Below are 130,378 nucleotides of genomic sequence, written 5' to 3' on the forward strand. Positions count from 1 at the left end.
GAGGGAGCTCTAGTTTCCATTATCTTATAACTACTGCCTTTAAAAAACAATTTTAATACAATAGCTTAATCTAAAACCAAGAAAATAATATTATATTTTATATAATACTTAAAACGAAATTAAAAAAAAAAAACAATTATAATGCTTAAGAGCGTTCTTTGGTCCGAGGGTGTGATTGGACCTTACTTCTTCGAAAACGACGATGGAACAACTTTCACTGTCAATTCGGAGCGTTATGGTCATATAACCGACTTTTTTTCCTGAACCCTGAGGCTCCACAAGAGTAAAATTCAATCCAACTTCTCTTCCGCAATGCATTGTTTTTTTTTACTGGGCATATTATGTCTTGCCATGAGCAACCTCAAATGTCACATTTGACATTAGAAACGGTTAATCTGTTGTTTACTTTTTTGTTGATTTGCCTTTACTGTCGGTAGTTATTGTTTTTTTACAAAATTAAATTTCAAACAATTTCAAAGTAAACAAAAATTAGCCCTTTAAACAAATTTAATGCTGGTTAAGAAGCTGGAGGAACTACAACAGTCTTGCTATTCAAGAGGATAAAAGAAAACGCAGGTTTTGGGTTAATCCATTTCTCGAAGTAAGGGAACTTCATAATTTGGAGGCGCACCTAATCAAGGACTTACTATGGGAGGACGGTGCAGACTATAAGAATTTTCGTAGGATGTGGGTCGACAGCTTTGAAGCTGTTCTCTGCCTAATAAAGATAACTTTGAAATAATGAATTTAGGCACTCGACGACAATTTAAACGAAATGAAATTTTAATTTCAAAAAGATTGTAGAAAATGGACGCTCACCACTACATACAACACAAATGTCAAATTTGATGACAGGATTTTGATCCGCTCGAAAAATCCAAACTGCGATGACCGAATTATGGACTGGATGTTGGATTATTGGTCTCTATTAGATTATCTGATGACAGAGGCTGATAGTCCTGTCATCGGAAATGTCAAGTAATTTCTCGTCGTGGCGATATCAACTGACCACCAAGATCATGCGATTTGAAACTGCTGGGCTACGCTGAGCACTTAAAAACCAAAGTTCGTCAAGTAATTGCTGAGATACCGCTCAATATACGCCAAAAAGTAGTCGAAAATTACCTCAAAAGAATCGATGAGTGCAACAATTCGAGGGTGGTCATTTAAATGGGGTTGTATTTCACACATAATGTCAACGTTCAAGCTTTATTTACGTTTACTTTTGAAGCCGCAAAATGGATAACGCTGTCCTTAAATTTATCAACCTATTGTCTTTGAAAGCCATATTTTGTATTTATCCGAAATTATTTTGAGATTTGTTTATCTACACTTCGGTAAACTTTCGTAAGGATTTGTGGCAATAATACGCTGTCGACAATATTTTACTGAGCACTATATGAGCGAAGTTTTTGTTGATTCTTGCAATGTTTATCCCCAACTCATTTGTTTGGAATTGTTGGAAAATGCACTTCAAAACCGTTGTTTTCTGAAAGCAATTTTGTCAGATTTTAATAAAGAAAACTATTTGTGTTAGTAAGAGTTAACAAAGTTTTTGGTGGATTTACAATGCTCTAAACATTCAAATAAGCACGAAAAGACAACGACAAATATTGAAATGATTTGTGTTGTATAGAGATAGTAAACTTTACAGATTATAAGCCTCACATTCCATAAAGTAAATATAAAGAAGAACATCTCACTTTTGTGTTATCACTCCTTCACACATTAAATTTTTGTCATACTTCTATCTTTCTTTTTCTGTTTGTAATCATGCAAATGCATATTAAGTAAATCCACTATTTTTTCTTTTGCAAAAAGTGCTCAATGTAAACTAAGTTTTACATTTGATCTTAAATCAAAAGTGTGCTCTCCCCATAAGAACATACAAATTTTCGAGACTCGTGCCCATACAAAACTTCATCAATCGGCTAACAGCTCTCTATATCACATCAATATATATTCTTCTCTTTCCCACCCATGACAGAAAGTTGATGAGTAACCATATCTCGCACTCGTTAAATGGACAACTCTCAATTTAAATTCTGTCAAGTGTATGTTCTGCAAAATCCTGTGCCCAACCCAGAAAAGTTTTTTTCAAGTTTTTAATTTCTTGTCTAATTCCCCAATTTGTAAGTATTTTAAACAAATAAATAAGTTAAATAATTATTTGAATTTGAACATTCGCCTTATTGTGATTTCGAAACAAAAGAACCCAGAAAGAAAACAAAATAGTTTGATCAAGAAAAAAGGAAAAGAAAATATGGCTTCTAGTATTTTTATTTTTTCTTCTATGTCGTCGCACAGCGACATAGAACAAAATGCCATCCAACAACAATGCTTATATTATTTAGTAGGAGCATAGAGAAGAGACGACAGACGAAGAATCAAAGACGACGACTTGGAATTTATCATTTGGTGTTCGGTGCTCGGTGCTCCGCTGCCGCTACTGCCGCCGCCGTCAGTAACACCGGAAAATATTTATTCCGTGTTTTCTTCTCGTCGCTTATTTACAAAACGGAAAAACAACATCCGCAAACAGAAAGGCATGTAAATGCAATTGGAATAATAAAAATATTAATAAATAAAAAAGAAGAAACAACGAACCACTACGACATAATTTATGTATGGCAGTGGCTGTGGCTGTTAGTGCAATGTCCAATAATAATTCGATGAGCATAATTTTTTGATCGTTCTTCTCGCTCCCCATCCCCAACCCTGGTTGCCTAATTGCTTGGTTACTTGGCTGCCCGGTTCATGAACTTCACCATCGCCATAGCCATAGCCATGGAACATAGAAATTCTCATCGCATTCTTATCAATCTTCGCTCAATTCAATTGAATTTTGCCACTTTTGTTCGGTTTTCTTCTTTTTTTTCATATTGCTAATCGGTGGGTCGGCCTTTTTAGATATTTTCTTTGACTGCAATGGTTTCTTTTTTTTTGTGTCGCATTAAGTGTTGGTGTATTGTAAGTTTTTGCTTGCGGGTGTCGTTGGTGGCATCGGTCGGGGGTAGGGAAATTCATTGCATTTCTGATGCTATACGACACGAGCCATTGGGGTTGTATTTAGCTAGCTTGAACCGATTGTGCTCTCTATTTAAGCGTTTGGAAAAATGATCTCTTATAAACTATGAACTTTGCAAACTAAAGTCGTCGGTCTATGTCGCGGTCGTCGCCTGTCGTTGTTGTCTACTTTGGTATGAATTCGTTGTTCGTTGATTATAAATTGTTTTGTTCGCATACGTGCCCAACCCAAAGTGTTAAAAGTTTTTCCAGCATTTTATCTTTAATCTACCTATTGTTATAATATTCGGACGTCATGGAGATGATGAATAGGCCATGCGAAGCCTTTAATTATTATTATGCAAATTTTTGTCGATTTTTGTTTTAAAGATCATTATGCGAGTAGCTATTAGGGTTTTTAATTTAGTAGGTATTGTTTTAAGCTGTAAATTTACAACTTATTTTTTTTGTATGTCTATAAATGTTTCCTAAATTCGAATTCAGTAAATCGATGACAAACCATTTTAATTATAAATTTTGTACCGACGTGTGTCGAGGGGTTTATAAAGATATTTTTCATATCTTTTCGTTTTCGCTTTTGGTTATACTATGGTGCCTACCTTTTTACCTGTTTAGCTATCTTAACTTATTCTATAATAATTTTGATATTTTGTTCTTGTTTGGCTTAGTAATCTATCTAATAAAATATTGTATACGTACCTGCCAAATGGTGTGTTATAGAAAAAGATATAAATTAATTTTATGAAGTTCTAGGTAAATACATCTATACATATGGATTTATATATATTTTCGAAAAAAAGATAATGTCATTGTTATTGAATAGAATAAAAAATACTCGACCATTTATACCTACCTCATTTTGCGTGTTATTTAGCCATAATCACTTTGTCGCTGTCGCATAAAATGCATGAACTAGATAAATCGATTTTTTATTTAGTAAATTTTCGGTTAAAAATAATCATAGGATTTACTGGAATTCTTTTAGTAGGTTTTGGAGTTTTGGTTTTCTGAGTCAAATATAAGGCATTTCTAAACAAAGAACAAATATTTATCCAGAATGTATTATAGAACAATTTTTTTAGCTATGATAGATTATCGTTATTTTATTGGGGGTTTATTCTTTGATGTACGATTTTAAGGTTCTTAACTTTGTTTGGTAGAATAAAAACGCTTAAAATCCTTTATAAACAATAGCATTAGTATATTCCACTCCACTAAAAAGCTTTGAATTAATTTTAGATATGTCACTTAGTTTCATAGTTATTTGTTTATAAAGGTTGAGTAACTTACTTACTTAAAAGGTGGCGCTACAGTCCGGGGCGGACCTGAGCCTCAACCAACATGCGTCTTCAACTAGCTCAGTCGCTAGTTGGTTGAGGTCCTCTCCCACCTGCGTGCGCCACCTGAGTCGCGGTCTTCCTCTACTGCGCCGTCCCTCGGGATTGGATTCGAAGACCTTCCGGGCTGGAGCGTTGATGTCCATCCGGTCTACATGACCTAGCCATCTAAGCCGTTGGACTTTAATTCTGCTAACTAGGTCAGTGTCGCTGTACAGCCCGTACAGTTCGTCGTTATATATTCTCCTCCATTCTCCATCTATGCGTACGGTACCAAAAATCACCCGAAGAATTTTTCTCTCGAAGCATCCTAAGACGCTCTCATCTTTCTTTGACAGGGTCCAGGCCTCAGCGCCATAAATGAGAACCGGGATGATGAGTGTCTTATAGATGGTGGGTTTACATGCTCGAGAGAGGACTTTAATTCTCAATTGTCTTCTAAGTCCAAAGAAGCAGCGATTTGCAAGAGTTATTCTTCGTTTGATTTCAGCGCTGGTATCGTTGTCTGCATTAATAGCGGTGCCTAAGTAGACAAAGTCCTTAACTACCTCAAAGTTATAGCTGTCCATGGTGACGTTTTGTCCAAGACGTCGTCGTTCAGTGTCCAGGGCCTAAACTACGAATCGATAAAAAGGTTGGTCCTGAATCTTTGATTGGTGAGTCAATTGGATCTTTTTAGAAAATAATCCGAAGTTTTTGAGCAGAATTTTTTTGGGCGAGTTAGTTAAATGTTGTAAAGCTGTTGAGGTTTATTTTGGTAAAGTCTTCTATAAGTTTTCAATATTAACCAACGTTCTTCGGTAATGATACTGATTTTTTTGTCTAGATTATGAGTTTTAAACCTTTGTCAGCTTCAAAATAAACTATGATAATAGTTTAAAGGTGTTGTTTTTGACGTGTTGATTTCAAGAAGAAATAAAAGGCATTTAATTTAATGTTATGGCCAGGAATCTATATTTATAACAAAGATAAGGGTGTCATTGTGTTTTAAAATTGTATTTGTGCCGACCAGTTTTGCAACAATTTGAGCCGTACGACAGCAAAAGCACGGCGAATATTCTCTTTCAAGGGGTCAATCACCTCTGGTTTTTGAGCGTGGACATGCCATTTCACATTACCCCATAAAAATAGTCCAGAGATGTTAAATCACACGATATCATGACGCGAGATAATGCGTGGTACTAAATTTGCACAAAATTAAGTCTATTAATTATGATTCGCAAATCAAACTGGTCAAAAATTAAATGACAGCTGTCAAGAAGACCAACTGTTAAAAAAGGTATTACCTAATTTAATCAAAAAACGGCAAAAAAAAACTCGTTGTAATGGATTTAGTTTAATGGCGAATAAAATGTTCCTTTGAAAATTGTTAAATAAAACCCGAGGCGAGACATAGCCAGGATTGTTGCGGTTTGTACCGGTCATTGGCCTATAGGAGTTCATGCGGAGAAGTTGGGTATCTTCTACAACACCTTTTGCGCTAGTTGTAGTGACCAAAGAGAAAGTGAAACGATAATCCATTTCCTCTGCAAATGTCCTGCTTTGGCAAACACTAGAATGAAATACTTTGGAAAAGCATTCTTTCACGAACTTGATGAGCTATCTGGGACAAAGATTAGAGACCTAATCTTTCTCTCAATGCGACAAAATGGCTCTAACATAATCGCTATGAAGCTTCTCTATAAATCTTTCGTTTTCTATCACAGGTCAAACGAGTTTTTGGTATCAAAACAGCGCACTACAGCGCTAATTGGATCTCAGGCTAGGTTGCATTGGGATCGCCATTTCTACCTACCTATAAGATATCATGGAATAATATTCATGAATTTTACTCTAATGTTTCACTATGGACATATCCAGCGTCCATCAAGATTTGTGAACTACAAAAACTATATCATAAACATTTGGCTTAATTTGAACCGCTCATTAGGAAAAAATGTTGCTGATGTGCGCGGACATGAATCGCATTGATCATTCTAGAGACACTCAGTTGCCTTAGATCTGCTTAAATGAAGGAATGAATGAATGGAGGCATGTTTAGACGAATAATTACTTCGTTATATGTTCGGGGATGCATTGTCCACAACTTAGGGGTCGAGCACTTGTTCAAAACATCATAATTTTAAAATTATAGATCAAGCGCCTTGAGCTCTTTGAATCTAGGGCTGGACAGTTGTTTTTCGTGGCCAAACAGGTGGTGATGTTATTCCATCTGGTGTTTGTTTTCTTTATAGCATCTTATTTTACAAAAAGCTTGAGTGTAGCGATTGGCATTCCAGCATTAGCCAAACGTGGTAGAATTGGTAGTAATGTACCATTTTTGGAGAGTTCATCTGATTTAAAACATCCTGGAATGTGTCTATGGTCTGGCACCCATCAAAGATTTATGTTAAAGGGTATGTTGTGATATCTTAATTAGAGATGATCGACAGTTATGGACTTTTGTAGAGTTTGTAGGACAGAGTGCAAATATTCAAATGTGAGACAGTCCGAGTATCAGATGCTAACATCACGTTTTCTTTAAGCCAGGACAAGACTTCTTAAATTGACAAAAAAACGTTACTGTGATTGGCAAGGCGAAATGAAAGACTTAATTTTAGTTGTTCAGAGTATATACCGCCACCAAACCCCTCATTTGTTTTTAATTCATCTTTATAGGAGTGGATTGACTCTTCTTCACATATCTGGAAGGTATAGAAATCTGGAACCTTCTATGAAGCTGTAGTTGGGAGATGGTGTAGTCTGTGTGCTTTCGAATTAGTTCTAAATAATTAAGAATTACGGAATGGCAAATTCTGTTATTAGTCCACTGTGGTGAAACTCTGAAGCGAATAGTAGAGCAGGCAGATAATTGTTTGCTAAGTATATCTAGAGGTGTCAGATAGAGTAGGGTGTCCATTGTTGCGAATGGAGTCGTACAAAGCGATCCGGTTATACATAGACAAGCTGAAGGTTGAAATCTGTTTAGTTTGTGGCGGTTTAATTGTTTGCCTAAACCAGTCCACCATATTTTTTGATTTTTTTAAATTAACCACCCACTCAAGGGGATAATACTACCCTTATTATGTAGACACAACGTGAGCACTAGGAAAGGGAGAGAGGGGTTGAAAAGAGGTTTTGAATTCCTGAATATTGTAATGGCTGGGAAAGACAGAGTGTTGCAAGGCATTCCACATTCGCGTTGACGGCTAAAAAACGAATCTCTGTAATTGACAGTACGACGGAAGTTGGACTCGAGGGCATATTGATGAGCATTCCTAGAAGCGCGAGTATTACGATTGAATTGAAAGAGAGGAATGCAACTGGTTATTTCTCTAGAGCATAAACCGTTAAAATAATGGTAAAAGAGGGTGAGGCAAGCAACATTTCGACAATGTTCAAGCGACGTAAATTATATTATGATGCTTATATCATCAATCAATCTAAACGCTCTACGTTCAATACTATCCAAGGGGCTTAAGTAAGTTGCAGGAGCACCAGTCCATATATGGGAGTTATACTCAAGCTTTGGACGTATATAAGTCTTCTAGATAACAGCCAGATCAGAGGCGGGGACAAAACTTCTTGCATAGCCTTACAAAACCCAAACATCTTGCGGCACTTTTGGCGACATCACGTACATATGTGACCGTTCCACATAAGGTGGTTGGTCATACACATACCGAGAATAACGAAGTGTTCAGTCTCAGCGATGCCAGTGCCATCTTTGGATAATGGCAAGGTGGTATATCTCCCTTTAACGATACAAGGCAGCATTGGGCGGTTTTTATTCCCGGTCGGAATTTAATGAGCTTATCATATTTTGTTGTTGCAGTTCCACATCCGAAGAAGAGTACTATCGTCAGCAAAATAATGTATTGGATTAGAAGTTGAGGAAGAGTGTTGGAGATAGAACAGAGCCCTGGGGCACACCAGCATATATTTTGTGGTTTTCAGACTGAAATGCCTCCGGAAAAGGAAAACTACTTCCAATGTCAAGGATGACAGCCATGATGTACGCTATTATCATAGACTGAGTATTGGTCGGTGCTTATTTAAGTGTGTAACGACGTTTCCACTGATTTATCATTACAGAAGTATTTTGTTCTGAAATGGGATTAAGTCAATCTATCTCTCCAATGTCTTGGACAGGAATGATGATAGACTTATAGATCTTAGATCTTTAAGATTCACTTTTCTCCACACTGAAAGCTATTGAAAATTATATCATGAATAGGTGTTCTTACATTCAAAGCTTTTTAGAGCTCAACTAGTATCATGCCGTCCTGCAGATTTTGTTGAAGAAGTTGTGTAGGTTTTTTTTTAGTTGCTCTTGTGTTTACTCATTTGTATTCAAAACAGTTTCTGGTTGTTTGTTTTTTGGTCAATGTTGGTAATACTTTTTCTCAACAATGCAAAACAGATTATAACTTTTTCTAAAATACGGTTTCACACATACAATCTAAACACTAAGTAATATGTCCTTAAATGATAATTTTTTACTCAGTAAAACTTAAAAGAAGAAAACTGAACATTTTCTATTGTTTTCGTTTGTAATCCTCTGATGACTCATTTGGGTATCTGAATATTTAACTTCGCTCATTTGAAAAATATTTTTGAACTTCTGTCATGTCAAAACAAATTTAAAATAAGATAAGAATATTAATAAAGTCAGTCTTGACAAAAATTGGATACAGAGAACTACAAAATTGAATATATAATTTAATTTATTTATTCTAATCCACAAAACATTAGCTTCTTTTTCACTTTTAAAGAGGATTATTATTTGTTGTCTTTAATCATCCCGAAATCTTCTTTTTTTTGTAATAAAATATTCCTAATTATAAATTAAATTATGTCTAAATTTTATAGGAGTATCATGCAGACAATTAAATGTGTAGTTGTTGGTGATGGTGCAGTAGGAAAAACATGTCTTCTTATTTCCTACACCACCAACAAATTTCCATCAGAGTATGTACCCACAGTATTCGATAATTATGCAGTTACAGTGATGATTGGAGGAGAGCCATACACTCTTGGACTTTTTGATACTGCAGGTAATTAAAATACATAATTGTTGAAGTTTCATTTTTAAATATTATTAAAGTATATATGTACATAACAAATTGTTTTTATTATTTTTGTTTTGTTTAGGCCAGGAGGATTACGATCGTCTTCGACCATTATCTTATCCCCAAACAGATGTGTTTTTGGTTTGTTTTTCGGTCGTAAGTCCCAGTTCATTTGAAAACGTCAAGGAAAAAGTATGTTAATCGATTTATCGAGAATAAATTAAATATGAGATTATTATGATATTACTATTTACGTTTTGCAGTGGGTTCCAGAAATAACGCATCACTGCCAAAAAACTCCATTCTTGTTGGTAGGAACTCAAATCGATTTGCGCGACGAGAGTAGTACATTGGAGAAACTTGCTAAGAATAAGCAAAAACCAATATCAATGGAACAGGGAGAAAAATTAGCAAAGGAACTTAAGGCTGTAAAATATGTTGAGTGCTCTGCACTAACACAGGTAACATTTTTATGTTTTTATTTTTTTAAACCATATTATATAATAACTTAATTACCAGAAAACTGTTAGTCTTGACATTAATTTTGAAAGAAATTTATGTTTAGAAAGTTATTACTAAATTATTATTCAGTGTTTTATGTATGTCGATTCTTCAGTAAAATTTTTGTCATTAAGAAACTGCTTAGCTATAAAAGCTATAAATTTAAATTAATACCGAATTATTAATTTAATGACTAAATTTAAATGGCTAAATTGCTCCATTAAATTAAAAATCAACCACCAGTTAAAAAAAGATTTGAATTCTACAAATATGAATGCCACGAGTAACGACTTACTTAAGTTATTAACTCCTAAATGTAGCTCTACTACTGACGGAAATTCTTAAACGCTATTAGCGAACAATTAAACCAAGCCTTATTTGAGATTTGCCTAGTCCTAGTATTCTTTACGCTTTAGAGAAAACCAAAAATCTTAAAGAACACTCAATGGTACAGAAGGTGGCATGTAAAAGGTATTACAGGAGCAATTAGGACCACTCCCACCGGAGGAATGGAATAATTAAATAAATTAGGTGCCGCAACAGTCCATGAAGAACCAGGGCCTAGTGACTTACAACTCCAACCATTTCTGTATGCGAGTAATGTTGTCAGAGATGGAAGGGACCTACAGTTTATACGCCGAATCCGAAGGACTAATTTGAGAAAACACTTTTCATGACAAGAATTGCTCTTGGAGGATTTGTCAATTCCTCGCAAGAGGCAGTACCAGTGAAAAAAGTTAGGTGGCACAGACAGGGATTAAAACCAAGACCCCTTCCATGACAGTCCAACGCACTAACCATCACGCTACGGGTACTGGAGGAATGGAATCAATATCCAATATTTTACCTCTGAGCTTATACATAAAGTCAGGGCCAGTTACTCAAAAACCAGCCACATCGGATACGCACAGATTCTACAGAAATAGTAGGGAATAGCAAAGACTTACTACATGATAACCTGTCCATACTTTGACACAACCTTTAACACTAAAATGGGGGAAAACCCTTCCAAACATGAATGCGTCGTCATTATCCATATATACTGATGACTTAAAAACATTTGCAAGAGTAGGTTTATTTTATGAGACACTTAATTTTTCCAACACCTTCAGACTTCCCGATAAACCAACGCCTTTCAAACCAAAGTATTGGCATTGACATACACTGCAAAGCAGGTCTGGATTCTGTCGCTATTAACTGTTGTAACCATATTTAATGATAGATAAGCAGTTTGAAAATCTATTTCTGACAAAACAATTAAATGGAAGGTTGTAGCCCAGAGCATGAATCTAAATTCTGCTGGTTAGCACGTCACAGCGATGTACCCGGGAACAAGAGAGTTAATGAGCTGACAAGGATAAGTACAACACTAAACCAATCCAGTATAAACTCAACCCATTCATTCAACTGCACCCCATTCTGTGAAATAAAACATCATTGGTAACAAGATACTCTAAGAAAACAATTAAAGGTGGAAATGCTTTGAAACCTGTGGCATCCCATTTGCCTATGAGCCATGCTTCTGCAACAAATAAATGTAATAAATAAATTCACGATCCAAATTAACTCTAGAACTTAATTACTTCTTCTGATAAGAACATATAACAATCTCGCAAGAAAGAAGCGTCCATTAATAGAATAGAACTTTGTGAAAATGGAAGTCAAAAAGAACAGAAATAATCTTCCACAATTTTTTAAAGTCTAAGACAGTTAAGGGCCATGCACATAAGAGCGAACAACTAATGAACGAACTAAAGTGATTTTACACATTTCAAAAAGTCAAACTCCAATTGACATGACACTAATGTAAGGATAATAACAATTGCATTTTGTTATCGAAATGTGCGTGTCCATTTGTGAGTACTTCTGCTGGTTAACTCTCAAGAGCAACTCTCAGGAGACTGTTCATTTGAGAGCCAAATTTTAGAAATTTTCCTATCGCGAGCTCTTTGCTAGAATATTGAGAATCTTCTTGCTGAGGGTACTTTCATAATCGTGTCCACTTGATAGATTTCTTCTGCTAGCATATTATCAGTTGGCCATGTATTCTAACAAGCGAAAGGTTGCAACTGATTTAATTATCGGCACTGTTCTTAAAAAAGGAAAAAAAAAATATTGGGTCAAACCGTAGGTAGATCGTCGTAACGATCAAGAGCTTCAAATTGAAGATTCCGACAGTTTCGAAAGTTTTGCCGCTGTCAGTAAGTGAAGTTGAATTTTTGATACAAAACGTTGGACACATAATTTTTAAAAAAGATACCCAATTAAGGGAAGCCATACCAGTACTCGAGCGTATACTGGTAGCACTTAGATTTAAGCATATGAATCATTTTCGAAGAAAAAACTAAAAGTTAATTGTATGATCTGTGAAATTGCTTCATACGGCAGCATTCAGTACGAAATTTTGATTTATACGTAGTTCTCCACAATAATTCAACTGACTCATATTTTTCAATAAGTTGATTGGTTTCCTCCAATGTCACTGCTTTGCCATGTTTACTCTCGACAGCTATTCGCAAAATACGAACTGTGTTGGTTTTCCGCGAGCTTACCTCGGATAGTTGTAAGCACATTTGCCCACTTGCGAGTGACTTTCAAAAAGATCGAATGTCGACATTAATTAATCAACTCTCCGCGAGCTACTCTCCAGACTATGTCCGCTTGCGAGATCGCTCTTGAGAGCAACTCGGAGCACGTTTATTCTCAAATGAACACCCACCTTGAAACAAGAAAATTTTGTAAAAACAATTTGGTATTAACGTTGCAGTGAGCTTGGTACGATCTGTCGAAGTTTATTCGCGTTCCACATACCATTCACACTGCAACGAATAAATTGTTCTCGCACAACTTAAACTCAAAATTATACCACTCTTGTTTTGGTTTTTTGTGTGTAAGGTCAGGGCTGAGGAAAATATGGAGACAAAATTTACAATTCGTCGCTCATGTAAAAGAAAAGTCAAAATTTGCGAACATCCACAGTTCGCAGGTCGTAGTTGGTAGCTTATGTGCAAGATGGCGTAAAGAGGATATAAATATGGCTTGATAACTTTTAACAATTTTCAAACTTGTTATTATAAACTGGTAGATCAATTTATGGCATTTATTTTTAATGTATAATTTTTGCTATATGTCCGCCGTGGCTACAATTTACATACTTCATTTGATAAGTCCAATTTTTACAACCTTTGCAAATAATTCTTTAACTTGAATATTGAATTCGAATGCTTCAAGAGTTTTTGGTGTGTCGGCATTTACCAATGACTTAAAATAGCCCCAAAATAATTAATCTATCGCCCGATCTGAATAACCAAATTGATTTTGGAATTATTTTAATGTCCTTTATGACACGTTGGGCCATCTTCTTGAAACCAAGTGTGTTCGATGTTCCTTATTTCGAAAGGAACAAGAACCGGTTATGCCCCAAGTGTGTAAACTGTACCAAACAGTCAATTTAGAAAGATTGAATGGTAATTCGTTAATGGCTTGAAGATTGTCGCTCCATATACGGAATTGTACTAATTGACGATGCCATCAAACTAAAAATGATCTTCAGTCCTAAAAATCGTAAAATGGACAAAGTGCTCTACCAGCTTTGCATAGTTATTAAAAATATTACAACGCCGAAGGGAAAATTAAAAGATTGATTTTATTTATTACGTTTGTATTTATTATGCACCTATTGTTAATTTTTCTATATATTTATTATCTCCAATAATATACGTTTATCTTAATATAATATACGTTTTATGAAGATAAATGAAAACTAAACATAATTAAGTACAATATACTAATAAATAAAATATTAATAATTAACATACTACAAACCTATTTCATTTCTTCTTTACAGAAAGGACTTAAGAACGTATTCGATGAAGCAATACTTGCAGCGTTAGAACCACCAGAACCATCAAAGAAAAGGAAGTGCAAATTCCTATAATTTTAACATTTATTTATATGGTTTCACGAAACATTAAAAACAAAAAAGAAACAACACATACACTATTTTGAAGATATTTTAATTTAAAAGCAAAAGAAAAGAGAAACCACAAAGGCAACAACAAATTAATTAAAACAAGAAGGAAAACAAAAAAAAAAAATAATATAATAATAATAAAAATTGAGAAAATAAACAACAAAAATGTCGCTAAATTCATAAAATATATATTTTTTATTATATGACTACGTAAAAATTAGTTGGCAAAATCACACATGAGAACAGCAGTTGTAGTTGTTATGAACTAATAACATTTTTTTTAATATCATTTACTTTTATATTATATACTGTATTAGTTTTAGTAAATACAATTATTATTACTGGAAATGATTTTTAATATCAAATTGAAAGCAAAGATTTATTCTTTAATGTTTCTTAAGTGTTTTGTTTACACACATGAGGTATTTAAGAATGTGAAAAAAAAATATATTAATTTTTTTGCTACATAAAAAGTATTGCATTTACTTCGAAATGTGTTTTTTTCCTATGGGTTTTTCTTAGGTGAAAATGTTATCACTCACCACATACATACCATAATCTTAGCTCACCCAAAAATAATTCAAAAATTCGATAATTCATTTCCGTTGAGCTAGATTTGTTCAACAGTTTTTCGATTTGATTTCAAGTGAAAGTGAATTGAATAACCTAGCTGAAGGTTACATTCATAAGTCATAAGATAGTCGGAAATAATAACTTCAAACTTTATAAAATATGTCTTCTTTCGTTGTTTTTTTAAACTTTAGACGCAATCACTTATGACATTTGATTTTGCAGTAAACAAAAAAAAGTTTAAGGAGGTTTTTGTATGAAATTTTATACTCGCAGTTTAAGGTAGCTGCTTGCCGAATTTACAATTGAAAATTTAGAATGAAACAACAACAACTTGTGTGTGCTACCACCAAGTTCATAGGCTGGAGTTATAGCTATTTCACGGGGACCAACCCGATCATCAGACTCCTTTAGTGGTGCTTAATCGCTTTTTATGTTCAATTTAATTTTAGAAGAACTTTTGCCCGAGCTGGGCTTGAACAAGCGATCTAGCGTGTGAGGACCGCACCCACATGAAAGTTGTAAGCCAATTACAGGTTTTTCCGTTCTATCGAACTATACTGAACCGATTAGCATTTTTCTAAGCACACACAAGTAATTGTTGTTGTTTTATTCAGGTTCCTTCTATTATCTCCTCTCTTTTTCATAAGCCAACGATTTCGATTGGATTCGTATGAGGAAGGAGATGAGGCCAAAGAGTTGACACGGGTCAAGACAAGTTGTTGTTGTTTCATTCTAAATTTTCAATTGTAAAAAATTTTATTTATTTTGTGCAGTACTTAAATTATAAAGAAAGTGATAGAAAATGCAAAGAATATCATTTTTAATATTAATTGACGAGATAGAACAGAGAGCACGAAATGAGCAGAGAATTAAAGGCGGAGTATAAGGGATCATTCAAAACCTTTAGAGCTACCAGAACCACTGTAAGTTTAAACAATAGATTGACTCATACATTGTTGATACCGTTTCTATCTACAAATTCCATCGTTACTATAGAGCTAACAAACCATTGTTTAAACATTTGATGGATACGCTGTCTGATTTCTTGCCTCAGTCAAAGAAACCTATCGCTATTCCTCCTTACATTAAGATAAGTGCGTGTTTGCGTTTCTTTGCAGAAGATGGATATCAGACAGGAGTGGGAAAAGACCATGAGGTTAGATTGGCTCAATCTTCATTTTCAGAAGTCCGTTCAAGTTTATTAGATTTCTTTGAGAAAAAATTTTGCCCGTTATGGATTAAGATGCAAATGACTCAAGAAGAAAAAGGGAAAACAAGCTTGAAGTTTTCTGAAAAACATAAAATTCCTGGAGTAATAGGATGCATAGACTGCACTCATTTTTTTCCTCACATATTTTGGCATTATCAAGCCAAACCTTAAATTATTTTATTTTTAAATAAAAACACCATTAAATTAACTAACCACTTACTTTTTTCCACTTGGCAACTGATTTTACTGGAGGCCCAATGCAGTTGAGATCATTTTCAAGATTTTTCCAAAATTTATGGATATCTTCCTTCAGTCTATTTGTAGTGAATCCATTGGTGATATCTCGTTTTTTTCCATAAAATTAACTAAAACTACTATTTGCTTCGAATAAGAAGAATTTGACCTTAAAAAAAGTTTATTTTTTAGTTTTATTAATTTATTTTTAGAGAATAACTTACATCGTTGTTTATTGTTTTGAATTCCCACGTAAAATAACAGGGAAAAAACCAAAAAAATTCCCATACACAAATTTTTCACAATAGGTATTTTTTTCTCTGGGAATTTTTCCCTAATTTCGAAAGATGTTCACGATACCTATTTTTCGAATATGGGAAAAAGGTCATAGGAAACACAATTCCCGATAGCCCCAAATATGTCTACGTCTTTTCTTTTTTATTATAGGGAAAAGTGTTCTTGTAAGTTATTGTAATAATACTTTAAAAAAGCTTTATTATAACTACTGCTCCTAATTTCGAACTTAATCGTATTATGGTTTCGAAGATCTATTCTGTCTTTCCCAATGTAATGTTGTGACTCGCAGTAAATCATAACCTAATCTCCTAAATGTTTGCACGGTTTACATCACCTGTAAATCATCAATATTTGTTTACTTTGCTTGAATTTATTATGTTTCTTTAAGAATTTATTTAAAGCCAGTAAAGAAGATTTATGTTGATAATAAGCATTTTCCCAATTTCAACTCCACAAAAAGATTGTTTCCATGACGCCTAACACTTCGAAAATCACAAAGCCATAAGAGACTAACCCAACCGATCATACAAATTACTTAGCACGACATTGTAGAATATTCAAATTTTGCATAAGGAAAGGACGTGGGTGCACAAAAAATGTAATGTAAATTTCATTAAGGTGTTGGTGTGTCTATTTAAAAAATAAAAAAGGAATAACACAAATACTGCACTCATGTGGCATGGTATCCATATTCATCCCTCTTTTCAAGTATGTCTTGTACAAGGAACACTTCCGATTCTTGTATGATGAGAAAATTGAGTGGGTTTACTTGGCAAGTTTCCTGTTACTTTATTATCCACAGTTTAATGGGTTTCAAAAAACCATTCAAAATCATTTATACGGCATACTTTCAGGATTTTGGTATTCAGATTTATTGGGTTTTCCATTGGTAAATTCAGATTTCCTACAAAAGTTTTTTTTTTGTGGAGCATGGAACACAATTGGAACTAATTTTCGTGCTTTTGTATTATTTCAACTTCGCTGTGGAGCTGTCAAATTTCCAGCTAGAGAACTTTTTTTTCAGATCAGCAGATTTGATCCTAAATCAATTTATTTTTCTCCATGGAATGCAAAAAACAGGCGGAACTTCTGTTTTGACAAATCTAGATCAAGAATTTGGTTTATTTTACCCAAGGAAAACCCTATTAGTAAATTGATGAGTATGCTGGTGGCGCTGGTGATTTTTCTACATTTTTAACTCTACTAGAATAAGTTCTTTTAGACCACCCAGATGTTGCTTCAATCGTTCCTCTTCATGACAGTACTGAGTACTATATATTTTATATATACAATAACAGTTTAGATTCCATTGTTCAAAATAAACTCTAATCTTAAATACTTGATTTTAATCCGAGACATGTTTTTGTTTTAATTTTAGAAGATATAATGACATGTCCCTTTTTGAATTACTTTTAATTTGAATACCAGGCATGTCATTGTCATATTGAATTAAAATAATCTATTTTAAATTTCCACATAACTTGGATTTGCCGGAGGCTCAATGAGACTTTAAAGTTTAAAGAGTTACTAGGGGTAATTATGTGAAACTTCGGATAAACGAATTATCAGAATTTGAATGGTAGATTTTGTCTAAAGAAAAATACATTTTTCACTAAATCTATCTTAAAGCTAGACATAAAACTATTTGTATGTTTTTTTTTTTTAATTTTTTTGGTATACTCCATGTTTTTTTTCATTTTATATTTTTGTATTGGCCGTATAAGGGCCATGTAGCAATTACCTTCACTCTGGGGTCAAGCCGACTGCTTAAAAAAAGTCGTTTCGTCAGTGCATCATTTATGTGTCTGTCGAAATATAAATACTGATCTAACCAGATACCTAGGTACTTCACTACACTTTTGCTCCCTAATGGCTGCCCGTGAAGATCAACGATGACCATTTTGCGCCAATTCTTGCACGTATCTCTCGTGGGCCTAGCCAACAGAGTCCGGAACAGCTCCGACTTCTGGACATTTATTTTCAACTTCCAGTCGTCGCAATATCACAAAATCTATTTGAATGGAAACGTTAACCTTATAAACTCAGTCAATTCTTAATTATATTTGACATCAAATTTGAAAGCTAAATCTAAATTGATTGAAAATCCAGAGAAACTGTTTTCAGGTTTCTATCTTTCGATTAATTTCATAAATTCGAAATCTCTTCAAGTGAAATTAATAGCTAACATATATCATAGCTGTCAAAAAACAATTTTGTTGATTGCCATAATTTGTCTAATTTATTGTGTTTTTTTATCTTATTCTTGAAAACAAATAAAATAATGTAGTATAAAATTAAGGCAACTATCATTAATAATGTGTAATTCCCCTTATGTTTAGGTTTCAGAGTTTCGTAGCTAGATGTCGCACGCTGAGCGCGAAACTCTGAAACCTGAGACATAGAAGCGAGACAAAAGGTTGTTTGGCTCGCTCTCATAAAAATTTGTATTCTAACGTCTATTCTATTCAACGGACGCGCCCAAGCCAGTCGAATTAGATTTGTAGTCTTTAAATAAGAGTTATATTTTAATAAAGAAATTATATACCACAACGTCAGATGTGGGGTAATACACCAAAAGAAAACTAAATTATTGTGTATATTACCTCTTTTTGCGGATTTAAAGCCAGCTATGACAAAACTCAACAAAGCACAATTGGTTGAAGCACTTCAGAGCGCTGGAGTAGATGTGCCAGACACGGCTTCTCTAGCTCAACTTCGGGCATTGTATGAAAGTACAGTTACAGTGGCACCCCAACAACCTTCTGGTGAGTTAACTGAGAAAACTCCACCTTCTGCTGAGCTAACCGAGGAAACTCCACCTTCTGCATCTCCGAATGGAGAGAATACTTCCGAAACACTGGCCGCTTCTGATAACAGGCACAGTAATACAGCTTCTGATGTCCAAGACTTGGAAGAAGAACAAGAGCTGGCCAGACTTGAGCGTCGGAAAAAAATCCTTGAGCTAAGGAAAGAATTGGACCAGATGGAAGCGCCCACAACATCTTCGGTTGCACCATGGCGTGCAGTGGACTTCTCAGACATCGAAAATGCTGTTCCTGCATTCAACGGTGACGATCCATACAGCATCACTAAATGGATAGTTGACTACGAAGATGTGACCGACTCGCTGGGATGCGATGACCGATGCAAGTACTTGTCTGCACGCCGTCTCATGCAGGGAACTGCGAAAATGCTGTTACGCACGGTCTACGTTGACAACTGGGATTCTTTGAAGCAAATACTTATCAAAGAATTCGACCATAAGATGAGCAGACAGCAGGTCTATCGTCAACTGAGTGAGAGAGTACGTCGTCAGGGCGAGCCACTTCTTCGATATGTCATATGTATGCAAGAACTTGGGTCACATGCTGAAATCGATGAGGCAGAGTTGATCGAATTCATTATCGATGGTTTGAGGGATTCACCAGCAAATGTCTCTATTCTTTTTGCCGCCAAAACTATAGTAGAGCTCAAAAACCTCTTGCCACGATACGAAAAAAGAAGAGTTCCGAGGACTATGGTTGCTAGGGCAACAACTTCTGGAGGAAATATGGTTCCCTCAACTTCAGCATCAAACAACGAGCAGTCCAAGAGATGTTTTAATTGCTCAAAGTATGGGCACATCGCAGCAAAATGTCCAAAGGAGCAACGACCAGCTGGATCCTGTTTCAAATGTGCTGACGAGGGGCACACTTACAAAAACTGCCCTTATATTGTGAAGACCAGAGTTGGAGCCGTGAACCGGGATGCCCTACATGATGACACCAAGGAGCTGACTCAGAGTTTGGATGCTGTTCAGATGGTGAGTGTCGCCTTTATGACAAATAAGAATAAGTGCACAAAATTTATCGATTGTTGTTCTCTTTTGGATACCGGTAGTCCGATTAGTTTCATACGAAAGTCTGTTCTGCCTGAAGAAATTAACGTTCAAGAATCATTAACGTATTCAAGATTTAAAGGATTAGGAAACATTAAACTCTTTACGTACGGTACGATTAATTGTTATATTAATATAAAAGATAATTTAAATCTTGTTTCCCTTATGGTTATTCCAGATGAAGTAACTCCTATACCTTTACTTATTGGTCGTGATCTCCTTGAAATCTTTAATATAAAACTTAACATGAACTGTAATAAAGTTAATATAACTTCTGAGCAGTGTCAAAATGAAATTTGTTCGAATAAAGTTTTTCTTTCTAACCAATTGTATATGTGCACTTATTCTGATGAAAAAACCGAACCTTCAGAGTGTAGTCATTATAAGAACAACATAAATGATGTTTTTGGGAGCAGCGTATTAGCCGGTGAATTAAAGATACAACCTAAAGAACTTAGTGATTGCTTCAAAGACAAGTTGAATACATTTGATCATGATCGGATTAAGCTTAAAGACGATCTTGATGTGAAGAGAGAATACAATAATGTTGAGGTAGATAGTGATTTATTTGGCTGCCATGCTTTTGAGATTATATGGGATAGAAAAGATTATATAGATATTGATTCAAATCTTAGTTTAGACATTTCAAAAACTATTAAAAATATAGTATCTCAAAATTATTTGAATTTTGATAAAACTATGGTTTCACCAAAGGATTTTGAGATGCACATTAGACTTACATCTGATATTCCTGTTTGTTTTGCTCCGCGAAGGCTATCAGTCTCAGAAAAAGGTACTGTGAGTGAAATAATAAAAGACCTATTGGAAAAACGAATTATTCAGCCAAGTAGTTCTCCGTATGCTGCACCAATAGTTTTAGTTAAGAAAAAATCTGGTGAAACCAGAATGTGTATAGACTATCGAGCATTGAACAAACGTACAGTAAGAGATCCTCATCCAATACCATTGATAGACGATTGCATTGAATACCTGGAGGGGAAGAAGGTTATGACCTTATTAGACCTTAAGAGTGGGTTTTACCAGGTAAAGGTAGCAGCAGATTCAACACAATTAACATCTTTCGTAACCCCGAACGGTCAATGGGAATTTCTTAAAATGCCTTTCGGCCTTAAGAATGCGCCCAGTGTTTTTCAGAGATTCATAATTCAAATTTTTCGTGAATTTATAGACAGAGGAGATATAGTTGTCTACCTAGATGATATATTAATTGCTAGTAAAACTATTACTGAACATTTTGAGATACTTACTAAAATTTTATGTTGTGTAGCGAAGAATGGGTTGGAGCTCAACTTGTCAAAATGTCGCTTTGCATATTCGAAACTTGATTACTTAGGGTTTAAAGTAACGGAACATGGCATCCAACCTAGTGATTCCCATATTCGAGCGATTGCTCAATATCCTGTGCCTAAAGACAGAAAGAAATTGCATTCATTTTTAGGACTTTGTTCATACTTTCGCAGGTTTGTCGAATCCTTTTCAAGAATAGCAAGACCTCTTTATAATTTATTAAAAGCTGAAACTCCTTTTAGATTTACTTCCGAATGCGAAGATGTTTTTCAGACTTTAAAGGAACGGTTAACATCTCCACCTGTATTGGCAATCTATAGTCCAAGGAAAGAAACAGAACTGCATTGCGATGCAAGTTCATTAGGGTATGGTGCAGTTCTACTCCAACGACAAGAAGATGATAAATTACATCCGGTAGCATTCTTCTCTAAAAGCACCACTGATCAAGAGGCCAAATACCATAGTTTTGAATTGGAAACTTTAGCCATAATTTCAGCTTTACGTCGGTTCCGTGTTTATTTGCAAGGTATTCCTTTTACAATCGTAACTGATTGCAGTTCTTTAACAATGACACTGAACAAAAAGAATGTTAATCATAGAATTGCTCGATGGGCCTTAGAGCTGGAGGATTATGATTATAAGGTCAAACATCGTAGTGGTGCCAATATGAATCATGTTGATGCCTTAAGCAGATGTAATGTTATATCCGTTATTGACTCTGAGGATGTTGATTTCCAACTCAGAGCAGCCCAAAATCGAGATGTAAAGATTTTGGAAATGAAAAACAAACTATATTTAAAAGATAATAATTCGTTTTTAGTTCAGGATGGTATTGTCTTCAAAAAAAATAAAAATGGTAAACTTCGATTCTATGTCCCATCTGAAATGGAAACTAATGTTATAAGAATGATCCATGAGAAAATTGGGCATTTAGGTGTAACAAAAAGCTCTGATCAAATTGGCCGTCACTATTGGTTTCCGAATGTTCAGGAAAAAGTTGAAAAATACATTAAAAATTGTATCCGTTGCATAATGCACTCAGCACCAGTTCGATCTAATATACGCAATTTGTTCAATATTCCTAAGGAGCCCATTCCATTCCATACAATACACTTGGATCATCTTGGTCCTCTCCCTTCAATAAAGTCAAAGAGAAAACATATATTAGTGGTAATAGATGCATTTACAAAGTTCACTAAATTATACCCAGTTGTATCTACAAGCTCAAAAGAAGTATGTGCAGCACTAAGAAAATATTTTGAGTATTACAGTAGGCCATCAAGAGTAATTACTGATAGGGGAACCTGCTTTACATCACTAGAGTTTAGTTCATTTGTTATAGACCAGAATATAGATCATGTTAAGGTGGCAGTTCATTCGCCACAGGCCAATGGTCAAGTAGAGCGAGTCAATAGGGTATTAACTGGCATGCTTGCTAAGCTTTCGGAACCAATCGAGCACTCAGATTGGGTTGTTACTTTAACACAAATAGAATTCGGACTAAATAACACTATACATCGCGCTATTCAAAATACACCAAGTCAATTGTTATTTGGTATTAACCAAAGGGGAGTAGTAATCGACAAATTAACAGAATTTCTTGATGATAAACAATTAAGTCAACTGGAAAGAAATCTTGAATTGTCAAGAGAAAAGGCTTCAGAAGCAATCACTAAGATTCAGGAATATAATATTAAATATTTTAATGAGCATAATAACCCGGCACGTATATACGATGAGGGTGATTATGTAGTAATAAAAAATGTAGATACAACAACCGGTGTAAATAAGAAATTGGTTCCAAAGTTCAGAGGCCCATACGTTGTTTACAAAATTCTACCTAATGATAGATACGTAATACGCGATATCGAAGGTTGTCAAATCACACAGCTGCCATATGATGGCATTGTCGAGTCTCGAAATATTCGACTTTGGAAGAATCGAGACTCTGAAGGTTCGGTTGATTAAGGGCGACACCTACCATCTCATGATTATAACTTAAGACTTGTTTGTTTAATTTAATCGTGGGCGATCAAATTGTCAGATTGGCCGAGTTGTAGTATAAAATTAAGGCAACTATCATTAATAATGTGTAATTCCCCTTATGTTTAGGTTTCAGAGTTTCGTAGCTAGATGTCGCACGCTGAGCGCGAAACTCTGAAACCTGAGACATAGAAGCGAGACAAAAGGTTGTTTGGCTCGCTCTCATAAAAATTTGTATTCTAACGTCTATTCTATTCAACGGACGCGCCCAAGCCAGTCGAATTAGATTTGTAGTCTTTAAATAAGAGTTATATTTTAATAAAGAAATTATATACCACAATAAGTAAAAAATATATGTAAGTGTTTCATTTAAAATATATAAATGCACATGACAGCTGCACACTTTCGGTTCTTTGCAATAAGCAGTGTTTAAAAATGAATTAGCTGTTTTGTTAGATGCAAGCATATACATATACGAGAAATATTCACGTGAACCTTTGGATTCCTTTTTTGACATCCCAACAATCGTACACCTAAAATACTAAAATGGTTTTCATCATTTCATTGGTTACAACAAATCATTATAATTTTTTTGATAGGTCATTTATAGCAAACATTAAAAATATCTGCCATTGAAAAAATTTCCTGATTGAAATAAGCCCAAATATTTTTACTGACAGAAAGTTTAATTGGAATTGTGTAAAATTTGAAGACAAATCAGTAGAACGTGTGGTATATAATTTCTTTATTAAAATATAACTCTTATTTAAAGACTACAAATCTAATTCGACTGGCTTGGGCGCGTCCGTTGAATAGAATAGACGTTAGAATACAAATTTTTATGAGAGCGAGCCAAACAACCTTTTGTCTCGCTTCTATGTCTCAGGTTTCAGAGTTTCGCGCTCAGCGTGCGACATCTAGCTACGAAACTCTGAAACCTAAACATAAGGGGAATTACACATTATTAATGATAGTTGCCTTAATTTTATACTACAACTCGGCCAATCTGACAATTTGATCGCCCACGATTAAATTAAACAAACAAGTCTTAAGTTATAATCATGAGATGGTAGGTGTCGCCCTTAATCAACCGAACCTTCAGAGTCTCGATTCTTCCAAAGTCGAATATTTCGAGACTCGACAATGCCATCATATGGCAGCTGTGTGATTTGACAACCTTCGATATCGCGTATTACGTATCTATCATTAGGTAGAATTTTGTAAACAACGTATGGGCCTCTGAACTTTGGAACCAATTTCTTATTTACACCGGTTGTTGTATCTACATTTTTTATTACTACATAATCACCCTCATCGTATATACGTGCCGGGTTATTATGCTCATTAAAATATTTAATATTATATTCCTGAATCTTAGTGATTGCTTCTGAAGCCTTTTCTCTTGACAATTCAAGATTTCTTTCCAGTTGACTTAATTGTTTATCATCAAGAAATTCTGTTAATTTGTCGATTACTACTCCCCTTTGGTTAATACCAAATAACAATTGACTTGGTGTATTTTGAATAGCGCGATGTATAGTGTTATTTAGTCCGAATTCTATTTGTGTTAAAGTAACAACCCAATCTGAGTGCTCGATTGGTTCCGAAAGCTTAGCAAGCATGCCAGTTAATACCCTATTGACTCGCTCTACTTGACCATTGGCCTGTGGCGAATGAACTGCCACCTTAACATGATCTATATTCTGGTCTATAACAAATGAACTAAACTCTAGTGATGTAAAGCAGGTTCCCCTATCAGTAATTACTCTTGATGGCCTACTGTAATACTCAAAATATTTTCTTAGTGCTGCACATACTTCTTTTGAGCTTGTAGATACAACTGGGTATAATTTAGTGAACTTTGTAAATGCATCTATTACCACTAATATATGTTTTCTCTTTGACTTTATTGAAGGGAGAGGACCAAGATGATCCAAGTGTATTGTATGGAATGGAATGGGCTCCTTAGGAATATTGAACAAATTGCGTATATTAGATCGAACTGGTGCTGAGTGCATTATGCAACGGATACAATTTTTAATGTATTTTTCAACTTTTTCCTGAACATTCGGAAACCAATAGTGACGGCCAATTTGATCAGAGCTTTTTGTTACACCTAAATGCCCAATTTTCTCATGGATCATTCTTATAACATTAGTTTCCATTTCAGATGGGACATAGAATCGAAGTTTACCATTTTTATTTTTTTTGAAGACAATACCATCCTGAACTAAAAACGAATTATTATCTTTTAAATATAGTTTGTTTTTCATTTCCAAAATCTTTACATCTCGATTTTGGGCTGCTCTGAGTTGGAAATCAACATCCTCAGAGTCAATAACGGATATAACATTACATCTGCTTAAGGCATCAACATGATTCATATTGGCACCACTACGATGTTTGACCTTATAATCATAATCCTCCAGCTCTAAGGCCCATCGAGCAATTCTATGATTAACATTCTTTTTGTTCAGTGTCATTGTTAAAGAACTGCAATCAGTTACGATTGTAAAAGGAATACCTTGCAAATAAACACGGAACCGACGTAAAGCTGAAATTATGGCTAAAGTTTCCAATTCAAAACTATGGTATTTGGCCTCTTGATCAGTGGTGCTTTTAGAGAAGAATGCTACCGGATGTAATTTATCATCTTCTTGTCGTTGGAGTAGAACTGCACCATACCCTAATGAACTTGCATCGCAATGCAGTTCTGTTTCTTTCCTTGGACTATAGATTGCCAATACAGGTGGAGATGTTAACCGTTCCTTTAAAGTCTGAAAAACATCTTCGCATTCGGAAGTAAATCTAAAAGGAGTTTCAGCTTTTAATAAATTATAAAGAGGTCTTGCTATTCTTGAAAAGGATTCGACAAACCTGCGAAAGTATGAACAAAGTCCTAAAAATGAATGCAATTTCTTTCTGTCTTTAGGCACAGGATATTGAGCAATCGCTCGAATATGGGAATCACTAGGTTGGATGCCATGTTCCGTTACTTTAAACCCTAAGTAATCAAGTTTCGAATATGCAAAGCGACATTTTGACAAGTTGAGCTCCAACCCATTCTTCGCTACACAACATAAAATTTTAGTAAGTATCTCAAAATGTTCAGTAATAGTTTTACTAGCAATTAATATATCATCTAGGTAGACAACTATATCTCCTCTGTCTATAAATTCACGAAAAATTTGAATTATGAATCTCTGAAAAACACTGGGCGCATTCTTAAGGCCGAAAGGCATTTTAAGAAATTCCCATTGACCGTTCGGGGTTACGAAAGATGTTAATTGTGTTGAATCTGCTGCTACCTTTACCTGGTAAAACCCACTCTTAAGGTCTAATAAGGTCATAACCTTCTTCCCCTCCAGGTATTCAATGCAATCGTCTATCAATGGTATTGGATGAGGATCTCTTACTGTACGTTTGTTCAATGCTCGATAGTCTATACACATTCTGGTTTCACCAGATTTTTTCTTAACTAAAACTATTGGTGCAGCATACGGAGAACTACTTGGCTGAATAATTCGTTTTTCCAATAGGTCTTTTATTATTTCACTCACAGTACCTTTTTCTGAGACTGATAGCCTTCGCGGAGCAAAACAAACAGGAATATCAGATGTAAGTCTAATGTGCATCTCAAAATCCTTTGGTGAAACCATAGTTTTATCAAAATTCAAATAATTTTGAGATACTATATTTTTAATAGTTTTTGAAATGTCTAAACTAAGATTTGAATCAATATCTATATAATCTTTTCTATCCCATATAATCTCAAAAGCATGGCAGCCAAATAAATCACTATCTACCTCAACATTATTGTATTCTCTCTTCACATCAAGATCGTCTTTAAGCTTAATCCGATCATGATCAAATGTATTCAACTTGTCTTTGAAGCAATCACTAAGTTCTTTAGGTTGTATCTTTAATTCACCGGCTAATACGCTGCTCCCAAAAACATCATTTATGTTGTTCTTATAATGACTACACTCTGAAGGTTCGGTTTTTTCATCAGAATAAGTGCACATATACAATTGGTTAGAAAGAAAAACTTTATTCGAACAAATTTCATTTTGACACTGCTCAGAAGTTATATTAACTTTATTACAGTTCATGTTAAGTTTTATATTAAAGATTTCAAGGAGATCACGACCAATAAGTAAAGGTATAGGAGTTACTTCATCTGGAATAACCATAAGGGAAACAAGATTTAAATTATCTTTTATATTAATATAACAATTAATCGTACCGTACGTAAAGAGTTTAATGTTTCCTAATCCTTTAAATCTTGAATACGTTAATGATTCTTGAACGTTAATTTCTTCAGGCAGAACAGACTTTCGTATGAAACTAATCGGACTACCGGTATCCAAAAGAGAACAACAATCGATAAATTTTGTGCACTTATTCTTATTTGTCATAAAGGCGACACTCACCATCTGAACAGCATCCAAACTCTGAGTCAGCTCCTTGGTGTCATCATGTAGGGCATCCCGGTTCACGGCTCCAACTCTGGTCTTCACAATATAAGGGCAGTTTTTGTAAGTGTGCCCCTCGTCAGCACATTTGAAACAGGATCCAGCTGGTCGTTGCTCCTTTGGACATTTTGCTGCGATGTGCCCATACTTTGAGCAATTAAAACATCTCTTGGACTGCTCGTTGTTTGATGCTGAAGTTGAGGGAACCATATTTCCTCCAGAAGTTGTTGCCCTAGCAACCATAGTCCTCGGAACTCTTCTTTTTTCGTATCGTGGCAAGAGGTTTTTGAGCTCTACTATAGTTTTGGCGGCAAAAAGAATAGAGACATTTGCTGGTGAATCCCTCAAACCATCGATAATGAATTCGATCAACTCTGCCTCATCGATTTCAGCATGTGACCCAAGTTCTTGCATACATATGACATATCGAAGAAGTGGCTCGCCCTGACGACGTACTCTCTCACTCAGTTGACGATAGACCTGCTGTCTGCTCATCTTATGGTCGAATTCTTTGATAAGTATTTGCTTCAAAGAATCCCAGTTGTCAACGTAGACCGTGCGTAACAGCATTTTCGCAGTTCCCTGCATGAGACGGCGTGCAGACAAGTACTTGCATCGGTCATCGCATCCCAGCGAGTCGGTCACATCTTCGTAGTCAACTATCCATTTAGTGATGCTGTATGGATCGTCACCGTTGAATGCAGGAACAGCATTTTCGATGTCTGAGAAGTCCACTGCACGCCATGGTGCAACCGAAGATGTTGTGGGCGCTTCCATCTGGTCCAATTCTTTCCTTAGCTCAAGGATTTTTTTCCGACGCTCAAGTCTGGCCAGCTCTTGTTCTTCTTCCAAGTCTTGGACATCAGAAGCTGTATTACTGTGCCTGTTATCAGAAGCGGCCAGTGTTTCGGAAGTATTCTCTCCATTCGGAGATGCAGAAGGTGGAGTTTCCTCGGTTAGCTCAGCAGAAGGTGGAGTTTTCTCAGTTAACTCACCAGAAGGTTGTTGGGGTGCCACTGTAACTGTACTTTCATACAATGCCCGAAGTTGAGCTAGAGAAGCCGTGTCTGGCACATCTACTCCAGCGCTCTGAAGTGCTTCAACCAATTGTGCTTTGTTGAGTTTTGTCATAGCTGGCTTTAAATCCGCAAAAAGAGGTAATATACACAATAATTTAGTTTTCTTTTGGTGTATTACCCCACACCTGACGTTGTGGTATATAATTTCTTTATTAAAATATAACTCTTATTTAAAGACTACAAATCTAATTCGACTGGCTTGGGCGCGTCCGTTGAATAGAATAGACGTTAGAATACAAATTTTTATGAGAGCGAGCCAAACAACCTTTTGTCTCGCTTCTATGTCTCAGGTTTCAGAGTTTCGCGCTCAGCGTGCGACATCTAGCTACGAAACTCTGAAACCTAAACATAAGGGGAATTACACATTATTAATGATAGTTGCCTTAATTTTATACTACAAACGATTCGTTTCACTTTTGAACATAGAAGTATCAGCTGTTCAGGAAAATGAATTTAAAAGCACAATTAAACTTTTTTTCCTCAAAAAAAGAGTATATGATTTGCATTTCTAATCAAAGATAAACACAGCCAAATATCTATTCGAAAAATTTCAGGATTGATTTCAATGACGTTTCTATTGAAAGTGGTCAGGTTCAGACAAAACAAGGGACTTCATTTGCAGTAAACTGCATTTTAATTTTTCTAATACCATTAATTTTCAACTAAGAACGTTACTTAACTATCTTTTACCTGCTGAAAGTATTAACGACATTAATCTGCACAACAGGTTGCAAGTCCACCAAAATGTATGTTTTGTATGGTAAAAAAAATCCTCTATTACTTTTCCAATTTGACAAGGAATACTTGACACAAAGCTTTAAATAAACTTTCAGTTGAATGAAAAGATATTATCCGCTGACAATTGACATAAGTATTTTTATCAACATTCATTCAAACGTCTAACAAAAAATTGTAACTTTTTTATAGTATTTATTTCGTTGCATAAAACCTTTATATTGTATATAAATCTATAGAACCCTTATGGAACATGAAATTTTAGTACATTGATGAAAGTTCTCGTGGCAGTGGTGACTTTTCCTAATTCTCCACTTATTTCGATTGTGTTTCTTCATGTGAATCCTTTTATGTTTTCTACAAAAATTGTTTCCTAGTGTCAAGAGTACAGTAGATTTTACTTCTGCAACAAGAAAACGTATTCCAAAGTAAACTTACTTGTTGCCAATACTGTTTTTTTTAGATTGTGTTCAGGACTTAAAATTTCCGTGACGTCTTCTTTTGTTTACTCTTTCTGAGAGTCATCTGTTTCTGTTTCCCAAAAAAACTAAATTAATTTACCTTATCCAACCCAAGATTATTAATTAATTTGATTGAGTTGCAATGATGACTGGTTTAATGGACAAAAGGTTTGATCCTAAAATTTGTTGTGAATATATTCTTTAAAACAAAACTTAATCAATTAAAGAAAAAGAAGCCGTGAAGATGATTATTGTGAGTCCACACCTCTTTCAAAGCGTATCAACAATCTCCATATAAATAACAATAACTTGGATGAGGCATTCCATCATCACCATCACCATAATCATCAGCAACAGCAACAACATCAAGATTATTCCACATCAAATATGGGATTGCAAAATATGCAACAACAACAACAGCAACATATTAATCATAGCATGAATAATTATCAAAACGTCTTGCATCACAATCATAGTGCAAATGCAAACCAAGTGCCACAAGATGATTTCCATCATCAGTATTCATATGATCCCGAATTAAACGAGCATGACAATCCAATTTATTATAACAAAAATAAATTATTGCACGAGCTGCATTTTGAGAGAGTCAAAAGAAATCAGATTTGAAAATCTTTAATCTCATAAATTAGAAAAAAAACTTCACCTATTTAAAATGAAAACCATTCGATGGATCAAATTTATGTGTACCTATGCCTATCTAAGCTTTCAATGAAGATTGATTTAGAATTATAAATATAATACTAGTTATTAAGTTAAGTTAATATAAAAAGAAAGAAACTAAAAAAAATAGATTGTAATGAAATTTCATTTACTCACTCATCATTACGATATCGGAAATACATGTACGTACATTTATTTTGATAATGCCTATGTATATTGTTAAATTGCGTTTTTCTAAATGTGTAATCTATAAGACGCGTATTATTAAACTTATTATTGTAAATAAAATCATTTTAGGCTTCTTCTCATGAACGTTTTTATTTGCTTTCCTGTATTTAATTTTTATAAAATTCAAAAAGATTATATGAAGCCTTTTTTGCGACTTATTTATCCAATATATAAAGTTGTAGTATTATAGGTTATACTAGCCATACCAATATTCAACATCTTCTTTTTGTTAAAAATTATAAATTTAATCAAAATAGTTTCCTAAACGTTATTATGCACCAGTGGTTTGCTTTGAGAGAAGTTTGGGTTCAATCCAAACCTATAACACGTATCGCCCTTCATTGATACGGTCCCTAATGAGCCTTGATTATTTTGGTAATTAAAAGTGAGATTTTTAAGACCTTCAATCTTGCCATAATTAGAATAAGATAACAGTCATTCCCAACTATGAAATTTGTTTTTTTTTTTAATATTCTTCCTTAACTAAAAAGCCTACCGCAAGATAGATTGGAAATAATTGTATAAATCCAGGAATTACAATTCATTTTCCACTGACACTTTCTTTGAGTCTTCTTTTTCTAGTGCTCGCACTGTGTCTTTAAAATAAAGAGGGTATCAAAAGTCCATGAGCGGGCTAAGATACAAAAGAGAAGGAATAAAGTTAGGTCTGAATGCAAAAAGGTTTTGTATATTTTTAATTCTGAATCGAGTGCAGGTAAGAACCTATCATGCTCTAAATTTGAAGCTGTATGCATCTTTTAATGATATGCAAGCCACTAACAAATTGAATAAAAAGTCACTTTGGAAGCACTACCTATTATGTGTCCTAATTGTTGTAACACATTCTTGCCTACATATGTATGTATGTAAATATGTTTATCAATAATTAAGTCTCAACAAAGTAATAATTTTATTTTTTCATTATAATAAAAAAAAACAAATACAATATTTGAATCAGAACGAACTTTTAAAAATCTAATATGTTATTAAATAGAGATGGGACTCACTTTTACGTTAAAAAGATGAACATTTGCTTTTTATTATTTTGAAGTGAACATACAAAATTTGGGAGTAACTATTTTTATACGTACAGTCCCTGGCCATATTATTAAACGCACTGCAAAATTTTTATAAATATTAGACTATACGCTAAATTTATTAATGTTCAAGAATGGATGTATGGTTAGATTTTTATGCAAGATGGAGCTCAATGCCACAAAGCCCGGTCCATAAAAACTTATTTGAGGGAAGGAAACATCCCTCTGTTGGACTGGCCGGGAAACAGCCCTGATATAAACCCAATTGAAAACGTGTGGGAGCTAATGAAGAGACAAGTAGCTAAAGATGCGGTCACTTATTGAAAGAGTAATTCACGTGTGGAATCACCACCCACAATTGCAGGAAACAGTCAAATCATGCATTTACAGTATGCCTCGCAGAATTGAGGCTCTTATTAAAGCAAAAGGAGGTTCAACAAAATATTGAAACACATTACAAAAACAACAAAACTGAAAATGTTAATTTAAAAAAAATCTTTAAATCTGTTGCTTTGTTTCTAGGAAGTACTTTACATTCTGTATCTGTATACAAAACAATTTAAATGCATCACAATATTCGAAAACCTGATTAAAATAACCGAAAATTAAGATTTTGCATAAAATCTAAAGTGCGTCTTATAATATGGCCAGGGACTGTAACAGTCTTGTTGTTTTTTTTTTAAGGTCGAACACCCTCGAAGAGTTTTAAATACCTTAAATCCAGAGGCATAGTATGAGCATTAGGAAGGAATGAGGGGGGGGGGAGTAAGGAAGTCGTGTTGTACATTAGGTTTTAGCCTGATGAATATTGAAATGATAGAGAAAATTGGTCTAAGTAGTAACTGATGGGCATTTCTAGAAGTGCCAATATTACGGTCAAACTGTTTAAAGGAAGTATTGAAACTGACTATTTGACTAGAGCATAGTCCGTTAAAAAAACCGATAAAAAGGGGTGAGCCAAGAAACTTTACGACCGTGTTCCGATTGACGTTAGTAAGTTATCGTCGTAAATCGTTTTCAAAGCTCTAGGTTGAATGAGTTTTACTTAAATTAAAGCCGGATCAAAAAGACAATTTTCTTGCATCGCCTTATTTTTAGCGACATGTGATCGAGAATCTGTAGATGTTCACTTTCAATGATGCTTTAAAATTAGGTTTCAATGTATGTATTAATTTCCACGCGGTTTTTTATTCCTCATTGTACAATGTTGTGTACGCCGCAATTTAAAATAAAACCGAAGACATGCATTTTCAACAAGTGGGCCTGATGACAAACTCTATCAAATGGTTTTGAGATATTAATAATAATCTTACTTTCTTCAAAGCGATGTAAAACTTTGTTACACTGTTCGGTGTATTCACCAGTGGACTTATTGCTATGAGAGCCTTAATGCCGGTCTTCGAGATATTTTTTAACTGGTTGGAGTTTGTTTTTAACCGTTTACCTTTTAAAACCTTCTGCAGATTTCTATATAAGAACCTTCTAAAATCCTAGACACAATCTAAACATCGAATCACGAACTCGACCGAGCGCCCGTCACTGTTGATATGGAATGAATACTTATTCTTTTCAACCACCAACTTCACTCAGTCGAGCTGCGTACACAGGTACCTATCCCTGTCTATCCCTGTATACCTAACAGAGTGATCGGGATTTTGTCACTCTCTGCAATAGCGTCCCAGTATAAGCTTCAACAGCATTTTACCAATATTGTCTTCCTGTAGGTTCACATTCTTTAATCCAAGTGAACAAATACAAACATTAAGGTTTTAATCTCCCAAGAAGGCCTCCCTACCAAACGTGATGCACTTATGGAAATATTCTTGAAATTTCATGATGGCCTTGAAATGTCTCCTCAAAAAGTGAGAGAAGACCTAACCTCTTTTGCGTCGTTTATCTTTCCAAAACGATTATCTCATATCCAAAACTATCGCTCCAAACCTAAAGACAAGTAAACCTAAATGTCTTAGCCTTTTACTATCAAAATGTAAGAGGGTTAAGGTCTAAAATGTCTACCGTCTTTAATAACTCCCAAAACCTTCCTTATGAAATCTTTGCCCTTACCGAAACCAACCTCACACCTGATATATAAGCTGATTTCTCCAAACTTAACAATCTTCTTAGCTCAGCCGACTCTGAATTAAGATCCCTCAACTTAACAGATCAGTCCCTTACAAATTGGTTTTATTTGATTCTTTCGTAATGTATTGAAGAATCAGTACCGTTCTCTCGTAGAAAAGATTTCACCTTTGCTCCGCCTTGGTACAACAGAGAGCTCCGTAGCCTAAGAAATACCCCTAACAAGTTTTGGAAGATCTTTTTACAGTCCAATCTGATACTGATCACAACAACTATCTTCTCGCCTATAATTCTTTCTCTGAATTAAGGGAATTCCTTTATACCAAATGGAAAATAACCTTCTTTCTGATGCAAGGAAATTTTTCAAGTTTATAAATGTCAAACGAAAATCTGATGGGTTTCCATCTTCAATGAGTTTCTCCAACATAATCTTCTCTGATCCAACAACCATATCAAATCTATTAGCTAATTACTTTAGCAAATCGTATACTGAACATCTGCATGATCCTGATCCACACTACTTTAGTTATTTAGATGGTTGCACTCAAACCTCCCTTTCATCGTTTACAATAACTGAAGAAATGGTACTTGCCAAAATCGTAAGCCTCAAAGAGAACTTTAGCCCTGGTTCTGATGGCGTCCCATCAGTTGTTCTAAAAAAATGTATGCATTCTCTGTCAAAGCCTCTAAATGCACTCTTTGAACTCTCTCTTTCCCAAGGTTTGTTTCCTCATATATGGAAAGATTCATTTATATTTCCCATTCATACAAGGCAATAAAAATGAAATTAACAATTATAGACATATTGCTAAACTTTCAGGCATTCCAAAACTTTTTGAAAGCTTAGTTTATGATTCCGTTTATTTCCATTGCAAGCCTCTATTTTCCCCCACTCAACATGGTTTTCTTAAAGGTAGATCCACTACGACTAACTTAATATCCAAAGTTTTCTCAGCCCTTGAGAATGGAAAAGAAGTTGATGTTGTATACACTGATTACAGCAAAGCCTTCGATAAAATATCCCATAAGATAATTTATCTCAAACTAAGAGCCCTAGGCTTTTCATCTATATTTATAAACTGGATAAGCTCTTATCTTGCAAATAGAACTTATAGAGTCCTTTTCCGTAACTCAGTCTCCAGTCCTATACATGCAACTTCTGGAGTCCCACAAGGTAGTCACCTTGGCCCTCTTCTCTTCGTCTTATCTGTTAACGATGTCTGTCTTAAATTAAAAAAACTCAGATATCCTAATGTTTACGGATGATAAGAACATTTTTAAGATTATCTCTACTCCATCTGATTCCTTACTTTTACTAAATGATCTTAATATCTTTTTTGTTTGTTGCATGCATAATTTCCTAGAGTTAAATGTAGATAAATGTAAACAAATGACCTTTTCGCGCAAACAAATCCCATGTCAGAGGATACTACTTCCTTAATGACGCCGTAAACGTAGTCGATTCTATTAGAGATGCATTCCCATTTTGAACAAATTATTAATAAAGCTAATAAATCTCTCGGTTTTATTAAGAGATGGTCAAAAGAATTTTCCAACCCCTATGTAACTAAAGCGCTTTACATTTCCCTAGTCCGTCCTCATCTTGAATATGCATGCCAAGTATGGTCTTCCTTTTATGAAAGCCATTCACTCAGAATTGAAAATGTTCAAAGACGTTTCGTTCGATTTGCCTTACGTGGCCTCCCCTGGGATGATACATCCAACTTGCCTCCTTATGCCGATCGACTAAAACTGATAGGTTTGCAGCATATTAGACGCAAAAACGCTGATATATTATGTGCTCACCAATTGTTAATGGGCAATATAGATTCCCCGGCACTCCTGAGTGATATTCATCTTAACACCAACCCTCGAAATCTGCGATCTGTTTCCCTTTTCTATATCCCTCATCACCGCACTAATTACGGGCACTTTGAACCAATGTCCAGAATTATTCGTCACTGCAACGCTGCTATGGTAATCTTCGATTTCAACATTTCCAAATCCCATCTGAAAGATACCCTTTACTTTTTCCCTTTTTGAGTCCGAATTCCTCGTCCCTTGTAATTTTAAGTCAAATAAAATCAAATTTGTTAGTTCTTGTACATTAAAGAGCTTTTAAAAAATGTTAAGCTAGTGTTAAGTTAAGTTATGATAGCTTGTATTAAGCTCAATAAATAAATAAATCCAAGGTTCGATTATCTGAGTCAAATTATTAAGTAAATTGATTCTAGTTCAAGAATTGTGATGCAGGTTGAGCAATGGCATTTTGTTTAAAGGCAACTCCTTTCATATCATCTTCGGAACGCCTGCCTATCGGGTTAGGTTCAAGCGGTTGTCGGTGGTAGAATAAAGCAGATGGCCAATTGTAATAGCACATGAATCTAGACACTTTTTTTAAGCTCAAGGAAACCAATTGAAGTTCCCTACGAACCGTAAGACTATTGCAGAGTGTCCCTTGCAATAGTAGAAAATAAATAATTCACCTAGGTTAATCCTAAGAGCTAATCTACTTATTTCAATCAATGATGGCCAAATCTGTTGTTTTCTATGTTTTTATAATGTACGCATACAAACGGTACCATGTTATAAAATTCGTACAAATCGAAGACAATTCCTCTCCGACCAGTAACCAAGATAGGCTGCTGGTGAGTTTTTATAGACAAAGTATTGATTCCATCCGAAACCAGCTACAATGGTTAGGAAGACGTAAGACGAGGCCTAATTTCACCCCTTCTGATCACACTCACGATTGACATTGTTGGTTCCTAATCCATCATTATACAAGTGGATCGACATTTCTTATAGATTGAACCTTAGTCATATTCCCAAAGAGAACTAGAAAGTACCCACCTGTATTTATAGAGAATGTATTAAAAAAGAGCGCTAAACGGTCTTAGCAAGCTCATCCACATCATTTCTTTCGTAAAATAAGAACACATTTAAATATTTTTGGAAAACGTTTTGCTACAAAATAGATTTTTGTTTACATTTTTATTTATAAAGTTTTTTTTATAGGAAACTTAAAAAGAAAACATTCTTTGTTTAATTTAAGAGAATTTAATTAACAAGATTTATTTTTTTAAAGGCTTTCATATGTGGGCCAGTTTATATTTCTAAGATCTCAGAGATTTCCAATATTTAGCCTTCTAACAATATGTTGTCTGTGGATATTGGTGATTTCTCAAAAGAATAAACCAACCCTTAAAGAACTCAAAAGAAGAACAAACAAACTAAAAAAAATCGGGCTCCCGAATATTTTAATTCAAAGTATATATTGCAGTTGGGATACCACGAAGTCATACCATCATAAAAGGTAATCTACGTCTAATTGTTAAAGCGTATGTTTAAAGGTAGAATAATTTGGTAGCCAGCTCCTCACCACTCGAGCGTTTCACGCTCTGTCCAATTAGATAGGCCATCTTGTGGGCGTATTGACAGCAGGCAGGCACTCGCACCGTTCCCGGCCAATTGTAGTACATGAAACACAGCTTGTAGCTGAGCCTTTGCAGAATATCGGGTGCGAAGTCCGAATCGTCTCTCACTACAATGTAATGCGTCGGGCTGACCGTTCCCTGTCGGACCATTTGTGAAATGAGGAAGAAGTCGTACAGATAGCGTTGCGTGACAGTATGATCCAATACTGTTCCGGGCATCGGATTCGACAGTTCTCCGCGGTTGTTCGCAAACATTCTCGTGTTGATACGTTTCTGCACCACGACGAAGGTGATCTTAGCCGAGTAATTCTGGAAGCCCTTGGCACAGGCAGCCTCGAACTGCGGAATCTCGTAGTTATTTACCAAATCCAACTGTCCATAGCCAACGCCATCTCGGAAGATTATGATTTTATCGGGGAGCATATTGTTCTCCTTTTGGTAGGCCTTGAGGGCGGCTATCAAAGACACACACAACCCATTGACAATCTCCTCTCGCTTTGTCTGCACCACAGCTTTGCTGTACCACCGAGTGAACTTTCCGTTTATTGAGGCCACAAATGCCGCCACCGAATTACCCTTCTGGCTGGCATCGTGATACGAATCGATTCCGCAAATCATTACGTTCTTCAGTGGAATATTCACGCTCCACAGGGTGCCACCCAACTTGCAGTTCATCTGTAAGGCAATCTTCTGGACTATCGAGCGATTTTTGGCGTCATTGGCCAACGTCCGGCCATTTATTACCTGTGAAGGAATTGGCATTTCAGCGCAGCAAATTTTCTTAATGGCGGCGTAGCGATCGTCCCGACTGGTCGGACAAATGCAAACGACAATCTGAACCCCCTGGCGGATGTTCTCTCGCAAGCATCCCACGTACGACTCGATGCGGTCGTTCTGCAGGGCAATCACAGTCGGACGCTGAACATTGATACCCATGGGACGCGCATTCCTCTCCATGAGATCCATAAAGCTTTTAGCGACGCGATTGTCACTCTGACAGTGAATCACCAGCCAATTCCGTAGATGCACCACATCGATTAGTTCATTGTTGGTGGCATATTTTCCAAAGTCAGCCTGCGTCCCTGCGGAGAACTTATTCCTAGCAAAGAATATCTGCTCCTCTTCAAATTGCCGCGCCACGACTTCCTGCGGTGCATTAGCAAGCTGCAGACCCCAGTTCTCTAGAATTTGCCGAGCTGCCGGGGTCTCATTCACATTCCGACAGAACTTTTCCAGCGCCAGGGATCGCTGATTGGGAGTGACACGCGTTATGGTCGCAATGTCTCGCATTATCTTAAAATCCGACCTCATATCATCTCGTAGCCCTGTCATATAACAAAGCTCAGGAACCAGACAGAACATCAACTCCTCCGGCTGGGCCTGATTGACTACTCGCTGCTTCTTGATGCTTATCAGCATCGGCTGCGCTCTGTCCCTAATGTCGATGTTGTGATGCACTCGGTAATATTCGCAGTAGGTGATCTCGGACGTTTTCGTCTGGAACGTGGACATGGGACTCATCGTAAAGGAGATGTCGTCGATGCGGTAGGTCTTGTTGTTGTATCTGGTAAGGACCACCGACCCGAGGAGCGCCTTCTTGGCGTTCTCCTGATACTTACTGGCACCTGCCTGATAGGCCTGTTTGAGAGTGTCCAGGACAGTCTTTTGAGAGAGTAGACGATGGGATACGTCACAGCACAACATCAGGCCATCCTCGTATTCGTCGACGGCGGTAATGTAGCCCGGCCAGACCTCGAGCTTGTGCTGAGGGATTATCTTAGGAGCCGATGGATCGAACTGCTTACGGTCGAACCGGATGTAGTTTAAAGTGTGCATAATTCGGTCGAAAAGGATGTTATACATATTGATGCAGTCCTTCAAGGACTTCTTCCGCTTGTACATGATTCGTATTTCAACATCTGAGTTGTCTCCAGGATTCTTTGCAATGTAGGTAGTGAGTTTGTCAGGCAAGAGAATAGGCAAGAAAAGGACAACTCCATCAAAGGTCTTGGTGCCTCCAAAGTTTGCCGATTGCTCATTCAAAAGCTTAATTCTGATGGAGCGCGAGTCGATCTCTGGATAGAAACGCACCTCATACTCGTATACTCCTTTATTTGGGTCCATTTGCTTGAGTCTAATGTAGTTGCAAACGAGCGGAACAGGTCTGCCTTTGTTACCGTGCTTCAGGACTGCCAATTGCTCTGCTTCAGGCACTTGTGGGATTGGAGATATATTCTCCCTTGCTGAGGGAATGGATACCTGCAAATTACTTACATTTTGAGTGAGCTTTTCGATCTCTGGTGACGACGATGATGTGCCACTGCCAGACAAGCCTGATGTCTTTGTCTGTGGGTCGGATGTCTGTGATGAGCCAGCGAAGAGTTGTCCTCGTGAGCGACCTCTTGCTGCTCCGGGGAAGACGATGCTATCTGACGTTGAATTCGAAGAATTCAGGAGTGTTGCAATGACTGAAGCGCGCCCGCTTCCTCGTCCCGTTGGTTCATGTGTCGCAGTTGATGCTAGTGAAAGTTGTTGCAATAGTTTACCTCTGCCCAGTCGTTGATGATCCGAACTGGAAGTGGGACTCCTCGAATCGATGCCACTGTCTTTTACAGATTTGTCACCACCAGCGCCGCTTGAATTTGATGATTCCTGCGAGGAGAGGCGTGTTTCATCCGGTGTAGTCTCGAACAAACGCTTACCGCGGCCAAATCCTCCGCGAGACATCTTTTATTTTGTATTTTTGTTAAATCCTAAATAATGTTTGAATAACATAAAATTAGATACATAAGTGTTTTTCTTTTTAGTAAATTAAGCGTTTAACGGGACTGACCTGAGCTACGAACAACTAACAAGCGAACCTATAAAAATTAAGACACAACAAATTCTCGACGCCTAAACTCAGCAAAAAAAAAAAGGTTTAATAAAAACAACTGTTGTTTTGATATGTGCTTGCCTGCTCTGGCCTGCATTTGCAAGGAAATGAAATCGTTGTCGTTGCACTACTTCTCATACGCATATGTTGAATAAAGTGATGCCAAGTTTCATAACAGAAAATTATTTTTGTAGTTTCGTAGTGTACTTGGTACTTTCAAGCTACAAGAGATGTTTTTAATAAAATATATTTTATTATATATATTATTTTCATCATGTGTTTACTTTATGTGTGTACATTATGTCAAATTTAACAATATAATATTTGACAGCTGACGTAAACATAAGTAAGAAAATGAATTAATGTGGTCACTTTATACAAAGATAAAAACAAAATCTCATGAAAAGATTTTTGCTGTCAAAGCTCTGAAAACAAAATGTTTATGATTCAACTTTTTAAATATTTCCTATCGCAAGATTGCAAAGAAATAAATACATAAATATAAATTGCCCAACTTAAACTTTGAAAGCTTATAGAATTATGATCAATTACTTAGAAGTCAGATGATTTCTTTTAAAGTAAGGAAACTTTTCATTTAAAAGTTTATGATTTTTACCCAAAGAATTTCGTTTTATAAATTTTAACTGTAATGTTCATATTTTGACAAGATTATTATGTCTTCATAGAAACTAGTTATTTTTTTCAAAAATGGATACATTTTTTGGACTTTTGACATTCGAAATGCAAATTTGTATTAATTGAAAATGAATTGGATGTTCAGCAATGCAAAATAAATTGAAATTTGTCTTAGATAATATTTATTATTTTTTGATTGAATAAGTTTAAAACAGTGTATCCTAATTTCTTGAGTTCCATTGGGGAAACAAAATTATTTTATTTTCAATCTATAGTTTTTTGACAGATTAACTCCTGCTTGCACCAACACCAATTAAATTTTGATCTCTGACTTATTTGATTGTGAGTTAATTTAAATATACATTATTTTAATTTATCCTTAAAACAACATTTTCAAGTGCAAGTATCTTTGTCGCCACTTACGTAAGGCTTTGGTTTGGTAAAGCCCTTAAGCCGAGCTTAAGTTTATAAAGAATACGACATCTGGAATCACTACAACCCATAGTGATCCCAAATAATACAAATCTAAACATTCTAGAACATTCTTACTTCTCATGAAAAAACAGTTATCTGCATAACGGAAAAATTCTGTTCCGTTAGAAAATATGCTAGTTTTTTCTGGTTACAAAATTCTAAAAGTAAAAGTACCTGCTGGTATAAAAGTATAAAGTATTAAAGTACAGTCCACCAAACAAGCAGAGACAGAATAGTTCTCAAGGTCGCAGTACATCATTTTAGTACTACCTACATTCATTTTATATAAAGTCAATAACGAAATAGTACGTCAGATGACAGAAAGAAGAAAACAAGTCAAATTGAGCCCAGGTAAAATTATATAAATAGCTAGATTATTTTATTTCTGTTTTAATCTTTTAATTATAGGAACAGAGTTCAGACACCCTGCTACTTATGTATTTATCTATTGTATTTGAGCTTAATATATAGTCGGACGCCTGAGGTGGTGGTGGTGTTAATTAGGTGCCAAGATCATGTGATTTGAAACTTTTAGACTCCTTTCTTCGTGGTTATATTTGAAAGAAAAGGTGTACGTTGATAAACCAAATTATAAGAAAATTATGCATCAGCGTCAACGAAAATTTCGACCATCGAATGGAGGTGTGCCACCGGGTGTCGCGGCGGTCATTTGGCCGATATTCTGTTTCATTCATGATTGAACCATACCAATATTATCATAATAAAAAGAAATTACAATAATTTCCTACATGATTTGGGTTCTATTCAAAATTAACATCGGTATGCGCTTATACATATATAAACATTTACATATGTATGCAAACATATATGTAGATAAAGCTAATGAATTTTTACTTCAGTTGTGTGGAAGATTTAGTGTTACAGGTTTGTACCTCTTGTTTTTCTTTGCGTCACCTTGAAGTCATACAATTTTTTTTTTTAGTCATTGAATCACGAAAAACTTGGACATGGGTACCCTTCAAGGACTAGCACAGGAACACTTTAATGTTTGAATTCAACGGATCTCTTTTGTGGATTGCTGAGCTTACCTTATGTCGTTTTCGGCTTATTGAGACAGGGGGGTTTGAGTTTCATATTAACTACACCTATAATGGCTTGGCCCTATGCGAAATGCACGGGACAACTAACACATGCTTAGACTAATGAACAAATACCGCTCAGGACTCTAGATAATATACATACCGGTGATTATACAAAAGTTGATTAGCGTGATGTCATCAATCAATATATAAAAAGTCTTATTATATTTTTTGGAGATAACAATTTATTTTAAAACAATGGAAAGACCTTTATTTAGTCACTCAATTTCAGTTCTTCATTTTGAATACAAGTTATTAAAAAAATACAATTAGTTCTTAAAACGTCAGTTCTTTGGCATGTCACAACTCTGAAAACAAAAATTAAGTGACTTTCTATTAAAAATTATCATTGATTTGAGAAAACTGATACATTTAATACAAGCATACAATTTAGCAAAAATAAGACATTTTGTGTTCAGTTTCATTCGTCAGGCAGTTGTGAACGTTTTTTGGTTGTCAATAGCTCAAGAACCACAAGACATATCTACTTCAAATAAACTTTGTTATACAGATAACAAGGCAGAAGGATGCAGAAAGGGCTCTCAAGACAATTGGGTGGGCGTTTTTTTTACAATAAATAAAAATAAATTAGGTGGCGCAAGAGTCCGTAGAGAACCAGGTCCTAGTGACTTAAAGCTCTCAACCATTCCTGTGTGCAAGTAATTGCAGGGATGGAGGGGACCTACAGTTTATATGCCGAATCCGAACGGCTTATTTAAGTAAGCTCTTTTCATGCCAAGAATTACTCTTGGAGAATTTTACAATTCCTCGCAAGATGCCGTCAGGTTAGGTTAGGTTAAAGTGGTTGTTGGTTGGGAAGTCCAAAACACTTAGACCAAAGTTTGGTCCGTTGTGGTACCACATGGATCAGTTGATCAGCTTTACTCGTCGAATCAATTGGAACTCCGAATGAAGCGTAGGAGACAAATAATGTCAGAATTTTTTAGATCGCTGGTATCGTTGAAGTAGTAGTCTCCAAGTTGGATTCTACGTCTTTGTGATAAGGCTGGAAATGTGCACAGAAGATGAGAGATTGTCTCCTCCTTTTCCTCGTCCATGCAACTCCTTCAAAAATCATTTGCAGGGAATCCAAGTCGAATAGCATGCCTTCCTATCAAGCAGTGCCCAGTCAGGACACCAATAACGTAGCTAATGTGCAATCTACTTAAAGAGATTAATTGTTTTGAGCGCCTGGCGCTAACATTAGGCCAAATTAGTTTAGTCGCTAAACAGGTGGTGGTGTTATTCCACCTGAAGTTTGTTTTCTCTATGGTATCTTGCTTTAGCATGAGTTTACATGTTGCTAAGGGGATACCTATAAAAGAAAATTTAGCAAAAGTTGATTTTCTACTCAAATAGCTTTTTAAAACTTTAAGATTATGGCTTTCAGCTAATTTTAATTTACAAGAAATATTGTTTTCAACATTTGGACAAATTTTGGGAAAAATCGAATTGACAGTTTTTTTTACAGAAAATAAAAACCTAAACAAAAAAATTAATAAAAGTTGGTAAAAATTGATTTTCGACTCAAATATCTTTTAAAAACTTTGAGATATTGGCTTTAAACTACTTTTATCTTTAAAAAATATTGTTGTCAACACCCAGTAAAATTTTGAGGAAAATCTATTTTCTTACAAAAAATGAAAACCCAACAAAAAACCAGTACTAAAATTTGGTAAATTTTACTTATGACTTAAAAATCTTTTAAAAGTAAAAAATATTGTCTTTAAACTCTTTTTATTAAAATATTGTTTTCGATATTCAAACTGACTTCTTTGTTTTTTTCTTTAAAAGTCAATTTCAAAATATTTGAATGCTATGTTCCAATATTTTTTCTCATTTTTATGTTGGTAAAACTTGTTCCCAGGGAAAAGCATTCCGCGCGGAGTTTCTGATATGAGGATTGTATTCTCGAGAATAGTAAAATTCTGTGGGAGAAATATTTCCCAAGGAATTTCCGATAAAGCTGTATGAATTGAATAAAGGTACTTACAAGGCGCAATTGACTCAAGAACTAAGGCCTGGTAGAAAATAATAGTAACAGTGGATGATTAATTTTCTAAGAAAATCATCTTGAGTGATCAGGCACATTTTCACCTTAGTAGTCTTCGCTATAGTGAAATAATAACGAACTTTTTACGGCGTTTGAGTCAATGGCCCTTTGCACAATAAATGTTATCTTAGGTGGTGGCGAGATCAGTTAGCCATCAAGATCATGTGATTTGAAACCGTTGGACTTAGGTATTTCATTGTAGTTATTGAAATTATTGAAAGGAAAATTGTACGTCGATAAGCCAATAATACAAGAGCTAAAGGATGAGATAATTCGACACATTAACGTCATAGAACCTCAATTATTGGGGTTATTGGGAACTTCTTTACCCATGGATTTGTTCTCATATTCAAAAAATTGCTATCAGGAAATTTTCGAAAATGGAAAAAAATTCAAATTTTTTTTCATAGGAAATCTTGTGTTTTTTCTGTCTGAATATTTCCCCGTTATTTAGTTGTCGGAATTTAAAGCGGGTCAAACAATGTAATCAATTTTCAACAAAATAATAATAAAAATATTAATAAAAATGTATCTTTTTAAGGTCGAATTCAACAAATAGTCACCAAGTTCAAGTTTTAATCGGTTTTATGGAAAAAAACCGAGATATTGCTAATAGTTTCACAACAAATCGGTCTTAGAAAGATCTATCAACATTTTGGAAAGAAGTTGAAAAAGAACTTAACAGTTTGGGCCCACCAACAAAATCTATTTCTGAATGGAAAAAAGTAAGTGATAAGTTGAAAACCATGATTTTTTTCTTAATAACAAAAATAATTTAAGGTATATGGCTTGATAAAAAAATACGTGAGGAAGAAAATGTCTGAAAACAAGAGACAACAAAAAACAACCGGTGGCGGCCCAAACAAGGAGTATAAATTCAGTGCGTTGGAGGAAACAATAATTAGAATTTGTGCCTTAGACGAATCGGTGGAAGGTTGCCCAGATGCTTTTACTTTTGGTCTCCCTTCATGTAGCAAAAATTGAAAGACAGACGGTAATCCAAATCAAATCGTCGATAGTGAAAATTTCCAAATTTAGCATCAGTCAGCCATTCTGTTGAAGTGTTAAAGGACAAATCCTTCGACGAGAATGTTATGTTTGCTATGATAACTAATGCAACTGAACCGGAGGAGCAGAACATTGAAACAAATGGTTTCCATATGAACAGTGAACACAGAACTTTTACTGCCGCGCCCTACAAAAAAGCCACAAAAAGGCATAACTTGTGACGTCGCTTTGGAATGAGAAATCGAAATTCAAAAACAACTCTGCAATAAGGTTGAAGAGGCAGTTGAAGCTATGAAGCGACACCAAAAAGAAATGCATTACCATTCCAAGAAAATAGTCCATTGACAAAATTAGTGAGTTTCAGAAGAAGATGTTGGATGAAACCTCAAGGCACAACCTTGAAATGGAAGCAATAAGAACTCAGGAAATTAAAGCAAAGCTCGAGTTCCAAAAACGATTACTTGAAATCGAGGAAGAAAAACAAAAAAAGTTATAAGTTAAACATAATTTAATTTTTTTCACTAAGAACCGACTGTCAAATCTTTCCAAAACTATGTTCGAAAATTAATTTATTATTTTCATGTTGGCAAAATTTGTTCCCAAGGAAAAAGAATTCCGTGGGGAATTCCCGATAGTAGGAATTTTTCCTAGAGAAAAATATTTCCCAAGGAATTCCCGATAAGGCTGTATGCCTCAGAGCGGCAGCAAAAATTTAGGCCATGGGACATGGGATGCAGGTTTCCCACAGTGCTTGCGGCGGCCATTTGGCCGATATTTTGTTTAATTCAAAATTGAACCGTACCAATATTATCATAATAAAAAGGAATAGATACAAATTGGATCAAAAACAAAAATAAATCAATTTTTTAAATAAAAAAAGGAAAAAAAACGGCGTTTTTACATATTTAAAATAAGAAAATCATTTGAATACGAGTAAAAATGCAGATATATATTTATGTAGGTATGTATGTATTTGATATTAAAAACAAATTCTTAGCTTAAAGATTTAAGAAGAAATCTCTTTCAAAAACTCAAACCCTAATTCAAAACTATCGAAATACACACTATACCAATTTATTGAAAATGATTGCGATAAATTTTTCTATGAGGATATACGAAAATTGCCTTTGAAAGACATCTTTTGTCGGTTCATTGGAAATACAGGAAGGAGGGAGTAAGAGTTGGGTTTGGAGTATATATATGGATGCGTATATGTATATTATATGATGACCCGTATATATATCTAACGTCACACCAGACCCAACCAGCCCACAATAATAAGAGATTCTCAATGATTTTGCCTGCTGTCTTTACCATCTGCAAATTGCTAAATTCCCCACCCAAATTAAGGGGTTTATTGTTTTTGGTCAATTTTTCATAACTCTCCAAGCGGAATAATATTTCCACTCTGAGCTCTTTCTGGCCTCTGAGCCTCTGCTTCTGCCTCTGACGATGGTTTCACAGATTGTTTTTTTTTTTTATTGTTATTGTTCTTTTGTTTTGGGCAAGAGAGGGCTTATATTAAGAATGGGGATCCTGAATATATATATGTATGTTAGTGTGTTTGCAAAAGGATATCCTCTTTGGTTGCACTCCTTCCTTTAGCTGGTTGCTGGTAATTTTTTTTGTTGTTTCTTTGCTTTGTGGATTGCAATAAAATTTCCTAAAAGGATGCTTACATATAAAAAAGCAATATTGTGTGTATGATATTTTCTCAGGATATACATATACACAGAATCTAAACCTAAACCAAAAAGTGTATAGCATCGGTATAGGATCAGAACAAGAAGAACAACCTAAAGGAAAAAAATAATAATAATATAAATAAAAAAAATATCAGTGAAAGTACATTGGAGTTCGAGGATGATGACACGGGCGGCGGACGGCCGGCCGGACGTGCGGTGTGGTGGCGAGTGCAGGATTTTGCTCACACGTCCTTTTCATCGCCTTCTATACCGCAATACCATTTAGATAAATTGTATTGGGGTTGTGTTTTGAATACGTTATGTTCCTGATGTGAAGCAAAATATGTTACTCCTTCCCGTCCACAATATAGGTTCTCCTTCTGTCAATACCCTATAGTTTGGGTCCATTCAGTTGGTCAATCAATCACTTTAATGTTTTTCTTCACGATTTATAAGAAAACACATGCTTATTTGATTTAGAAAGCGGTATCTCAGTAAGATTTCGGAAATTCTCATAAGTTATGACTTATGAGTTGGCTTAAAAGTCTTCATTTGAATCTACCTAAAGTTTTAAAACATTTTAAAAGTTTTGCTTTAATTGGCTGCGTTCAATCTTGGGTTAGATAGGGTATCTTGGATAGGTGGATTTTTAGATACCTTGTTGAACGAGTTGGATAGCTGTATTGAGATAGCTGTCAAAAAATAAAAACAGCTTTCAGCTGTTCACAAAAAGTAGAGAAACATTTAAGCTTCAAAGTCAAAATTGTTGTAAGATAAAAACATTCAATGCGACATCTCCAACTTAAAACGATTTTCTAAAATTCGGAGGCAAATAGCTTCTTCATCGTCTATTATGTACAAAACATCCTCAAACACAACTTCAACTAACATTTTGTATCTTTTTGTTTACCAACAAATACAAACTCTAAATACAAATTTAAAGTTTCTCTAAATTCTACCATGTGTTGAATCAGATGTTCTGGCAGATACCTACATACCCCAGAAATTCTTAGATACCTTTGGATTCCTTTTTTGACATCTCAGCTTTTTTTGATTAGCTGTCATTTTACAAGTAAAACACTGACAAAAAGGTATCCGAATACCCTATCTGTCTGAGATTGCAGATTGAGACGCAGCCATTGTTTTGAAAAATAAGGTAGGTAGTATTTCTTTTTATAATATTGTAATATTCGTCTTGGTCCGATAATTAAAACATATTCAGACTTGTTAATAAAACACAAATTTACTTTATTTAAATCGCTCCAAACTTCTTTATTCAACACTTTTAAATATTACTTTTCAAACACAGTCTTTACTGTCAATTATTACTTTTTAAACACAGTCTTTTCTTTATCGCAGTTTACAACCAATAATAATCCGCTTCGCTTCCGAGCGCCTATTTATATACCTAAAGACGGTTCGAGAAACTACTAGCCTACTAAGTTGTTCTCTATGCTTAACAAAGCAAATTGTCCTCTCAATCACTAGATGTTGCTCCTTCAAGGTTCTTGTATGCGCTGAATGTTCTCGAAGTTAGTTCTCCTCCTCTTCAATTCCCAGTGTCACCTGTAGGTGACACATGTTTAAATTTTTTTTGTACAGTACCGTTATATTTTTTTGTTGTTCTACTTTCATTTATGCAAAGTCTATGGGTTCTAGTATGTCATAATATTTTTTGAAATTACTAACTTCAAGTCATTTGTCAAATTCATATCATTGTTTTGAGCGTAGTTGAAGTTTTCTTACTTTGTGTGATTTGGTGAAATATAAACTTAGATAAAAAATGTCCGAACAGTAAGTATTGTTTTTTTCTTATTTCATTTGGTAAATGAATATATAAAGTTAGATATAGTTGCATTTCAAGACAAAAATAAAATATAACATCATAAATATAACGGTGAAAATGTTAGGTGTCACCTGTAGGTGACACTGAGCATTGTGTTAACAATTAGAACAATTATTGAAGCGTTGATTATGATGGGATTTTAGACTTTAGATGAAGTTCTCGAGGATTTGCTCTCCGGAGAGGACCCTGGTGATGTAATTTTATTTCCACCGAACGATGGGGCGGTGACAGACGAAGACAGTAGAGATGAAAACGATGCTGACATTCTGCATCTTCCTAGTCGCATGCTTCGGTCACAAGTAGAGCGACAAAGCAGACGTTCTGTTTCTGGGGGAAACCAAGAGATAGAAGAGGACAATGTACCAGCTCCAGCACCGAAAAAAAAGAAAAAAGAAAACACAGTTAGCAAATGGTACACCAGCACTTCTTTTACTACTTGTGGAAAAGGGGACTGTGATGAAGAAGTCTTTACAAACTTTCAGCAAGACGTGACTGCCATTGAGTGCTTCGAACTGCTGTATAGTGACGAAATTGTTCAATTTATTGCAGATATGAGCAATTTGTACGCTTTGCAGAGAAATCACACCCTAAATGTTGCAACTCAAGAAATTAGAGTGTACATTGCAATATTGCTTCTGACAGGATACTTGACACCAAAGTATATGAGGATGTTCTGGGAAGTAAAAAGTGACACCCACAACGAGCTTGTAGCTTCCAGCATGAGACGAAATAGATTTTTCGAAATTCAGCAATTTGTTCATCTCTGTGATAGTACGACTTTATCGCCCAACGATAAATTTGCTAAAGTGCGCGAGTATTTTACGAAACTGAACACAAACTTCAAAGCTCATTTCGAAAAGGCTGGTTCTTCACATATATCTATTGATGAGACTATAGTGCCATACTTCGGCAGACACGGTACAAAACAAGCACATCCACGGAAAACCAATAAGGTTTGGTTACAAGCTTTGGTCAGCAGCAACTCGCCATGGATACTTAGTAAGTTGTGAGCTTTATCAAGGTGCGTCTGGGCCTACACTCAAGCTGCAGTCAGATATGGGCCTAGGAGCTGCAGTTATTTTGGAACTCCATTCTAGATTACCACCAGAATTGGGACCTTACAACTTGTACTTTGACAATTATTTTACTGGCTTTCCATTACTAAAGTATTTGCGGGATCAAAATGTTGGAGGAACTGGTACTGTTCGAGAAAACCGCCTAGAAAATTGCAAGCTGCCAAGTTGTAAGGAGATGAGAAAAAAGCCTAGAGGTGAGCTATGTCATCAAATGTCTTCGGAAATTATTGCAGCTAAGTGGCATGATAACAGTGTCGTCACCATCGCATCTAACTGTCATTGTTTGACTCCCATCACCAAAGTCGATCGGATTGGTTTCATAAATAAAAAGCGATCGAAAATACAAGTAGATTGTCCAGCTTCTATCAAGATGTACAATAAGTATAAGGGTGGAGTTGACGGTTTTGACGAAAATGTTGATTCCATGAGAGTAGGTCTTCGCGACAAGAAGTGGTGGTTCCCCCTGTTTGCTTTTGGTATAGATGCTGCTTGCCAAAATGCATGGCTTATCAAAAGGCAAACAGAAAACAACTGGACCTACTGTGATTTTCCCAGAAATATCGCTACTGTTTACTTGCAAAAATATGGTAAGCCTCCAACCCGTGATTCTGCTTGTGGAGTTCCAGTCCAGATAAGAGTGCCAATTGAGGTGAGATCAGCAGGTGCAGCCGAAGACCACTCAGAAATTGACTGTTCCCAGCGTCGCGACGTTGTGGATTCTGTCACCAACGTACGCGAAAAATGTGCGCTAAGTGCAATATCGGTTTGCACCAAAAGTGTTGGTATAAGTTCCACAACAAATAAGTGTTCAGTTTATTACTTTTGCAATAATTTTTTCTTTTACCTATGTACATACATAAATAAATATTTTTGTTCAAAATTGATATTTTACTTCTGCAAGCAAAATGAGAAAAACAGTGCCCAGTGTCACCTGTAGGTGACCCCCCTGTAAAAAAGGGGTGGGGGTATTTTTTTTATTTTTATAATTTTTTTTGCTTTATACTAAATCTATTTACACTATTCAGCACGAGAAACTTTTTTTTTTTCATAAACAAAGTTATGGGAATTGAAGAGCACTAGATGTTTCTCGATGCTTAACGAAACCAGTTCTCCTCTTAATCACTAGATGTTGCCCTTATTCTACTAAAACACGCAATTAGAGTAAAAAAGTGTATGCGCATTATAATATCTTCTTCGTCTGATGGATCGAATCCGTTAGCTTCAAATTTGATTGATTCAATTTTGTTTTATGTCAACCAACTGATTCGACTCAAACTATGGACACGAAATCCCTTTGTCCGACCAGGTCAGGCGCCTTTAAAAAAATAAATAATGTCTGTGTGTACATAAAACTGATCACACTGCTTATGAAAGCAAATAAAGACGAAAGGATATGATTAGGGAGCCCGCTCTGCTTCAAGCTATATGTATATAGGTAGGTGAGTCAACAAGGGCACGAAAAAATAAAAAAAAATAAGGATACTCTGTATACTCATTGAAATTGAGTGAAATAATATCAATCACTTGAAGGGGATGACCTTCATAAATTAAATTGATACTCTTTCGGTATCGTTATATTATATCGATGTGGATAAACGGGTGACCTATCTAAGTACATTTGAGAGGGGGTAAATTAGGAATTATGCGGTATTTTTTTTTGTGTTTGGGAAATTGAAACAATAAGGTAAACATAACTTAAATATTGTCTTCATTTATGAAGATTGGGTATTATAGACGTTTGGGTAAGCTTTGGACTTACTATATGGTGTACCCTATAAAGAGAAGATTGCTTTTTGCAGGTGAAAATTAAGCGTGAGGATTAAGCAATAGAAAATAGGAATTTTTAAGTAGGACTCTTCGGACACATTTTGTAGAACAATAAAGACTAAGTGTGAATTATGGGTATACATAAAAGCTTGAATAACCTACTTTTTAAGGCTACATTTTTGTCGTCTGAGCTGATAAGAAAGGTTCATATCATTAACCATAAAGACAATTGGACACATATTAGTTAATTTTTATTGTTATTTTTTAAGGAAATGAAAACCACCTTTAGGGTTACATCGTTTAGACTTAATTCCACTTTGATTTATTAGGAAAACCGTGTGGCACAAACTTGTAACTATGAAATGGTCGGAACTAATAGAAAATCGAAATGTCTTATAGTTTTTTACTTCAAAGCAGGGCCAGAGTTAGGGTCCAGAGGCCTGGAGGCCTGGAGGTCCATTTGCCCTAAATTATTTTCAAAATAAAGTAAACCTTTTTTTTTTTTAATTCTTCAATAAATAATTTATTGTGAAAACAAGTAGATTCCATTAGTATTAAACAAACAAACATTAGTAATAAATACAAACCGAAAAAAGAATTATCTAACATTAAATTTTAGGGTTAGCGAGCGCAACCTTTCGAGCGTCTTTCGTCAAAAATCGTAGAGGATTTCTATTTGATTTATGCTGATTTATAATTTTCATTTTTGTAAATGAGCGCTCTGCAGTGCAATTTGTTATTATCAAAACCAAATACATTCTCAATGCAATTTCGAGGTTTGGGAATGTAGCTCTGAAATTTTGATTTTCGAGAATTTGGTAGTAAAATAGTCCCAGCGAATGATCTGTTCCATGGTCTTTTTCCTTTTTGTATGAGTCAATCAAAGACCCAAATTGAACTAACTCATTACCTATAAGACTAGGCTCTAAATCATCCGGATACACCAATGCCTCTGTTGTAGCGTGTAAATTTTCAGCATCCATCTTCTCGATGTGATTCAGGAATCCAAACCTCGAACGTACAGCTTCATAGGCATGCAATCCTTCAGTAAGAGAAATGGATAGCTGGTCAATGAATGAGATATGTACTTTGTATTTTGCCTTGTGTGACAGATTTGCGTCTTGTGCTTTCCCGTAATCTATTGGATTCAACCTCACATTTCTCGTTCTGGTGCGGGTGCTGATTGAACGTTTTCATCAGTATGGGATATTTTTTTGACTGCTTTCTTGTATTGGTGTTCAAATGGTAGACATGTGCATTCAAGAGGACACAAGCGTCCACAGGTTTTTCTCAAAACCCACCTCTGTCTATCAACTCCTACTCTCACCTCCCCGCGGTGAACTTCGGGTGCCTAATACCTCAATGGGAAATTGGGTTCCAACCCCAGTGGAAAGTTGTTTTGGGCAGCAAACGAGAGAGGGGGGAGAGGTGTTTCCACTAAGGCACCTCTCCTTATCCAGGCGGCAGCGGACGAATTCTGGAGATGGAATCAACGGTGGCGTCTACAGTTCCAGTAAGGTTGAACTACTTAGTGAACACCTTATAGGGCCTCTTCGACATATTCGAAGCCCAGGCCCGTAAGGAGCGGTTTATCCGGCTCCCCTTGGAGTTTTACTAAGGATCTGGCCCTCCAGGTTGGGGGTTGTGCCGTCGGGGTGACTTCCTGGCCACGTAAAAAATACTTTTAGTTGCGAAGCACCAACAAGCTTCGGATACGGACGGATTCACTGTTGACAACCCACGCAAACGAAATAAGGACAACGAACTTCGGATACGTACGTGGAATGTTAGGTCCCTTACCAACACGCCGAACAATTAGCGGAAGCCCTAAACTGCTGCAAGGCAGATATTACCGATATCCAAGAAGTGCGATGGGATGGACCGGGCAAACGCGAACTAAAAGACTGCGATATATACTACGGCTTCTACCGAGAACAAAGACAGCGTCTATTTGTGTGTGGATTTGTTGTTGGAACTAGACTCACGACAATCCGCATCAAATCTAAATTTGCCAACATAAGCCTAATATACGCGCATGTCCCAACAGAGGAGAAAGATGAAGACACCAAAGACATATTCTTCTAGCTCTTGGACAAGACAGTGCCCTGGCTATGACATTAAAATTGTCTTAGGAGATTTTAATGCCAACCTAGGAAGAGAAGACATCTTTGGTGGGATAATCGGGAGATACAGCCTGCACGACACCACCTCCGACAACGGATTCAGGCTAGTCGATTTCTTAATATCCACAAGGGGACATGCAACTCTCCTGATCAATCAACCGTCAACCAGATTGACCACATTGCGATCGACGCACGACAATTCTCCAGTATACAGGATATCCGAACATTACGAGAGGCCAAAATTGACTCGGACCACTACCTCGTTGTAGCCAAGGTACGGCTACGGATATCCCGATCAAAGCCAAAACAAGGAAGTACTGTGAGAAAATTCGACGTTAGACGGCTACAACCGCAAGAGACTGCCATGTCCTTTTCCCATAGAGTCTTTAATAACCTCTTAAGGAGTCCTATGCTGCCTGCATTAATCATTGAATAAGAGATGCCACCTCTGAAGTGCTAGGTTTCACACGGCCACCACAGCGAAACCCCTGGTTTGATGACGATGACCCCTGGCACAGAAGGATCAGAGCTGCTTGCGAGCTCTACGAGTAGAAGAGGAGAGAGGAACCCCGGTTTCTTGGATGGAAAAAAAGAGTGCACGCGATCGAGGAGATAGAGGGATGTCACAACAGGAATCAGGTTTGTAAATTTTACCAAAAGGTAAAAAAACATCCCAAAGGTACCAACCACGAACCGAAGCCTGTAAAGACGATCAGGCGAACATCGCAGTAGTACCCCAGTCTATGTTGAGAATATGGAAAGACCACTTCTCCAAATTATATAACGGCGATGACGAACCGAATTCCGCTGTAAAGAAGATAAAACCATTCAACCTCGGCAACGCAGATCAACAATTCCGCCTACCCGGCTTGACGAAGTGAAGATAGTTTTATCTAAACTTAAGTCAAACAAAGCTGCTGGAGCTGACGGCATCGCTGCCGAACTATTCAAAGCAGCAGGCGATGACTTGGTAGGGAGCATGCACCAACTCATCTGCAAAATATAACGAGGTCATCGGCGTATAGTAAGACATACACGGTGCAACTAGCTACTCTTAATCCCCCAGGAAGTTCATCCGCAACATCATTTATAAACAACCTGTGCTGGTGCTAAACCATTCTGAAAAGCTCACTCCACCCCAAACAGCAGCCTTCCTACTCTTGTACATCTCTCTAATTACTTACAGGAACTCTGAAGATATACCAATTTGTGTAAGCTTATAAAGGAGAGCATTCCTATTGATTAGGTCAAAAGCAGCTTTAAAGTCAACGAAAAATGCGAAGACCTTTTTGGAACGTGCTTAAAACACGATAGATGATGGTGTAAAAATGTGATCGATCGTTGAAAAGTTTTTTCTGATAGATCAGATATGTATTCATAAAGATTTAAATGAAAATAACTTTTAAATGGTTGAGAAGGATAGGGGTTGCATTTTTGAAAAATTCGTAAGGAATCCCATCTTCTCCAGGTGCCTTGTTGTTTTTTGCTTTGTTTAACACAGCTTTAATTTCTTCGCTTTCAATGTATTCATCTAAAATTTGGTCAGTGATTAAAGGATCTGCAGTGAAGGTTGTGAAGCTGGAATCGTTGGAGAGAAGAACCTTAAAGTGAGTGGCAAGGGTTTCTGTAGAAATACCCGCACCTATTTTATATTTTGTTCCGTTAATTTTTTCGCAATTTTCCAGAAGTCCTTTGGGTTTTTTATTAGGCCTAGTTCAGTTGCTATTTTATTATCATAAGCATATTTTTTTTCCATATATAACACTTTATAACTTGCGTTCGCTTCCAGATGCCAGCTTCTTAATTGAAAATCATTTGATGACCGCAGTGCTTTCAGAAGTGCAAACGATTTTTTCCGAGCTTTGTAGCGTTCATAGTCAAACTATTTTTGCTTTAATTTTAAGTTGGGTGAGAGTGATTTGTTATGCGTTGAATTTCGCATGTATTAAGCCAATTTATTAGTGAGAACTTCCGGCAATTCTGATGAGGCGTTGATTTTTTAAAGAAACGAATCCAAGGAATGTTGATATAGGGTAGATCAGCCATACTCAATCTTTTTTTTAATGGGCCACATTGATAATTTTGTAACGTTACCCCGGGCCACAAGACATTTTTTTTATCGTAAATAGTAATACTCATTTTAATGTTATGTATTTATTTATTTATTGAAAATATTTTAATGTGATTTTTGAAATTGAGAACAAATTTTCAAAACTTTATTTAGATCTGCCTTGTTGCTGCATGCCAACCTAATGACATCATCTAGGTGGGACTCCGTAAGTTTGTTTTGGTAAATATTTTTTGCATATTTAATTCTGGAAAACAAAGATTCGCAAACAAATGTAGATCCAAATATTGTCAGCAGAAACTGTGAACTTCTTTTGACGATTGCATATTTTTCGGGGACGATGCTCCAAAATTCTAAGTATTCCCCTTTTTCACTTTTTTTCCTTAAACAGAGCTTCAAGATTTGAATTGTTTTTAAAATCGATGAACTCATCAAATAATTTTGCCAGATCTTGATTTAAAACAGAAGCCACTTATGAGATAGTCGTTGTTTCCAGATGCCATAGGTTTTCTACAAGCGTTAAGCATTTTTTTATTTTTCTGATTCCATGAAACCTTTTTTGAAATTCTTTTGACAGTGCTGTTAAGTAATTCAATATTGATGAGCTATTTTCTTCGGAGATGTCGATGAGGTCCTTTGTAGCTATTACCATTGTTTAACAATTTTGTAGCTGTTTACTTCTTATTTCTTCATGAAAAATATTAAGCTTTTCTTCAAAAGAAAATATTTTAATTGCCATCTGTGAAATTATGTTATTTTGTCCTTCTACATTTCGATTTAAGCTTTTTAGTTTTCCTGCTAAAAGACACCACCGTTGATCATCTTGCAATTCTGGGTAAACTTTTTTATTTTGTTGTAAGAAGAGGATTATTTCATGGCGCAAGGAAAAAAACCTTTTCAAAACCCTTCCCCTACTAAGCCATCGCACAGAGGTATGCAAGAGAACGGCACTATACTCACTTCCCAATTCTTCCAAAAGGCTTTAAAATTTTCTGATAATATCAAGATATCAAGATAATCTATTTCCCGGGTCTGCCCTTTCATCGGAAAGAATTTGAAAAATTCTTCGAAGATTAAATTCTGTTCTGTGCAATATCTAACAAACACTGAGCATTGAGATGTTGCTGAAATCGAAAGCAAAGCTAAAAAACATACAGTTCCTTAAATTTTCTATTACATTTTTACGAATATATTTGGAAATGTTTTCAATATGTCTCACACATGTTGAATCAGACAGCTGTAGTTTTTTTTTATTTTAGACAATATTTGTTTTTTGTTGCTAAATATATCAAACAGTATACGGGCGGCACTTACGAAACATTCTTTGACAATTTCTGTATCGGTGAACAGGTTCATGTGCTTACCAAGAGTATAGCAAAATTCGTAAGATGCCTTAGTCTTTAAATAAGGTCACGGACATCACATTTTGTTGCTGTTTTAATGACCTTTTTAAAAAAGTTAATTTCTCACTTCTTAATTGTGTTCCAGGAGGATAAGTTTCGTTGAAAGGCATATTAAACAAGTAGTCGCGTTGTTTTTGCTTGGCACAACAAAATATTCTGTTTCCAATTCGTCTTGAATTGATCTATTTTCATCAGATATATTTCGTTTTAGTTTCGAAAAAATTCTAGCCATTATTCTTTATCTACACAAATTCACTGCAACCGCACTAATTGAAATTCAAAATGTAAGTACCTAATCTTAAAAACGAGGTATGTCGGCAAAATAGTTTCCTTGACTTATTATGCTTGGACTGCTGTGTTTATGAATTTGCCATTCAAAATTTTAATAAAATGATTCCAATTCAATTTCGCAATGGCAAGAAAAGTAAGTAATAGGGTGTATTCATAAACGCAGAAAATCTGCGCTAGTACAATCGCATTTCTTTTTTGATGCATTTGTGAACGCACTCCCAATGCAGAATGTCTGCAGTAAACAAAAAGGTCTGACTTACCCCTTGAACAGAATGAGATGCAGCTGTAGCTAAAAAAATCGCTGTAGTATAAGCTGTCAATAAAAACGCTCACTAATGTAGCAAAGGTCGCCCACAATGGTGTAGCATGGTGGGCATGTTCAACGCATATTAAATTTTTATTTGAACTGAATTTGTATGGTACAATACTATAAAAAAGTTACAAAACCAGAAAAAATTCTCAAATGCATTGAACATTCCCAAAAAAAAGTGAAAAGTCAAAGAAAGAAATGGGTTTCCCCCATCTGTCATCTCAAATGTAGCTTGTAGCGCCGCCAAAAGTTAAAGTTAAGTCAACTTGCGCTGCAGCTACAGCTACAGCTTCTCATTGTGCGAAATATACCCCCCTGCCATTATCCATAAATGGCTTTTGCATCGAGGAAACTGAACATCTCGATATTCTCGGTATGTGTATCACCAACCACCTTTTGTGGTTACGCGATGTCGCCAAAAATGCCGCAAGATGTTTTGGTTTTCTAAGGCGATGCAAGAAGTTTTTCTCCCCCTCTGATCTGGCTGTTATTTACAAGACTTATATACGTCCAAAGCTTGAGTATAACTCCCATATCTGGGCTGGTGTCCTGCAACTTACTTAAGCCTCTTGGACAGTATTGAACGTAGAGCATTTAGACTGATTGGTGATATTACCATCATAAGATCATTTACGTCACTTGAACATCGTCGAAATGTTTCTTGTCTCACCCTCTTTTACCGTTATTTTAATGGTTTATGCTCTAGAGAAATAGCCAGCTGCATTCCTACCCTTAAACAGTTCAACCGTAATACTCGCGCTTCTAGGAATGCTTATCAATATAGCCTCGAGCCCAACTTCGGTCGTACTGTCAAGTACAGAGATTCGTTCTTTAGCCGTACTATGCGAATGTGGAATGCCTTGCCACACTCTGTCTTTCCCAGCTATTGCAATATTCAGGAATTCAAAACCAATGTGCACCGACATCTCCTTTCAAACCCTCTCTCCCTTTCCTAGTGCTCACACTGTGTCTTCATAATAAGGGTAATATATCCCTTTGAGTGTGCGATTATTATAAAAACAAAAAAAAAGTTCTTAGTTAGGCTGACGTTTATGTCTTATGAATACACCCATACTCAGCGACATCTGTTTTTTATTTAGTTGTGAAAACTTTTCATGGCGTTGAAAGGAGTGACATCTAGAATATTTTGTTAAAAACACACAATGTTCACTTCTTCCATTTTGAAAACTCAAAACGATATATATCTCACGTTTTTCTGCAGTCACTCGATATTTTAAGAATTTATTAAACCACGCTGCGGGCCAACATTTAAAAGCTCGATTGCCGCAAGCGGCCCGCGGGCGGGGGTAGATGATTATTTTTACAACAAAGTCGAGGCAATAGACTTAGATTGGTTTCTGTCGTTTGTGAAGAATTCGTGATTTCTTCTTTAATAGGCATATACATATGTATGTATAATCATATGTATATTATCTTATAAGCGTGCAAAAAACTTAGGAATGTCAAATGTACTAATTTAATTCCGAATTGTGCATGAGTATCGAGTTTTCATTAAATATGTACGTGAATTGATATAGCTGGAATGTTTTGTAAAATTTAAAATAAAAAGAAATCTTTTGCAATTGGTTTACAACCTCCAATGAATAAAAGAGATCAATTTGCAACCCTTTGATCCTGGCACCCCAGGTGAACGTCCTCTTCCTTCTCATAGCAACTTAATTCTTGTCTCTAATAAAAATTCAAATTCAAATCTTTAAAGTAGAAACCCTTGATGCTTCAGGGCAATTCGGATCTATGCTCTATGACCTCTTACAAGTTTCTTACTCCTTTCTTTAAAAAAATATAAACTCTGCTTCTTGCATTATTAAATGCGTTACAGAAAAAAACAATACACCTAAAGTCAAATCAAAATTTAATTTCATTTCAAGAAATCAAGAGATTTTTATTACTTGAAACAACCAAATTTTTTTATGTTATAATATTTCAGCTTTCGGGTACATAGTACCTTCGGGTAGTTGAAATGAAAACAATATTTTTACCCTTAAAACACCACCTCAATTGTGCGGTATAGAATCCATAGATACATCACGTTTTATAATTTCAGAATTCAATCATATCTTCGGTAATACGATAATCGATTAATCTAAATGTATAAATCTACCTGATGTGGTATTGTGCTACCGTTTAATATTTCCATTGAATTTTCAATATTTCCCACACAGACTCATATTAAACAAACAAAAGCGACCAACCTAGAAAAAAAAACGTCCATAATTTTCACAAAAGACCTTAATAATTGAAAAATGAAAATGACGATAATTACTTTAACCATCCGCATTCCATAGAATCCCCACAATTAATTATACATAAGCTCTGTGAGTTGTGACCTGTAAGCCATTCCATCGATGTTGACCGTGCGTCGCGTCGCGGTCGGTCGTTAAAGTCGCGTTCTTTGACATTCAGTCGGTTAGTCGGAATCAGTCCAAATATTACTCAGGACAGCCAGAATCAACCTGACACCATCCTATTTATCAATATAGGTATAGATATGCGTGTATTATGATTCTACGGACTTAATTTAAGTATGCAAATAACAATGACATTGTCATCGCAATTATGCACGACAGTCACAACAATAAAACAAAAAGTAAAAAAGAAAAACAATTAAAAAATAATGTGTTAAATTTTTTGTTGTTGTTTTAAGATTCTTTTCATTATTTGAATTTTTCGTTGTCAATTTTTATATGGCGAATCCTGGAGTGTGTCGGATTTTATCTAGGGTCTGGCCGCGGACCACAAAATCATAATCGATGCGAGATAGACTTTTAAAATATTTGAATATTTTAACTTTTGCCAGAATTTAAAGCTTAAATAATAATTAACCTTTTCTACTGAGCCTTTTTTGAAGTGATAAAAGTATTTGAGAAAACAGATTTCATTTAGAAAACAGATTTTTTGAAGTTGATATTGAACATTATTTATTCTATTCTTGGTCCAGTTCAAGCTTAACCAACTTTTTTATTTTGACTTAAATTAAATTTTGATTATATAAGATTAAAATTTTAACTAAAACATGCACCACTTCTTAAAATCATTGTCGAAAAAAGTTAGACGGAAAATATTTGTCCATTTACTTAACGGTGGCTTTATGGTTAGTGCGCATGACTGTCATGCTATAGAGGTTTTTGTCACGGGTGTAGCCTTTTCGTGGAATTTACAAATCCTTTAAGGGTAATTCTAGTCATGAAAAGTGCTTTCTTAAATAATCCTATCGATTCGGCATACAAATTGTAGGTTGAGAGTTGTAAGTTACTAGGCCATAGGTCTCTACGGACTGTTGCCCCACCTAATTTTTGGTGTTTTGTGTTCAGAAGATTTTTTTAACTAGTGACCTATCAAGTGATTTATTTTGAGTTTGGTTTTGAATTTCAACATGAATAGGCGGACGGTTTTGAAAATCATGGTTTTGAATTTAATTTAGTGATGAAGTTCACTTTTGGTTGAATGGATACGCTAATTAACAATACTGCTGTATTTGGAGTGATGACAATTCTTAAGTTTGTGTTGAAGAACCGATATATCTACAACAACTGACTGATATGCTTTTTAGCTTGGTGGAATAATTGGTCGTCAGTACTTCATTAAATATGATGCTGGCAAGAACTTTAAAGTCAATGGTGATTGCTTTAGACCTATTTGTATTGACTTTTTCGGTCATCAATTGTAGTTTTAACTAGAAGGTACAACATGTCAGACAGCTCGTACTACAATTGATTTATTGAAGGAAGCGTTCGATAAGCGGATGGTTTTACGTTACGGACCAGTGAATTGGCCTCGAAGATTGTACGATTTATCACCGGTTGACTTTTTTCTTTTTTTTATCACAATTTAAAATCATCTCTAAAAATCCAGCTATAAATTATATAAAGAAGCTCTGTTAGCGTTCTAGCGTTACCACTTCTCAAAAAAAGTGTAAGTAGATTTTATGAAAAAAGTGAAGTTGATTGAGAAAAATGGAAGTAGATTTCAAAAAATTAACTTTTTCATATTATTCCACATATTTCAATAAAAAATAAAAAAAAAACTACAATTATTTTAGCCTTCACATCATATAATTCAATATGTCAATGTAACATTTCTTTTATTAATTCTTGGATTGGGCTCGCTCGTGTTGGTCAAATGAAATGACTTTAGGATGTTTTGATTGCAAATGACGAGTTCTACAAGAAGTAGGTATTGTAATCGTAATACAATTTCAGTGCATCAACAAACCTTTTATCTTTGTTTTTGGACAACTTGAAAATACGAGTATTTCATCTAGATGGAATCAAGGTTGAACTACTTAGTGAACACCTTATAGGGCTTCTTCGACATATTCGGAGACCAGGCCTGTAAGGAGCGGTTTATCCGGCTCCCCTTCCTTGGAGTTATACTAAGGATCTGGCCCTCCAGGTTGGAGGTTGTGCCATCGGCGTGACTTCCTGGCCACGTAAAAATACCTTTAGTTTCGAAGCATCAACAAGCCTCAGATACGGACGGATTCACTGTTGACAACCCACGCAAACGAAATAAGGACAACGAACTTCAGATATGTATGTGGAATGTTAGGTCCCTTAACAGACGACGTGCAGCCGAACAATTAGCGGTAGCCCTAAATTGCTGCAAGGCAGATATTACAGCCATCCAAGAAGTGCGATTTGATGGACCGGGCAAACGCAAACTAAAAGACTGCGATATCTACTACGGCGACCGCTACCGAGAACAAAGACAGCGTCTATTTAGGTGTGGATTTGTTGTTGGAACTAGACTCAGGCAAAAAGTCTTGAGTTTCAACAGTGTGAGCGAGCGCATCACGACAATCCGCATCAAGGCTAAATTCACCAACATAAGCCTAATATGCGCGCATGCCCCAACAGAGGAGAAAGATGAAGACACAAAAGACATGTTCTTCGAGCTCTTGGACAAGGCAATGAGCAGTGCCCTGGCTATGACATTAAAATCTAAGTCTTAGGAGATTTTAATGCTAAGCTAGGAAGAGAAGACATCTTTTGTGGCATAATCGGGAGATACAGCCTGCACGACAATACCTCCGACAACGGATTCAGGCTGATCAATTTCGCTGCGGGGCGAGACGTTCTGGTAGCTAGTACGCAGTTCACGCATCTCAATATCCACAAGGGGGCATGGAAATCTCCTGATCAATCAACCGTCAACCAGATTGACCACATTGCGATCGACGCACGACACTTCTCCAGTATCCAGGATATCCGAACATTCCGAGAGGCTAACATTGACTCGGACCACTACCTCGTTGTAGCCAAGGTACGGCTACGGATATCCCGATCCAAGCCAAAACAAGGAAGTACTGTGAGAAGATTCGACGTTAGACGGCTACAATAGCAAGAGATTGCCATGTCCTTTTCCGATCGAGTCTCTAATAAACTCTTAAGGAGTCCTATGCTTCCTGCATTAAGCATTGAAAACCAGTGGCAACATTGCCTTGCAGCCATCAGAGATGCAGCCTCTGAAGTGCTAGGTTTCACACGGCCACCACAGCGAAACCCTTGGTTTGACGTCGAATGCCGGCAAGCGCACGCAGCGAAACAAGAGGTATACAAAACGGCGCTGCACAAAAGGACTAGAGCTGCTTGCAAGATCTACGAGCAGAAGAGGAGAGAGGAACACCGGCTTCTTAGATGGAAAAAAATAAAAGCATAGAAACCCGCGATCGACGAGATAGAGGGATGTCACAGCAGGAACGAGGTTCGTAAATTTTACCAAAAGGTAAAAAAAAACTCCCAAGGATACCAGCCACGAACCGAAGCCTGTAAAGACGATCAAGGGAACATCGTGGTAGAACCACAGTCGATGCTGAGAATATGGAAAGATCACTTCTCCAAATTATATAACGGCGATGACGAACCGAATTCCACTGTAAGGGAGATAGAACCACTCAACCTCAGCGACGCAGATCAACAATTCCGCCTACCCGACCTTGACGAAATGAAGATAACTATATCTAAACTTAAGTCAAACAAAGCTGCTGGAGCTGACGGCATCGCTGCCGAACTATTCAAAGCAGCAGGCGATGACTTGGTACGGAGCATGCACCAACTCATCTGCAAAATATGGTCGGAAGAAAGCATGCCCGATGAGTGGAATCTCAGCATAGTGTGCCCGATACATAAGAAAGGAGACCCTCTAAACTGCGCCAACTACAGAGGCATCAGTCTCCTTAACATTGCGTATAAGATCCTCTCTGCCGTATTATTTGAACGTCTGAAGCCATTCGTCAACAACCTGATTGGTCCTTATCAGTGTGGCTTCAGACCAGGAAAGTCCACTATCGACCAAATATTCACACTACGGCAGATCTTGGAAAAAACCCAGGAGCTTCAAATCGATACTCACCATCTCTTTATCGATTTTAAAGCCGCGTAAGACAGAATCTATAGTGAAGAGCTCTACCGAGCAATGTCTAGTTTTGGCATCCCTGTCAAACTTATCCGTTTGTGCAGAATGACGATGGAGAATGCACGCTGCTCTATCAAGGTCGGAAAAGATCTTACCGATGCCGATGTCATGCGACTTCTTCAACATCGTTCTGGAAAGAATTGTGCAAAACTCAACTGTCAACACTAGAGGCACAATCTTCTAAAGATCCATCCAATTACTCAGATACGCAGATAATATTGACATAATTGGAAGATCAAAGCGTGATGTCAGTGGAGCGTTTTTGAGCATTGCGACGGAAGCGAAGAAGATGGGTTTAGTGGTCAATGAGGGCAAGACCAAGTATATGCTGTCATCAAAAAAGGACACTGAACGACGAAGTCTTGGACAAAACGTCACCATGGACAGCTATAACTTTGAGGTAGTTAAGGACTTTGTCTACCTAGGCACCACTATATTAATGCAGACAACGACACCAGCGCTGAAATCAAACAAAGAATAACTCTTGCAAATCGCTGCTTCTTTGGACTTAGAAGGCAATTGAGAAGTTAAGTCCTCTCTCGAGCATGTAAAATCACCATCTATAAGACACTCGTCATCCCGGTTCTCATTTATGGCGCTGAGGCCTGGACCCTGTCAAAGAAAGATGAGAGCGTCTTAGCATGCTTCGAGATCGGGTGATTTTTGGTCCCGTACGCATAGATGGAGAATGGAGGAGAAGATATAACGACGAACTGTACGGGCTGTACAGCGACACTGACCTAGTTAGCAGAATTAAAGTCCAACGACTTAGATGGCTAGGTCATGTAGAGTGGATGGACATCAACGCTCCAGCCCGGAAAGTCTTCGAATCCAATCCCGAGGGACGGCGCAGTAGAGGAAGACCGCGACTCAGGTGGCGCACCCAGGTGGGAGAGGACCTCAACCAACTTGGCGTGCGAAACTGGAGACAGCTAGCTAGGGACCGAGCTGGCTGGAGACGCATGTTGGTTGAGGCCCAGGTCCGCCCGGACTGTAGCGCTACCTTAAGTAGTAAGTGTTAAGGGTAATTAACACAAATAACATTAAAAAATTGAAAAAACAAAAATTATAAAATGCACGACTGGTTTGCATGAACTCGCTCATGTATCCAAAAAAGTCTGTTTAAAACTATTACAAAGAAGTTTGTTTTAAAAAATGTAAATGCCATTTGATTTCTCAAGAAAACCTTATTTTTTTTAAATTTGTATTTTAAAATCGTTTTTGAATTTTAGTTTAAAAATATTTTTGGTCTTGCATTTCAATTTTGTAAAAAATGATGATTCATTTTCAAGATATCAAATTTCGAAAAAAAATATTATTTGTTTTTAAATTAAAAATAAAAACAATGACATTTTTGGCAGAAAAAAATAGTTTGGTTCTTGAGAAAACTTAAACACAATATCGGTTCTATGTGAGGACCCTTCTCGAGCAATACAAAAATATTTCTTTATATTGAGGACTACTTTATTCTTAGTTTGAAAAAAAAAAAATAGGAAAGACATACAGACAAACCGACAAAATCGGGGGACCCACTTTTTTCGACTTCTCTACCATCGTAATGCGATGTTTGATTAAAACCTCGAATTCGAATTTGTTTAGGAATGCAAAACTTGCCATACAGGATCTACATATACATATATCAAAAGTAAAAATGACAAAAGGGTTAAACTAGAATACATTAGAAAAAACGGAACCTCACCGCAAATGCAAATACTGAAGCGATTTTTAATTATCTAGAAAGATTAAAGACTTCATACAAGAGTGATAATAAGGGAGAGATTCAGTCTATTTTTGTTAAAATTGAAGTAGGTAGAAACACAGATCTTAAAAATGAAGTAGATTTTAATATTTGGACGACAGTGCGAAGTAGGAAGTAGATTTTTAATTTATTTGAAAAAAAGAAGTTGATCTACTTCATTTTAAGTAAAGTGGTAACGCTGTAATCTAACTTATAAATGTAATACTAAAAAAAAACCATGTTCAACTCATACATGGTTCGCGTACCGTTTCGAAAAAAAGTTCGAGTGTCCATAGATAGCTTTTTTAAAACTTATAAGCTGGGCTTTACAAACATTCAAAAACAAATAATAATACAGTTTTTATTTCATTAAAAATAAAAAATTATTTCGACTAGAATTGATATTGATTCGGGCCTGTTTTGTCGATAAGGACCGGCTCGTCGCTTCAAAATTGTATCTACATATTCTTACTTTTACAGCATTATTTTATTTGGGAATGAAAATATAATGATCTCCTCAATTCTCTCCCAGAAAATAATAGTGCGTTTTTAATTTTTCGTCTTTATTGTCTACCATTTTAATCGACGCGAAGCTTATAATTTTAATTATTTTCGTTTTGTGTATAAACATTTTTGTTTTATATGATATTTTTTATTTTTTTTTATTTTAATGAAATTCAGTAGCCTTGATGGGGTTCCATGCGGTGAAGTCTTCTATAGTGATAAGGCGGTAGGTATAGTAAAAATATATATGCGCACAAACCATCCAACCAACCAAGAACCAACAACTGCATCATCAGCAACAGCCACTTAGTTCAATTTAACTGACTTCAGTGCAATAACCGCCATCACCGCTGCACAGCAGTTCGATACTTGAAACTTTTTTCCAAATTAAAACAAACAAAAATATATATAGCTTCAAGTGGGCCTGTCGTTTGTCTTTCTTTTTTTTTTGGCGTGGTTGAGGTTTTATTTGTGCACTTAGAAAAAAGAGTCGATTGATTTAAAAGAATATACAAGTATTGTCAGTTAATATGTTTCACCCAAAACCCAAAATATCTACAGAAAACCTAAGATCCAGCTTTCAAAATTCCTGTTTTCACATCTAATTTACATAAAGAAGTAAAGAGTAATCTTTTAATAAAAATTTCATATTTATTTATTTATTTATTCGTCTTTCAAGTTACAAAACTTTAAGGAGACTACATTAAATTCAAACATTATATTTACAAATTGACAGTGGTAAAAACATAGTGTTACAACAAATTCAATACATCTTTCTTAATATCTAATCTATTTTTATTAAAATCAATTAAAACTCAAATTGGTTAAAAGCAATACAGGAAGCAGTTATTGGATTATGTTTCGTATAATTTATGCTATGAAAAGGAACATGTATAGAAAAAAAAATTTCTAGGACGCAAATTCCAAGATGGAACATACATATCAAACTGAGACAACAAAATTGAACAATTTATGTTAGAGTTGAGCAGATCGCATAAGCAAAGAGTACTGAATACAATTTCTTCTAGATAATAAAGGTTTTAAGTCAATTTAAGCACATCTGGTCTTGTTCGAATAATTATAAAGCTTTCGTAAAGCAAATTTTGTAAATCTCTTCTTAACCTTTTACAATCCTTAAAATACTTGATTGTGTAAGGGGATTCCATATTATGCAACAATATTCAAGTAAAGGTATTCCAAGGGCTACAAAAAGAGTTTTTAAAGTATAAGGATCTTCCAACAACTTAGAAGTTGTCAATCCCAACATGGCGTTAGCTTTTGAAATAACATTATCAATTTGTAGAGAAAAGTTTATATTCGAATCAAAAATCAAACCAAGATCCTTTTGATTTGTTAACCTCATTAAGAACTGATTCAAAACACATCGGATCCTTTATTTTAGAAAACGTAACAATACTACACTTTTTTACATTACAAATTAAACCATATATGAAACATCACTTGGTAATATTATCAATATCCAATTGAATTTTACTAGCATCTGATAAAGATCTTGAGATCATCAGCATATAAAGGACATCTAGAACTTTTAATTGAATTCGGTAATTCATTTATAAATAAAATGAAAAGGGTTAAATACCACTTACAAACTTTATTGAATAACAAGGACTTTATTAAGTTCGATTCATTTGAGGTAATTTTAGATCAGTTTTTGACACATATTGGGCGATATCTCAGCCATAACTTGACGAATGTTGGTTTTAAAGTGCTCAAGAGTTAAATGTTTATCTGCATAAACACGGTTTTCGCGTAGCTCAGCAGTGTCAAATCACATGATCTTGGTGATCAGTTGATATCGCCACGACGAGAAATTACGCCGACTATAAATGTGTCTTATTCGTTCAAATTGTGTGGCATGTGGTATATCTTGTTGTAGTTGTATTCTTCAATATCAGGCAAAAAGAAGTCTGTTGTCATATGACCATAACGCTCCGAATTAACGATGACAGTCGTTCCATCGTCGTTTTTGAAGAAGTAAGCGCAACAAACAGTTGTTTTTTGTAGATATATTGGCCTCTCTTCAATATAACTTGAGCAATTTTAGGACTCCAAACCAAGTGATAAATGTGCCTTGTAGCTGAAGAAAATTTTGTTTGAAAAATCGCAACCATTTGACGTATCTACGACGCAACTATGTGAATGGTCAGTTGGCTTCAGTTGTTGCGTGAGCTGGACTTTATACCTATATGTAAAAGGTGTCCCAAAATTAACGCAAGATTTGAATTAAATAGAAAACGCCGTTTTTAGTCTTTTGATAGTTATATTTTTATTGACTCGTAAAGTACATAAGATAGGGTTATGTATGGAATAACACATCGGACAAATGCCCTCCACGGCTTTGCATGCACATGCGCACTCTTTTGTTGTAATTTTCTATGACCATTCTGCATAAATGTGGCTGAATTTCGTTGATGCAGCGTTGAATCTCCTCCTTTAATGCACGGGTGGTTGTGGGCTTGTTGACATAGACTTGTGATTTCAAATAACCCATAACAGAAGTCTCATGGTGGTAAATCACACGATCTAGGAGGCCAATTTTGATCACCGAAACGAGAGAGTACACGACCTGGAAATGTCTCATGCAGTAATTGAATTGTTTCACGGGCTGTATGACATGTGGCACCGTCTTGTTGAAACCACATATTGGACACATCAATATCATCCAATAATCATGTCGCGATATCGAGCACCAGTAACAGTCACTGCTTGACCAGCATCATTTGCCTCCAGCCCACAATCCACACCATACAGTCACGCGTTGTGGATGTATATGTTTTTCGACAATCACATGTGCGTTCTCCGAACCCCAAATGCGGCAATTTTGGCGATTGACAAAGCCATCAAGATGAAAATGTGCTTCATAGCTTAGGATGATTTTGCTCGAAAAATCAGAGTCCATTTGTTGATGTTCAATAATCCATTCAACGAACTCTCTTCTCTGTCCATGGTCATTAGGCTTCAATTGTTGTGTTAATTGAATTTTGTAAGCATGAAGACACAGATCTTTGGTGAGTATACGCTGTAGAGAGGTTCTTGAAATTTGCAATTCTTGTCCACGACGTCTAATTGAGGTTCCTGGATTGTCAGCAACACTCCCACGCACTGCTTCGACATTCACATTTGAACGGCTTGTTTTTGGACGACCAGTGTGTTTGGCGTCTCCAACGGATCCAGTCTCCATGAATTTTTCAATTAATCTCTTCACAGTTGACGAAGTTAAAACACTATTCCGACCATATTTTGTATGAAATTTTCGAACTGCAGCCGCCAAGCTTTCACTATTTTTGAAATATTCTTAAATAATGAAGACACGTTGTTCTATCGTGTAACGCTCCATTTTTAATAACCCTATACTGTTAGCTGTCAAATTGCTTTTTTTTCAGGGTTGCCAACACTTCACTGCACAAATGGCGGAAAATTCAAATCTTGCGTTAATTTTGGGACACCCTTAATTTAGGTGTAGATCCAAATGCAAAATACGCAATAATGTCCAGTAAGACAGTCCTAATTCCTGAAAACGGAAGAATCGATAAATTCGGGTCTTCGGCAACATTTTCACTTACAACAGCAATATTTTCAGTGGAAAGAGCGAAACGTTGATGCACAGACCTTACAATATCTGTAACCAATCCAGTCTCAAATTTCTTCACAATTTTGCCAATTGCTTGCGTTATTAGACGATTATGTAAACCATAATCTCCTCTTAAAGCACGATATATGGCTGTGACAGAATCACGATCTTTGTAGCAGGTTTTAAGAATTTGTATGCTTTGTGTGATAGTTAAGCGATTCATTTTCGTTAATGTCAGACTTTCAACCAACAAAAGAATAAAAGAAATTGATTAAACAACTTAGTTTGACAGTCCAATACTTTTGAAACTGCAAAATGGATTACCCGGTATTCAAAAGATATTAGATCCCAGGTTTCCTTCTTTAGTGGGACTGAGGATGTGGGACACCCTCCATATGGACCAACATTTATTAAATCAAGAAGGAAAAAAACAAGGACTTTACGTTTTTAAATGAAATTAAGTAAAATATAGGGTTTTGTAATAAGAGGTTTATGTTGGTATTTAAATAAAATAAGTATTTTTATGAAAAATCAGGTAATTTTGTTCATTCCCAATGCGCACCTCAATAACTTAACTTAATCTTGACACCAAACAAATAATTCTTTGAGTGTTAAATTTCAATATCCCACTGGAAAATTGTAATTGCCTCTTCGAAAAATAACACGGTCATACGACTTTTCTTACAAAACTGCGGTTTGTTCATTTGGTTTTGTAGTACAAGCGCATTTTTTGTTGTTTTACAAATTGAAAGCATTGCTGAATCGTACATATATCGTTCCAAACGACATTTGAACGATATCATTTATTTCAAATTTGGAACTTAACTATTTTTCACTTGAAGGGAGTACAAGAAGGCTGAAATTTGAGGATCTAGGAATCATTCTCTTTCCATTGCTGTGCCTATCTTGGAAAAGTTATGGGCAAAATTGCACGTTGAAACATTAAATGCGAATATCTCGCTTAATACGCGTCCTAGATGGTCAAAAGTTGGCTCTTAGAGGGCATTTTTTGAACTCCATTATTTCTTGGTCTAGACCACCAAGAGGGCTAAAATGTGATCAAGGAATTATTCCCTTTCCAATGCTGTGCATACCTTTGAAAAAGACCAATTTTACAAAAAGTTATGGGCAAAATGCCCAAATTCTAGTCAACTTTCCAATAATGTTGCCTTAATTGGAAGGCAATTTTTCCATGCTGGCCAATCAGATACTAGAAACTTAATACTTTCTTTCTCTCTTTCTTTCAAGTCTCTCGTGTTGTCTGAATATAAAAAAATTTCAGAATAGCGTGATCAAATGTCGTAATTTTAACTTTTCATATGTTTAAAATGACAACTGCCCAAAGAGCAAGTTGTTTAAAATGAAATCTTTTACTGTTTACCTCTTTAAAGGCAGGCCTTTTACATTTTCTTATCTTAGCTTCTTTTCAGGATTTGAGGCTCTACAGCTAAATTTATTGATTCCAACCATTTTTGTCAGTGTAGTTATGTATTGCAATAAGAGTCAATGAAACAAGACTTATTCCAACTAAAAAAGTTGTTTTTATTTATTGAAATTTAAACCAATTGAAATTGTTTTTTTTATGCTGTTTTTTTTTTATTTTTTATTTCATTCATTTTGTTGCAATTTAGTTTTTAGATTGCTGTTTTGAATGGCACTTATAGCCAAATCGGTTGACTGGGTATGCTAAAGTTTGTGCTAGGTACAAAAGTTAATTAAAAAAAGAAATGAGATAAGCTATTGCTCATAATTATTCAAGTTCAAATGTTATGTATGCTCAAAAATAAAAAAAGAAATTTAAATGGAATATCTGAAAATGAAATATGTATATTCGTTGTAAATAATTTGTTTCTAAATTTATATAAATGGAAATGGAATTTGAATTTAAAAGAGTTGAATGTTGTGTATAGTATTGAAAAAAGTCTGATGAGGACTAAAATTCGTTTATGTTGTATTCCAGGTCCTAATGCTGGTTTTTGGGTTATAGTCAAAATTTCTATGAGTAGATGACTTAAGACCAAATTTTCACTCTACGCCAAATCCTGGAAAAGATCCAAGAACATAACAACGAAACACATCATCTTTTCATCGATTTTAAAGCAGCTTATGACAGTGTAGACAGGAACGAACTACACTGTGCCATGTTGAGTTTTGGTATTCCTACCAAACTGATACGACTTATCAGAATGGCGCTGGAAAATTCTCGTTGCTGCGTCAAAATTGGACCCCGAGGCCCTCGACAAGGCGATGCGCTGTCATGTCATGTAGCTGCTTCAATATTGTTCTTGAAAGAGTGGTGCGTAACACTAACGCCAATACAAGTGGCACCATCTTCTAAAAATCCACACAATATCTTGGATATGCAGATGACATCGACATTATGGGAAGAACCAAACGAGTAGCGACGGGTGCTTTCTCTAATGACGAGGCGAAGAAAATGGGTCTTGACATTTACAAGGACAAAACGAAGTATCTACTGTCATCAAATAGAGTCGATTCACACCGTAGACTTGGTCAAAATGTGACAATTGATAGGTACAACTTTGAGGTGGTAAACGAATTTGTTTATCTGGGCACTGCTGATAATTCTGCAAATGAGATCAGCGCAGAGATCAAACGCAGAATTACCCGCTGTTTCTTTGGCCTAAGTAAACAACTGAGGAATAAGGCTCTATCGCGAAGTACCAAAGGGACACTGTACAAAACATTAATCATCACAGTCTTGCTGTATGGTGCAAAGGCATGGACCCTGGCGGATGAAGGATCTCTTGGTATCTTTTAGAGCAAGGTTCTGCGAACGATCTATGGTCCGGTTTGGTCAGGAATTATACGAGCTGTGCAGCGACGCACAGCGGCCGACGCACGTCAACTTGGTATTCGAAACTGGAGGCAACAAGCTAGAGATCGAGTAAGCTGACGAAAGTTATTACTTGAGGCCCAGGAGCACAATGCGCTGTAGCGCCAACTAAAGTAAAAGTAAGTAATATGACTTAAGAAATCCAAAAAGAACACATCTTACAGAGTCAATTTGACATAACTGACTGTGCCAATAAGAGCTACAGTTTTCCTTTTCCTTCGAAAAGAAATGAAAGAGGTTTCATTTTGAGACCGACTTGTCGCTTTTGAAGCTGTCATCTTTTGACAATTGATACGTAAAAACAGCGCTATTGTACTAATAACGAAATAATAATCGCTTTTAAGTATTGTAATTGTAAAAATGTCATGAAAAGTGCCTTCTCAAATAAGCCGTTCGGATTCAGCCTAAAAATTGTAGGTCCCTTCCAACCCTGACATTACTCACACTCCGGAATTAGATGACGGTGATTTTCAACAACCTTACACAATTAATGAAACAAATAAAATTTTGCATTAAGAAAGTTTTTTTGAAACTGTTATTTTTCGGAGATGTGATCAAAATTGTCCACCAAAATTTTGTGGTAACACCTTAAGACTTTCTTTTTGTAGGCATACATATGAAAGGAAAGATTATTGACAAAACCCCACAATCGAACGTAAAGATAGAAATCGTGAAGTTATCAAGGACATACAACATCAAATGTGTGAATTGGGCATGCACATCAATATAAATATACAATTTTTTACTGATAAACCCCACAGAAATGATTTAAAAATAAAGCTTCATCTAAGTCGATTACAATTGGTATTTTTTCAGAATTTTAATCCAGATTATACACAACGTGGGAAGATTAACACGAACACTTTAAATGAAAGCCCTTGACGCTTAACATATGTAAAAATAACACTTTAATTGATCTATTAATTATTTTTTTTTCTTCAAAACCAAACAAATATTCTTTCTTTTGTTATTTAGAGACATGATGCCTTCGTACAAGCATATAAATAATTTTGGTTTAAGGAAAGGATAGATAATTATATCCTCTTGACTCCTGACTCGAGATAAGACTTAAATTATTACATGAAAATGGTTTTCAATGCCTAACCAACAAAAAACACTTTATTCATGATATTGAATGAATAGAAACTTATAAGCCGATTTTAACCATCGTGTGTACCCTTTTGGCTTTCAAAAGGCTTACATCCCCAAACACACATATGCACAGTACATACATACATCAATCTAAAAATACACTACTCAATTTATCAAATAAGTAGGTATACACTCCACTATACTCGTATATTTACATCTGCACAGCTATGGTCAAAATATTAAGAACATTTTTTAACTTCCCATAGGAAGTTATTGTAATGGGTCCGATTTGTCAAATTGAAAATTTTGACATTTCTCGACGTTTCAAGGTCCCTAGAGTCGAAATAAAAGATTTTTAGAAAGATGTCTGTGCGTGCGTGTGTACGTACGTTTGTACGTCCGTACGTCCGTACGTCCGTACGTCCGTACGTTCGCGACGTTTTTTTCGTGGTCCATAGCTCAAGAACTAGAAGAGATATCGACTTCAAATAAATTTTGTTATACAGATAATAAGGCAGAAAGATGCAGAAAGGGCTCTCAACAAAATTGCGTGGGTGGTTTTTTTACTATAGCAGTTTGAAAAAAAGGTGAAAATTTTGGTTAACCCTAAATATCTTACGAACCAAAAACGCTAGAGACTTGAATTAAATTTTATATAATAGATTGTAACGTGATACCAAACACGTATATTTTTTGAAAAAAATCAATATAACGGTTTTTTTTTTTAAATCAATAAAACTGAAAAAAAAATTTGTCACCTCCAAAATTTTACGACTGAAATATGATTTTATCTCTAAAACAATTTTGTGCAACGAAGAATAATGTTTTTGACATCTGATAAAATTTTGAGAAAAATCTAATTGACAGTTTTTTTATAAAAAATAAAAATCTAAAAAAAAACATTACTCGAAGTTCGTAAAAATTGAATATCGATTCAAATATCTTTTCAAAAACTTGAAATTAAGGCTTCAATTTTATTTTAGCTTATAAGAAATATTGTTTTTAACATTCTAAAAAATTTTGAGAAAAATCAAATTGACAGTTTTTTTTACAAAAAATAAAAACCTAAACAAAAAATTTATAAAAGTTGGTAAAAATTGATTTTCGACTCAAATATCTTTTCAAAACTTTGAGATATTGGCTTTTATTTACTTTTATCTTTCAAAAAATCTTGTTGTCAACATTCAGTTAAAGTTTGAAAAAAATCGAATTGACAGTTTTTTTACAAAAAATAAAAACCTAAAAAAAAAATTATTAAAATTGGTAAAAATTGATTTTCGACTCAAATATCTTTTCAAAACTTTGAGATATTGGCTTTAGTTATCTTTTATCTTTCAAAAAATCTTGTTGTCAACATACAATTAAAGTTTGAAAAAAATCGAATTGACAGTTTTTTTTACAAAAAATAAAAACCTAAAAAAAATAATTTATAAAAGTTGGTAAAAATTTACTTTCGGCTCAAATAGCTTTTCAAAACTTAAAAATATTGGCTTGAAACTTATTTTATTTCACAGAAAATATTGTTTTCGATATTCAGTAATTTTTATATAAAAATCCAACAGTCCCTTTTTTCATATCAAAAATAAAATCTACAAAAAATAGTACGCAAATTTGGTAAAAATTGATACGAGTACATAAAGACAAACTTTTAAGCAAGACAAATCGACAGACGGGATGGGAAGTTATCAGTGTGGGTCGCATCCCAGCCTCTTTTTACTTTTGAATTTAACTGCGATACACTAAAATAAAAAATATTTTGTAGTGAATAATAGTGACATATCCATAAGTAAGACTGCGATAGAAGACCGAAAAATTGAAAAAAAAATCAAAAAAACCAAATATTGCTCTGATTTCAAAAGGAAAATATAACTTTTGTTTTCGAGTGGTATTTTCAATAACTGGACCTGAATCTTACTAAGAATAATTCCATTGAACATAAGATTGAAGGGATTGGACATAAACCTTCTCACAAAGCGAATCTTTTGAGAAATGTCAATTATATGTGATAATTAACTCTTCAAGAAAAATTTCAGTTCCAAGTAAGAAAACAAAATTGATTTTTCTCAATAAAAATAAGGGTCTTTAAACTATATATACACACATAGAGACTTTAAAGCCACTTACGGTAGCATAGCCGGGATAAAACTTTATAAGGCCGTGAGAGAATCGCCAAAAAAATGATAAGGCCAAGTAAAGGTATGTGCATTGTTATCCAGACCAGCCAACATCTTCAATGGACTCTGACAAGGGGATCGACTGGCCTTGCGTTGGAGAAAGCACTTCGAGACTCTGAAACATCTACTAGGGGGGCTATCGTCCTGGCTTACGCAGATGACATCGAGATCCTTGGAAAAATCCAACAAGACCTGAGACTGCACATAAATTAGAGAAAAACAAAGGAATTGGTGGGTTCATCTGCTAGAAACTTGGAAACCCCAACAGCAATCACTTATTTGAAGTGACCCAATCTTTCACCTACCTTGGATCAATTGTAACGTCAGATAAATACAAAAATCTCACCATTAATTCGAAGCTGCTGTCGCATAAGACTGTGGGCGTCCTATCAATACTCACTTATGGATCCAAAACATAGCCAAAGACACCTAACCCTTTTTCCAAATTTGAGGCAAACGTCTAGTCGAGAAAGGACATTTCCGGAGGAGGTACGAGTAAAACAATAAATAATCTGAAATATACCGTGAAGCTGATATAACCACGAAACTAAAGCGTTGTAGACAGACAGCGGTGGGCTGGGCACTTAGTACACTTGAGCGAAGAAGAACGCCCAACTGAAAAGTTCTTTGCGGTAAAATGTATGAGATAAGACAGCGGAAGCATGGCGTAGAGTAGGACGTCCGTCCGTCCGGAAAATTGTGGTTCCTACGAAGTAAGTAAACTTAATATCAAATATACTCGTAAGCCATGTTTTTTAATAAGGGAATACGCTACATCGAAAAATTTAAGATGGAATCAGTGCACACAAATAAGTCAGTAACTGAGTACAAATATTTTAGTGAAGATAGAGTTTTGGATTGTGAACATTGAAAAGCGGTAAGATGGTGCCAAAATAAAATTTAAACATTTTAAGAATTGAAATGGTAAGGTAACAAAATAGACATTTTTCTTTTTTAGCTCAGAGCAGGGGAAACATTCCGTAATTTCCGAAACGATTATCATTAACGATATCGTCAATAATATCGTTCATTATGACTGAAATGTCAAAATGAACTCAACGAAAGATAATGCTTGTTCGTTAATTGGAAAATGTTATTAAACTTGGTTTTTCTCTAAGAGAAATTTTTAAAATTTGTAAAAAATGTCATGTTACCAAACACGCTAACTACTTTGTGATGTTTATTGTTACTGTTACTTTTAGTGTTTTTATTTGTTGCCGCCGCCGACGATAAAACTCTAGTTTCAAAATATAAGTTTTTTGTCTGATATGTTTGTAAATTGATAAATCTTAATATATAATTTTGTAAATACACAGGCTAGTAACACAAAATCAGCTCCAAATATGTATCAAATGATAAGATGAGCATCCTTTATTTTATTTATTTGTTTCGATATGGCTATACACATTAACATGTAATGTCTAGCATTAATACAAAACTGGTGCTCAGATGTCCTTCCTTGGCCAATGGGTATAATCCTAATTCTTTACAAGGGAAGGTGGACCTTAGTAAGTTGTGGAACGAATTACCTAAAATTTTAAATTCGAATAGCCCACCTATGAAAAACATTGCTGAATGGAGGAATGTAAATATAATTGTAATTGTGTAAATAACTTATTTTATAATAATTTGGACTGACTACAAACATCGAGCTAAGAAAAAACTGAGCCAAAATTTGTTGTCCATGCAAAAATCGAAGGAGTACAAATTACGGAGGATGAGGAAAAAATAAATGAGCTGACATCAATTCGGAAGGCAGTATCCGGATTGAAGTGCCCTTCTTTTGGTGCTCAAAGCCCAGAACCATCCATAGCCGCAACAACTCTATCAGTTGCATCGGCGTTGGCAGCAGCAGCACCATCGACAGCCCCATCTTCCTCGGATTCAAAAATAAATTATGAAGATAATATAGAATTCATATTAAGAAGAATAGCTAAAAGTCCACAGCATTCCAGAGGAAATGAGCCTGTACAAAATGGAAAAAGGTTGGTTTCTTAAAATGTTGTTACCTTTCTACTTTATACGTATTGTTTTTCCCATGAAAAAACGCCGAAAATAGAAGGATACAAATGAATTACTGAATGCTCAAATGGAAACTGATTCAATTTTTCAGGACTAATTATTGAAAACTTTGAGAGAGCGAAATCAGCAGGATGCAATGTTCCAAGCCAGAGTCATTGAAAAACTGGAAGGTAGCAACGACATTGCAGAAAATAAATTTCAAAAAGTATATTTTTAAATTGTGTATTGTGTATGTGTATTGTGATTAATTTTGTATTCGAATTCATTTTTTTTTTATTAAGCTATAGAATTATTATGTTTAGTTTCTAGTTATGTTAATTTATGCAGTTGTTTTTATATGCTAATGAAGTTATCTTTTTTCAGAAATATACCTAGTATAAATATATTTAAATAACAATAAATAATAGACTCAGAAATGAATTTCTAATATTTGCAATTCGCCCAATATAGCTAGGGAAGTTTTCGTTTCCTATTAAAATGTTGGCATTTTCAACATTATATTATACAGTGGTCGGCATAACTATTTTGACAGATTGAATATCTTGTTTTGGAAAACTGACATAGGAATTGGATCTTAGGCGAAAAATGGATAATTTGATGGCACAATTATTTTATTGTAATAGATTAATTAGTGAATACAAATAAAAATCTCTTTTGAATATAAGAATGAAACAACAACAACTTGTGTGTGCTACCACCAAGTTCATAGGCTGGAGTTATAGCTATTTCACGGGGGCCAACCCGATCATCAGACTCCTTTAGTGGTGCTTAATCGCTTTTTGTTCAATTTAATTTTTGAAGAACTTTTGCCCGAGCTGGGCTTGAACAAGCGATCTAGCGTGTGAGGAGCTAGTGCACTACGCACTACGCCACCGCACCCACATGAAAGTTGTAAGCCAATTACAGGTAATTGTTTTCACCTCAAAAATAGTCCCATCCCTCCTTGGCTCAATGATGAATTCCTCTTTCCTTTTATATAAGCCCATTAATTTTATATGACATTTAAGTCAGGTCTTTGGGGTGGCCAGTTAAGGGTTTCCAATCCAATGTCATTCAGAAACTAAATGGTATCTTTCTTATATTGTATACGTCCAAAAATTACATTCTTTGAGACGTCTGCGAATTGTTCTTTCACTAACGGAACTTTTTTGGAGGGATTTCATTTCAAGCTCCAAGCATTTTGGGGTTAATGCATAATTTTTGGTGAATTCTATCAAAATATGCCTATCTTCTCTTAGAGTAGTTTCTCGTTTTCTACCCTTCCTTGGTAGATTTTGTATAGAATTCGTTCTTTTATGTTTGTTTATTTTGTAGTGTACGGTTTGTTTTAATAAATTCAGTTCCCTGCGTATTTGTTTAATAGATACGCCGGAATTAAATCTTGCGACAATAGATGCTCTAACCTCAATACTTAGTTCTCCCATTCTAACCATTTTTGCACAAATCGGAGCCTTAATGAATTCAACTTTTTGATATATGCTTTAAATTTGTAAAAACTATTAATATAACTTACCAAGCATACAGAAGAACATCCGTCAAAATAGTTTTGTCCTTTAGAAAATAGCACTTTAAATACAAAAAGAGCAGCCTTGCAGTAGAACACCATCCAAATGACTGAGTTTGACCATTGAGTGATTTATTATAACATACTTATTAACTTGTTATCGGTTTGCTCTCTTCAAACTTTAACCGTTTTAAATTATTATCACAAGAACGAGAGATGTACATCTGTTAAAATAGTTATGCCGACCACTGTATATAAATATTATGTAGAGCAAAAGTATCAATTTGTATCGGTTCGTAGCAACTCTTTCTTTCTTCCTATAGAGAATTGTCCATCGACCTGAGGATTCCAAAAATGTATATTGAAGTCTTGAAATAAGTTAATTTGTAATTTCCCATATTGCTTACCTTTGAAAATACCGAAACAGCGTTCAATTAAATTTCTAGCTTTTGCATGAATATTATTAAAATGACTTTTTGTTTTATCAACCAAGCAACCAAGGTTCTAATGGATATCCACTATCACCTAAAAAATGTTGGTTATACTGAGTTATCTATAACGTACGAAGTGTTGTTTTTTACCCAAAAGCCAATAGTTTTGTTCTCGCACATTAAAAATGTTTTCCAAAAATTGTCTTTCATTTGAATGTTTCCATAAGAATGAGTCGCATTAATGCCACTATTCTCATTTTATGATTACAAATCTTAAAACAAAATCGACTAAAAAAATTTCATATCGTTCTTTCAGTATTACTTACAACAGGATTTCCCATCCTGTTAAAGAATATTTGTTCGTCTTCCCGTGGTCTTTGTAAATAAAAATATATGTACCCATAGCAACTATAAGTACATTTTCAATGAATAACTGTTTCAATTTATGATTTTAGTCAATATTCGTTCTATACTTAACCTCCTGGTATTGAAATTTTTTGATAAAACCATTGCTTTATTTCGGACTTTTCGTTTAAATAAACTGTCAATAGCTTTAGGATTTTCCATCTGTTTTTTTCATACCAAACAAAACAAAGTCAGTCACGCTCAGCTTTTTACTTTATTAGCTCGGTAAAATTCGCCATGTTGTGCCGTTGTGGCCTACGTTTGGCCAAGTTCTTGTGATCGAAACGGAATTGACTGCCTACTCTTGCACTAACATCTGTAATGTGTTCGTACGGGTGTTGGCTGGTTGTTCAATGATGTAGTGCACTTGAATTTGGCCACAAAAACATTAAATATTCCATTTACGTAATGATTTGTCCTTAGTGTTGTATTAAAAGAAGATATTTGGACAGAAAATATAAGAAACAATATGGCTGCCACGAACTGTCAAAATAAACATCTCCCCATAGAAAAACTCTTTATAAATACCAAATTTTAAGTGTTGTTCCAATTATTTTGGCCATAGCTGTAAATCAATTCTTTCATTTTTAACGTTTATAATAAAGGGAACATTGGTTTGTAATTATATTATTGCTGAAACGGTAACTTTTCTTTGACTTATAATTAAAAGAATTTTCCACAACTGCACACCAAATACGAAATATGTACCTCTGTTCGAGTGCTCTATTTACATAATGTACATCTTACAAATTTGAATTCCCTGTGAAAATAATGATCATTTATAGTTTGTAAGTGATTTTATGTTTATGATGTCCAAGATTTTTGCATCATCTTCAAAGCGGATCTTACTCCTGGCAAAATGGATGACACTTGAATTCACTAACGTTTTCCTCTATACGAGTATTCTTCTTCCCATGACAGTAACATCAGTAGAGGTGTATATGTCCTGAAATCCATTGGTTGGAAGGACTCTACGAGTATATGAGCGGAGCGCCATCTACAGCAACATTAAACTGCTTCATCAAAAGACGAAGAGGAAGAGGTATAGGTGGCATTGAGGAAGCACAAGAACGAAATAGATTTATTTGCTTCCTCTATGCTTAACAAATTTGGACATTTCCATATATTTTATTGGATATTAGCAGGAAACGAGGAACAAGCACGAGGGACGATCAACTAACGCCAACGAACGGACATAAAACCGACTTGGATGGAAGTGGAAGGATGAAGTAGATGGCCTTGCCTTGCTTTTGCTTGCTTACCTACTGAAGACCGACCTGACTGGACTATATTCGTTTCTCGAGCATACACATGCCTCGTGTAAGTGGATCAAAATACATCGCATCGCATCGGTTCGGTTAGGTTCGGTTTGGTTGTGAGTTCTGAGGGATGTAAAGTTGTTTGCATCACTTTTTGAAACTTTAACCCTTTTCATTCCTTTATGGTAGAAAGGACATATTTGTAGTGGTGATGTGGTAGGGATTTTTGCTTCTCTGAAAGGACTGAAGCAGCTTTTACTATAATATTAGCCATATGTGATGTTGGACGGTGTGGCGGCGGTGTTATGGTATGGTGTGGTGTGGTGTGGTGTGGCCTGGCTTGGCTTGGTTATAGGAGAAAGAGGCAAAATGATGGTGACTTCGAAACCCCCAACGGTCAACTGCTTAGGGTTTTGTCTCCAATCTGAAAGTTTGAGGAGGCCACTTAAAGCTGCCCGAGGGCGGATAACGTGTAACCCGAGAGACTTAGGGCGAGTATGGGAATATACATATCTGGTTACGGTCCGTTCTGGGAAGTTTATCGAGCAGGAGCCGAAAGCGGAAGAACATTTTTCATTTTCTTGGATATTTATTACTTTGCTCTCTGACATTGTGGTGTTAAATGCTGTTTACGTGTGTGTGTGTGTGAGAGGTTATGTTTGTGTTTGTGTTTGTTTATATATGCATATACCCTATATGAATATTTTTAAGGGTTTTTTATTATTTTTTTTATTTTTACAATGTGGAGGACACTTGTTCAATCGAAGAGTGAAAATGGATTTATTTTTCTATTTCTTTTTTATTTGTAGGGGTTTTTGTCTGATCCTGGGTTGGAGTTGCAGTGCAGAAAGTTTGATTTGTGTTGGAGTCCGTGTATAGTTTTCGTATAGTTACCAGATGCAGATGAATGAGGTTTTGGACAAAAGATGGCGGGCATATATAAATCAGATTTTGGCAAGAGGGTTTTATTTAAATTTTGGTATTTTATAAGTAATCGAAAATAATACTCTTTTGAAGATGAATCGATTTTTTACTCTTCCGAATGTGTATGTTTTAATATGCAGATCCAAAGTGAAATTGATTTATGATTGAATGACAAGAATTTTGCAAGGAGATTTACTACGAAATGTGAATGATTTAAGGTAAAGTTCAAGAGATATTTTAAGAAAGCTTAGTTTACTTAGGTTTTTTTTTTTATATATTTTGTGAACTGTAGCTGGAGATGTTATGTGTAGTTAAGTTTCATCAAATTATTTTGTAGATTTGTAATGTAATAGAGTTTTCGTTTATTGGTTCTTAAGCATGTTTCATTCATACTTCTTTAAAATCTTTATTTGAATCGATAGTACGGTCGATAGTATAGTCTAAAGGCGTTAAGTCGTACGATCTAGGGGCTCATTGACCGGTCCCGAACGTGAAATAAAATGTTCACCGAACTCGATTCTCAATAAGTCCATTGTTGCGCGTGTTGTGTGGCTTGTGGCGTCGTCTTGTTTAAAATACATGTCATAGAAGTCAAGCTCTTGCAATTTGGGCAAACAAAAGTTGGATATCATCTCACGGTAAAGCTCACCATTCACAGTTACGTTACGATTCGTCTTTTAAGAAGTATACGGTCCAATGATGCCACCTGCACCTAAACCGCACCAAACTCGGACTTTTTCTGGATGATTTGGTAGCTTCTGGTTGACATTCACTCCAAAATCGGCAATTCTACTTATATACGTACCCATTGAGCCAAAAATGAGCTTTGTCGCTGAACACAATTTTTCGTAAGAAGCACGTGCTGAACTTTCTTAACAGAGTACGCTTTTTGATAATAGCCAAACATCACTCAAACACAGATGACGGGTATATACTTGTTCCTAACAAAGGTTAGAGAATGGTCAGCTGAGAACTAGCCACGATTACACTGAGATTGTCCAAGGTTCTTTCAGTTAGTGACCCCAGAATCGGTTGGAATTGCGTTCAATGTCCCTAGGAGCAAACTAAAGAATAAACGGGTGGACTAAGCGTGTGGGAATAAACGGGATTAAAATACTGAATTCCCTTTGTGCCGCTGGTAGCAAACCGAAAGATAGTCGGTAGTCGGTACTAATGGCTAATGGCTGAATCATGGCTGAATCACAAACACGCTTAATCTTCGCCTGACGTATACGAGTTCAGCCATAGGAATTCAATGCATGCTATCACATTGGAGCTTCGACCTCACGTTTCGTTTGACAATCGTAAGGAAAAGAATGTAATGTGACTCCAAACGGAAGCTTTAGTTCAATTTTCTGAACATTTGCTTTGTATGACAGCTTAACAACTATAAAAAATGTCAACAAACAAAATATTTGCTCTTTGGAGGAATGAAATAATAGAAATGTCATTCAAAGCAGCCTCGAAGCAGGCCCACCGTAACGCAGACGAAGCCGAGGCTGAAGCGTGTTTGTGATTCAGCCAACGTCTGCCTGCTTCGAGGTTGCTTTGAATCACACTTCCAATATGACATTTTTAAATTGGCACTTCTGTCATTAGCAGCTGTTATTTTTTCTCAAAATAAAAAAATATGAGTTTTAAAATAGAAAAAAAAAATTATCACGGAAGTAGCTTACACAGCCTATAGGTAATAACCAATGGGAATCCTTCCAAAAGCAAATGTATTTTGTTTGTTGACTTTTTTACAGCTGTTGAGCTGTCAGACAAAGCAAATGTTCAGATAATTGAACTAAGCAAATGTTCAGCAAATTTGAACTAGAGCTTCCGTTTGGAGTCACATTACATACCATTACGTTATTTCCTTACGATTGTCAAATGGAACGTAAAGTCGAAGCTTCATTGTGATAGCATGCATTGAATTCCTATGGCTGAACTCGTAAACGTCAGGCGAAGCCGAAGCTGAAGCGTTTAATGGCCCAACTATATAATAGACTTAATCGAAAGTGAGCTTATGTCAAAACCGAACGAAAAGTTATCAGAAGTTATCGCCAAAACAAAAAGTAACCATAATGGATTCAAGTAACTCAAGCGAATTTGACATTTGCTTAGGCTCGAACCATTTAAATGGCTCTTGCGTAATTGCGCGGATGTTAGCGAAATTTAATGAAACTGAGCAGAACGTCTATTATGGTTAGTGACATATAAGGCTGCGTATTGGTTCTTTCCCTTAAGTTGGCTTAAGCTCGGTCAGTTCTATTATAGTTGGTTATAGAAGGTAGCACCGGAATAACGATTGGGAGAGGAGCTACCTTTTCCTAGCAGCAAACTAGAGAATAAACGAGTGGCATATGCCTGTCTTATACATTTAGAAGAAGTAGATTGGCGAATAACCGGAGGGAAAGTAGAAAGTATTTTGGGAGCGGGTTCCAAAAATTATGAGACGGTCCTGTACTGGAGAGACCATACCAACTGTAGTCGGTAATTTGTTGCGGTAAAATTTACCACAACAATTTTCACTCACCTATTCTATATCCTGTTCCCTTTTAACCTTCCGTTTTTCGTTGTGCCTCCAATATATTCTATAAGAGTTCAGTTGAATCCTGTCTTCCATCAGTGAGTGTCCTGCTCTTATTATATAATGGAAAAGCAACCAAAATTATGTGTGGACAAAATAGAACATTTGTGCGTAGGGCGGTCCACAAAGTGATTGTTGGAACGACAGACGGTCTGCACGCATACCAACCAAGTTGACAGACAATTGGTCTGTCCAACCAAAACCAACAAAAAAAGGGCACGAGTGACACTTGTTCCTCGATTGCTGATAGTTGTGTTCACCGAGGTTTTGTCTAGATCAGAACAGCACGGTTTCGTGAGAAACGTCAGATCAAGTTAGAACAGTCAGTTAAACGTCAGTTGTAAAAAAAAAAATTGAAAATTGTGTGAATTTTTCGTTTCTCGCTTATTTTTTTTAATTTGTTTGTGTTTTTACTATGACAAATATTATTCAAAATTATTGAAATGGAAAATCAAGTGATTTCTAATATAATACTAAATGAAAATGTCAGTGGTTCAGACACCGATAGTGATTTTTCGTCGCAATTCTTTGATGAAATGTAAAAGAAATTGAATTGAAAGTTATTTTATAATTATTTAATTAAACAAATTGGCAAAATAACATTATTTTAATTTTTTTAAATCACGAGAAAAAAACACAAAGCACAGCCAAATCAAAACTTAAAAAAAAAATGACAACTTCGATTTTGACATTTCTCACGAGTCTGTTCTATCCTGATCTGACTCAAAAGCAAGAACAGAAAATGAATAGGGTGGCTGAATGCACCCATTGAATTCCCGCTCACTGGAAGAAGTACCAGAGGTCGGCGAATCCAATGACGGTGGTAGTACATAAAGCTGGGCTGAAGCGTGCGAGTAGGAAAAGTGGTGTTGTCTTAACTGCGTTCGCTCACTCTGCAAATATGCTAGGTGTAGCTGAATTAAAACGCGAACGAGACCCACACTTTCTGATTGGCCGAAAGCGTGTGGGAATGGAAAAAAGATCACTTTTTTGCGAGATAGAATCTGAACCGGAGGTTCAAGAGATTGAAAGAAAAAGAAAAGAAGGAAAGACTTTGAGAAGTGAAAGAAATTCAAGTGTTGTTTAAAGTCAGAGAAAAGGTGGAAAATGTCAAGGAAAAAGAAAAGTGAAAACTGGAGGAAGGAAAAAAGTTGATTAAATTCGGTTCGTTAATTTTCACAACAAATTCTTTCCTTCCTTTAATGTAAACAAGATTGGTCCTCAAACTGAGTAAAGACAGAAACGAATTTGTGTTGAACTGTTACCTCTTTACATGTAATATTCTTCAGTTTGGAGTCACATTACGTTACATTACGTTCTTCTCCTAACGATTGTCAAACGTAACGTGAGGTCGAAGCTCCATTGAATTCCTTTGGCTGAACTCGTAGCCGAGGCTGAAGCGTATTTGTGTTTCTGCCATTATTGTTTGAGATGGTAGAGGGCAAATGTAACGCTTCGTTACATAACCAAATCAAAGTCAACGTAACTATTTCAGTTTTATTTTTATACTACTTTTTCAGTATCTTCTTTGCATCTTTGCAAAGTATACGGTCATTCATTTTTTAAAGTTTATAATTTTGCAATTAAGTGTGAAAAACAATGAATTCAAATGGTCTTCGGTTCGGGGATTTTTACCTTAAACACGTTTTTTTTCTTAGATTCAGCAAAAACTTTTATAGTTTCAAACTGCATAGTCATGTTGGCCAATTGACAACTCTAAAATTTGAAATTACGCAACCAGGAAACTATACTCACGAAATAATAATAGGCTTGTTGATCTGTCTTTTTCAAACTACATATTGTTCAATTCATGACCTTCAATCTTGCCCCGCCGCTCGCCGTCATCCAAACAGTAGTTATTGGTTGCAACACTTGTACTTGCAACTGGAATAATTTCAACAGAGTATGCATTTCGTTTAAGACTAGTATTATGACATTTCAAATGACAGCTGAGTTTGATAAGTGTCAAATACCAACTTGAAACCACGTGTATAATTTTGATGATTTAGGCTGTTAATTTATGTTTAAACTTAAAATTTACACATCAACATTAATTTTGTATTGTCAATAAAGAAAGTTTTATACTCGGCTTTTAAAATGCTGGACAAAGCAATTTAATGATCAATTGTCATGTTCGTCCTCATCAGGAAATTCATATACATAAATCGTACTGAATTAATTCAACATAATTTCATTAGCTTTCCCTTAAAGCTCTTGTTTTGAAACGAATCTATAGCAATTGTTTTTTGTTTATTTAATACTAACAAATGCACTCACTATGAGGTTCTGATCGTAGATTGACGGTTGTTTTAAGTAAACTACTTTTTAGAATTCTAAAGTTTAAAATAATACTAAACTAAAGCTCATGATATAGATGTTATAAATTATGAATTATTTAGGTCCTTTACCTTCAAACTCAGTGCAAAGTTTTTTCAGTTCTATGCTTGGTTGATAGTAGTACCCGTGCATGATGGTTAGTTCATTGAACTGTCACGCAAAAGGTCTTGGTTTCGATCCTTGCTTATGCCATCTAAAGTTTTTTCACGGGTACTGCCTCTTGCGAGCAATCGACAAATTCTCCAAGAGTAATTCTTGTCATGAAAAGTGCTTTCTCAAATATGCCGTTCCGATTCGGCTTAAAGCTGTAGGTCCCTTCCATCCCTGACAACAGTAGTCGCACCCAGGAATGGTAGAGAGTTGTAAGTCGCTAGGCCCTAGTTCTCAACGGACTGTTGCGCCACCCAATACTCGGATTAAAAAGAGCATACACAATTAATAGAATTTTCCGTTTTTCTACTTTATCATAGTGTTGCAAACACATGTTTTTGAATTTTTCTACACAAGTAATTATTTTGAAATTTTGTTTTTTATTTTTATTACTCATGATTGTCAAACAGGTGCTGCACATACGTTCTAACATATCACATACAATTTACAATATTAAAATTTAATTTAAACAAACGTTCATATATTTCACTTTTAGATTGAGAATGACATTCTTCCAACTCAATTTACCAAATTTAAACTCAAAAACTCTTAAAAACATGCTTTTCTGTATACCCACTCCTAAATATCTATCTATGTATCTAAGGAAGAAATAATTCTGTTTGAAATTAAAATTCCATCTGAAAATCCATCACGTTTCAGTTTAAATAATTTATGGCATTATAACACTATGAATATAGTACATATAAATAACATATTATATATCATATACTTGTATGTGTGTACCATTATAGTCACCCATATTATAAACTATGTATGCTATATATAAACATTTCGAAAACCTTATGAGTGTGACTTTAATTTAATGGCACATTTCTTTCAATGAAATAACTCAAATTTTACTTTCACTTCGAAAATGTCAAATAAAATGTTAACTATTTTTGAACTTTCATCATATATAGTACATGTTCAAAAAAGGTATGTACGCATCTGTATCTCTATAATGACGGAAGGAAGGACAAACATCAGCACGCATGTTATGTCACCATAAATGAATGTGTACGAGGAGAGTATGCTGGTGATGGTGAGATTACTTTGGAAAATGTGTTTGTATCCGTTTTTGCAATGATGGCTCAACCGTATAGTTTTGGTTCCATGTCAATTTTGAAAATGTTGGTTGCATGTTTTTTTTTTAATGTAAGCCTTCAAGACAATATAAACAGAGACATATTGATCAAAATGAAAAACCATTAAAGACTAAAGAGAAATAATTTTTTAGTTTTTGAAATGAAAACAAGCAGGAGCACAAAGCATTTAAATGTCATTGTAAAGGTATGTCGAAGCATTGACAGCTGACAGTAATGACTATAGCCATGTTGTTGACAGTTCATCCATCAAATTGGCTGTTATGTCAAATCCCATCAGCATATGTGTTTGGCGTTTAACAACATGTGCAAAATTGTTTTTATCAATTGACTTTTCACAGTGTGGTGTCCCTGAAAAACGTGAATCCTCCTCTCCCTTTAACCATCGTCCAATTGCACTTACGTCCCTTCTTTCAAAAATCATGAAAACGCTGATTAATAATCAGCCTAAGAAATATCTCGAGAAACGAAATCTTCTTAATGACCGGCAGTGTGACTTTCTTAGCAATAGGTTCACCGATCATTTGATGTTTTATCCAACTGAACAGTGGAAATGTGTACATTAATTCAAGAATTTCCTTTAAACTTGACTAATGAAGGTCCTTAATTCCACTGATAATCTCCCTTCTTGTATGTTGCAATGGAAATATTGGCTTGGTCAACACACAGATATTGCCTTATATCGAATTTTAAGGAGAAATAATGCTGATCTATCATAGCAATTGATAAACATAAGGCCGCGTTTCCATTTGCAAGAAAACTTCTGCAATAAATGTCCGATAGTCTGTCCGACAGTGAATTGCAAGTGGAAACTACCAAGCAATTTCTATCGCGACAGTACTTTCATAACTTCTTGCGAGTATTTGCAAGTGCAATTAATTGCTAGTTTAAACACATTCGTATCGACTCGCGACAGTTCTTGCAGCTTATCGAAACAGTTTCGTATATCTCGCGCAAGTAGCTGGTTGACGTCTTTGCTTTACACATACAAAATGAGTAAAATAAAAGGTCGTGAATGGCCTCGCGAAGAAGTTATGCGTTTAATTGAAGTTTAAGTATAAATTAATTATAAAATTATTTCAATAAATTGTATGTATAACATAATCGTAAATAAAAAAATAAAGTTAATAATGTTATAATAATTATAATTGTTGTGTTATTATAAATAATTGATTATTAAAAGTTAAATATTGGATTGTTAATCATTTAGGAATAAATCCTAAAAAAGGAGGTAATCTCCCTAAAGATAATAAATTTAAAAATAAAGAAAATTTTAAATATTTATTTATTATAAATAATGAAAACAATTGATTAATATGAAATAATTTAAATATATTAAATAAAAATACTAAATTAAAAGATAAAAATGCATAAAATATAAAATAAGTAATTCATAATGATTCATTTGAATATATACTTATTAATATTCATCCTAAATGATTAATTGAAGAAAAAGTTATTAATTTACGTAAAGATGTTTGGTTTAGTCCAATCTCGAACATAAGTTGATCTTTTTTTCTGCTGCTTATCTTTGACGTTTTCTCGCCATGACTTCACAATTTTAAGTAAACAATGAGATTTCTTGCGACATTAATTGCTCTTCTGGTGTAAATACATCTGCAATAAAATGCAACAGTATGATGCGCGAGCTTCTTGCAAGACATTTATTGCAGAAGAAATTACAAGAATTCACATAACAATGTAAACGCGACAGAAACTTCTGCAAGACTTCCGCAAGTTGACTTGCAAATGGAAACACAGCCTAAAGCTTGTAATGGGAGGACCTTAATCAACTAGCTACGGTGGCGTTTTCAATTAATGTACACGAACTTAAGGCTAAGTATTACAAATAAAGGAATCTGTTGATCGGTTGGTACCCACGTATGTAATTCCAGCCTTGTGGTAGCACAATCAAGTCGTTATAGTATACAAACCCTACTAAATCATAATATCGTTTTTTAGAAAGTTGCACTTGATTTTTCTAAAGCATTTAATAAAGTTTGGCAAAAGGTTCAATATAATATGTATTGGTTTGTTTTAAGTCTGAAATTCATAATAAATAAGTCCTGGTGTTCCCCAAGGAGGCAACGTTTTTTTTCCTACTCTCTTCCTTATGTTCAAAAATGATCTCTCGTCTTTAACTTCTTATCCATTAAACCCTCAGGTTTTCATATTCGTTTCTAGATTCAAATAATTTTCGTTTGAATTTGGAACTTCAACTTCAAAAACTTACAATACACCTCCTATGCCGTTATCCATGAGTAGCACTTGCATCTAGGAAACTAATCAACTGTCAATACTCGTTAAGTGTATCACAGATAACATCTTTTAGAATGATCACTTATTTGACATATTGCCAAAAATTCTGCTAGGTGCTTAGAATTTCTCCGACTGACGCGACGGTGCAATAAACTTTTTACCCCTTTAATTTGGCTGTAATTTACATAGTCTTTGTAACCAATATACCATGCATATTATATCCCAAAAAACCAAGCCTTTTGTATAGACTTCAAATAAGAACTTTGTGAAAGATTTTTCATGCCCTTCGTTGTTTCTCGATATTTTTACAAACAATGCATGATTCTTTTTTTAACCGCACGAGCAGAATGTGAGCTGTTTTAAGGCAGTTTGTTTTTCCCTCCCACTTTGATATTCAAAACCTTAACACTAATATGCACCTGTACCTTCTCTCAAATGCTTCACTTTTTCCTAACGATCACACTGTGTTTAAATGTAAACATATAAAGGGTATCAATTAATAACCCCCTGAAAGCCTGGAAATTAAAAAAAACCGAAGCCCATAAACTGTTTGTCCAAAAATACTACATTTAACAAGATGGGAATCTCAGACTGACATTTCGGTTTACCTACAAGCTACTAAGCTATTGTGAGAAAGTGTACGTGAAATGATTCAAAAACCAAACACATTCTCATACTCAGTCTTCAGGCCCATCAAAATGCTTCATTTTAGTCGTCAGGCCCATCTAAATGCTTCATTTTAAATGTCTCATGGCCTTCGTTCAAAAACGAAACAATATTGACCAACAGAATCTGAAGAACTGACATGGTCTTAAATTGGAAGATTTGTATAGTTTTTTAAATTCAATCCAAATAAATGTTGTAAATGTATATTTAATAAAATAAAATAAAATAAAATTGACCAAAAACATATTTAATGATTTAATAGTGCTGTATTTTGTTTACTTAAATTATTTGTGAACGCAATGTGGGCTGAAACTGGTTAAGTATAATTGGAAATGGACAAAGTGCAACTCAATACTTTGTAAAACAACAAAACAGTCAATTTTTTCAGCTATAGTTTTTTTTTGCGACGTAAGAAGTTTAGGTGGAAGCAATAGGCGGGTGTGGCCGTGTTTTATTTTGTACAGACAATGCTACGAGAAGCATACTTGTGAAGTTCCATTGCTAACTTAAGCTAGTTCAGATTCTTCAATTAGATTAGTATTTTCATCATTTAAGCAGTTCGATGATTGTAACACCAAATTTTAGTTTTGTTTGTAGCAGAAATATTCCTAAAAATTTCTTTTCAAGGGACTATATTAGAGTTAGAATTTTGTTTGTAGTTAGATTTTGGAATACAAATTCGAACACCCAATAGAAAAAAAAAATATTATTGGCTTTCTCAAAAATATTTTTCTACACTAACCTCGGCTTTATATCTGAAAACTATTGTTTATTTTCTGCATTTATAAAATGTAATCTATGGAAGTATTTATTATATTCAGAAAAACAAAAACATGTACGCAAGACTCATCAATTTTTGTCATTATTAGCAGTACTTACTAAACATACCCTTCAAACAATAATAAGTAATAGGATTTTCACACCAAGTCCAAAATCCGGTTTTTTACTAAATTATCGGTTTTCGCCAAAAACCTACATCGAAAACTCAAGTTTTCCCATACATTTTTGTTAACCTAAAATTTTTCGTAAACCACAAGTTTTATGTAAAACCTCTCGAAAACTAGTAGTAATTCAAAGTTGAACTAAACAAACAAACCTTTCGAAACATTCAGCGCTCAAATTAATGTAAACAAAACATCTGATGGCTGCTGTCAAAATAAATATTTTATTTTGAAATAAATTTAGTTGTGGTAAGTAATATTATTTATACAATTTCCTTACAAAATAATTATTTCTTTTTGTTTTTTGTTTACAGAATATTGGAGAGAAAAACAAAAAAAAAAGAAAACTTTGGGGGAAATGCGTGGCAACAGAAAAAGTTCTTTCATGGTTCTCCAGAGTTTCAAACGCTTTTTGTTAAGCGAGGAACCGGAATTCACTATGGCTACTGGCGTGACGACCCCAAGGACGAGGAAGACTTGCTCATAGTTCGTAATGACGTTTCCAAAGGATGCGTCTTCGAACACGTAGCCACAAATATGTTCAACGCATTCGCTTACTACCTGGAGAAAGACTTTCCGGTAACTCCGTCCAATCACAAGGATTTGGGAGATATGAGAAAGGCGATAAGTTCATTTGTGAAGGAGAATAAGTAAGAAAGAAAATTTCTGGTGGAGCTTAAGTTGCAGCGGGCTAGGAAAATTTTCGCCCAAATATTCCACAAGAGGGAATTGTTCAAATCAAAAAAATGAAAGAAATGTTTACAGATTTTGGTTTTCAAACATTTATTTATTAAGTTTTTCTCAATTAATAATGAGTATGCCCCCCATTTTTCGTTATGACCTCTATTAGACGGTTTTGAATGGAATCATAAAGTTTTTTTAAATAGTCAAGTGAAATCTCGTCCCAGGCATCACGGATAGCTTCAATTAAGGAGTCTTTGTCTTCAAATTGTCTACCGCCTTCATAAACTTTTCGAGATAGCCATGCCCATACGTTTTCGATTATGTTGAAGTCCGGTGAATAGGGTGGCCATGGCAAAAGCTCTACGTTTTCTGATAAAATCCTGCTTTTGACAACCTTGGAAGTGTGGATGGGGGCATTATATTGTTGGAAAATCCAAGGCAGAGGTCCAAAAATATTTTTCATCTTCGGAAATGAGCGTTCCAACAAGTATTTGTACATAGCTGTTTCCTTTCATTGTTAGAGAAAGAAACTCCAATTCGATTTTGCCATAGTAGGTGATAGCTCCCCACACCATAACACCTGATGTACGGCTGTGATGTCTTCCCAAAATTAGTTCCTCTTTTCTTAAATCATGGAAATAAAAGTTGTAACCATCGGGGCCGTCAAGGCTAAACTTTTTTTCATCCGAAAAGACGACGCGTTTCCATTGACTGCTCCAAGAGACATGTTCTGTTGCAAAGTTCATTCGCAGCTCCTTGTGTACTTGCTTTAGAACAGGTTTCTTTTTGAGTTTTCTTCTCTGGATAGTACCATCTTTTCTTATTATCCTTCGGACTGTTGAAATACTGGCTGATACTCCGCTTTTTGACCTTATTTTAGTAGCTGATTGAGTAGAATTTGAAGCAATACGGGATGTTTTCTCGGGATGTTGTTGCTTGGGCTGTGCGTCCTTTTTGGTTTTTTCCATAGTTTTGAGGATCAGCAAGATAGTTGTTTACAACTGTCTTACTTCTGTTCAGCTTCCTTGCTATTACTCGGCTTGAGAGTCCCATTTCCTTAAAAGCATCGATTTGTCCTCTTTCTGCTACTGTCAACGTCTTTCCGGAACCCATTTGTAGTTGAAATTTAATAAAAATAGTTATTTGTAAAACGTTCTTAAATATTGTAACCCAAATTTTGAAAAAAATTGCTGATCTGAACTTCTACAACGAAATATTAGCAATGGCCTCATCCTAGTGACTCACTTTTTTATATCCTTTTAAGGTAGATCATTCATTAATGTAGGGAAATTCCAACGGTCTTTTCTAATTAACCCTATAATTGTATCACTTTGTTTTAAGAAAATATGTACCTACTCTCATGTAGTAAAATTTTCCGGGTTAAACAAATTCCAACAGGTATCGGACCGAAAATCGGTTGAAAAATATGTGGCCTCATCCTAGTGATTGGCAGTGTATTTTCTACACAATTAGCTACTCCTTAAGCAGTATTCACATGAGCACGACCAACGACCAACGAATGAACGAATATTCGCCGATTTTGGCATTTCTTCCACATGAGAGTTTCTAATTCGCCGCGAATGTTTTTTTTATCAATCAAATTTTCTTTATCTTTTTATCCATATTTTTTCAAGGAGCCACAGCTGAACACCATTCATCACCGAAACCAAAACTATAATGATTTGTTTAGGTTAAGTACGCGCTTTTATTTTCTTCGTTGCGAGTGTGGATAATGTGGAACGCAAATAAAGTTTGACAGTTCGTATCAACTACAATTTGTTTCGCGACGAATAAATTTGTTCTCATTAATTTATTAATATATTATATTGGAAAGTAAAAGTATGGATCATAAATCAAGTAGAAACTATATTGCTATCGTTTTGTTAAAAATTTGTGTGGAAATATTTCTTCAAACGTATGCATATAAACTCACATTTTGTAATTCATTCGTGGTTCGTTGGTCGCGCTCATGTGAATACTGCTTTAGTGAATTGTTTGGGCCGGTTGAAGTGAACTAAAAGGATAGCTGCAGCCAAGCGAGCTTGTAATTCTTGTTGGTTCATGTCGTGAGCCCATTCCACCCGTACTCAGACTTCAGTTGAAGCTTTTTTTCTAGACGAGCTAGTGTTACGTTAAAATCAATTTGAATTGGTTAGAATTCATTTTAATTTCACAAATAATTTTGAGATGAACAAAACGTTTAACTCACACATTTTTTCATCAATCCAAAATTTGGCAGCCGGTGTAAAACAAATTTAAATGTCGAATAAAAACGTGTAAATGTTCGGTGTGAACGATTTTCGGGTCTTCGAAAACAAAAAGGCTATAAACTTGAATTTTGGTAAATAAACATTTTTAAGGAATGAATAAGAATTATATTTTGCGTTAAACTGTGGGAATTCAGTAAAAAAAAGTTCTGTGTGTCAACAATAAACATTCATGTCGATTACATGATTTATTGAATGAGTTGTGCATGAATTAAGAACGATTTTAAGACGTTTTTATTTTGTGATATATGTCAAAATTTGCATTTTATTTGCTCTGTATTTCGTCAACAGGTTCGCTATAATCGTTCCGATTATTTTTTTAAACATTTGTGTTCCTTTGATTCACAGTTTTTTCAAGAATGTTATGGATTAAAAATCAAAATGGAATTGAAAAATAGTTGCAAGCTTAAATCATTAAAAACAAACTATAAATATACTTGAATAAAATAAATTGATACAGATTTTAATTACTTGCAAAAAAATATTTGGGCCGTTCATTAAAGAAAATTTATTAGAATTCAAAAAGATGCGCTCGCACCCTTAACTTGATGGTTCTTTGAACACATCTTTGATACAATAATCCGAGGTTATTTATGAAATTTATAGAATTTCGTAGTGATTAAATGTAAATTATTGAATTAATTATAATAAACTGACGTTGAACATGCTTTTTTCAAGACAAAAATGTACATTGGCTTAAAACTGACTTTTTCATCGAAAAAAGTAAAAAGAAAAAACTTATTAACCTCCTCATTTTGTTTTTGATTTGCAAAGTGCCGATAGCCCAACGTATAGTTGTGTTTGACAAAGTTAAATAACTGGTAAACAAATCATGTTATACTTTTCCAAAGGTTTTTGATGGCCTTAGTTGGAATGATGTCTAGTTTTTGAGATACAATATTTTTTAATTCTAAAAAATCTTATCTTAATGAGTTTTTTTAACAAAATTTGTGATAATTTTCCAAAACTGAACTGAAATGTCTTACTTCAATATTCCGTTTAATATTTCTCATCATTATATTTATTTTTCAAAAATTCCTCATTAGATGTAAGTATATTCACCTGCCCTTCATATAGGCCTAAAAAGGACGCTGAACCTTTTATGCTAAAACGATTATTAACACAACAAAGTTCTTAATACGAATTCATTCACTTCTAGTCATAACATGAAGTTTTTAGAAGACTGTAGTATTTGGCTTGGTCCGATAGTTAAAACTTATTCACAGTTGTAAATAAAACACAAATTTACTTTATTTTAATCGCTCCAAACTTATTTATTTAACGCTTTCAATTATTACTTTTCAAACACAGCCTTTACTTTCAACTATTACTTTTTAGCACAGTCTTTACTTTATCGCAGTTCACAACCAATAATCCACTACTTCGCTTCCCTCAAATCGTTTCGAGAAACTACTGGGTTCTTATAGGCGCTGAATGTTCTCGAAGTGAGTTCTACTCTTAGCCACTAGATGTTTCTCGATACTTAACGAAGCGAGTTCTCCTCTTAACCACTTGATGTTTAACGAAGCTAGTTCTCCTCTTAGCCACTAGATGTTTCTCGATGCTTAACGAAGCGAGTTTTCCTCTTAATCACTTGATGCTTAACGAAGCTAGTTCTCCTCTTAGCCACTAGATGTTTCTCGATACTTAACGAAGCGAGTTCTCCTCTTAACCACTTGATGCTTAACGAAGCTAGTTCTCCTCTTAGCCACTAGATGTTTCTCGATACTTAACGAAGCGAGTTCTAATCTTAACCACTTGATGCTTAACGAAGCTAGTTTTCCTCTTAGCCACTAGATGTTTCTCGATACTTAACGAAGTGAGTTCTCCTCTTAACCACTAGATGTTGCCCTTATTCTACTACAACACAAAGATATAAAGAGTGTACACACATTACAATACATTGGAAAAAATATTAAAATAGTCATTATTTAAAGATATACAAGAATAAATACTAGGTTTTTCAAAACTTCAGACAGTGTCAAATGAAGACTCATAACTTATCTCAAAAGTAATGAAAATTTACTAAAATTAAGTGAGATATTGAAATGTTAAATTATTTTTCTATTTTTCTAATTTGGAATCGCAAAAATACACATTTTAATTAGGGTGTGTTCTATTGTTTATTTTCCATTAGACAACAATACCTGGGCGCCATCAAACCTTTATAATTCCATCATCTTTATTTAAATGAGCCCTCAGATAGCATACCACCAGTTAAGACAAAGTAGATAAATAAACGATGTTATCTTTAAAAGATGTTCTAATATCATTCTTATTCAACTAAATTCCTATATAAGACACGTGAATACTTGAGATCATCTAAAAGTTCTTGAAAATTAATTTATAGATAGGTACAAGGTACTCACTCAACAATATAACAATATATAGCACCCTCTTGCTCTTGATGATGATGATGTTGTTGATGGCATCTGAGTAACCGCACTCGAGGCGACAAACACAACCCTTATATTCATTCAAGTCCATCATCATGTTTCTTGAAACTCTCTACCTAATGTCCCCTTATTTCTATTTAACCCGCACCCGCACCCACACCCGACCAACCTAACCGTGTTCTCCCTTAAATATTGGAGGAATTATGAAATAGAGACACTGGCTCTGACTGTGAGGCAGAGGCAAAAGCGAGCACTCAAGCATCAACTCGTTTGGAGGGCTTAAGGAGCCATTTATCCTCGAGGCAAGTCGCATGCCTTATTTAGCATATCAACAGGTCAATTACCATGGGAATAACGGGCTTCAACAACAAGTGGCATGAATAAGAGATATGGAATGAAATTTATGAGAAATGCCCACCGCACCAAGGGTGCAGGGGTGCTCTACAAGACACACATACTGATACTGTTGTGCGGTTGGGTTTTTTGCTTTTTGAAATATGTTTATCGAGAATGGAGACATTTTTCTTGCACTCCATTTAACCCCCATCCATGAACCTCCAGAATGTGTTTTAAAAAACAAGACTTTTAATACACAACAACGGCAAGAGGTGGAGCTACGCCCCCAAAGGTGAACTGTTTGTTTCGAGTCTCTGCTTTATAACACCCAAAAAGATTAATTTACATTGGCCATGAATGAAGCATGAGATCCAAAGCATAGGGAAGCTGTAAAAAGTATTTGTCTTTTCTTTTTTGTGTAATCCTTATTCCCATATCATAAATGCCTTCGATGTTTTCCAATCAATCAGTTTTGGTTGAAATATCAACGAAGTGGATGTACGGCCTTGAACCTTTTTTTTTATTACATTTTTGTTCAAACAGGTTTAAGGTTAGACAGAATAAGGGCACCAAATAAAAAAAATAACGCCTCTTGTGACATTGTTTTGGAACAAATCAATTCGTTTACATTTATCTCTAGTGTAAAAGGAAATAGCATAAGAGAGAAGATATAAAGAGGAAAAAATATAAAATTGTTTAGATCCGGATGTGGTGAATCTGGACCTGGAGACCGAGACCGAGACCGAAAACGAGAACGGATAAAATTTCAATGGATTAGGTCCGGATGCCATCACATATTGCTCGAGATTGCTGAGTAAATAAAATTTGTTGACCCGATGTGTTTGTATATCACACCATCATCGTGTCATCACAGTGATGGTAGCAAAAAGTTGTTTGATTTATAAGGAACTTTTTTCTTTATCTTACAGGACGTATCTTCTTTATATTTACATAGTAAATGGCTAAACGTTTTCTTATTGCTTTGCTCATTGATTAAAGTTTTGATTTCTTGTAGAAAGTAAATCGGTCGAACATGATCTACAAATAGCTCTGAGCATTCTTGGGTGTGGATTCATTGAGTAGCATTAGGGTCAACATATATTTTTTGGAACTTGGTTATAATTCAAATCGGACTTTAAACAGGCCTAATTACCTCTTTGGATTTATTATAAATTGATTCTATCTATTATAAGACTTGAATTCGAAGACCTACTTAGTTCATAAAACATTGAGGGTCTGCCATACCAATAAAACATTGGTTGAATTTGAATGTCTGCACATTTTATTGAGTTGGAAACATTGAAACTGGTAAAGCATTTGACATTCGTGACGTGCGGCTAAAGAAATAATCTTTGTATTAACCAGTATTCCAAAAGTACGGGTATTACGGTTGAATTGTTTGAGGGGAGGAATGTAACTGTCTATTTCACTAAAGCATTTTCTATAAAAACATCGTTAGAGTAATGATATGCATGAATCCTGCCTCTTGCTAGGAAGTGACAAGTTTTCCAAGAGTAATACTTGTCATGAAAAGTGCTTTTTCAAATTTGCCGCTGGGAAACGGCTTAGAAACTGCAGATCCCCTCCATCATTCAAAACATTACTCGCACACAGGAATGTTTGAGAGTTGTAAGTCACTAGGCCCTAGTTTATGTGACCTTGTCTGTTAAAATATCTTAAAGGGCCTTGCATCAGAGTAATAGATAGATCTTGGTGAACTTATAACCAGAGCAAAAGAAACAAATCATTACGACCGTGTGATGAATAAGGGGCAACATCTAGTGGTTAATAGGAGAACTCGGTTCGTTAAGTATTGAGAAACATCTAGTGGCTAAGAGGAGAACTAGTTTCGTTAAGCATCTAGTGATTAAGAGGAGAACTCGCTTCGTTAAGCATCGAGAAACATCTAGAGGCTAGGAGGAGAACTCAATTCGAGAACATTCAGTGCCTACAAGAACCTAGTAGTTTTCGAATCAATTTGAGGGATATAAACAGGCGCTCGTAAACGAAGCTGTTCATTATTGTTAATTGTGAAATACGATAAGTAAAGAGTGTGTTTGAAAAGTAATAATGGAAAGTGTTGAATAAATAAGTTTGTGAGCGATTTGAATGAAATAAATTTGTGTTTTTTTTTTACAAAGTTTTTACGAATATTACAGTATGTTAAAAATTACCAATGTGAAATTAGTTGCAAAGTTTCGAGAACTCCCCACATGTCTTAATTGAAGCATAATAAACAGACCTATTTTCCTTAACGCACCCCTTTGAAGATAACTAGGGACGATATTGATACACTTTTGAGACGAATTTTCAACATTTTGATGGTACTTATTCCACACCCTTTTATAGCTTTTGTGGAACATTCAGGGTTCAACAGCTGATTTTTGGCTTTTTGTTCTTGTTTCAAATGTACTAAAGTGTGGTTAAATTTTAGTATCCGATGTTGAATGTGAACCACATCTAAACGTCAAGTTTTTCTCTGCATTTCATTTAACATTTCTCAATTTTACACTAACACAATTTGAACCATGAAGAAATACACAATCGAGTAAAGCGTTAAAGTTATTCAGGCTTTTTACAAAAATTGTATTATTAATTGTCTAAATGTACGAACAATCGGAAAAATCGTACATACATTGGAACAAATCGGATCTGTAAGAGGTGTGAAAACAACAGTGCAACTCGTACTGCAGATAATGTTGCTGCTGTTTGCGATGGTGTGGCCGCCCATCTTAACTTGTCGTCGTGTATCGTAGTGAGAAGAATTGCCTCATTTGAGCGAATGATAATCCAAGAGTTATTGTCAAAAAACCAATGCACCCACTATGATTGATTATTTGGTGAGGTTTATGGGCTGACGGTATCATCAAGCCGTATATTTTCCATTTTATAGTGTGATGATAACGAACTTTTTATGGCTGAAATAATTCGGCACATTTACGGCATATAACATTTATTATGTCTCAGCGTCATCGACAATTCGGACCATCGGGTGAAGGAGTGCCGCCCAGGTGGCCGCGACCTTTTGCCGATATTTCGTTCCATTCATAACTGAACCATACCAATATTATCATAATAAAAAAGAAATGACATTTATCTTTTTATAAAAGTGCTTAAGCAAAATATAGTGCAATATCGCTTGTGCACTGCCTAATTAAAAAAATTGATGAAGATTGGACAAATCTGGAATTCAATCAAGAGTACAGTAATATTTTCAGTTTTCTAAATGACGCTAAATGAGTCTCGGATGGATCTTGTGTGATCTCGTTCTCAAATGTTGGTACGATTTATACTGCATTTGTATTTCGATAGCTGTGTTCGTTGAGAGGTTGTGCATTTGGAACCGTGCGATTTCCATTGGGGACAAAAATCAATGTATTACTGTTGATATTATTTAGTTTTGTTAATGAAAATGTACTAACTGGGCTTATTTTGCAATAGAAAAGAATAGAAAAGGTAATGAAGTTTTCTATATTTTCACCAAAGGTTTATCTCAGTTTAGATTAAATAAATGTTTTTGGTGTTTCACCACACAAGAAGATTTAAGTTTGACACCACTTTCTAAAATGCAAATGGTGTTTCGAAGTTTCTTATGAAGTGCAAGTGAGATAGTTTGATTCGTTTTAAGCAATGAAGAACTGAATAGTTCAGCACCATATAAGAATATGCTACCAACTCCATGTGTATTTTTTTAAAATTTGATTAACCAAACCATAATGCATTATCTGTAAAACCAACTCCTCCAGGCGAATCAAGCTTATTTCGACTCGATTCAGGTATATAAAGAATTAAGGCGAGTTTCAAGCTCGCTTTAACACCACTTGGTAATGTAGTAGGTTATGAACAAACCCTCTTCTACAAGTTTTTTTTTTATTTTATATCAAATAGTTTATTTTAAACTTTGAAATCGACTATCGCATTGCACAGACGTATTTTTTTGATTTTTATAGTCAACTATCAAAAATCAGTTTACACGATTTCACCCCTGGTCTGAATTTCGCTATTTTTTTTTTGTTGAATTTTTTGATAAATTATTCTGGAAAATATTCAATTGTTTCAACTTTCAAATATAAAAACCGGATTACTGCGGATCGTTTTTTTGGCAATTTCTTACTTTACTATATATTGAATACCAAAAAAACACGGCTTTTAACTATAAATTGTTGCATCAACTGCAAAAAAGTATTTTAAGTGCAAACATTAATTTAATATATTATTTAATTATAGAATTAAACCAACATCGAAGCAACATTTTAATTTGGCACCTTTGTATAGTAAAGTTTTAGTTTTGTTTTTATTTTGATAATGACATTTATTTTTCACTTGAAATCTTGTATCTAACTTCGCGGAATGAAATAAGTTGCTTCACGCTTGAACAACGTATTGAAATTAGGAATGTTTTCTTGGAAAAGCCATCAGTAGGAGTGTTTTCTTGGAAAAGCCATCACTAGCACAGTTGAAATTTATAAGAGTACAATAAATACAACATCAGCAGTAGAATTACTGCAGGTTAAGTAAAACCCTTCTGCGGATAGAGATTTTAATTTTAATTTTCGAGTTTTTCATTTTTAAACGTCAGTAAGTTTGATGAAGGAACAAGAGAGGCAACGTGAGGGATGTGTTCATAGATAAGTGTCCAACATACAAAACACTATGACTTCTTTTTTAAAAAAAATATGAACTCCATTTCGGCAGAATTCTTTTTAAATTTATTTCTTGTGGGATTTTTTCCAATAAGCCACCGACTCAACTTGTATTTAATCTTTTTTGTAAATCAATGTTTTCAATGTTTGTTAAATACTACAAATTGTTTTGACGTCTCCGCGTAAACTGTGGTGGAACTACCGTTCAGATAAAAATAAGAAAATTCGAACCTAACTTCTCATTATAGTTTAACGTAGCTTAGTATAAGATCAATTTTAAGCTTTTTGCGCGTGCGTCGTTTTAATCTTTTTTGTAAAGCTATACACAAATATTGTTCTGTTTTTGTAAAATGATGACTCCACTAAGTTATTTAACTATACGGAAATAGACATACATACATGCTGTAATATCTGTTTGTTAAGTTGCAAAAAGTTGTTGCTTCGAAAACGTTACGAATAAAAAATGGTTTTATCTCAAAAATAATTTTGTGCAAGGAATAATGTTTTTGATACCATATTTTCTACTCGATTATCTTTTCGAAAATTAAAAATATTACCTTTAAACAATTTTTATCTTATTACAAAATTTGTTGATAAGATAGATGAAAGTGAAATACCAATTGTAAGACTTAAAGAAATAAGAAGTATGTGTTTACATCAACTACCAAATAAAAAATCACCAGGTTACGATCTAATTACTGCTCAGGTTATGAAAAAAATGCCATTAAAAGCCTTCATAAAACTCCAATATATAATAAATGCATGCCTTAAGTAACGGTATGTCCCGCACCATTGGAAAATTGCTGAAGTAATTGTCATACCAAAGCAAGGTAAACTACCTACAGAAGTGACGGCTTACAGAAGAATATCGCTTAAACCAATTATGGCACAAGTTTTTAAAAAAACTACTTCTGAAGAGACTTAGCAAAATCATAGAAGAAAGAAGGTTAATCCCAAACCATCAGTTTGGATTTAGAAATAAACATTCCACGATAGACCAAGTTCATAGAATATCGGATGTAATAGAAAAAGCATTAGAAGAAAAACAAGTATGTTCAGCTATTTTCTTCGATGTTGCTCAAGCTTTTGACAAGGTTCGGCATGAGGGAATTGAGTACAAACTTCAAGGCAGTTCTGTGCAATATTAAAATCGTACATCTCAGACCGATTGTTTAGAGTAAGGTACGACAAGAATACTCGGAACTGAAGAAAATAGAAGCCGGTGTACCACAAGGAAGTGTCCTAGGTCCTACCCTGTATTTACTTTACACAAGGGAGTAAGTTGGTAATCAAACCATAATGGCTACTTTTGCAGATGATACCGCTTTTTTTGGTACCCGACAAATGGCAGCACTAAAACTACAAAATGCCGTCGACACAGTGATAACTTGGACCGAAAAATGGCGTATCAAACTCAATGAAACAAAATCTTCACATATAAACTTTACAAATGAAAAGAATACCAATATTCCAATAATCATTAATAATCAAGCTGTACCTTACGCCAATACGGCCAATTACCTTGGAATGACTTTGGATGCAAAGCTTAAGTGGAAAGAGCACATCAAAAAGAAAAGAGAAGAACTGAACTTGAAATAAAGAAAAATGAACTGGTTACTTGGTAACAACTCTGATTTATCAATCCAAAACAAAATAATGCTGTATAATCAAGTACTAAAGCCTGTTTGGACCTATGGAATCCAATTATGGGCCTGTACAAAGAGAAAACAAATACCGAAATCATCCAAAAATTCCAAAACAAAGTCCTTCGTGTAATAGTTAATGCACCTTGGTACATAAGAAATACCGATCTACATCGTGACTTACAAATAGAAATGGTTACAGAATTCTGAAATGGAGTCCGTCTTGAATATAAGAAACTATGATCGGAGATTAAGAAGAACCAAGCCTCATGAGCTTATGGTCTAAAAAAACATAGGAAAGTATTAAAAGTTTAAACTTCCCCCAAAGTGATTGTACAAAATTAAGAAAGAAAAATCGGAAGTCGATCCTTCAAGATTGGTCCTGATGAAGAGGTGGTTTTAGTGGTTAAGAATCCCGCACTACTTGGTGTCGAATACTGCCAAGTGTCTTTTGAAGATTTCCTCCTGTCAAAAAAAAAAAAAAAAAAAATTGAAATATTGTTTTGAAAATTCTTTGAGAAAAATTGAGTTGACAGTTTTTTAACAAAAAATAAATACCTACCTAAATAAATTAATTAAAGTTCGTTAAAATTGATTTTGGACTCAAATATCTTTTCAATAATTTAAGATATAGGCTTAAAATTAATTCATATTCATTCATCCAATTTATATTTGTTTATATAAGAAATAAAACTTTTAAGAAATGCTACTAAAATTGGTAAAAAATTGTTTTCGAATAAAAATCTCGTTAACCAAAATAAATTTTTAAACTCTTTTATCATATGCAAATAATTGTTCATAATTTTTTAGAATAATTTAACTGATACCTTTTTTAACAAAACACGAAAACCTACAAACCTTTCAAACAAGACAAATCGACAGACGGGATGGAAAGATATCAGTGTGGGTCGCATCCCAGGCTCTTTTATTAAATTAAAATGATTTACAATTTTTTTTATATAATGGTTTCCCAAAAATTTACGGATAACAATTTTCAAAGTGAGTGCATTGTAGCAGTAAAAGCAGATAAATGTTCATAACTTTCAAACCTTTCGAAGCTTTCTTACTTTTTTAAATATTAGGAATGCGTAAATACAAACTCGTCATTATCTCCTGTAATTTTTAACTACTATTAGGATTTTCAAAAATTGCCAATAATTTCAATCTTGCGTATATTTTGGAACACCCTTTTTTAAGACACACAGATACTCATGTTTTGAACGGATTTATCTCAAAGTCTAGTGCCAAAACTTTGAAAAAAGACGTAAAAAATGTTGATTCAAGTTTAAACCTTTAATCAACTATGTTAATATTAATTAATTTTTATTCTACTCGTAGAAAACAATGCCTTCAATTAAATTGTTCACTTTAAAATCATAACAACATTGGATTTATAGCTTTTTCACTCCCCACTGTTTATATATGTATGTATATGTACTGTACATATATGTTATAGGTGCCATAAAATGGCTACACATTCTTAAAAACATGGTATGCATTGGCATTTTTACGGTCGGGCAACTTTTAAATACCAGATTAATCGTATCCTCATGGGATACTTTTGCCGGAATAGAAAAACAAATTCAGTTACCTATACCTAACCTTTACATAACATGTCCTGATGGTATATACCTAGGTATTGGGAGGTAGCGTCGTCGTAGTCGTCCTCGTCGTCGCATCGGGTTGAGTACACTTTTTTCTTGTTAAGACCCCACATATGTACGTTTAAGCTACACTTTTACCTTATATCCAACTTACATATCCATTCATTGCGATACCTAGACCTACTCGTACCTACCTACCAACCAACCAACGAATGGATGTGTCCCAAGGCTGCCTTTTTCACTTCATCCTTGGTTACTTTATGCTTGTGCCATGTCGTTTATTTTCTTTCTTTGTTTTTTTAGTCATTTTATTTCAACTTTATTTCTGTTTGTTTTTGCTTTGGCAGCCTTTTAAAGCCTTAAAGCTTTTAAGGCTTAGAGCTAAAGTTAAACTTAAAGAAAACGTGAAATTGAACCCGAGGAGGCTTTGTTGGTAGATACCATAACAACGAAAAAAAATGTCCACACATTTCTGGGATAGAAAATCGAATTCCATTGGGACACCCAGCAGCTCTACCACATACGTTCATCGCATCGCATCGCAACGTCCGATTGAAGGAGCTCACTTCATATACAGTGAGGTGAAGTCGATTAGACATACTTCCAACTGCAACCTCGGCTTAAATCAATCAAAAATAAGGTGCACCCAACTAAGTGGTCCGTACTGTGAATATAGGGTTCTGATAAACATTGTGGGCATTTCTTATTTGAATTGATTTGAAGTTTAAATTCAAATGATTGGCCCGAAAATTGTGGGATAACTGGGAAGAGCTGAGGCGTCCTACCGTCAAGTCACGTAGCATCAGTCGGTTGGTCGGTTGTCGTCGTCGTTGCAATAAATATTTAGACTTGTCTTTGACTTTTCTGCGGGTGACTGATGGGTACGGGTGGGCATTGGAAAAAGATCCTGATGGCTTCTTCTGCATTGTTGACATTCTCTGGGTTTTCTTTGACACAATCTTTTTAAGGACGAACTCGGGTGGTTTTGTTAGATACCGAATGCCAGATGAATTGATTCTAAGGCGTACACCTTTGATTTGTCTATCGCAATAATAGAAAGAACATCTGTAAGGAATATAAGTACAAATAGTGTTCTTTGAAGTAAAGAATGCCTTTTGGTGTTTCTCCGGCACATGGCTTCTTCGTTTTCTTTGGTAGTAGTGAAGAAGGCTTGAGGCAGAGGCGAGTGGGTGGTGGGTGGTGTTGGCAGTGGCATCTCAATTTTGTCTCTTAGAACAAATTCAAGAGTTTACAAAGGACCATTTTTCTACAGAGACAAGAATAAAAGACTTAGAATAATAAAAACAATTTCGCACACTTTCGTTTCTTTCGCCCGAATCCAAAGTCTCGAAGAGTATAAACACCAAGAAGCGCTAGAATCTACAGAAAAGGGGTAGGAGCAGCATCAGAGAAGTCTTAATTTGTACTCTTGCATGTCGCCTGGAAATGAAGTCAAGCGGGTAATTGCACCTTGTGTGTGTTAGCTGGGTTTGGAGCTTCAAAGATGGCAATGAGAATGACGATGAGGATGAAAAAGAAAATGAGGATGAGGATTTGAACGACATCAACGATAAGTATACAAGGACAACGAAGGAAGGCACACTCCACAACGTTAACGCTGGTTGGCAATGGAAAAGGTGCTGGAGGTTGAGTATAAGATCTCGAAGTAGGAATTGAACCTTACTAACGTTCTCCGCGTTATTATTGGAATCACGTAGCTAGATGTGTCATCACCGGGTTCTGTTCCTTGGTTGGATAAAGTATATACTAATATATAAAGGAATAGGAATAAATTTATATGTTGGAATGGAAAGGGTATTCACATGTTTACTCGTATGTAGCTGTATTTATGTGATAGGTATAATATGTGTTTTGGGAGTGATGCTTTTGAAAGGCATCAGGGTGAAAAATCACAAATGGAGACGCACAACTGAAGACGGGTGTCCTTGTAAAATGATGAGGACGACGCCAACCACGACGACAAAGAGGATGATGGGAACATTGAGGAAGATATGCTTCCAACAAAACAATGAAAACAACCAGTGTGAGATATTTTAGTTTGTTGATTGGTTTGAAAGTGGGCGATGAATTTTCTCTTAAGTCATATATAAAGAAGTTACCGCCTTACCACGCTTTTTCTATTAAAAAGAAGTACACAGAAAAGTTTTTGAAGGTGTTTTGTTTTTAAGTCAATTGTGACAAAAGAATTAAAGCAAATTCGTGGGAATCTTTTTAGCTGTCAGTAAGTATTTACTTAAAGGAATTACATTTTCTTCTATCTTGAATATTCCTGACAAAACTTTATACTTTAAGACCTCCTTCAATATATTAGAGGAACTCCCTTTATAATTCAAGATATAATTTAATATTGTAGAACCACCGATGATATTTACAGACCTCTTTTGATAATTATCTCCCTTGATATTTCAAGACCTTCCTTGATATTCCAAGATCTCCCTTGAAATCTCCAGAACCTCCCTAAAAATCTCCATACTCTTTATTAAAATCTCCAGATATACCTGAATAATATGGAATTACCTTGATATTTTAAAGCTCGAGACGTCTCCTTAAATATCAGCATCCTCCTTTATATTTTTAGACCTCCCTTGATATTTCAAGATCTTCGTTGAAATTTCTAGACTTTCCCTTGAAATTTCCCGACTCTCCTTTGAAATCTTCAGATCCATCTGGAAATCCAGAATTTCCTTGAAATTTCAAAAGCTCAAGACATCTCCTAAAATATCAGGACTACCCTTTATATTTCAAGGCCACTCTTCAAGTTTCTAGACCTTTGATATTTAAGACCTTCCTTGATATTCCAAGATCTCCCTTGAAATCTCCAGAACCTCCCTAGAAATCTCCATACTCTTTATTGAAATCTCGAGATCTACCTAAATAATATAAAATCTCCTTAAATATCAGCACCTTCCTTTATATTTTAAGACCTCCCTTGATATTTCAAGATCTTCCTTGAAATCTCTAGACTCTCTCTTGAAATTTCCCGACTCTCCTTTGAAATCTTCAGATCTATCTGAAGATCCAGAATTTCCTTGATATTTCAAAAGCTCGAGACATCTCTTAAAATATCAGGACTACCCTTTATATTTCAAGGCCACTCTTCAAGTTTCTAGACCTTTGATATTTACGGACCTATCTTAATACCTACCTACCTTAATAATAGTACCCACGGCGTGATGGTTGTTACATAGGACTGTCATGCTAGAGGTCTTGGGCTCAATCCCTGCTTGTGTCAACTAACGTCTCCTTCACTGCCTCTTGTGAGGAATTGACAAGTTCTTCAAGAAAAATATTCATGTCATGAAAAGTGATTTCTCAAATTAGCCGTTCGGATTCGGCTTAAATCTATAGGTCCCCTCCATCCATCTCTGATAGCATTACTCGTACACAGGAATGCTTGAGAGTTGTAAATCACCAGGATTCAGTTCTTAACTGACTGGTGCACTGCATAATTTATACATTTCTAATATCAGGACATCCCTTGAAACCTGCACACCTCAATCAGGCCCGTAGCCTGGATTTCGGTTCGGGGGGGGGGGTTTGTTCAATTTCGAAGAAGTAATTCTATATACAAAAGTTTAAAAAAAAACTACAAAATGTTTTATTTTTGTTTGTATTTTTTGTATTTAATTGTCTTGTCTTTTTTTAGACATAATGGCGATCACTTCATCTGGATCCAACATCAATACCTGAGTGAGCAGACAGCATTGCAAGTGCGCTTAGTCTTGGATGGCCCATAACGCTTCGGGATACTGTTTTGATCCTTTTTATCGTTGAAAAGGGTCTTTCAACGCTAGCTGTTGTAACTGGTAGTGTGTCCAAAATTGCAAACAAGTATCTTATGTTCCTGAAGTAGGTCTTGTCAAATATATCTAGCAGTTTCAGAATATCGGAAGAGGGATCCATCGATGACATTTTTTCGCACCAGAGTATGTACTCCGCTTTAACAGCTGACAAGGATATTGCGTTATCAAAGTAGAGTGTTAGATTTTCCATTTCATTTACTCAATTGGCGGTAGCAAAACCTGGAAGCAGAGCTTGAAACTGTAGTAAAACGTCCTCGTTGACCATAAATCTGTCAGTAAGATTTTGTATAAGAGAATCTAGACAGGGAATAAGTATAGAAACTCTAAAATAGTCTTCTGGACATGATGTTTCTGGATTAGAGCGCGTTGTTTGTTTCAAAGAAAGCCTTGGAATTCTTATGCTGACTGCAAATAAATCCCTGGCAAGTTGTGATGCGGATTTAAAAGTGTCTCTGAAAAAGTCTCTGGCAGTTTTTCTTATGTTCTTAAGAGAACTTAAGACTTGTTTCGTGTGATTTATTGCAGACACGAAATTTAAAGATTCATTTTGGAGAAAAGTTGGTAAGGGTAGCGTTAAACTAAAAAAAAGGCTTACCAGAAAATCACTTCTTTGAACTGCTGCTAACAGAGTTGATGCTTTTGAAGACATTGCCCACGGTTTGGTGGATATTTCTTCAAGACTAATAGCAAAACATTTGAAGAGCTCTTTAAATAAAAGAATGCTGTCATGCCAATAAACCTTGTTTCATAAAGGCGTTTTTTTCTGCTTTCTGGTGCGTATATTTGGATGGCGATTTGGAAAGTCTTATTTGCATTTGAATTATTTCGGACGAGATTAGCTATTTCGCTTACTACACCAAGACAATTCCGAATCGAGGGTGTTGACATGGCATTAGACAGAGCGAGGTTCAAGCGATGACTTGCACAGTGAACATATCTGGCATTTGGATACTGTTGCCTTATCCTACTCTGTACTCCACTTAAGTGGCCTGACATATTTACCGCTCTGTCATAACCTTGGCCAACACACTTGTTCATATCTAGATGTAGTTCCTCACATCGCTGCAATATGGTTTTAGTCAGGTTTTCAGAAGTTTGGTCATCAACAGGAATAAAACCTACAAAATCTTCCCGCAGCATACTTTTCGTGGGCTCTGTACAGCAGTCAACATATCGGACACATATTGAAAGTTGCTCAGTGCCAGAAACATCCATTGTTTCATCAGCCAGAATGCTAAAACAACTCGATCTTATAACCCGGTTGGATATTTTTCTGGTGACAATATCAGAGCATATATCCAAGGTTTGGTTTTTAATATTTGGGCTTATATAGGTTGCATTTTTTGAACTGGTGTTTTAAATTCGTATCCCCCTTTGTCTTTTCATTTTCGTTTATTTTCTTTTTTCTTTAAACACTTATTTTGCACAAAATAAACCAGGTTCACTAAAACTCACTTTGAACACTTATTTAAAATACTTAAGACACTTAAAACACTTTATTCGCACAAAATAAACCAGGTTGATGCAAATTCAAACAAATTGGAATCTGAAATATATTAAACTATACCTATAAAGTCTCCTTAACATCACACCTTTAAATTATATTATGTATAATGCCTAGATAGTCTCTTAACATTAATGTGTATTTGTCTTAATTAAACAATAGTACCTAAATAGTCTCCTTTTGATGAAAAAATGCTTGAGCCCCTCTGGCTTCGTGCCTGACCTCAATTAAAATCTTCAGACCTCTCTTAAAATCTGCATACCCGCTTTGACACTACAAATATCCTTTAAAATTTTACGACCTCCCTTGAAATTTTAGGACATACCTTATTACCCAGGGCCTCCCTTGAAATTTCCAGCACCTCGCTTTACATATTATCAGGACCTCCATTAAAATTTTCAGAACTTCCTCTTAGTTCTATTACCTACCCAGACCTTCAGAATTTCTTGAAGGCTCCAGACCCCTTTGAAATCTCTAAACATCCAGACCCGAGCTAAGATTTGATTTCGCACTTTGAAAAGTCAAATTTCAAATAACTATCGATTTCAAAATTCATCACAAAGCTTTTTTTTTATATGTTTCATAGTTGATAAATCTGTTTTCTATATTTGCATGAATTTAAATTTTGAACCATTTAGATGTTAATCGATAGAGCACAAAACGCCAACCTATAAATGCAGATATGTTTTGTGTTTTGTGTATCATGAGAAATAAACCTAAATCGAACAAAAAGCATGCACAACAACAACAACAATAACGCCACCGAATTGGCGAACCCAAGTCACACACAATATCCATGCTTTAAATGCTCAAAATCAATAGGTAGGATAGTAGATATGGTATAGGTACTACAACCTCAATGGTGATGGCAATGGCGATGGCGATGGCATAGGAACGACCGAACAATTTGCGCTTGTGAGAAAATTTCTCTGGAAAATCGAATCTATGCGGCTCAGCATAAATTTCAAGCAACTGTTCCTCTGGTATACAGCATAACAGACAGCAACTGCAGCTCTCTACCGTCATCCTCCTCATTGCCATCGCCATTGGCTTTCAAGTTTAAAATCCTTTTTAGTTTGAATTCCATGGAACATCAGAGTTTTAGCTTTGGGATATGGAATACGAGCATAGTCATAGTCGGTATAGTCAGTCAGTCAGTGAGTCTCCAAGGATACCCCATTACTGGCAAATCGGACGTGTTTTTGCATACAATGAGTGCAGCAGTGTGGCATAAGCATAACTTGCTATCAATGGGTGACAACAACGAACGCAAAGGAGGGACGGTAACACAGTAACACGACTGACAGTTGGATTTCGGATTGTATTATCCTGTGTGCTCAGCTCAGCCTTTAGCTAGCGCGTTGTGCCAGGATTCAGCGTTCAGCGACTGCCACTGCCGACTTCTATATATGATACGCGCCCTATCCACAGTTATCTTGTCATGGCATCGCATCACGATTCACGACTCACGACTCACGACCAACACCTCACACACATATGTTTGAGCTGAGTTGAGCTGAGCAAGTGCATGCATTTCCGTTACTTACTTCATTTAGGGCTCGTTAATCATTTGGAAGCGTTGGCGGCTCCATGGGGCTAAGGTATATACGAGTGTGTGGACTTGAACATAGTATAGCTATTGTATGTGCTCTCTTGGTGTTTCCGAATTACATTACTATACAGAATCAGAAACAGAGTGGAGAGCCTTTGCTCAGCTGGTGCTTTTTTATATGTCACACAAAATCTGTGATATCAGTTTATATGACAAAATGGCGGAACCAAATCAACTTCTGATGGTGTTATGTTATGTTCCGGTGGATGCTGTGTTCTATACATTTATACATGGTTGATAGTTGGAATTCGAATTAATGACCCAGATGCAGCTAAATTTCGTTATGCTTCCAAATTGGACTTTAAAGAGTTAAATTCTAAGCAAAACTTTTGTATGTGGGTGCCTCGTCTAAGATTAAATTGAAAAATTATATTTATTTCTGAATTTTGCATGCACCGTTGTGGTTAACTTCAATTGCGAGTAAGTATTTAAAGAGGGACCAATTTGACGTATTGAAATCAATAGCTGAAAATTGGTTTTGAATTTCTAAATATTATGATGATGAACATTGTAGATCAAAAGTTGTCTACACTCATTTTGCTGGCTGAAAAGAGGGCATTTCTATACTTGACAGCATTTCCGAAATTTGAATCGAGTTTAAACTGATATGGAGATTTACAGCAGCTGCGATATGAAGGTTAAACTGCTTAAGTTGCTTTTCATTGCACCACTTTTTTGATATTTTAAATATCGTAGAAAATTATCCAAATCAGAATATTGTTTTTTCCAAAAAGTTCTCAAGTTCAAGGTTTTAAACTATAATTAAATTATTGTAGAATTAAGGGATTGTATGTCAAAAAATGTACACACAATATTGTGTGAGATAAATAATTTGTTCGTAATCAATATAAACTTAAGTCGAAAACTATTTGTTATCAGGTTTTTGTTGTTTTTGTAGGTTTTCGTGTTTTATTTTTATAAATAAAAGTTGTCAGTTGAATTTTTCTAAAAGATTAACTAAAAATAACCAACAATATTTTGCACATGATGAAATAGTTTGATTCCAAAATCTATTTTTGTAAGCGAGATTTTTAGTCGAAAACTTACAAACTTTTTTTTTTAAATTTATAGTGATCAGTAAAAGTTAATTTTTAATTATAATTCATTATATTACTTTTGTTAGTAAAACACATTGTCTTACATATGTCAATATTTAAAATCAAACGATTTTTATTGTATCATTCTCAAAATTGATTTCTAGCTCTTTACAATCCATGATGGAGTTAATTATTTAAATAAAAATAAACATAAAAAGCAAACAAATTATGTAAATCAGAAGACTAATCATTAATAAACCAAACAAAGAGCAACGGACCAAGGTGACTCCCTTTAGGTACACCAGAATTGGCTTTAAAATTACAAGTCAGGTACTCCTAAATATGACGCTATAATATCTATATTTAGAATATGATGAAATCCACATAACGAAACGGCCTTTAAGTCCAATACTACTTAATTTATTAAGAAGAATTTCATGGCTTATTTTGCAAAATGCCACAGTCGAAAATATTGCTGATTCTGCTGATGTTACGAATGTATCGAATTTTTGCATTAGAAGCAATAGAAAATGTCTATGCCTCCACTTTAGCCGGCGACTTTAACATCATGACTTATGATTAATGGTTCCAAAAATAATCATCAGGTGGAATAAGATCACTAAGTGTCAAAAATACATCTAATCAAATCGCATATAAGCTCGATAATCGGTGTCAATACTGGGCAGTTTTTAATTGGAAATTAAAAATTCAAATGAACAGAAGCTCGATGGATGAGGAAGAGGAGGAAACAATTTTTCACCTCCTCTGTATTACCTGGCAAATTGTTTTAAACGATCTCAATCATATTAACTCACGTTTCGTAAGGGACTGTGGTACCCGTGGCATGATGGTTAGTGCGTTGGACTGTCATGCAAGGGGTCTTGGGTTCGATACCTGCCTATGCCATCTAAAGTGTTTTTTCACGGGTACTGCCTCTTGCGATGAATTGACAAATTCTCCAAGACTAATTCTTGTCATGAAAAGTGCTTTCTCAAATTTGTCGTTCGGATTCGGCTTAAAAACTGTAGGTACCCTCTATTCCTGACAACAGTACTCGTACACAGTAATGGTTAAGAGTTGTAAGTCACTAGGCCCTAGTTCTCAACGGACTGTTGCGCCACCCAATTTATTTATTTATTCGTAAAGGCTCAAATTGGTTTAATTGAGCTTAGAAGAAATTTCAGAATTCATGTGGTATCACAATGGGCTATTAAACTGGCGTAAGTTTGTCCTACTACATCAAGGACAGCCAATTTAACCTAACCCAACCTAACCTGGTATAAAATAAATTCGGTTGGCGAGACTTGGCGTTCATTGCCGTTGAGAGTGTGTTTTTTAGGAAGAAGGAAACAGCAAGTGTTTGCATACGAAAGATTCATTTTTGGCCAACAATCAGAAACCGTTTTGCTAGCTTTATTAAATGTATTTACAGAACTGAGACCAACTTCACAAGGCCTTAGACACATAATTTATTTAGAACTTTGAAGACAATTTTGGTTGTGAGGGGTTCTGCACAGGTACGTTAGTTTATAACATACGCATAATCCAAAAAGTCTGCGTACAGCAGCCTAATTGTAGTGTTTTTTTTTGAAAAAAAAGAAGTATTAGGAATAAATGTAAAAACCAAAGTGGCAATATTGAAAAAAGTTAGTTTCCACCTTCACCTTTTTACAAAATTTAAAAAAATTGTAATTTTTAAAATACTTGTTTTGAATACATTGTTATAATACATTTTTTATATCAGAATAAACAAATAGAAACCTGCTGTACGGAGACTTTTTGCACTATGTATGTACTTACTTACTTAGATCCTCAGACCTGTTAAGTCCGTTGGCATAGGGCGTCTAGTTCGCCTACGCGCTATCATGTACGGTTTCCGGAGATGCGTTTCAGCAAACTCCAACTTTTGCCTAGTGACGCTGATTCGCCTCGACTATCCTGAGCCATGTGCTTCTCTGTCGTCCAGCTCTTCTTCCTTCTTGTGTGAGCGGATTCCACTGCATTGCTTGGCTGAAATCCAGTCGTTACCTTTGCAAATCGTATGTCCAATCCATTGCCACTTACGCTTTTGTATTATAGAGTCTATAGGTTCCTGACCTGTCCTTCTATCAAGGACATTATTTGATATTTGGTTTGGACAACTAATCCTTCGGATGTTACGAAGACATTCACGAAGGTTTGCAGCTTTTTAATAATGGCTGAAGTATCCATCCAAGTGGTGCAAGCATAAAGAAGCACAGCTTCGAGCTGATAGAGTTATTCCTCCAAATTTTCGACAGCATACCGAACTCCGCTTTTGGTTTACCGATGCGACAGATGACGTCTTGTTCGGTTCCGCCTTCGATGGAGACGGTACTAAAAAGGTATTGAAAGCTCTACACTTTTTTCACCGGGTGCGAGGAAATATTTATTTGAGGGGATGGTCGGATTACGAGGCTGATCATCTTTGTTTTGCCTGAATTAATTTTCAGCCCCACAACTTCTGCTTCTCTCTTCACACTTGTTGTCATTTGATGGAGATCCATGATCCTATGGGAGAGTAAGCAAACATCATCCGCGTAATCCAAGTGCTTTAAAGTGCTTGATGTCAAAGTCCATCGGATCGCTCCGCTAATTGACAAAGCTGAGCGCAGGACATCGCTTATCACCAACAAAAACAATATTGGCGACCGAATACAGCCCTGTCTGACTCCGCTATGGACTTCAAAATCATCTGAGAACCTACCATCGTGCAATTTAGTAATCGCAATTATTAACTTCCCCTAGGAAGTTATTGTAATGGGTCCCATTTGTCAAATTGAAAATTTTGACATTTCTCGACGTTTCAAGGTCCCTAGAATCGAAATAAAAGATTTTAAGAAAGATGTCTGTGCGTGCGTGTGTACGTACGTTCGTACGTTCGCGACGTTTTTTTCGTCCTTCATAGCTCAAGAACCAGAAGAGATATCGATTTCAAATACATTTTGTTATGCAGAAAATAAGGCAGAAAGATGCAGAAAGGGCTCTCAAGAAAATTGCCTGGGTGGTTTTTTTACCATAGCAGTTTAAAAAACAGATGAAAATTTTGGTTAACCCTAAATATCTAACGAACCAAAAACGCTAGAGACGTGAATTAAATGTTATATAATAAACTGTAATGTGATACCAAACAAGTATATTTTTTTAAAAAATTCCAATAAACGGTTTTTTTATAAATCGAAAAAACTGAAAAAAAAATTTGTCACCTCCAAAATTTTAAGACTTAAATATGATTTCATCTCCAAAACAATTTTGTGCAATGAAGAATAATATTTTTGACATCTGATAGAATTTTGAGAAAAATCGAATTGACAGTTTTTTTTTATAAAAAATAAAAATCAATAAATAACATTACTCAAAATTGGTAAAAATTGAATATCAACTCAAATATCTTTTCAAAAACTTGAAACTTGGGCTTCAATCTTATTTTATCTTATAAGAAATATTGTTTTTAACATTCAGTCAAATTTTGAGAAAAATCGAATTTAAAGTTTTCTTACAAAAAATGAAATTGACAGTTTTTTTTACAAAAAATTAAAAACGGAAAAAATTAACCAAAGTTGGTAAAAAATGATTTTCGACTCAAATATCTTTTGAAAAATTTGAGATAATAGCTTCTTATTAATTTTTACTTATAAGAAATATTGTATTTAACATTAGGACAAAGTTTGAGAAAAATCGAATCGACAGTTTTTTTACAAAAAATAAAAACCTAAAACAATTTTATAAGTTGGTAAAAATTGATTTTCGACTCAAATATCTTTTCAAAAATTTTAAATATTAGCTTCAAACTTATTTTATTTCACAGAAAATATTGTTTTCGATATTCAGTAATTTTTATATAAAAATCCAACAGTCCGTTTTTTTCATAAAAAATAAAATCTACAAAAAATAGTACGCAAATTTGGTAAAAATTGATGCGAGTACATATAGACAAACAAATCGACAGGCGGGATTTGAAGTTATCAGTGTGGGTCGCATCCCACCCTCTTTTTTGCTTTAATAATAGCAAATAGGGATGCCTCTCCACCGCAAAGCTAACCAGATATACTCCCTGTTAACGCTATCAAGGGCCTTTTTGAAGTGGATGAACACCAAGTTTTGTGGTGATTGATATTCAACGCAGTGTTCAATAATGATCTGCATAGTGTTGATATGATGAATATAGGAGGATCTAGCGGTGAATCCGGCTTGTTCGACATCGAAAGTGGCCTCAAGGTGTTCCCTGATGTGTTTCAGTATGACATTTGCTACTATTTTGGCAACGGCCGGAAGGTAGAACGCAAATTCCTCTCCAATTTTCGCACTTTGTTCGATCTCCTTTTTTTGGGAGCTTGACAATAATTCTCTCTTCCAATCATCGGAAAACCTGGTGGTCCAGGTTTCTTTTATGAGTCATGCCGCAGGCACCTATACAAAAATTTTATATTTAAAAGTAAAGCAGATTGAAAATTCTCTCATTCAATTCCTATAAAAAATCATCGCCTACTTGACCGATTCGCTAAAAATGATTTATCTATTTAACGTAGTGATTTATATTTATATGATAAAAAGGGTCTCTAAAGTATTTATGTTCCCTTATATTTCCCCTGTTTTGTTTTTTCCATTCACTACATTGTGATCCGTTAAAATTATTATCCTTTTATACATCTTTGTACAACATTTTCATAACATTTATTAACAGGATGATGATGGTTCTATCAGTCATCAGTCATCAATAACTCATACTGCAGGTCAGGTCATATCAGTAGACAGATGATGATTAAAACGATTTGTAAATACATAAACTGTTATATGTACATATTAAGTGATGACGGGCATATTAAACACTCGATTAAGCACGCTGTCATAATATACCCAATTTGATTTATTTCTGTTTCGATTATTTTTTTTTATAAAATTGACACCGTGATTGTTTTTGAATAATTTTTATGAAACCACATTTATCAACAACAAAAATTGTGACCTTTCGATTTTTTAATTTTGATTGCTGTTTGCCTCATGTGTATTAACCAGGTTCTTATTAAGTTCTTTTCTAATCTTTTTTTACAAGTTCATAAAGGTACATTTATACCTGCATCCAAATATAACCCCTACAGTGCAATGCGCTTACATATTTTGTTATCGTTTTTCTGCAGGTGGTGGCAGATTCTAATTGTTATTGTCTATTGCTTTTCCACCGTACGACGACTACGACGAGCGACACGGTATAAAGATGCCCTACAGACACATGCGGCAAAGCCCTAATAACACAGCACATCAGCTAAGCTCCCGATGTTGCTGACCTTGCAAGCTGACTATAGCTGATGGGGCTGGTCCTGTGCGGTGTTGTGTGGTTACGGGTATACGGGTACAGGCACGGTGCACCTCAATGCGGATACACCTGATGCTTTGAAGCACGTCTCCATCTCCGTCTGCGTCTCCGTCGACATCGTTGTCGTCGTCGGATGTACTATATGTGTTTTATAGCTTGTAGGGCATAAGGGGCACATGTTGTTGTTAAAGGTTGTAATTGTACTGCAATTACCAGTGCATTCTGAAATTACAATACGTGTACGAAATGTTGGAGAGTTCCTTGGATTTTCAAATTTCAGTATAGAAACGAACATATAGAGAGGGGTGTGTTTTTTCTGTGTGATTTAGTTCGAGCGGCGCGTTGGAATGGGGGCCAGGGCACATGTGTGTTGCTAAATTAAAATCAACAGTTTCCACATTTGAGTTTTGGTGAAGTTGCGAATAGGGAGGTAAGGTACCTAACTTTGGTGCAAATGGAAAGAAAGCAATGAAAAATGCTTAACAAAAAGTTATTACCTACATTTTAAATGAAAATAAGTGAGTTTTTTACTGGTAAAGAACCTCTTTCCTTTTTGGCTTGAAGCTTTTAATGTAACTTTATATATATATGTATGTATGTATGTTTGTACAAATATACATATTTGGTCTGGAATAAGGACAATGTTTGGTTAAAGACAAGCATTCGAGAAAACTTCGGTAACATATTAAAATTGTTGAGTCAGATATTATTTTTGACGGAAGAAACCTCAATTTTGTGTCTGTACTTATAAAGTGCGTTTATTTTTAGATGTACATATATGATTTTATAATGGAATTGGCATGAATTTTACTTTATTTGATAGATAAGCTTTTTGGATTTAAATTATTTAAAACGGACGTTGTCTAATAAGGATTTGCAAAAACTTGTTTCTACATTTGTAGGCATAAATCGGCGATAGAGCTGTGAATGTTGTCCTCTAAGTAGTCAATCATTTTGGGCTGATGGCAATAGACTAGAAAATGTACATATATACACCGGAAAATAGTCAAGCAGCGTTAAATCTCAAGATCTGGGAGGCCAATGCCAGGTTTCGTAACGTTAAGCTACTGCCAAAGGTTTCTTCAATAAATCATTTGTGGGAAAAGAACTAATGAATCATTATGCCACCAACCCATCAAGCACAACAAAGAGTCAGGTTTTGTGGATTATCATCACTATTATATACTGTTGGACATACCTGGCAATTCTCTGCTCAAACATGGCTACCAACCTAACGTAGCAAACTAACTTATTTCTAATCTGTCAATGCAACTTCTGTATTCTTCTTTTTTCTGCTTTGATCTTTCGAGGTGTAAAGTTATACAACAATTAAATTTATATTATCTTTAAATATAAAAGTAATCACTGTGCCTTTTTATTCATAAAAGAATCTATCTGATTCCCTAGCTTTTCATCAATCTGCTTCACATATACTGACGTATGTATTCGCTAAATAAAATTTACTAATAAAAAAAAGAACGATAATTTTCAATGTGCACTATTTTAAAGCTTTGTTTGAGTGTCCGTCTATTCATTCTGAAATTTAAAACCATACTGCATACAAATCACTTGACAGCTGGCAAGAGGGCAGCTTGTCAAAATAGTGTTGCAAATTTAAAGTTCTATATCTCTAAGAAAATTCAAACATAGATAGAAACTGTATAAGAAAGTTATCCTCCATTTAAAAAATGCTGTTGTTGTCAATAAGCAAATATGATCGTTAAATAGGCTTTAAGTACTTTCAAATTCAACAAAACTCGATAACACAAGGATTACCCAGCAGACATTTCAATATTTCTTAGCCTAGCATTGTAAGTTTAACTTTGAAATTATGGTTTCACGACTTTCGTGCTCCACATGTTCAACACAAAAATAAAAACAATTAAGTCTAAACCTTTAGAACTTCATTAAATTAATTCATTAGAAACTTAATATTTAACTAAAAAATATATGAACATATGTATGTGTAATGGGACATCGGGCGAATACTTATTTTTTTGCAGTTTAGACTATCATGCTGCAAGGGACCGAAGATATTATCAAACTCCTTAATTTCAGGTTCTTGCATAACATAAAATTGCTTGACAGAATCAAGCTAAAGGAGTCCAAAAAAGTGAGAACTGGAGTTTAATAAATTATAAAAACTTAGAATAAGTTAGTAAAAATAAATCTTCTATTATTTATATATGTATATAAAAGAAAGTCGTGTTAGTTACACCACTTATAACTCAAGAACGGCAGAACAGATTTGGCTGAAAATTGGTAGGGAGGTAGCTTAGAGCCAGGAGACGGACATAGGATACTTTTTATCCCGTTCGACAGCATTCCCGTGTGACTTGACATGAAACGTCAGTCACTATAAAACGTGGTATAACAAAAAAAGAATCAGACTTGGAATAACAAAACGCAAATGACAGCTATGTAATTGACGTAAAATGACAGCTATGTAATGACGTATGGATGACAATTTGATATTTGTAAGAAATCAATATTAAAACTATTTCTATTAAATAAATAATTAAGAAGTGGATTGAAGTGAAGTGAAGTTTAATTAAAAGTGAAGTGAAGTTTAATTAATAATGCCGCGACCAAGACGATCGAATCTTTCCCGACAAAGCCGTAATGGAAGAAGAATACAAAATACTGCAAATGAAAGGACTGAAGCAGAACAAGAAATAGCCCGTGAAACAGCTCGGTTGGCAATGCAGAATCGACGAGCGAATAACAGAAGGCAACAAACAGATAATTTGCGACGCAGAACAAGATATTTAGGTGATTTGAATCGAGCAGCGTTTCGATACGATTGCAGCAATGATTACAGCTTGCATCATAGCGTTTGCATTGGGCAAATGGACGTTGTTTGCGAGTATTGTAGTGCATTAAAGTTTTGCGGAGAAACGCCTGGATTATGCTGCTTTAATGGTAAAGTGAAATTGCCAGTGTTGACTCCGCCACATTGTATTCATTGCTTTGTGGCGAAACACAAGAATCACGCCAAGAATACTGCCAGTAATTCCAAGATCTACGGCTGCCGATGAAATAAACGCTTGCCTCAAATCATCAAATCTATGGCGCTATGTGAAGAAACTGTAGCTGACAACAAACATGAGAGTTACATTGCTTAATGATACATCTGCTGAAGATTTCTCGGAGCAATTGCTGACTATTGGTAATGGTCAAGTACCTGTCGATGAATCGAGCGGATTAATATCATTTCCAAATAATTTCTGTAATTTTGTCTCATCAAAAGACGAACTTATCAACAATGTATTTACAAATATTATTTCTAACTACAAAAATAATGAAAGGTTGAGTGAGCGAGCAATTTTAGCGGCTAAGAATAAAGATGTAGATGACCTGAACTACATAATTCAAAATAAGATCATTGGAACAATGCATTCATTCAAATCTATTGACTGCGTCACAAATGAAGATGAAGCCACCAACTATCCAATTGAATTTTTAAACTCTTTGGACGTGCCTGGCTTACCACCGCACAATTTACGCCTAAAGGTTGGCTCCGTAGTAATCATGCTTCGAAACATAAACCAACCAAAACTGTGCAACGGTACGCGTTTGGTGGTTAGTAAATTGATGAACAATGTAATTTACGCTACGATAATGATAGGAAAATTCAAAGGTGTGGAAGTTCTCATTCCGAGGATCCCGATGATCCCAACCGATATGCCGTTTGAATTTAAAAGACTTCAATTTCCGATACGTCTCGCATTTGCCATGGCCATCAACAAATCACAAGGCCAATTCTTAAAAGTTTGTGGGATTGTACTAAAATACAGAAATAATAATGAATGATTAATGTAGTTATTTAATTTGTTTGTATTTTTTCCAATAAAAAAAAACACAATCTGCTTATTTATTGCCATTAAGGTTCGTCGGGTCAGCTAGTACAGAATAAAATAAATATCAATTTTTTCAAAGTTTTTGAAAACATGGATTGACATTTGACAATAATTAGAATTAGTGGATGCTTTGTAAGTATTTATACACATAAATATGTCGGCTTTAAGTTAAAAATCATATAGACAGTTTATTTTGTTCAATCCGGAACTTTGTTGGGTTATTGAACTGAAACCGTGTACTTAGCTTATATATAGTGTGATTTTTTAAAAGCTTTAGGAAAGTTTTTTTCAAAAAAAAAAATAACATACAATTCACAAAAATGCATGCACGGTCCATATAACATTTTCCAACATTTTGGCCGATATCTCACGAATAAATGGTTCAATGTTGTCTTCCAATGCGTCAATTGAAGCGGCTTTGTCTGTATAGACATGAGCTTTAACATAGCTCTAAAAAAAAAACAATCCAAAGGCGTTAAATCGCACGATCTAGGCCGGTAAATGACCGGTCCTGAACGTGAAATAAAATTTTCAAGGAATTCGCCTCTCAATATGTCAATCGTTACGCGTGCTGTGCTGTGTTGGATATTATCTCGCGGTAGCGCTCACCAGTAAGGTTACGATTCGCATAATCTTTGTACGGTCCAATGCTACCAAGTGTCCATAAACTGCACCAAACTGGATGCATTTGTAGCTCTTGCAATACTTCTGATGATATTCACTCGAAAACCCACAATTTTGCTTATTTACGTGCCCATTGAGGCAAAAATGAGCTTCGTCGCTGAACACAATTTTTCGGTAAAATAGTGGATATTCGGCCAGCTTTTCAAGAGCCCATTCACCAAAAATTTTACTTTGCAGTACTCAGTAGGTCGTTCGGCGTCAATTCTTCCACCAGCTGTAGTTTGAAAGACATCACACCTAAATCCTTCCTCAAAATTTTCCACGTTGTTGAGTAATAGAGGCTGCGAACGGCGACGAATCGATAACACTAGTTTACAGTACCTACATCTGTTGCCAAAGAAATGTTAGTTGTTGCTGGCTACACCTGATATGATATTTTCCAAAATATAATCAAAAGATTTGTATCAGTTCTAGTTTCTGAGATTGAGCTTTGTAGAAATTAAACAGAAAAAACACGTTTTTATTTTATAAAAAAACTTAATTAGAAAGAATTAATCGTTGAGTTCTAAAAAACTTCCTTTTAAAGCTTTTTGGTGATGTGTAGACTTTGTAAAGTGACGCATTAATGACTAACAATAGTCAGACATCATGGTTCTTATCCCAGAAACCCTGGCAGATAGAATTTATGAATTGGGTATCTTTCGTCAGTTGTCTGATTTGGGGGCCATCAAAAATACCGGCTTTAATCATTTTTCATAGTGACCCTAGGAAATTTTTGTCAGATGAAAGCAAAACAGTTCCCGTTTTTATCTAGTGATTTAACAAGCTGTTTCATGATACCCAGTTTTATATGTAAAGGTGGAAGGATAATTTTGTCACAAGCTACTAATGAATTCTGGACTATGTTTTTCTTTCCTGGCTTCATATTTTCTCTCAACCGACAGTTTCTACTTATCCAATGCTCCTGCTTAGCTCTACTGTCCCAAAACCATATAAAACTGGGAAATTTTGTGTAACCACTTTGCTGACCGAGAATAATATTCACCATTTTTAAATCAAAACAAATTTGCCAATTATGGTCATTGTATTTAATTTTGTTCAAGACTAGCGAAATGTTAAAATATTCTTCATTCAACTTGGTACTGTGGGCAATAGGTACCCCAGCATATTTATTTCCATTATGTAAAAGAATACATTTAAGGCTTGGTTTTGAGCTGTCAATGAATAAACGTCAGTCTTTTGGCTCGTATTTTTTAAGCCCATTTTTAACAATAAGTTTTTGATATCTGAACAAAAGGTAATATCGTTTTCTTCGAAAAAATAACACCGTAATTCTTTATCTCTTTTGTTTCAATCTTTAATGCTAGCCGTTCTGAAGCTTGTTTAGACAGACTTAAATCTCTTACAAGATCATTTAACTCCTTTTGGGAAAAGCATTTTGACTCATTTGACATACCTTGAAAATCAGCATCAGCATCAGTATCCTGTCCTTCAATGTCTTGTTTTAAAGATTCAGATATATTTTCAAGCACTGAAGGGTCAGGTGAACGCTGCCCTGGACGTTGAACACAACTAGTACTTGAGTACTGCCATTTAGCTTTAGCTCGATTTTTAGTGTTTAAACTGTTTACATTCACGCTACAAAAATAACAGTCCTCGAGATGATATCGTGGCTCTCGCCAAATAGTTCGTGTTTCAAACTTAAAGGCACTTCCTTAATATTCTACACACGACTTACAAACACAATTAGGACCCCAGCAGCTCTCATATTTATCCAAGAGGTAGCCAAAATACTCAAAATAGGTATTTTTAACAAACTCTGATTTTTACGATTTTGTAACACATATTCTCCGCATATGTAGGAAAAATGATCTGGGTTATTTAAACAACCTCTTTTTGAACTACTCATGACGCAAAAACTTAAGATAATAATCTTAAAACCTTAAAATACGTCTAAAACCAAATTCACGCGAGCTGCTAAAAAAATTTAACAGTAAATTTGAAGCAAACAAGTCGTAAGTAAGTATTATCAACTACGAAATTCGTGGCAACAGACAAAAATATTAATTTTCTAGACCAGTGATAATTGATGGTCATCATTAACACTGGCCTATACAGCTGTGATATTTTCCTCAGTTCGCACTCTAAGTAAGCGTGTTGGTAGTTTAATTTCCAACAATGTAAATTTGGTGCGGAATTGAGTCACAATAGCCCGAATAACCGCTTCAGTGGTCGATTAAACTGACCATAAAATGGAAAAAGCACGCGATGAACTTTCTTAACAGAGCATGCATTTTGATAATAAAATTCAATAATTTGCAAGCGTTGTTCGTTTGTAAAACGATTCATGGATAAATTATAGACCAAACTGATGTTTGACAGTGAAACAAAATACGAAACGTGCGTCAGCTGTTTAAACCAGTGTTGCCTAAAAGATGATAGCTAAAGAATCACCCTTCAGATCGGATACTATTACTGATGTAGAAATATGTTTTCCAAAAACGGCACTACAATATTTGTTCTTAAGGCTTTTAAAATTTAGTTAACATAAAGAACTCTATAGCCGGTCCATTTTCCCTGTATGAGTCCTTGAAATTCATAAAAATTAACCGAATTCTTCTAGAAAAAATCATCTTCAGTCTTATTTTCATCTGGAAGGTTAAGTTAAAACAAAACGTTACGTCCAACCTTAAAGTATCACTGTTTCGTGCTCTTTTTGAGTTTGTGGTGAGATTGGATCTTATTTATTCTTAAATGTGTCAATGGCTTGTCAAAAAAGATTCTAGACAAGGCGATGCACTGTCATGCGACTTCTGCAATATCACTCTGGAAAGAATTGTGCAAAACTCAACCGTCAACACTAGGGGCAAAATCTTCCAAAGGTCCATCCAATTACTCGGATACGCAGATGACATTGACATAATTGGAAGTTCAAAGCATGATTTCAGTGGAGCGTTTTTGAGCATTGCGACGGAAACGAAGAAGATGGACACTGTCATCAAAAAAGGACATTGAACAACGACGTCTTGGACAAAACGTCACCACGGCTATAACAGCTATAAATTCGATAAAGTTAAGGAGTTTGTCTACCTAGGCACCGCTATAAACACAGACAACGACACCAGCGCTGAAATCAAACGAAGAATAACTCTTGCAAATCGCTGCTTCTTTGAACTTAGGAGGCAATTGAGAAGTAAAGTCCTCTCTCGAGCATCTAAAATCACCATCTATAGGACACCAGTTCTCATTTATGGCGCTGAGGCCTGGACCCTGTCAAAGAGAGATGAGCGTGTCTTAGAAATCTTCGAGAGAAATTCTTCGGGTGGTCCCGTCTGCATAGATAGAGAATGGAGGAGAAGATTTAACGACGAACTATAAGGGCTGTACAGAGACACTGACCTAGTAAACAGTATTAAAGTCCAACGGCTTAGATGGCTATAGGTTAGGTAGAGCGAATGGAAATCAACGCTTCGGCCGAGAAGGTCTTCGAATCCACTGCGAGTGGACCGCGACTCAGGTGGGGCACGTAGGTGAGTGAAAACATCAACCAACTTGGCGTGCGAAACTTTAGACAGCTAGCTTGGGATCGAGCTGGCTGGAGACGCATATTGGTTGAGGCCCAGTTCCGCCCGGACTGTAACGCCACCTTAAGTAAGTAAGTAAGTCAATGGCTTGAGCTCGATAGCTCATGATGATGATCAATGATTTTGTATAGCAGAAATTTAAAAAAATGTTTGTTGACGACTTTTATTTTCAGAGGTGCCAGTTAGTAAGTAAAACTTGCAATTTTACAGGAAAAGTTACTTGGCCTCTTTATTTCTCAAAGAGGTCATCACAATTGGTTATTACACTTCTGATTTCCCCCCACTAAAACCTCATCGTCAAAATATTATGGCTGACACAACGCAATCTACTGGAGCTGTTGCTCCAATGCAATCAAATGCTTGGGTAGCAACAACAAAAAACACATCAAGTACAGACACTAGCGAGCTTTTCTCTTTAGAAGAGATTAACAGGCTTACAGCAGAGATGATCACTTTACTGAGTAAATGTATTACTAAGGCAGATCAATTTAATGTAATTGCACAATTAGCAGTTAAGTATTTATACAATTCAAAATGAAAAATGTAACACTAAAAATAATATGTTGGAACGCTAGAAGTGTTCGAAACAAATATATTGAATTTTTTGCTTTTATGAGCAAATATAATATAGATGTTGGCCTAGTTTCAGAAACTTGGCTTAGTTTTAGTGATAAATTATCTAATAGGAATTTTTGTTGTTATCGTTTTGACAGGAATGAAAGTAGAGGTGGTGGCGTTGCCGTCGTTGTTAAAAAAATATTTGTCATAAAGTTTTGCCTAGAATTAATACTAAGTTAATTGAAAATATTGGAATTGAAATTCCTTTTAATAATGGGTCATCTATAAAAATGTATTCAACTTACTTTCCGGGAGGAGCTGCATCACCGCAAAAGCGCTTTGATTTTAGTAATGATATTAGGAAACTTATTAGTTTAAATGGTACATATTTAATTGGTGGTGATCTTAATAGCAGAAATAGACATTGGAATTGTCTCAGAGCCAATACGTGGGGTAATCTACTTTTTGAATTAAATACAAGGCATTCATTTGATATTTTATATCCACCTGAACCAACTTACTACCCTACAAATAATCGTGGCAATCCTTCAACATTGGATATTTATCTAACTAACATGCCCAGACTATTTAGTCAACCCATAGTTCTAAAAGAACTTTGCTGAGATCACTTACCAGTTGAATTAGGGGTTTTTGGGTCACCGTTTTGTCATTTAAATACAATTTTTGATTTCAAAAACGTCAATTGGAATCTTTATAAACGCAATTTAAGCAACAAAATTCAATCTATGCCAAACTTTCTTTCTGAGGAAGTGAGTGAGAATGGCATTGACGAAAGTATTACTTATTTCACAAACTGTATTCATGAAAGTGTCAATGAAGTTGGACCAAAAATAACTTTACGTTGTGGAAGCTCAAATAAGTTGCCTTTAGAAATAGTTCGATTGATTAAGATACGAAATAGTTTACGAACAAGATGGATGAGAGTAAGAGATTGTGGCTTGCTCTCTGAGGTTCAAGAACTTAATTCACTAATAAAAAAGTTGATTAACACTCACAGAAATAATTCTTGGAACCAAAAACTTCAAAGTCTGCAATATGCAAGTAAACCGTTCTGGAATATAACAAAAATCATTAAAAAAAACCAAACTAATATTCCTGCTCTCAGAAGTGACAACACTATTAAAGTATCGAACTTAGAAAAAGCGAATGCTTTAGCCAATGCTTTTTACTCCAGTCACTCGAACCTAAATAACTCGATAAGTTATCATCAGTTAGAAACTATGGTTGATGAATCTCTTCTGTATATTGAAAATAGCATTATTGAACAAAGGAATGATTTTATTTCCAAAAAAGATATTCGTGATGTTTTGATAAATTTAAATGCAAGAAAATCTGTGGGATTTGATGCTATAAAAAATCTTTATTTAAAAAATCTCCCAAAGAGTGGAGTTAGGTTTTTGAAGAAATTATTTAATAGTTGTTTAAAACTTAGTTATTTTCCTTCGACATGGAAAAAAGCAAAAATAATTCCTTTATTAAAACCCGGCAATAGTGCTTGCGAGCCCACTCACTATAGACCAATAAGTTTATTAAGTTCACTCAGCAAATGCTTTGAATTATTGATTAAATCTAAAATGTTAATC

General features: G+C 35.2%; 5 protein-coding genes and 1 long non-coding RNA gene across 6 annotated transcripts; 5 read left to right on the forward strand and 1 right to left on the reverse strand.

The window, feature by feature from the left end:
- Positions 1-1,984: 1,984 nt before the first annotated feature.
- Positions 1,985-13,904, forward strand: LOC129947015 (cdc42 homolog). The gene is made up of 5 exons (XM_056057412.1): positions 1,985-2,132; positions 9,216-9,400; positions 9,498-9,607; positions 9,679-9,876; positions 13,764-13,904. The coding sequence occupies exons 2-5, from the start codon at positions 9,223-9,225 to the stop codon at positions 13,851-13,853; spliced, it is 576 nt and encodes a 191-aa protein (XP_055913387.1). The 5' UTR covers positions 1,985-2,132; positions 9,216-9,222; the 3' UTR covers positions 13,854-13,904.
- Positions 13,905-30,139: 16,235 nt separating this feature from the next.
- Positions 30,140-31,114, forward strand: LOC129946058 (sex-determining region Y protein). The gene is made up of 2 exons (XM_056056083.1): positions 30,140-30,289; positions 30,349-31,114. Exons 1-2 carry the CDS (start codon positions 30,264-30,266, stop codon positions 30,746-30,748), a joined length of 426 nt encoding a protein of 141 aa, XP_055912058.1. The 5' UTR covers positions 30,140-30,263; the 3' UTR covers positions 30,749-31,114.
- A 5,979-nt stretch (positions 31,115-37,093) lies between these two features.
- LOC129945365 (protein argonaute-3) lies at positions 37,094-40,574 on the reverse strand. Its single transcript, XM_056055054.1, has 2 exons — positions 40,417-40,574; positions 37,094-40,336 (listed from the first exon to the last, which is right to left on the reverse strand). Exon 2 carries the CDS (start codon positions 40,308-40,310, stop codon positions 37,494-37,496), a length of 2,817 nt encoding a protein of 938 aa, XP_055911029.1. The 5' UTR covers positions 40,311-40,336; positions 40,417-40,574; the 3' UTR covers positions 37,094-37,493.
- A 1,030-nt stretch (positions 40,575-41,604) lies between these two features.
- Positions 41,605-42,894, forward strand: LOC129946534 (uncharacterized). The gene is made up of 3 exons (XR_008781623.1): positions 41,605-41,919; positions 41,977-42,453; positions 42,512-42,894. It is a non-coding gene; the product is annotated as an uncharacterized LOC129946534 (long non-coding RNA).
- A 6,423-nt stretch (positions 42,895-49,317) lies between these two features.
- Positions 49,318-50,270, forward strand: LOC129944904 (piggyBac transposable element-derived protein 2-like). The gene is made up of 2 exons (XM_056054566.1): positions 49,318-49,333; positions 49,411-50,270. The coding sequence occupies exons 1-2, from the start codon at positions 49,318-49,320 to the stop codon at positions 50,268-50,270; spliced, it is 876 nt and encodes a 291-aa protein (XP_055910541.1).
- Positions 50,271-50,316: 46 nt separating this feature from the next.
- On the forward strand, positions 50,317-110,550 carry LOC129944905 (piggyBac transposable element-derived protein 3-like). The gene is made up of 2 exons (XM_056054567.1): positions 50,317-51,118; positions 110,507-110,550. Exons 1-2 carry the CDS (start codon positions 50,317-50,319, stop codon positions 110,548-110,550), a joined length of 846 nt encoding a protein of 281 aa, XP_055910542.1.
- The last annotated feature ends 19,828 nt before the right edge of the window (positions 110,551-130,378 follow it).

This window comes from Eupeodes corollae, chromosome 2, assembly GCF_945859685.1.
Source record: "Eupeodes corollae chromosome 2, idEupCoro1.1, whole genome shotgun sequence".
In the NCBI taxonomy this organism is placed as follows: Eukaryota; Metazoa; Arthropoda; class Insecta; order Diptera; family Syrphidae; genus Eupeodes; species Eupeodes corollae.

Excerpts from the sequence above, each read along its gene's own strand:
- LOC129947015 (XM_056057412.1), top strand. The coding sequence starts at position 9,223 with ATGCAGACAATTAAATGTGTAGTTGTTGGTGATGGTGCAGTAGGAAAA. Across the intron at positions 9,401-9,497 it reads TGGACTTTTTGATACTGCAG|GCCAGGAGGATTACGATCGT; the intron begins GTAATTAAAATA and ends TGTTTTGTTTAG. Across the intron at positions 9,608-9,678 it reads TTGAAAACGTCAAGGAAAAA|TGGGTTCCAGAAATAACGCA; the intron begins GTATGTTAATCG and ends TACGTTTTGCAG.
- LOC129945365 (XM_056055054.1), bottom strand. The coding sequence starts at position 40,310 with ATGTCTCGCGGAGGATTTGGCCGCGGTAAGCGTTTGTTCGAGACTACA.
- LOC129944905 (XM_056054567.1), top strand. The coding sequence starts at position 50,317 with ATGGGCCTAGGAGCTGCAGTTATTTTGGAACTCCATTCTAGATTACCA. Across the intron at positions 51,119-110,506 it reads GGTTTGCACCAAAAGTGTTG|ACATAATGGCGATCACTTCA; the intron begins GTATAAGTTCCA and ends GTCTTTTTTTAG.
- LOC129946058 (XM_056056083.1), top strand. The coding sequence starts at position 30,264 with ATGATGACTGGTTTAATGGACAAAAG. Across the intron at positions 30,290-30,348 it reads ACTGGTTTAATGGACAAAAG|AAAAAGAAGCCGTGAAGATG; the intron begins GTTTGATCCTAA and ends AATCAATTAAAG.